At 64.8% G+C, this 131,316-nt stretch overlaps 13 protein-coding genes across 16 annotated transcripts in view; 9 read left to right on the top strand and 4 right to left on the bottom strand.

Annotated features, from left to right (window-relative positions):
• Window positions 1-1,121, top strand: part of LOC148593699 (lens fiber membrane intrinsic protein-like) — a 1,472-nt gene extending 351 nt beyond the window's left edge. Inside the window, exons 2-4 of the mRNA XM_088529841.1 lie at window positions 565-705; window positions 838-972; window positions 1,054-1,121. Of these exons, the coding sequence (XP_088385967.1) occupies window positions 565-705; window positions 838-972; window positions 1,054-1,121 (344 nt within the window). The remainder of the gene's footprint in view (window positions 1-564; window positions 706-837; window positions 973-1,053) is intronic.
• Window positions 1,122-2,130: 1,009 nt separating this feature from the next.
• NECTIN4 (nectin cell adhesion molecule 4) lies at window positions 2,131-13,640 on the top strand. The gene is made up of 9 exons (XM_088529840.1): window positions 2,131-2,206; window positions 7,351-7,701; window positions 9,068-9,358; window positions 10,141-10,255; window positions 10,559-10,722; window positions 11,503-11,650; window positions 11,766-11,844; window positions 12,533-12,637; window positions 13,383-13,640. The coding sequence occupies exons 1-9, from the start codon at window positions 2,131-2,133 to the stop codon at window positions 13,629-13,631; spliced, it is 1,578 nt and encodes a 525-aa protein (XP_088385966.1). The 3' UTR covers window positions 13,632-13,640.
• A 1,832-nt stretch (window positions 13,641-15,472) lies between these two features.
• On the top strand, window positions 15,473-22,037 carry ARHGAP30 (Rho GTPase activating protein 30). Its single transcript, XM_088529829.1, is given in 12 exon segments — window positions 15,473-15,601; window positions 16,310-16,412; window positions 17,620-17,764; window positions 17,838-17,920; window positions 18,012-18,119; window positions 18,211-18,284; window positions 18,287-18,341; window positions 18,420-18,560; window positions 18,637-18,737; window positions 19,192-19,269; window positions 19,509-20,203; window positions 20,886-22,037. Coding segments are annotated over 12 exon segments (2,844 nt in total). The 5' UTR covers window positions 15,473-15,492.
• A 375-nt stretch (window positions 22,038-22,412) lies between these two features.
• On the top strand, window positions 22,413-27,753 carry USF1 (upstream transcription factor 1). 4 transcript variants are annotated; one of them, XM_088529846.1, is made up of 11 exons: window positions 22,413-22,527; window positions 24,210-24,300; window positions 24,443-24,492; window positions 24,646-24,758; window positions 25,052-25,153; window positions 25,338-25,530; window positions 25,617-25,704; window positions 25,923-25,981; window positions 26,905-26,999; window positions 27,219-27,347; window positions 27,661-27,753. In XM_088529846.1, exons 2-11 carry the CDS (start codon window positions 24,293-24,295, stop codon window positions 27,748-27,750), a joined length of 927 nt encoding a protein of 308 aa, XP_088385972.1. In that variant the 5' UTR covers window positions 22,413-22,527; window positions 24,210-24,292; the 3' UTR covers window positions 27,751-27,753. The 4 variants fall into 4 exon arrangements, with proteins under 4 accessions (XP_088385972.1, XP_088385971.1, XP_088385974.1 ...); XM_088529845.1 differs by having other exon boundaries at window positions 24,640-24,758; XM_088529848.1 differs by lacking the exons at window positions 22,413-22,527; window positions 24,210-24,300; window positions 24,443-24,492 and adding an exon at window positions 24,502-24,540.
• Window positions 27,754-33,012: 5,259 nt separating this feature from the next.
• F11R (F11 receptor) lies at window positions 33,013-37,463 on the top strand. Its single transcript, XM_088529839.1, has 9 exons — window positions 33,013-33,092; window positions 35,372-35,428; window positions 35,526-35,642; window positions 35,710-35,853; window positions 35,990-36,192; window positions 36,269-36,371; window positions 36,805-37,032; window positions 37,077-37,255; window positions 37,419-37,463. The coding sequence occupies exons 1-9, from the start codon at window positions 33,020-33,022 to the stop codon at window positions 37,452-37,454; spliced, it is 1,140 nt and encodes a 379-aa protein (XP_088385965.1). The 5' UTR covers window positions 33,013-33,019; the 3' UTR covers window positions 37,455-37,463.
• A 1,444-nt stretch (window positions 37,464-38,907) lies between these two features.
• Window positions 38,908-40,057, bottom strand: KCNJ10 (potassium inwardly rectifying channel subfamily J member 10). Its single transcript, XM_010217239.2, has one exon. The coding sequence runs from the start codon at window positions 40,055-40,057 to the stop codon at window positions 38,921-38,923; it is 1,137 nt and encodes a 378-aa protein (XP_010215541.2). The 3' UTR covers window positions 38,908-38,920.
• Window positions 40,058-47,752: 7,695 nt separating this feature from the next.
• LOC148593694 (G protein-activated inward rectifier potassium channel 3-like) lies at window positions 47,753-49,992 on the top strand. The gene is made up of 2 exons (XM_088529842.1): window positions 47,753-48,668; window positions 49,688-49,992. The coding sequence occupies exons 1-2, from the start codon at window positions 47,771-47,773 to the stop codon at window positions 49,990-49,992; spliced, it is 1,203 nt and encodes a 400-aa protein (XP_088385968.1). The 5' UTR covers window positions 47,753-47,770.
• Window positions 49,993-52,694: 2,702 nt separating this feature from the next.
• On the top strand, window positions 52,695-63,846 carry LOC104570244 (sodium/potassium-transporting ATPase subunit alpha-2). Its single transcript, XM_088529844.1, has 23 exons — window positions 52,695-52,774; window positions 54,821-54,925; window positions 55,012-55,071; window positions 55,229-55,432; window positions 55,611-55,724; window positions 55,999-56,133; window positions 56,208-56,325; window positions 56,750-57,018; window positions 57,483-57,681; window positions 58,216-58,325; window positions 58,412-58,546; window positions 58,627-58,816; window positions 59,317-59,492; window positions 59,576-59,712; window positions 60,517-60,667; window positions 61,172-61,340; window positions 61,423-61,577; window positions 61,662-61,785; window positions 62,236-62,381; window positions 62,880-63,010; window positions 63,108-63,209; window positions 63,278-63,369; window positions 63,796-63,846. The coding sequence occupies exons 1-23, from the start codon at window positions 52,763-52,765 to the stop codon at window positions 63,822-63,824; spliced, it is 3,063 nt and encodes a 1,020-aa protein (XP_088385970.1). The 5' UTR covers window positions 52,695-52,762; the 3' UTR covers window positions 63,825-63,846.
• A 3,237-nt stretch (window positions 63,847-67,083) lies between these two features.
• Window positions 67,084-73,876, top strand: CASQ1 (calsequestrin 1). The gene is made up of 11 exons (XM_088529838.1): window positions 67,084-67,329; window positions 68,429-68,513; window positions 69,102-69,202; window positions 69,305-69,416; window positions 69,934-70,007; window positions 70,132-70,262; window positions 72,335-72,380; window positions 72,632-72,686; window positions 72,771-72,871; window positions 72,992-73,066; window positions 73,634-73,876. The coding sequence occupies exons 1-11, from the start codon at window positions 67,084-67,086 to the stop codon at window positions 73,784-73,786; spliced, it is 1,179 nt and encodes a 392-aa protein (XP_088385964.1). The 3' UTR covers window positions 73,787-73,876.
• A 1,792-nt stretch (window positions 73,877-75,668) lies between these two features.
• Window positions 75,669-82,907, top strand: PEA15 (proliferation and apoptosis adaptor protein 15). The gene is made up of 4 exons (XM_088529836.1): window positions 75,669-75,776; window positions 80,452-80,625; window positions 82,196-82,351; window positions 82,782-82,907. Exons 2-4 carry the CDS (start codon window positions 80,454-80,456, stop codon window positions 82,844-82,846), a joined length of 393 nt encoding a protein of 130 aa, XP_088385962.1. The 5' UTR covers window positions 75,669-75,776; window positions 80,452-80,453; the 3' UTR covers window positions 82,847-82,907.
• Window positions 82,908-85,025: 2,118 nt separating this feature from the next.
• Window positions 85,026-94,498, bottom strand: DCAF8 (DDB1 and CUL4 associated factor 8). The gene is made up of 12 exons (XM_088529843.1): window positions 94,414-94,498; window positions 93,063-93,736; window positions 92,351-92,491; window positions 91,906-92,000; window positions 90,085-90,195; window positions 88,418-88,490; window positions 87,839-87,896; window positions 87,463-87,570; window positions 86,849-86,979; window positions 85,666-85,785; window positions 85,406-85,522; window positions 85,026-85,187 (listed from the first exon to the last, which is right to left on the bottom strand). The coding sequence occupies exons 1-12, from the start codon at window positions 94,460-94,462 to the stop codon at window positions 85,074-85,076; spliced, it is 1,791 nt and encodes a 596-aa protein (XP_088385969.1). The 5' UTR covers window positions 94,463-94,498; the 3' UTR covers window positions 85,026-85,073.
• Window positions 94,499-99,996: 5,498 nt separating this feature from the next.
• PEX19 (peroxisomal biogenesis factor 19) lies at window positions 99,997-104,597 on the bottom strand. Its single transcript, XM_088529835.1, has 8 exons — window positions 104,502-104,597; window positions 103,842-103,942; window positions 103,498-103,663; window positions 101,286-101,371; window positions 101,007-101,168; window positions 100,759-100,935; window positions 100,633-100,677; window positions 99,997-100,080 (listed from the first exon to the last, which is right to left on the bottom strand). The coding sequence occupies exons 1-8, from the start codon at window positions 104,554-104,556 to the stop codon at window positions 99,997-99,999; spliced, it is 876 nt and encodes a 291-aa protein (XP_088385961.1). The 5' UTR covers window positions 104,557-104,597.
• Window positions 104,598-130,644: 26,047 nt separating this feature from the next.
• Window positions 130,645-131,316, bottom strand: part of LOC104573690 (olfactory receptor 14A16) — an 8,211-nt gene continuing 7,539 nt past the window's right edge. Inside the window, exon 3 of the mRNA XM_088529834.1 lies at window positions 130,645-131,316. This exon is cut by the window's right edge and continues 305 nt beyond it. Coding sequence (XP_088385960.1) covers window positions 130,645-131,316 — 672 coding nt within the window.

Raw genomic sequence — 131,316 nt, 5'->3', positions numbered from 1 at the left:
GCGCTGAGCTGTGCACGGGCTCTGTGCAATGGGTACAGCTGCGCTGAGCTGTGTGCGGGCTCTGTGCAAGGGGCACTGCTGTGCACAGGCTCTGCAGGGGGGGCACTGCTGCACTGAGCTGTGTGTGGGTGCTGTGGAAGACACTGCTGCGCTGAGCTGTGTGCAGTCTCTGTGGGGGGGCACTCTGCGCTGAGCTCTGCTGGGCTCTGTGCAATGGGTACAGCTGCGCTGAGCTGTGCGTGGGCTCTGTGCAAGGGGCTCTGCTGTGCACAGGCTCTGCAGGGGGGCACTGCTGCACTGAGCTGTGTGCGGGCTCTGTGGGGGGGCACTCTGCGCTGAGCTCTGCTGGGCTCTGTGCAATGGTCACTGCTGCGCTGAGCTGTGTGTGGGCTCTGTGGAAGACACTGCTGCACTGAGCTGTGTGCAGTCTCTGTGGGGGGCACTCTGCGCTGAGCTCTGCTGGGCTCTGTGCAATGGTCACTGCTGCGCTGAGCTGTGTGCGGGCTCTGCGGACGGGGCCGCGGTGCCACCCGGCGCGTCCCCGACGCGTGTCCCCTCTCGCAGCGCTCTGGGACGCCTCGCGGGTGCTCATGCTGCTCTCCGTGATCTCCAGCGCGGCCGGCGTCGCCCTGGGGCTCTCGGCTGCCGCGGGCAGCGGCCGGCGCCTGCGTCTCCGCACGGCGGGAGCCACCCTGCTCGGGGCCGGTACGCGGGGCTGGGGCCGGGCCGGGTCCCGCGGGGCTGCGCTGAGCTGCGCCCGGTCTCTGCGAGCCCAGCTTGGGGCTCAGGGCAGCCCCGGGGCAGGACCCGCCGTGCGTGACCGTCCCCCCCCCGCAGGCTTCCTGGCGCTGCTGGGTCTGGCCGTGTACACGGCGGTGGCCGTGAGCGTCTTCGGGAAGCGCCAGCCCGACTGGCGCTTCTCCTGGTCCTACATCCTGGGCTGGATCGCCGTCGTGCTCGTCCTGTCGGCAGGTAGCGGCTCGGGCACTGCTGCGCCGAGCTGTGCGCGGGCTCTGCGGGGCCGCCCCCCCGCCTCATCCCGTCCCCCCCCAGGGCTCTTCCACGTCTGCGCCGCCTCCAAGGACCCGAGCCCGGAGAGCTCCGAAGCGGCGGGTGCCTGAGGGGGGGTCGGGTCCCGCCGGGCTCCCCGCGGCACCGAGCGGCGCCCGCTCCCGGCACGGCCGGGCCCCGCGGCTCCCCCACGCTGTGTCCCCCCGCCTGCCCCGGCCAGGCCCCCCCTTAGCCCCCACCTCGTAGTCGCTGCCCTGCTGTGCTAATAAACAGCGGTGCCCCCCACACCGCGACCTGCTGCTGTTGTTCTGGGGGGCGTTTGGGGACCCCGCGGAGGGAGCATCGTGTCCGGTCCCCTCCTCGCCCACCCTCTACCCGCGCCAGGCACCGTCATCTGGGGCAGCCCCCCCTCGGATAGGGGAATGGGCAGGATTGGGGGTCAGAGGGTGCCGGGGGGGGCTGAGACCGGGGCTCAGGGGATGGGGGAGCGCAGGGGTTATAGGAGACACCGGGGTCACTGGGAGGAACCCCTGGGACACACTGGGGAAGGGGGGACATGGAAGGAGGAATGGGCTGGGGGGGTCATTAAGGGGAATGGGTCGGGGGGGCACTGGGACAGACTGGGAGAGGCGGGGGGGGTTATGGGGTCACTGGGGGGAACCCAGGAGACTTTGGGGGCGACTGTCCCCATGGGGCCCCCACCCGCCCCCGCCGGGCGCTGTTGCCCCTTTAAGACCGCGCCCGCGGCCCCGCCCCTACTCCGACCTGCCCGACCGGTCCGCCCCGCCCGGCCCCGCCCATGAGACCCCGCCTATACACCTCAAGCCCCGCCCCAAGCCCCGCCCCCCGGCGCCTGGCCCCGCCCCCGCCCCGTCCCGGCTCAGCCGCGAAGCACCGGCCCCGCCGCACGGCCCGGAGCGGCCCGGTCCGCTTCGGTTCGGCCCGAGCGGCCCGGTTCGGCCCGGTCCGGCCCGGCTCGGTCCGGCTCGGTTCGACCCGATCCGGTTCGGTTCGCTCCGGTTGATCCCGATCCGGTCCGGTTGGTCCCCTTGCGGTCCGGTTGGGCCCGGATGGTGCTGGCCGGGGGCCGCGCAGCGCCGTGAGCCCGCAGGTGTCCGCATGGCCCCCCGCGGGATGCGGCCCGGGACGCGCTGCCTCCTCGTCCTCCTCCTCTTCCTCCTCCTCGCCGCCACCGGTAAGACACCGGTACCGGCACCGGGCGGACCGGGGCGGGGCCGGGGGGAACCGGCTCCACTGGGCGGGGAGGGTCCCCCGGGATCCGGGAGCCGCGGGGGCGGTGCGGGGTCCCAGGCGCCAGGGGAGGGGGGGATGCCCGTGTGTTTGCACACGGGTGTGCGGGTGTGCGCGGGGGTGTGTGCGCGGCGGTGCGCAGGGCTGCGCGTGTGCGCGCAGTGCGTGTACAGGTGTCTGCCTGTGTGTGTGCACGGGGCTGTGTGTGTGTGTGTCCCCTTTGCGGACCCAGTGCTGGCCCATCTGGGGACGCCATGGGGACATGGTGGAGGACCGAGCTGAGCTGTCTAGGGGGACGAGGCTGGGGACATAGAGGGGGCCCGGGCTGGGCTGGCCTGGGGAGGGACATTTGGGGAGAAGGACTGTGAGGACAGGACAGATTTGGAATTACCTTAGGGACAGGGACATGGGGCTGGGAGGGACAGGGCTGTCAGGAGGTCTTGGATACCTGGGCCCCCTCCCACTGTCCCCAACCCAGGGGTGATGAATGGGAGGGGCAGAGCCCCCCACCCTCCCAACGTGCCTCAGTTTCCCCTCATGTCCCCAGGGGGACACAGACAGGGGACAGAGCCACCTGCCATTGGGGACCCATGGGCCCAGGTGTCCGAGGCCCCGTGGGAACAGCCTGGGGCAGTGGGTGACGTCACGGGAACAGGGTGCAACCCCCATCCGCCCCCCGCCCAAAGCCCACTGAGATGTGACGGGGTTGAGGTGGGGGGCGCTGTGCCCATCACCCGGCATCAGGCCTGCGCCTGCCCTGGCCCACTGACTGGTTGGGTGGGTGCCGCCGGTGCCGGGAGGGGGTGCGGGGCTTTTCATGCGTGTGCAAGGGAGGGGGAGGGGGAGTGTGAGTGTGCTTTGAGGCTCGTGGGAGCACGCACGTGTGCGCAATGGAGTGATCATGACCACCGCAGAGCAGTGTGTGCAAGCAGGGGCACATGTGTGTGTGTGCATGGGAGAAGTGGGTGTCCAGTGTGCGTGTGCACACGTACGCATGCACACGCTTGTGAACACATAGGAGAGAAGTGAGCACATGCTGGTGCGCGCCGCGAGCACACGCGTGTGCACAGCAGCATCCGCAGGCACACGCGTGTGCTCCTGGCCACCTGCACACACGTGTGTCTGCGTGCAAGACAAGGGATTAACGTGCAAAGTGAGCCCACAGCCATACGTGTGCAAGAGCACGAAGGCTGTGGTGGGGAATGGCCACAAGGGTGTGAGGAGCACACGGGCAGCTCCGCACGCCAGCCCGGGAGGGGACACCCACACGGGACGAGGCTGGAGGTGCCACCACATCCATGTGCCAGTCCGGAGGGGAAACTGAGGCAGGGGTGGCACCGGGGGCTCCAGCGCGTTCGTGCGCTCGCTCACCAGGGGAAACTGAGGCAGGCCGGGTGCTGCGAGGGTTAAAGGCAGTGACCCCGCGCGGAGCCGGTTGAGCCGGTTCCCGGCTCCGTTCTCACGCGCCTCCTTCCTCCAGAGTCAGCCCGTTGGGGTGGAGATGCCCCGCGGCGGGCGCTGGCGGCCGGCCGAGCCGACGGGGCCCCGGCGTCCTGCGCGCCGCCGACGGCGCCCAGGTGTCCCGCGGGGCCCAGGCGTCCTGCGCGCCGCCGCGTCCCGCGCGCTGCAGCGGTGCCACTGCAGCGCGGGGCAAAGCGGGACACAGGGACGAGCTCGGCGCGCCGCGACTCTGATGCGCTCCCCCGCAAGCCGCGGCCCGGCTATTATTTAATTAATCCGGCAGCCAAATAGCCGCCTAATTAGCGCCCTGTAATTAAGCCGCGCTGCCCAGCCCGCGGTGCCGCTGCAGGGCGAGGGGCCGAGCGGAGCGGAGCCGGCGGGGGCCGAGCGAGCCCCGCGCGCGCCGGGCGCCCGCAGCCCCCCGGGTGCCGGAGCCGGGCGGGCCGTGGGAGGCGGCGCAAGGGAGTGGATCCCTCGCAAGCCGCGGCAGGGCCCGGCATGCGAGCGGGCCGGTTTAGCTCGCCGCTCCGGCCCGGGCGCTTCGCCGGCGGCAGGCGCGTTCCCGGCGTCGCCGCACGCCCTCGCCCCAGCGCGCGGCTTGCGGCCGGGCCGACCGGCTCGGCGGGATGGCCCGGCCCTGCCCTGCGCCCGCCCGCCCGCGCTGGGCGGGGGGGGGGGCCGGCCCGGACGCCTGGGCCCCCCCCTGCGGTGCTGCTTGGGGGATAGGGCCCGTGGGCAGGCGCGAGCAGCCTGTGTGCGGGAGCGCACGCAAGCGCGGGGAGCGCGTGGATGCAGGCTGGGGTGGTACGTGGTGTGCAAGCGTGCGTGCCCGTGTGAGCACACGCAAGCACCTGCTGTGGGGGTGTGTGAGTGTGCGACAGTGTGTGCAGACACGAGTGTGCCCAAGCATGTGCGAGGGCACCTGGGGGTATGAGCAGAAATGTGCACGTATATGTGAATGTGTTCGAGTTTGTGCCAGTTTATAAGTGAGCGTGGTAGCACAGGAGCACACATAAGTATGCAGGAGTGCATCCAAGCACGTATGAGTGTGCACAAGCATGTGTAAGAATGCATAAGTGTGCCCAAGTGTGTATGATAACCCCAAGTATGTGTATGTCCAAGTGCGCTCACCTATGTTCAAGCATACGTGATTGTGTCTGAGTGTACACAAGCATGTGCGAGCATGCTCAAGTGTGTCTGAGCGTGCCAAAGCAAATATGAGTGTGCCCGAGTGTGTTCAAGCATGCCCAAGCAGGCACGAGCATGCCCAAGCACACGTGAGCATGCATGAGCACATCAAAGCACACATGGATATGTGTGAGCATTCCCATGGCTGAATGAGGGTGCCCAAGTGTGCAGAATTGTGCCCAAGTACATGTGAGCATGCCAAGGTGTGTAAGGATGTGTATGAGCATGTCCTAGTGTGCTACAGCGTGTCCAAGCACACGAGAGCATGCCTAAGTGCACGCATGAGGTTGCAAAAGTGTGCAGGAACGTGTATGAGCTTGCACGAGCACAACAAAGCTTGCAGAGTGTGCAAGTGTGTCCAGGAATGCACGGATAGGCCAAAGCAAGCATGGATGTGTGTGAGCGTGCACAGGCACCTGTGAGCACGCAGAAGCACGCATGAGCATGCTAAAGCACGCATGGGTGCTTGTGAGCATGCCCAAGCGTGTGCAGATATGCCCAAACATGCAAATACGGCTGTTTGAGCGGGTCCAAGCATGCCCAAGCACACATGAGCATGCCCAAGCTCATGTTAGTGATAGATGTTAGTGAGCAGGCTCAAGCATGTGCAAGTATGCCCGAGTGTGCCCAGGCACAAGTAAGCATGCCCAAGTGTGCATACATGTTTGAGCGTGCCCAGGCATGTGTGAGTGTGCCAAAGCACGCTTGAGCGTGTCCAAGCATGCATGGATATGCGTGCCTAAGCATGCGCAAGTGTGCCCAAGCATGCATGAGTGTGCCTAAGCGTGTGCAAGTGTGCCTGAGCATGCCCCAGCATGCATGGATATGCCCAAGCAGGCATGGATGTGTGAGCATGTGCAAGCACGCATGAGCGTGCCCAAGCTTGAGTGTGCCTAAGCATGTGTGAGTGTGACTAGGCATGTATGAGTGTGCCCAAGCATGCACGGATGTGCCAGGATGCCCAAGTGTGCATGAGCGTGCTCAAGCAAGCATGGGTGTTCGTGCATGCACAAATGTGCCCCCGCATGCACACACATGTCCAAGCACACACGTCAGTTTGAGCGTGCCAAAGCACGTGTGAGCAGGTTGAAGCCAACATGGGTGTTTGAGTGTGCACAAGAGCATGCAAGCGTGCCCAAGTGTATTTGGTTGTTTAGCTTGCCCAGGCACACGTGGATGTTTGTGTGTGTTCAAGCATGCACACGTGTGCCCAAGGACGCATGGGTGTCTGAGCATGCCCAAGTTTGAGTGTGCCCAAGTACATGTAAGTGTGCCCAAACATGCACAAGTGTGTCCAAAAGCATGCAAGCATGCCCAAGCATGCATGGATGCGTGAGTGTGCCCAAGGACACATGGGTGTTTGAATGTGTGCAAGCATGCCCAAGAGCACGTAGGTGTTTGAGCACACGGAACTATCCCCAAGTGTGTGCAAAGGTGCACAAGGGCACATGGGTGTTTGAGCACATGCGAGTGTGCCCAAGTGCATGCGAGCGTGCCCAAGGACGTGTGGGTGTTTGAGCGTGTCCAAGTGTGCATGAGCGTGTCCAAAGCTGTGCGGGTGTTTGAGCACACATGAGTGTGCCCAAGTGCATGCGAACGTGCCCAAGAATGCATGGGTGTTTGAGCGTGCGTGTGAGTGTGTCCAATGCAGTGTGGGTATTTGAGCACGTGCGAGTGTGCCTAAGGGCACATGAGTGTTTACGCGTGCCCAAGAACACGTGGGTGTTTGAGCGTGTCCAAGTGTGCATGAGCGTGTCCAAGGCTGTGTGGGTGTTTGAGCACACGCGAGTGTGCCCAAGCGCACATGACTGTGCCCAAGGGTGGGTGGGTGTTTATGTGTGTCCAAGGGTGTGTGGGTGTTTGAGCACACGTGCGTGTGCCCAAGCGCATGTGAGTGTGCCCAAGGGTGCATGAGTGTTTACCCGTGCCCAAGGGTGTGTGGGTGTTTGAGCACACGCGCGTGTGCCCAAGTGCATGTGAGTGTGCCCATGGGTGTTTACATGTGTCCAAGGGCGCATGGGTGTTTGAGCACACGCGAGTGTGCCCAAGCACATGTGAGTGTGCCCAAGGGCGCATGGGTGTTTACGTGTGTCCAAGAGTGCGTGGGTGTTTTAGCACACGTGTGTGTGCCCAAGTGCACGCAAGTGTGCCCAAGAACACATGGGTGTTTGAGCGTGTCCAAGCGTGCATGAGCGTGTCTAAGGCTGTGTGGGTGTTTGAGCACATGCAAGTGTGCCCAAGTGCATGTGAGCGTGCCCAAGAACGCATGGGTGTTTGAGCGTGCCCAAGTTCATGTGAGCGTGTCCAAGGGTGTGTGGGTGTTTGAGTACACGTGCGTGTGCCCAAGCGCATGTGAGTGTGCCCCAGGGTGGGTGGGTGTTCGTGCACACGCGCGTGTGCCCAAGCGCGCCATGTCCCAGCGCCCGCCCCTGCCCGCAGGCTGCCGCTCGGGGTCGGTGGAGGTGCCGCGCAGCGTGACGGCCGTGCTGGGCCAGGACGTGGTGCTGCCGTGCGGCTACCGGGCGCAGGAGGGCGAGAAGGTGGTGCAGGTGACGTGGCTGAAGCGGGGCGCTGCGGGAGCCGCCGAGGTGGCCGTGCTCAACCCCGAGCACGGCGAGCACGTGAAGGAGGCCTACGCTGGGCGGGTGCTGCGGCGCGCGCCCGGCGCGCTCGATGACGGCGCCATCGTGCTCAAGAACGCGGCGCAGGGGGACGAGGGCGACTACGAGTGTCACCTCATCACCTTCCCCATGGGCAGCTTCGAGGGGCGCCTCACCCTCAAGGTGCTGGGTGAGTGACATGGACGGGGACATGGGGACGGGGTAGCAGGACCGGGAATGGGCACTGGGAAGGGCAGTGGGACTGCCAGAAGGGCACTTCCCAGAAGGGACTGGGAATGGCCAGCAGGGACTTGGGAATGAGCAACAGGGGCTGGAAATGGACACTGGACACTGGGAATGGGCACCGGGAATGGGGACGGAGAATGGGCGCTGGGCGATGGAGGGGTGAGAACTGGGACTGGGAACAGGGATTGGGCATAGGGCATTGGGCAATGAGGACTGGGAATAGGGACTGGGGACTGGGAATGGACACTGGGAACAGGGAATGAGCACTGAGGACAGGGAACCAGGGCTGGGCACTGGGCAACAAGCACTGGGATGGGCACTGGGAAATGGGGACTGGGCACAGGGACCAGGCATAGCGCCAGTGGGGACTGGGAATGGGGCAAGGGGCACTGGACTTGGGTGATGGGCACTGGGAACTGGAGACTGGACACTGGGCACGGGGTGCTGAGCCCTGGGACCTGAGCCCAGGGATGTTGGCACTGGGATCTGGGCACCAGGGACTGGGCAATGGGCACTGGGAGATGGGCACAGGACCCCAGGGGCTGGGCATGGGGCAGTGGGGACCATTGACTGGGTGGAGGGTGCCAGAGACTGGGTGGTAGGCACTGGGTGATGGGCACCAGGGATTGGGTGATGGGGCACAGGTGATGGGCACCGTGAAGTGGGTGGTGGGCACCAGGGACCACATGATGGTTGATGGCCAATGGGCACCATGGACTGGCTGATGAGTGCCAGAGACTTGGTGACGGGCACTGGGTGATGGGCACCGCGGATTATGCACTGGGCAATGGGCACCAGGTGATGGGCACTGGGACTAGGGCGATGGGCCCTGGGTGATGGGTACCAGGGACCATGCACTGCGTGATGGGCACTGGGTGCTGGGCACCAGGGACCGCGCATTGGGCCATGGGGCACCAGGTGATGGGCACTGGGACTAGGGCGATGGGCACTGGGTGATGGCAGCATGAACTGGGTGATGGGCACTGGACGATGGGCACCAGCGACCATGCACTGGGTGATGGGCACTATGAACCCAGTGATGGGCAGTGGATGATGGGCACCAGCGACCATGCACTGGGTGATGGGCACCAGGGACCGTGCACTGGGCAATGGGGCACCAGGTGATGGGTACTGGGACTAGGGCCATGGGCACTGGACGATGGGCACCATGAACGCGGTGATGGGCACTGGGTGATGGGCATAGGGACTGTGCACTGGGCAATGGGGCACCAGGTGATGGGCGCTGGGACCTGGCTCATGGGCGCAGGACACTGGGCGCCCTCCTCCCAGCTGACCCATCCGCCCCCCAGTGCCACCGCTGCCCATCCTGAACCCGGGGCCGCCGCTGGAGGAGGGCCAGGGCCGCACGCTGGCGGCGTCGTGCACGGCGGAGGGCAGCCCGGCGCCCACGGTGCGCTGGGAGACGGCGGTGCGCGGCACGGAGGCCACGCGGCGCGCCGCGCACGCCCGCTCCGCCGCCGTCACCAGCGAGTTCTTCCTGGTGCCCGGGCGCAGCATGGACGGGCAGAGCCTCACGTGCGTCGTCGCCCACCCCGGCCTGAGCCACGAGAAGAGGATCACCCACCGGCTCAGCGTGGCCTGTGCGCACCGGCCAGGGGCTCGTCTGGCCGCTGGGGACATTGGGGGACGGGGCGGGCGGGCACGCAGCCTTTGGGGACAGCAGGCCATGGGAGCACATGGGGGGACACCAGGACATTAGGGAGCTGGGAGGACCTGGGGGGCATCAGGACACTGGCACCATGCAGGGGCATAGTGGGCATGGGGACCTCGGGGGCATGAAGGGACATGGGGGACAACTGGACATGGGGGTCTTGGAGGGACATGGGGGATGCCTGGACATTGGGGACATGGAGGGACATGGAGGCACCCGGACATGGTGGGCATGAGGGGCACCTGGGCACTGGAGGGACATGGAGGACAAGGGGGGACACAAGGACATTGGGGTCTTGGAAGGACATGGGGGACTTGGGAGTCATGGAGGGGTGGGGGACACAAAGTGTCCTGGGGCAACAAGGAGGATGTGGGGGACATGAAGGACATGAGAAACATGGGGGACACAGGGAGGCTTGGGAGGACACGGGGGGACCTGGAGGCACAGGGGATATGGAGGGACACAGAGGGCATGGAGGGACACAGGGGACAAGGGGGACATGCAGAGATGGGGCCATAGAGGACAAGGGGGGAATGGAGGAACACAGGGGACTTGGGACATGGAGGGACCTGAGGGACAGAGGGACAAGAGACATGAAGACACATGGGGGGAGAGGGAGGGCATTGGCAGGAAGGGGCTTGGGGGGGACATGGAAGGAGGCCGGGGACACGGTGGCCCTGGCTGTGCCCTCACGGTCCCCGCGCTCCCCAGACCTGTCGGACGCGTCGGTGCTGGGGCACACGGACGAGTGGCAGGAGGGCATGGAGGGCGCCGCGCTGACCTGCCTGGGGGACGGCAACCCGCCGCCCACCTACAACTGGACCCGGTGAGGGCGCGCGCGCTGGGGCGGCCCCGTCCCCCGCGTCCCCTGGGCCCAGCACGCGTCCCCCCGCCACGCGACAGCCCCGTACTTGGCACCTCCGCGCCCGTCCCGGCCGCCGCGCCAGGGAACCGCGCGAGCGCGCGGCGCAGGTCGGGCCATGCCCGGGCAGGCCCCGCGCGCGGCGCCGGGGCAGGGCGGCACCGTGGGAACCGCGCCGGCGTTTCGGCACCCGCCGCCCGGGCGCGTCGCGGGGGCGGCCCCGCCGGTGCGGGGGCATCATGCCGCTGTCCCCCGCTGTCCCCGCAGGCTGGACGCCCCGCTGCCCGCCGGCGTGCGCGCCAAGGGGGACACGCTCGTCTTCCAGCGGCCGCTGGCCGTGGCCGACGCCGGCGACTACGTGTGCCGCATCGCCAACAGCGTCGCCACCAAGGAGGCCCGCGCCAACGTCAGCGTGCGGAGCAGAGCCACAGGTGGCACCGAGGTCCCCCGCCCCGCGGGTTGGGGTGGCCTTGTCCTGGACTTGTCTCCTCTCCCCTACCTGTCCTTCTGTCTGTCCTTCTGTCACGTCTCTCCATCCTTCCTCCCACCCCTTCATCATCTGTCACGCATCCATCTGTCCTCCTGTCCTTTTTCCTCCCCATCTTCTCTTCCTCCCTGGATTCTCCTGCACGTCCATCCCCTCGTCTGTCTCTTTGTCTGTCCATCCCCAGACCGTCCTTCCCATCCTCTCACAAGTCTCCATCCATCCATTTGCTCCCCAACTCCATCCGTTTCCCGTCACTTCATCCAGTGAATGTACCCACCTCTCCACCCAACCATCTGTCCTGCTGGCCACCCATCTGTCACCCCATCTCCTCTACCTTGTCTTCCATCCATCCACATGTCTGTCCCTCTGTCCCATCCTTCTGTCCCACCACTTTTCTCCACTCCATTCTCCATCCATTTTTCATCATCTACGTAGCCTTTTGCCTGTTCATCTGCCCATTCATCCGTCCAACCACCCATCCATCCACCTACCCATCCATCCACCTACCCATCCATCTACTCATCCATCCACCTACCCATCCATCCACCTACCCATCCATCTACTCATCCATCCATCTGCTCATCCATCCATCCACCCGCCCATCTACTCATCCCTCCGCCCATTACTCACCCATCTACTCACCGCTCCACTCCCTGCCGCGTGTCCCCGTCGCTCTCCCCGCGTCCGCGGGCCCTGGCTGCCGCCTCACGGAGTGTCCCCGCAGACAACGAGGTGCGCCAGGTGGATCTGGTCTCTGCCTCGGTGGTGGTGGTGGGCGTCATCGCCGCCGTGCTGCTCTGCGTCCTCGTCATCGTCATCGTCGTCATGGCCCTCTACCACAAGCGCAAGACCAAGCGCATCTCCGAGAAGTAGTAAGAGCCGGGCAGGGCATGGGGATGAGGTGTCCCCATGGATGCTGGGGATGGTGGTGGCATGGGAGGACGGTGCTGGGGGCGGCGCTCAGGGTTGTCCCTGCTGTTCCCGCAGCGAGGAGGAGCTGACGCTGACCCGGGAGAACTCCATCCGGCGCCTGCACTCCAGCCACAGCACCGACACGCGTGCCCAGGTGGGCGCAGGGGGCTCAAAGCGCTGGGATCGGGGTGCCCAAGGGGAGCTGGGCATGGGGGTGCCCAAGGTGCTGGGCATTGGGATGCTGGACATCGAGGTGCCCAAGGAGAGCTGGGCATGGGGGTGCCCAAGGTGCTGGGATCGGGGTGCCCAAGGGGAGCTGGACATTAGAGTGCTCTGGGTGCTGGGGATTAGGGTGCCCAAGAGGCGCTGGGCATGGGGATGCCCAAGGTGCTGGGATCGGGGTGCCCAAGGTGCTGGGATCGGGGTGTCCAAGGGGAGCTGGGCATTGGGGTGTCCAAGGAGAGTTGGACATTGAGGTGCTCAAGATGGTGGATATTGGGGTGCCAAAGAGGACCTGGACATTGGGGTCCTGGACATTGGGGTGCCCAAGGTGCTGGACATTGGGGTCCTGGACATTGGGGTGCCCAAGGGGAGCTGGACATTGGGGTGCTCGAGGTGCTGGATATGGGGGTGTTGGGTGCTCCGGGCGCTGGTCATGGGGTGCCCAAGGGAGGCCATATGGGAGCCCCCAGTATCAGGGTGCCCAAGGGGAGCTGGGAATTGGGGTCCAACTGAGCGCATGAGGGGGCTGCATATCGGGGTGCCCAAGGACAGGGGCTGGAGAAGGTTCCTGGGGGGTTCCCCGTTCCCAGCCCCCCGGTTCCTCACGGCGGCCGTTTCAGCTGGAGGAGACGCTGCAGCTGCGCACGGAGAGTCGCCAGGGCAGCCTGCGCGGGGACAGTCTGCGCGGGGACAGTCTGCGCGGCACCAGCATCTGCTCCGCCATGGTGAGAGCGCGGGGACACGGCGAGGGCGCCGCGGGAACCTCGTGCTCATGCGGACCCCCTCCTGAGCAGGCAACCCTCCTCCTGAGCATGCAAACCCCCTTTCATGTGTGCAACCCCCCCTTTTGTGTGTGCAAACCCCTCTTCTGCACGTGCAAAACCCCTTCTGTGTGTGCAAATAGCCCTTCTGTGTGTGCAAATAGCTCTTCTGCGCATGCAACCCCTCTTCTGTGCATGCAAACGCTTCTTCTGTGTGTGCAAAACCCCTTCTGTATGTACAAATAACCCTTCTGTGCATGCAACCCCCCTTCTGTGCATGCAACCCCCCCTTTTGTGTGTGCAACCCCCCCTTTTGTGTGTGCAAAACCCCTTCTGTGTGTGCAAATAGCCCTTCTGCACGTGCAAACCCGATTCTGTGTGTGCAATCCAGCCTTCTGCGTGTGCAAATCCCTCTGTGCGTGCAAAGCCCTTCTGCGTGTGCCAGCCCCCTTGCACACCTGTAACCCCCTTGCATGTGTGCACCCCATTTTGCATGTGCCAGTGCCCCCCTGCAGCTACAGCCCCCCTTTTTGGGTGCCAGCCCCTTCCCCGTGCACACGCGCGTGCTGGCACACCCGGTCCCCACCTCCCCACGTCCATGTCTCTTGTCACCACCCCGCGTGCCACCCTCGGGCGCAGCCCCCCCCGGCCTCGGGGAGGGGACACACGCGGCCGGGGGCCACGTCGTCCTCACGCCGCGTCCCCGCAGAGCGAGGAGGCCGAGGGCCGCAGCTACTCGACGCTCTCCACGGTGCGGGAGATCGAGACGCAGACGGAGGTGCCGGCGGCGCCGCTGCTGCCCGCGCCGCAGGGCAAGGAGCCCAAGGAGGAGGACGAGGACAGCGCGGACAACCCCATCAAGCAGGCCATGACGCACTTCGTGCAGGAGAACGGCATGCTGCAGGCCAAGCCCACCACCAACGGCATCTACATCAACGGGCGCGGGCACCTGGTGTGAGCGCGCCCGGCGCGGTGGCACCGCACGCGCTGGCACCGCGCGGGACGCCACGCGTCCCCCGGCCCCTCGCTGCACCAGCCGCAGGATTTTGGCTGGGGGACGGCAGGGTGAGGGGACCCCCCTTCCCGCCTCGGCTCTTCCAACGCTGCTGTGACCCGCACGGACGCCTGGCACGGGGCTCCGGTCCCCAAATGCCACCTTGGCTGCTGGAATCGCTGTGGGGACTGGTGGCATGCTATGGCCTGGGGGGTCGGGCCCCAAAAGCCACTCGAGGTGCTGGTGTGAGTTTGGGGACGGGATGCGCATAGCGCGCCCCACTGCGGCTCTGGTCCCCAAGTGCCACCTGTGCTGCTGGCACGAGGCTGGGGACACGCGCTGCTCTCCGAGCCAGGGCTCCGGTCCCCAAATGCCACTGTGGGTCCTGCCGCAGAGCTGGGACTGGCACCGAGTGCCCTGGGTGCCGAACGCCACCTTGGCTGGTGGCAGCAGGTGGGACGTGCGCCTATCCGGAGGGAGGTGACAACAGCGTCCCAGGCACCGGAGCCGCCAGCGCGGGACCGCACTCTGGAGGGAGCCGCTTCTCCGGGATGGCCCTGGGCACGGCCACACGTCCAGGGACAGCGGGAGCCCTAAGACAGACACGGGGGAAGGAGCCACGTCCCACCCCCCCGCCAAAAATCCCCCCTTGGACTCCGGCTCGTCCCCTGTCCCCGCACGGCACCGTGTGGAGGGGCCGATGTCCCCGCTCGGGCTGCGTCACCAGCACTCGTGTCCCCGTCCCCGATCCCCCAAGCCCAGCGTCACCCCCCGTGTCTCATCCGCCGGCTCCCCCAAAACGTCCCCACGGGGGGTGGCCTCGTGGTGCCAGCGCCGTCCCCGCCGCGGGGCCGGGCCCCGCTGTACATAGAGCCCCCCGCGTGTACATACGTGTATAGGACGGGTCCCCGTCGCCCTTTCGTAGCTGCACTGCTGGTTTTGTAAATAAAGCCCCGCGCGGGACCTGGGACGGGGGGCGAGTGCGTCTGGTGCCGGCGGGCGCCGCCGAGCGCGTCCCCGTGCGCGTGCCTGATGTCCCCGCGCGTTGGTCGTGGCACGTGGGGGCCACTGCGTGCACGAGCGCTGCAGCACGCCCGAGTGTGCGCCGGAATGTTCCAGCACGCTCCAATGTGCACAGGCACGCACGAGCATGCACAAGTGTGCACAAAGCATGCGCAGGCACGCACGAGCGTGCACGAGCACTCACAAGCATGCTCAAGCGCGTGCAACCGTGCAGGAGCATCCTCAAGCATGCAGAAGTGTCCACAAAGCATGTGCAGGCACGCACAAGCATGCACAAGCACTCACAAGCGTGCTCAAGCGCGTGCAACCGTGCAGGAGCACGCTTAAGCATGCACAAGCATGCACAGGTATCCACGAGCATGCACAAGCGTGCACAAGCATCCATGAGCGTGCACGAGCGTGCAGGCCACATCGCACGCAGGCTGCAGGAGCCCCTATGGAGAAGCGGTGCTGGACACGCTTGCACGCGCGCGTGCGCAAGGCCCCGCGAGCCCACCCGTGTCCCGTGCAGGCCAGCACAGGGCCCCAGGCCTCGCACACGTCCCCGGGGGCCGCGCACGCGCGCGCGTGCGAGCGCCCCGGAGCGCGCCCGGCCCTGCGGTTTGGAGGCGCCGGGGAGCAGGAAGCGGCGTCGCGGGCGCAGCCGCCTTCCTGCCGCCGCGCGCCCAGGGGCGCCGCGGGGCCCCGAGGCTACGTCAGGGCCCCGGGGCCGCGGCACTTCCTCTCGCGCGGGCGCTCGCGCGCGGCAGCCGCCCGGCAGCGCCACGGGGCTCGCGGGGCTCGCGGCGCCGCGGCCGCCCCCATGTCGCTGGCGCTCAAGGCCCGGCACAAGGCGAGGCGCAAAGGCGGCGCCAAGGAGCGCGTCTTCGGCTGCGACCTCCGCGAGCATCTCCAGCAGTCGGGGCAGGAGGGTAAGCGGGGACCCCCCGCGCAGGGGACGGCGGGGACGGGCGAGCCCGGTGCTCCGGGGGGCTCCGGGGACCCCGCGTCGGGGCCGCGGGCGGGCCGGAAGCCGGGCGGTGCCGGCCGAGCCGCTGCCGGTGACTCAGGCCATGCGGTTGCATCACCGGCGCTTGAGCAAGTGACGGGGACACCCGGCACCCTGGTGCCCCCGTACCCCAACACCCTGGCACCCCGGTACCCCCACACCCCAATACCCCATACCCTGGTATCCCATCATCCCGGTACCCCCACACCCCGGTACCCCCGTACCTCAGCATCCTGGTACCGCCACACCCTGGTAGCCCAACACCCTGGTACCCTGGTACTCTGGTGCGTGATACCCAAGTACCTCGACACCCTCCTACCCCAACCGATGTCACCGTGACTGGGCCTTCCCGCTTCCCGTTGGACCGCTCGGCACCCGGGGCGACTTCCCCGATGGGGACCGGGTAGGGGACAAGCCAGGACAGTCCCTGGTCCTCCCTGGCTCGCTGCTCGTGGTGCTGGGATCCGCTGCCCATCCCAGGGACTCCCAGCGGCTTCCAGCGCTCCGGGCTGGACCGCGGCCACGGGCAGAGCGATTCCCGGGATTCAAGGGCCTGGCTCCGCGGGCCCCGGGGCAGCGGGGGGGCGCGGGCGGGCGCGGGGCCGACGCGGGGCCGACGCGGTGCCCGCAGTGCCCCAGGTGCTGCGGAGCTGCACGGAGTTCGTGGAGCAGCACGGGGTGGTGGACGGGATCTACCGCCTCTCCGGAGTCTCCTCCAACATCCAGCGGCTGCGGTGAGCCCGGCGCGACACGGAGCGGGTGGGATGCGGGAGGGAAACGGGAGGGACCGGGGAGGGATGGAGACGGGAAGGGGGTGGGATGGACCTAGGGCAGGATGGGAGGGATGGAAAAGGGAGCGGTGGGAGTTGAGGCTGGGCTGGAGAGGGGTCTGGATGGGCTGGAGATGGAGACAGGCGGGAAATGGGATGGAGATGGGATGGGAGGAGAAGGAGACAGAGACAGGAGGGAGATGGGACACAGGCGGGATCAAACTGTATCCCAGGAGAAGGAAATGGAGAAGGGGCAGAGGTGGAAGGGAGATGGAGCTGAGAGGTGGGTGGGAGGGAGGTGGCTGAGAGACAGCGATGAGGAAGACTCGGGTCCCGATGGGATGAAGTTGGGAGCAAGAGGGAGACAGGGCAGAGGTGGGAATGGGAGAGGGGGGAGCAGGTAGGACAGACTGCGGATGGAGACAGGGCAGGAGCGAGATGGGACACAGCGGGCGGGAGACGGGGATGGGAGGGAGACGGGAAGAAGATGGGGCCAGGATGGGGTCAGGAGGGAGAGGGGAATGGGACGTGGCCGCCCCCAGTGGCCCTAGTGGCCCGAAGGACTCCAGGTCCCCATAGCCCCTGCATCCCTGATGTCCCTTTGCTCAGTGTCCCCAGCATCCCCAATGTCCCCAGCAGCCCCAAGATCCCCAGTGTCCCTGTACCCCGTATCCACAACATCCCCTCGGTCCCCAGTGTCCCCAGCATCCTTGTATCCCACGTTTTGGCATCCCCGTGTCCCTGTGTGCACAACACCCTCCGTGTCCCCGAATCCCCCACATGCCCTGTGTCTCTGGCAACCCCAGTGTCCCCAGTGTCCCCAGTGTCCTGGCCACGCTGCAGAAGGACCCACAAAACGGACCCACTTCCATGGCCATCAAGGCCATGCCAGGTCCTCAAGGCCCACGCTGCGGTGCTCCCTGTGTGTCCCCAGACCCCGCTGGCAGGGAGGGATGTGCCCAGACACAGTCCCCATGCTCCAGCTCTCCTCGAGCTCGAGGACACCCCGGGGACACAACTGGGCATGGCCCATCCACAAGGAAACCCTCCTGGCACCACGGTGGCCCTTGCTGGGGACAACCCAGGGCCGCTCCGAGCGTCCCCGTGGCCGGAGCCGGCCGGTGGCGTCCCCGGCGCGGGCGCCGCCACGACGCGGTGCCGCCCCTCGCAGGCAGGAGTTCGACGGCGAGCGCTGCCCGGACCTGCGCCGCGATGTCTACCTGCAGGACATCCACTGCGTCAGCTCCCTCTGCAAGGCCTATTTCCGCGAGCTCCCCAACCCGCTGCTCACCTACCAGCTCTACGACAAGTTCGCCGTGAGTCCCGCGGGCGCCGGGGAGCGGGCTGACCGGGGGAGGCGGCGCCGGTCACCGCGCGCTGTCCCCGCAGGACGCCGTGGCCATCCAGATGGAGGAGGGCCGCCTGGTGAAGATCAAGGAGGTGCTGAAGGAGCTGCCGGCGCCGCATTACAGGTACGGGATGAGCCCCGTGGGGCCCCGACCGCGTGGGGGAAGCCCGTGCGGTGCCCTCGCGGTGTCCCCACTGTCCCCACCGCCCCGGCAGGACGCTGGAGTTTCTCATGAGGCACCTCCTGCACATGGCGTCCTACAGCAGCCAGACCAACATGCACGCCAGGAACCTGGCCATCGTGTGGGCGCCCAACCTGCTCCGGTGAGCGCCGGCGCCGCGCGGGGGGCCGGGCAGGGCGGGCGGGCGCCGCGGGGCACCGCGCCGGGAGCCGACGGCCGTGCCGCCGCGCCAGCTCCAAGGACATCGAGGCCACGGGCTTCAACGGCACGGCGGCCTTCATGGAGGTGCGCGTGCAGTCCATCGTGGTGGGTTCATCCTCACGCACGTGGAGCAGCTCTTCGGGGACGCGCCGCTCTCCGGTACGTCCGCGGCGGCGGGCCCGGCGCTCGCGGCGCCCGGGGGGCCGCGCGCGACCCCCAGCGCCGCCGTGTCCCCAGGCAGGGAGCCGCGGGGCCTGCGGGGCGCCGTGGCGGGCGGCGCGGCGCCGCCGGGGCCCTGCCACGTGCCGGCCGTGCTGCACGCGGGCGACGGGCCGCCGCAGATGCGGCCCTACCACACCATCATCGAGCTGGGCGAGCACAGGTGGGCGCCGCGGCGCGGCCCCGACGCAGGAGCCGCCGCGCGGCCGCCCCGGCGCTCACGGCCCCGCCGCCCGCAGGAGGAAGGGCTCCATCAAGGCCAAGAAGTGGAAGTCGATCTTCAACCTGGGCCGCTCCAGCCACGACTCCAAGAGGAAGCTGGTGAAGGCGGAGGAGAAAGGTGGGAAGCGGCGATCCCGGCGGGACATTCTGGGGAATGGGGGCCCCGGCGCTCAAGGTCACCCAGCTGCATCTCCCTGTGTCTGTCTGGTGGCTCCACGGGGACAAATCATAGAAACATAGATTCATGGAATGCTGAAGGTTGGAAGGGGGCTCTAGGGATCATCCAGTGCAGCCCCCTGCACACGCAGGGTCACCTAGAGCATGTGGCACAGGGCTGCGACCAAGCGGGTTTGAAGATCTCCAGAGAAGGAGACTCCACAACCTCTCTGGGCAGCCTGTTCCAGGGCTCTGGCACCCTCACTGGGAAGGGATTTTTCCTGAAGTTCCTGTGGAACTTTTGGCCCGTGTTTCCAGCCTGCAGGGCCCTTGGGGACCTAAACTGCCATCTGGGTGTGGGTTCGCGCGAGGGACGTCTGCGGGACAACGTGCCCATTGCCCTTTCTTTTTCCCAGAGGATAAATGCGGGAAGATGAGCTTGAGGCCAGCCAAGAGCATGGACTCGCTGAGCTCGCTGCCCTTCACCAGCGAAGGTGAGCGCGGTGCGGGGCCAGGCGCCGCGCGGGGAGAGCCCCTGCACTCGGTGCCCCGGGGCTCCTTCGCGTGGTCACAGCGTCACTCGGTGCCCTGAGCAGGGTGGTGTCCCATGGGGACCAGAGCAAAGTGGGGACAAGCAGCGGGGCCTTCCCGGGTCCGCGGCCCCGCACACCCCGGCAGGCCCGGGAAGGCCGGTGCGGCTCCCGGCCCCACATGTGGTTCCTGTCGGGTGCAGATGTCCCCCAGCTGGGCAAGAAGAGGTCCCTGCAGCAGCCGCCGCAGCGGCGGGAGAGCTTCGACACCTGCTCGTCGCCCTCGTGCTCCGACAGCTTCGCCGAGCCGGACGGGAGCGCCGAGGAGAGGGCCAAGGCCAAGGAGGAGCCGCGCGGCCCGGAGTCGGAGAGCGAGAGCAGCACCAAGTCGGAACCCAGCACCCCCCGGGCCGGGCGGGCGCCGCCGGGGCCGCGCGGCCGCGCCGAGAAGTGCGCGGGCGTCCACATCTCGGTGCCCCTCTCCGTCACCGTGCCCTTCCACATCACGGCCAACCTGTCCCGCCTCACGCGGGGACAGGAGTGCCCGGCGCTGGGGCAGCTGCGCGAGGCCGCGCGGGCCGCCGAGCCGGAGCCGCCCGCGCCGCACGGTGAGACGGGGCCGTGGGGCGGCCGCGGGGACGGCCCGCGCGGCGCCCGGCTCAACGCGGTGGCGGCGGTGCCCGCAGGGGAGGCCGGCGCGGGCGGCCCCGCCGCCGAGGAGGACACGCGGCTCTCGCTGGAGCTGCGCGACTCCTTCGCCTTCCTGGACAACCCGGACGCGTGGATGGACTACGGCGCCGAGGGCGACCCGGCCGCGCGCGCCGCCGCCCGGGTGGAGCACGGGGACGGCTACGGCGACCCCGCCATGGACGACGCCATGGAGAGCGGCTTCATGGACGTAAGCTGGAAGCCCTGTCCCGGGGCTGCAGGGACCCGCTGCTGTCCCCATGCCCGGGGCAGAGAGGCTGGTGGACGGGGGATGAGTGAGACGGCAGGATGGGGATAGGGAGAGGAGGAGGTGGCAGTGGAGAGGACGGGATGTGGTGGTGGAGAGGACGGGATGGTGGCGGTGGAGGAGGCAAGGAGACGATGGAGAGAACGGGATGGTGGCAGAGAGGCTGGGATGGCAGCGCTGGAGGACAGGATGGTGACAAGGAGGACGGGATGGTGGCGGTGGAGAGGTCGGGATGGTGGCGGTGGAGAGGAGATGGTGGCGGTGGAGAGGACGGGATGGTGGTGGTGGAGAGGACGGGATGTGTCGGTGGAGAGGAGATGGTGGCGGTGGAGGAGGCAAGGAGGCAATGGAGAGAACGGGATGGTGGCAGAGAGGCTGGGATGGCAGCGCTAGAGGACAGGATGGTGACAAGAAAGATGGGATGGTGACAGGAAGGGCAGAGCCGGAGATGCAGAGGGCAGCAGGGTGGTGACGGCAGCAGGGAGACGCGGATCCCATCCAGCCGGCCCCAGGGTCCTGCGGGATCCCGGCGCCGACCGAGGCGGCCGCCGGGCAGGTCCTGCGCCCTGGCCAAGGCAGGCGGCCGCCCGCGGGGCCGTCACCCTCGTGTCTGTCCCCACACCAGCCAGGGGAGTCCCCTGCGGAGCAGCCCGCCAGCTACTTGTCCATCGAGGAGTGCATGGACGAGGAGATGTTCTTCATGGCTCCCAGCGGCTCCGACACCGAGGACCCCTCCAAGGACAGCGACTCCGAGGACATGTTCCTCAGCGCCCACGATGACCTCAGCCCGCTGGCCGAGGAGCTGGAGCCGCCCGCGGAGCTGGCGGGACAGGGGACGGCTCCGGAGCCGCCCGTGCCGGAGGGCACCGGCACTGCCGAGGTGCAGGACAGCGGCCCAAGGCCGGGGGACCCGGCTGAGCCCACGGGGGACCAGGACGGAGGTGACAGGGAGCAGCTGGGGGGAACGGGCGGGGAGACGGCACCGGGAGCAGGAGAATCCCCGGAGCAGGGAGGAGGCGGCGAGGAGAAGGCCCCGCATGGCGGAGCCGGCCCAAGCAGAACGGACTCCAGTGCTGAATCCGGCCCGGAAGACGAAGCCGGAGCAGCCCTGGGCTGCATGGAGGCCGTGCCGCTTCCCGAAGAAGCGGACGGAGCCGTTGAGGAGGATGGGGCCGCCCCGGCGTCGGAGGAGGCGGCGATGGAGACGACCCCGGCGTGGCCGCCACAGGCGCCACCAGCAGCCGCCTCGCCAGGAACGAGCCCGGAGGAGCCATGGAGCCTCCCGGCCGCCGCGTCCCTGGCGCGGTGCTCCGAGGGGCCCCTCGCGTCGCCGCTCGGCACCGCGGCCCTGCGGGACGCGCTCCCGGCGGCCGCCCCGCGCCGCCGCGACGGCAGCGCGGCCGCCCGCGTGGCCGCCCGCACCGTGCGCGTGCTGCAGGCCCGCTCGGTGCCCGTGGTGCCGCCCAAGCCGCAGTTCGCCAGGGTCCCGCCGGCCCTGAGGCCGGTGACGCCGCCGGGGACGCCGCCGGGGCGGCGCGCGGCCTGGCGCCGCGGCGGCAGCATGTCCTTCGACGCCGCCGTGGCCCTGGCGGCCGAGCGGCAGCGGGTGCAGCCGCCCGTGCGCCGCATGCAGACCTACGGCGGCGGGGACGCGCCGGCACAGCGGCCACCGCAGCCGCTCGGTGACGCTGCGGCACACGAGGAGGCACGAGGGGACCGGGACGGACTGAAGCCACTGCAGGCCACGGAGGCCCCTGGCGGTGCTGAGGGCGAGTGAATAAAGATGTGGGGTCTGCACTGAGGCTGGTTGTCCGCAACGGGGACCCCAGGAAAGGGGGGGGGTCGTGGGGACCCCACGGGCGTCGTGGGTGGCTGGGGCGGGGGGGGGCTTTTCCCGCCTCAAAGATGGCGCCGCCCACAGCAAAGATGGCGGCGGGCGGAAGCGCGGCGCTTCGCCGTCTAAGATGGCGCCCGGCAGGGGCCGCACGCACTAAGATGGCGCCGGTGACTCGCCGCGAGGGCGGGAGGGAGGTCGTGCCCGGCGCCAAGATGGCGGCGGCGGCGGCGCTGGGCGCGCGCGCTGCGCTGCGGGCCCTGCCCAAGATGGCGGCGGCGGCGGCGGCGGGGGCGGCGCGGGGCGGCGCCGCGCTTCCGCCCGGCCCCGGCATGGCGGCGGCGGCGGCCGCGGCGGCGGCGCGCTGCGCATGTGCAGAGCTCCATGGCGAGACAAGGGGGCGAGCGCGCACAGGCCGGCCCGGCGGAGCGAGGTAACGGGCCGGGCCCGCCCGCGGCCCCGCGGCCGCTCCGCGCGGCCCCGCGTCCCCCCGCGGCGCCGTCCCGTCCCGTTCCGTCCCGTCCCCCGCTCGGGCCGGGCCTCCCCGCCCTGCGCTTTTCTCCCTGCCCCTCCCCCCGCCTGGGGCGGCCCCCCCGTCCCGGGTGCAGCCCCTCGTGCCCCCCCCCCCAAAGGGGACCCGACCCCAACCCTGCCCCCCATGGGGGGGGGGGTCGAGCCCGTGTCCCCCCCGGTTTGGGCTGCTGCCCCCTCCCCCTCACGGGGACCCCCCTTCCATGTTGCCCCCCCCGTGGAGCTGCAGCCCCCCGTTGTTGGGGTCTCCCCTCCCCCGTGGCCACCCGCTTGTCCCCCCGCTCCTGGGGTGACAAAGCGCACGGTGTCCCCCCCGCCCCGGCCTGTCACCCCCCTTCTCACTGCCCATTTCCCTGCCTCCCCCCAGGCCCCGGTGGTCCCTGATTGTCCCCCCAACCTGTCACCCCCTTTTTTCCTGCCTGATTGACCTGTCACCCCCCTGTGCTCCCAGGGTCCCATATTGCCCCCCCCAACCTGTCACCCCCTTTTGTCCCCCCCACCTCACCTTGTCCCCTTTAAGGGGGGTTCCTGACCGGGGTGGGGGGGGCAGCAGGTCCGTGTTTTGGGATGGGGGGGTGACAGTGACAGCCCTGCCATCCCCACGGTGGCACCGACCTCCCTACCACCGCCCCCCCCTTGGGGACAACGACACCCCCTGCTTGGGGGGCTGCAGAAACAAAGGGGGGCTCCCCGGAAGGCGGGGGACAGGGGGGGACAAACCTGGCCCCGCTGCCGAGCCCGAGGAGGGGACGCGGGTGACGCCGGCCGGTGACAAAGAAACAGATGGACCCGGGGCCGGCGGCGGCTCCGGGGGTTCTCGCCCGCCCGGGCGGGTGTTTTCCGCAGCAACCGGGTGCCAAACGCCCCCCGGGGAGCCCGCGCGGCCGGGGCGGCGCCGAGGGGCCTCCTCGGCGCAAACGGGACCGTCCCCGTCCCGGAAAACCCGGCAGGTTGTCACAGCCCCCCCCGGGCGGCCGGGGGTTTAAATCCCCGGATCTCCTCAGTTTGGGCCAAGGGAGGGTTTTTCTGGATGGGTCGCGGGGATGTGTCGAGTCACCGCCGTTGGAGCCGCCGTATTCGCCCGGTCGCTCCTAAAAGCGTCAACGGAAAATTCCCCGATTCCCGTTCCTCCCGGGTAGATTGCGGAGCTCGCCGAGCTCCGCTGGGAAGCGGTTTCTACCTGCAGGAAAATACCCGTTTCCCCGCGGAAGCGGCGGATGCGAAAGCGAAAGGAGCGTCGGCGGCACCGGGAGGGAGCGGGGCCGCCCCGTGTCCCGCTCGGAGCGGCCGCCCCTTCCCGGCCGGAGCTCCGGGCGTCGGGAAGGGGATCGCGGGTCCCGGCGCGTCGCTGTCGCGCGGCGGCAGGGCCGGTGGCAGCAGGGACCGTGGGTGACGTGGGGCTGGGTGGCCCCCGAGCGCAGGCGGCTCCGGGGAAGCGTTTCCCGGGATAACCCGGTGCCAAGAAGCCCTCCCTGGACACAGGGGATTTGCAGCTCGCGCCGCTCCCTTGCCCGCTCCGTGTGCCATGGGGACGGGGACACGGAGGTGACAGCGCCTCTGAGCCGCCGCGTTTGTCCTTCGCAGGACTCTGAACGGCCATCCCTGGAGTGAGAAACTTGGGAAGAAGCCGGGCGCCCTGCTCCTCTGATGCCTGACGGAGCGGAGCGATGAAGGGGTGAGTAGCCGGGCGGCCCCGCGCTCACAAAGCCGCCTTTATCCGCCGCGCCGCTCCGGCCGGAACGCCGGCGCCGCGAGCCGAGGGTTCGGCTCCGAGCTCCCGCGTTCGGGAATGTTCCTCACGGCGCCTTCCTTCGCAGCCAGCAGAAAGCAGCCGAGACGGAAGAGGGCACGGTGCAGATCCAGGAAGGTGAGGAAGCAGCCGAGACGGAAGAGGGCACGGTGCAGATCCAGGAAGGTGAGGGGGGACCCCAGCGGCTGCTCCGAGCGGTGCTCCGAGGGCCTCGGCCCGCGTTCCGGGCCCTTTCCGCGCCCGCCGCCACCTTCTTTCCTTAAGGTGCAGTGGCCACAGGCGAGGATCCCACCAGCGTGGCCATTGCCAGCATCCAGTCGGCGGCCACGTTCCCTGATCCCAACATCAAGTATGTCTTTCGCACAGAAAACGGCGGCACGCAGGTACGGACCCCGCTCCGGGGCGGGAGGCAGAATCCCGCGGATGGGGGGGAAAAAAACGGGATTTAGCCAACAGGGTCTGCACTGTAGGAGCCGCTGGGGGCCCCATGGGTGGCAGGGGCCGCTGCAGGGGGACACGAGTGGGGACGTGGGCTCGTCCGGGTGCTGGAGCAGGATTTGGCCCCTCGGGCCATTCCCGGGCTGTCGCAGTGGGAAGGATCTACAGGGATGTGAGGAGGTCGGTGGGACAGGGACGCGGGTGCTGTCGTGTCCCCCACGGCGCGCTCTGTCCCCAGGTGATGTACAGGGTGATCCAGGTGGCGGACGGGCAGCTGGACGGGCAGACGGAGGGCACCAGCGCCATCAGCGGCTACCCGGCCACGCAGTCCATGACGCAGGTGGGGACGAGGGGACGGGGCCGCGCGGGACCGTCCCCTCCGCTCCCGAGGGCTCCCGGCTCGCGCGCCGGGACGGAGCTCGGCTCCCGCAGCGCCCCGTCCTGGCCCTCATTTGGGGACCCCCTTGTCCCCCCTTGTCCCCCCTTGTCCCCCCTTGTCCCCCCTTGTCCCCCCTCGTCCCCAGGCGGTCATCCAGGGCGCTTTCACGAGCGAGGACGCGGTGGAGACGGAGGCCACGGCCACGGAGACCCACTACACCTACTTCCCCACCACGGCCGTGGCCGACACGAGCACGTCGGCCGGCGCGGGCACCACGGCCACCGCCGTCGTCACCACGCAGAACTCGGAGGCCCTGCTGGGCCAGCCCACGCCCACGGGTGCGGGCGCCACGCGGCCGCGGGGACCCGTGGCGGCTCCGTCCCCTGTCCCCGCCGCGTGACCCGTTGTCCTTTGGGCCGCGCAGGGCAATTCTTCGTCATGATGTCGCCCCAAGAAGTCCTGCAGGGCGGAGCGCAGAGATCCATCGCTCCCCGCACCCATCCCTACTCCCCGTGAGTTCCTGCCCCTCTTCCCGGCTCCGGCCGCGCGGGGGGAAGCGCCGGGACGGAGGCCGGGAGCCTCTTCCGTGGCGCGGTCGGGAATGGGGTGGGTCGCGCTCCTGCTCGGAGGCTCCGCCGCGGGCCCGGAGCCGGGATGACCCGTCCTCCGCGGCCGCAAAAGCCCCGGCCTGCGTCCCGGGACCGAAACCTCCGCTCGGCTTCTCCCCTAGGAAATCAGAGGCGCCGCGGACGACCCGGGACGAGAAGCGCCGGGCGCAGCACAACGAAGGTAGCGCCGGGAGCGGGGCTGGGAAGGGCCCCGTACGGAAGCGCCGGCGCCGCGGGGCAGTGGCTCTCCCGGAGGGCAGTGTGGCCTGCAGGGACGTCAGGGAGCGGAGCTTCCCCTGGGATAACTCTTTATCTATTCCCACCCAGATGGAAAAACTCTAAGGACAGATCCCAAAGCTCTTATCAGTTAAGGGTAAAGCCTCTCATGGGAGAGCAGTAATAATGAGGAGCAGGGAAGCCAGAGCTCAGAAGATTAAACTTGAGAACCCAAAGCTTGGGCGCCCTGGGAGCAGCAGGTAAGGCACCCACACGGGCCTCGGCGCCTCCCGCTTTGAGGCGGCCGCGGCCTCCGGCGGAGCCCGGGCGGAGCGCGCGGAAGCGTCGCGCCTCGGAGCGGAGCTTCGGCCGCCGGAGCGCAAGGCAGGTGGAATTGGAGGATCCGAATTGGAGAGGTTGCCGAATCCCGCCGTTCGGCTTCAAAATGAACTCGGGAGCTCCAAGGGGGTGGGCACAGGCTGCGCGGCGCATCCGGCTTCTCCGGGCGCTGCCGGATGAGCCCTGGGCTGCACCAGGAGGGACGGGACGGGTCGTCCCCTCGCCCCATCCGTCACACATGGACCCTGTTGTCCATCCCCGAGGAGCCGGGTTGGGATAATCCCGCTCGGCTCGGGGGGCTGTGGATGAGGGCAGCTCCGAGGACAGGGCTGAGGCCGTTTGGGTGCTTCACCTTCGCTTTCCCAGAATTCCCAAAGGTTCCGGGGCCCTTAGTGCCAGGCCCTGCCCTCCAAGGGCACCTTGTCCCCAGGCAGGAGGGTGCTGGGAGGGTCCTTTATCCCGGGCTTGTCCCGGGCCAGGGGAGACACCTCAGCCCCCCAGGGGGTCTCCGGGCCGGTGCCGACGCTTCCGCTCTGTTCCCGCTCGCAGTGGAGCGTCGACGCCGGGACAAGATCAACAACTGGATCGTGCAGCTCTCCAAGATCATCCCGGACTGCTCCATGGAGAACACCAAGTCGGGGCAGGTGGGACCGCCCGCTCCGCGCGTCCCGCGCGAGGGGGTGACACAGGGTGGTGACGACGCGGGGGTGACCCCGGCCGCCTGTGGGACGGGAACGCGGAGCGGGGCCGCAGGGCTGGGATGTGCCGCGGGCCGGGGAGCCGAGCGGGGTCTGGGGGACACCTGTGTCCTTGGGGTCCCGGGCTCCCTTCTCACATCCCTGGGATCTTTCCTCGTGTCCCAGAGCAAGGGCGGGATCCTCTCCAAAGCCTGCGACTACATCCAGGAGCTGCGGCAGAGCAACCACCGCCTCTCCGAGGAGCTGCAGGGCCTCGACCAGCTCCAGATGGACAACGAGGTCCTGAGGCAGCAGGTGAGCGGAGCCCGGCGCGGGGGGACACGCGGGGGTGACACGGGGACATACAAGGGGATGTGGGGGGGACACATGGGGTGACACAGGGACGTGGGGGGACATTCAGGGGGGATGTGGGGGGGAACATGGACACACAGAGGGGTGACACGGGGACACGCAGTGGGGACGTGCAGGGGGAACACACAGAGGTGCCACGTGGAGGGTGACACTGGGGGAACATGTGAGGGGGACACGTGAGGGGCGAGGCGGGGGGGTGACATGGGGCCACGCGGGGGCCACGCGGGCGCTCAGGCCCCTGCGCTGGCGCTGCCAGGTGGAGGACCTGAAGAACAAGAACCTGCTGCTGCGGGCGCAGCTGCGCCAGCACGGCGTCGAGATCGTCATCAAGAGCGACAGCCACTGACGGCCCGCGCGGCCCCGCGGACTCACGGGGGACAGCGGGGACCGCGGCGGCCCCGCGCCCGGCGCCCGTACAAAGTCCCTCCTCGGTGTGTGACATAAGGAGCCTCCTGTTTGGTTTGTCCCCTTGCCTGTGTTGTCCCTGCTGGGGTGGCCCCCCCAGCCCCCCCCCCCATCTCACGTCATCGTTGTCCCCCCCGCCCCGCGCTTCGTGCACACGCGCTGGCCCCGGCGCTGGCCCCGGCTCCCCCTGTCCCTCCTGCACTGCCTTGTCCCCCCCTTGTCCCTTGTCCCCTCCCGGCCGTGTCTGCCCCGCGGGGGGGGCACCAGGGGAGACGGGGGCGGCCCCCTCGCTGCCCCCCCCGCGCAGCCGCTCGGGGGGGCGGGGGGCAGCGGGACCCCCCGGCCGCCGCGGCCGGCCCAGCCCCGCGGGCCCAGACTTTTTTTTTAAACTCGGAATTTAAAAAGGCAAAAAAGGAAAAAAATAAATAAAAATAGTGATTTGTTTTTCCATGTCTCCCAGTTTATTCCGCTTGGCGCCGGGGCGGGCAGGAGCCCTGAAACCCGCGGGGAGGATGGTGGCGCTTGGCCTTCCTGGGCGCCCTTCCTCCTCCTCGCTCCCGGTACACCCTCAACCTGGGTGCTACACCTGCAGTGCTACACCCATAATGCTACACCCGCAGCCCGGGGTTCTACACCTGCATCCCGGGCTGCTACACCCGCAGCCCAGGGTGCTACACCCATAACGCTACACCCGCAGCCCGGGGTGCTACACCCATAACGCTACACCCGCAGCCCGGGGTTCTCGCGGCAGCGCGCGGGCGCCCGGCAGCCTTCACCCTCCTCACTGCCGCCCGAGGAGCCTTCGGCCTCGCGGCTCGGCCCCCGCCGCGGGGCGAACGTGGTGCTGGTGGAGAAGGGCCAGGAGGGGCCCGCGGGGGGCTTGGAGCCCCCCAGGTGCCCCGGGGAGAAGCTGTCCAGCCTGGGGACACACAGAGGTGGAGCGGGGACGCCCCCGGGGGCAGTGGGGACGCCCGCAGGGGGACGCAGAGGTTCTTCTCACCTAATGTCGTTGTAGGACCCTTCCTCCTCCTCCTCCGCGTCCTGCTGCCGCTTGCGGCTGCTCTGCCGCTGGAGCCAGAGCGCCAGCGCCAGCAGCGCCAGGAGCAGCAGCGCCATGGTGAGCGTCACCGCGACGCCCGCGGCCAGGCCCGGCGGCCCCTGCGCCCCTGCGGGACACGGGGGCGGGCGGTGACGCGCGGGGGCTCCCCCGCGTCCCGCGCGGTGTCCCCGGGCGCGGGGGACACTCACGGGCGGCCACGCGGAGCTCCAGGGTGCAGGAGGCGGCGCCCGCGGCGCTGGCGGCCGTGCAGCGGTAGCGCCCGTCCGCGGCGGCCGTCACGTTGGGCAGCGTCAGCAGCGCCCGCAGCTCCCCTGGTGCAGCCGCTGCGTCAGCCCCGCTGTCCCCAGCGTCCCCGCTGTCCCCAGCGCCCCCGCGCCAGCCCCTACCTTCCTTGGTGGCCTCCAGGGGCTGCGGGGCCGGGGGCTCGCGGTGCCACGTGAAGTTGGGGGGCGGCAGGGCCTCGCGCACGGCGCAGCCCAAGCGCACGCGGCCGCCCGCTTCGGCGCGGCCCTCGCGCCAGCACTCGGCGCCCGACGGCGGCACTGCGGGAACGGGCGCCGTGAGCGCCCGCTGCGCTCAACGAGGTCCAGGCGCGCACAGGGGACACCTGCACCCTTGTGCACCCTTGTGTCCTGGTCACCCCTCTGTGCGCTCTCGTGTGCTTGGGCACGTACATGGGGACACCTGCACCCCAGTGCACCCGCTACATGCACCCTTGTGTCCTGGTCACCCTGAGCGCTCCTGTGCACTTGGGCACGCACATGGGGACACCTGCACCCCGGTGCACCTGCTACACCCGCCCTTGTGTCCTGATCACCCCTGTGCACTCCTGTGCACTTGGGCACACACATGGGGACATCTGCACCCCAGTGCACCCGCCACATGCGCCCTTGTGTCCTGGTCACCCTGAGCGCTCCTGTGCACTTGTGCACGCACATGGGGACATCTGCACCCTTGTGCACCCTTGTGTCCTGGTCCCCCCTGAGCGCTCCTGTGCGCTTGGGCACGCACATGGGGACACCTACACCATGGTGACCCACCATGTGCACCCTTGTGACCTGGTCACCCTGAGCGCTCCCATGCGCTTCGGCACGCACATGGGGACCTCTGCACCCCGGTGATCTGCCATGTGCACCCTTGTGTCCTGGTCCCCCCGAGCGCTCCTGTTCGCTTGGGCACATACACAGAGACACCCTCACCCTGGTGCACCCGCCACGTGCGCCCTTGTGCCCATGGTCACCCCGAGTGCTCCTGCACGCTTGTCGAGACCCATCAACGCCCATGGGGACGTTCCCAGCCCGGTGCGCCCACCCCGCGCGCGCGGGCGCCGCTGCCGTACCGAGCACGGTGAGGTGCACGAGGCCGGCGCCGGGCGCGGGCCGCTCGGGCAGGTTGCTCACGCTGCACTGGTAGACGCCGGCGTCGGCGGCGCGCGCGTCGCGCAGCAGCAGGGCCGCGCTGCGCGTGGGCGCCCCGGCGAACGCCACGCGGCCCGTGTAGGGAGAGAGGCTCTCGCGCACGGCGCCCCCCTCGTACGCCAGGATCTGGGGGGCGGTGCCAGGCCCCGGTGTCCCCCGCTGCCCCCTGGCACCCCCAGCGCCGGGGGGGGACCCCCCAGACCCTCCCTGGGCCCCGACCAGAGCTTGTGGCCAAGGGCGTGGGGGCACCCAGGGACCCCCCGGCACCTCCCAGCACCTCCCCCCCCAGCCCGGCACCCCCTGAGGGGCTCTGGGACACGGGGATGGGGGCACCCAGGGACCCCCCCAGCACCTTCCGTCCCCCCACCAGCCCTGCAACCCTGGGGCGCCCGGGGAGCATTGAGGGGGCATCCAAGGATCCCCCCACCCAGCAGCGCCCTGGGAGCTCTGGGACACTGGGATGGGGGCACCCAGGGACCCCCCAGCACCTTCTGCCACCCCCCAGCCCTGCAGCACCCTGGGGGTTCTGGGGTATTGAAGGGGCACCCAGGGACCCCCCCACACACACACGCGGCAGCTCCCGGGGCTCCGGGTCTCGCAGCCCTCGCGGTCCCCGCGCCGGGCGGTCCCGGGCGCCCCGTCCCGTTCCCACCTGCTGCGGGTGGGCGCCGGGGCCGCTGCCCGTGGCCGTCCAGACGATGTGGAGGCGCCGGGGCCCGGCGGCCGTGCGGAAGGCGCAGGGCAGGGTCACGCTGTCCCCGCGCAGCACCCGCGCGCGGCCGCTGCCCACGGACACGCGCACGGCGCCCGCGCGCGGCCCTGCGCGGCGCCCATGGCCATCGGCTCCGCCACGGCCCCGTCCCCGCAGCGCCGTGTGCCCAGCCCTGCCGCCTGCCCCTATTGCCACCGTGTCCCTCCAGCCCCGTGTCCCCCAGCTCTGCCGCCTCCTCCTATTGCCACCGTGTCCCCTCAGCCCCCAGCCCTGCCGCCTGCCCCTATTGTCACCGTGTCCCCCAGCCCCGTGTCCCCCAGCTCTGCCACCTCCCCCTATTGCCACCGTGTCCCCTCAGCCCCGTGTCCCCAGCCCTGCCTCCTCCTCCTATTATCACCGTGTCCCCCAGTCCCGTGTCCCCCAGCTCTGCCGCCTCCCCCTATTGCCACCGTGTCCCCCCTAATCCCTGGGCTGCTCCATGGGGCACGAGGGTCCCATGGGGGACCCGGGGGTGGTGGTGGGGGGTCCCGTCCGGGGCGAGTTGGGAACAATTGTCCCCTTGTCCCCCGGCTCGTTCCCACGGCCGCTAACGAAGCCGAGGAGGGGAGTGACAGCAGCTTCACCCTTAATTGCCGCTAATTGGGGACAGAATCGGGTCCAGGGCCGAGCGGGGGGGCCGACCCGGGGGGCGGGGGGGCCGACCCGGGGGGCGGGGGGGCCCGGGAACACGAGGGGGACAGCGGCCCCCCCACTGCATCCCCCAAACCGGGGAGCCCTCGTTGGTACCAACCGCGGGCGGGACCTATCGGGGGTCCCCGCCGCCCCCCCGCGGGGGGTCCCGTCCCCATTGTCGCCCCTCCGAGGGGTCCCGTCCCCTTTGCCCCCCCCCAGGGGGGTCCCGTCCCCATCGTCCCCCCCGGTACCTGCGAGGAGCCCGAGCAGGAGCAGCGCGAGACCCCGCGGCGCCTCCATGGCCGGGGCAGGACACGGGGCCGCCCCCTCCGCGCACCCCGGGGCCGCCCCTGTCCCCCCCGCGGCGGGAGGGACGAGGCCGGGGTGTCCCCTCCTCCGCAGTCACCTCGGGGACCGGCCTGGAGGGGTGGCCCGTGTGTGGGGGGCGATGAGGACAGATGGGGACAGTGGGGATGGGAGGACATTGGGGACAGGGGGCTGGAGGGAGGGAGGAAGGGCGGGGAGAGGAGGGATGGGGACAGGAGGATGGAGGCCCCTGGGGACAGGGTGGCAATGGGGTGACGATGGGGATGGGGGTGACAATGGAAATGGGGACAAGAGGGCAAGGGGACAATGGAGATGACAGGGCCATTGGGACCTCCCGATAGGGCCCAGCCATGTGGTGACCTGGGGGGATGGCACCCAGGGGATGCGCTGGGGACTTGTGTCACCCGTGTCCCCACACAACGGTGGGGGCCCCCATGTCCCCACTGAGGACGAAGTCCTTTTGGCCTCGTCCATGGTTTTATCACACCATGTCATTTCAGCGTGACGTCACCACGGCGTGACATCACAGCATGACATCACCGCGGCGGGACGTCACGGCGAGGCGGCCCCCGGCAGCAGGGGGCGCTGCAGCTCCCCCGGCGCTCAGTCCTGTCGCCATGGCAACCCCCAGGGCCCCGCCCTCGGGGCGCGCGCCCATTGGCCAAAAGTTAGAGCGCTGTTTCTCATTGGCCCGCGCCTCCCGCCCTGCTAGCACCTGCAGCCCATGATCTTCACCCAATGGCAGCGGAGCCGCGGGACAAACGAGCCAATCAGAACTAGCGGGGCGGAGCCGCGCGCCGCGCACGCGGGGGGGCGGGTTCCCGCTTTGACGAGACAGGCGGCGCAGCCAATGGCTCCCGCCGGGGGCGGGGCTTCGCCCTCCCCCGCCCCAGGGGGCGGTGCGGGGTTGGCTGGGCGCCAGGAGGGGGCGGGCCCTGCCGGCGCGCGGGGGCGGGGCTCACCTGGGCGGCGCGGGCCGCACCTGCGGGCGGGGCGCGCAGTGCGGGCGGCGGCGGCGGCCATGGCGGCGAGGGCAGCGCGGCGCGGGGCCCGGCGCGGGGCCCTGGCCCTGCTGCTGCTCTGCGCGGCCGCCGGTGAGCGCGGGGCGGCGGGGCGGGCCGGGGCGGCTCCGCGGGGCGCGGGCCGGGGGCGGCGGGGCGCAGACCGGGGCGGCTCCGCGGGGCGCGGGCCGGGGGCGGCGGGGCGCAGACCGGGGCGGCTCCGCGGGCCGGGGGCGGCGGGCGCGGGGCGGGAGCCGCCGAGGGGGGGCCCCGAGCTCGGAGCCGCTCGTGGCGGGAGGGTCCCCGACGTCGGATCCGGCCCGCTGGGCACGGGGGGGTCCCGGGGTCAGACCCGCCCCGCGGTCAGGCCCGGCCTTGGGGGTTTCCCGGGGTCGGACCCGGCCCCGCGGGCTCGTCGGGGTCCCCGCTCGGCCCCCCGGTGGCTCCCGGGATCCCTCGCGGGGTCCCGGCTTCGTGTCCCGGCGCTTGTCCCCGTCGCGGTGCTGGTGGCCGCGTGGGGAGGTTCCCGGGGTCCCGGTCCCTACGTCGCTCCTGGGATCTCTCCGGGGGTCCCCGTTTGGCAGCCGTTGTCCCCGGTCCCCATGGCGGCTCCCTGGTCGGTCCCAGTTCCCCTTCCTGCCCCGGGTCTGTCCCGGGAGCGCCGCGCCTCTGTCGTGATAACGGGGTATTAATAACCGGCTGCGTCACCCTGGCCGCAGCGCTGCCACCTCCGTGGTGACCGTCCCGGCGGGAACGGAAAACGGGGGGTCCCCGGGGCTCGGGGGGCCCAAACCCTGCGGAGGCTCCGGGGGCTCTTAGGGAGCCCCTCGTGTCCTGGACGTGGCCGCAGCCGGTGGGACCCCGCGGTGTCCCCGGGAGCCCCTCGCGTGGGGTCCCCGTCGTGTCCCCGCCGCGCGGGGAGGGATCGCGCCCGAGCCCCGGCCGCGTCGCCGGCGCCGTCGAACACAACTCGACTCCTTCCATCCCCCGCGCGCTCCATCCCTGCAGCTTTCCCCGCGTTCCGGGTGGTTTTCCCACCCTCGGCCTCGCTCCGGCGCAGCCCCCGCCCGCCGGTTTTTCCTCCCGTGTTTTTCCGCCTCGGAGCGCCGCCGCGGCTCCCGGTGCCCGGGTTAATGTGTAGCCGCCCGCGCGCTGACGGGGGCCAAAGTTAAGTTGTTGCTCCGGCCTCTTTCCCATCCCGGCCCTGCTCCGGGCACGAGTGTCGGCCCCATGAGCTCATCCCTGGCCGCGAGTTATCCCAGATCAAACACATTTATCCTGCACAGCGCACGGATTTGGGCTCCGGGGGACACGCGGGGCCCTTTTCCGCGCTCGGCTGCGCGGGGCATCCGGAGCCGGAGGGATTTTCCCCTCCTGGCCGCGGGCCCGGCCGCAGGGTGTGTTTGTTTTCCCTTCCTCTGGCCGGGAGCACCCGTTTCCTGCAGGAAACCTGCTCCGCGCTTCCCATCGGCAGCTTCCCTTCCCAGAACCCCCGGGATGCACCGGGGGCGCATCCCGTCACACCGGGGGATGTTCCCGGGTGCTTCTGCACTTCCCAGTGGGAGCGGGAGCCCGCGGAGCTCCCCGAATCCCAGCAAAGCTGCCCCGAAATCCTGCGGCCGGCTGCCCGCTCCGTGTTTGCCGGTGGTTTCGATTCCCAAACGCCTCCCTGGCTTCCGTGTGGCGCCGTGCGTGCGCCCGCTGCCCATTCCATAGGGCCGGGAATCTTTGCTTGGACCTTCCTCTTGGCATCTGTGCCCTGGGCCTGGAATCACTGAGGTTTAAAAACCCCCGTGAAAGCAGCCGGAGGAGGGGGAGCGCGTGCGGAGCGGGGCGAGCAGCGCGTGCGGGTGTTGCGCGTGCGGGTGTGAGGGCCGGCTGTTGCGCGTGCGGCTGTGCAGCGCCCCGGGAGGCCGTCCTGGCCGGTTTCCTGTGAAACCCGCGCAGGGAGCAGCGCCGGAGCAGGTAGGACGGGTCTTTCCGGCTCTGGTGACACCGGTGACGCGGCCATGGCCGGAGCCGCGGCCTTCCCGCCCGGTCCGTCACCGGCGCCTCAGGGCTGGCAGCGGTGACGGGGGTTTGTCCTCTGTTTGGGGACTGTCCCCGCGTCCTCCCCTTCCCACAGGGACGTTTGGCCTTAAGATCTTCCCTCTCTGCTTTGCGAGTGCTCCCGGTGTCCCGGGTCGCTCTGGATCCCTCTGGGTGTGGAATAGCACCGGGCTGGCGCTGCGCCGATGAACCCGGCGCCCCGAGGGCGGGCGCCAGCCCCAGCACCGGAGCGGGTTCCCGCCGTTCCGCGGGAGCGTCCCCGAGCACCTCGCGGTGGCGTTTTGCCCCCGCTCACCCTCACTTGTCCCTTTTTGTCCCCTGAGGGCCCTTGGTGGGAGCGCAGGTCACCTCGGAGAACAGCGAAGTGGATGAAAACCAGCGTAAGTGCGTGGCCGGCGGCGGCGCCCGGCGCTCGCGGGGAGCTTCCCGCTCCGGACGGCTCCGGAGCCGCCGCTCAGCGCCCGCTCTGCCCCGCAGCCGCCGACATCCCCTGCTCGGCCTACAGCTCCCAGGCGGGCAGCAACCCGCGCATCGAGTGGAAGTTCCAGAAGGGCTCCTCGCTCGTGCTCTTCTACTACAGCGGGCAGCTCACAGGTAGGGCCGGCGCCGCGGGGCGGCCGGGCCGCGCGCCGGCGCCCGCTCAGCGCCCTGCGCCCCGCAGAGCCCTACCGGGACCGCGTGCAGTTCTCGCCCACCACCATCCGCTTCACGACGGTGACGCGCGCCGACACGGGCAAGTACATCTGCGAGGTGGTGGGGAGCAGCGGGCAGATCGCCAAGTCGGAGGTGAACCTCGTCGTGCGAGGTAGGACGCGCCGGTGCCCGACCCCTCCGTTCGACGCTCCGGAGGGCGGTCGTGCTCCTCCATCCTGGGATCGGGGCGGGCTGGAGCTCCCCTCTCGGCGCCGCTTTTCGGTGCCTCACGCCGCGTCCCCCGGCAGTGCCGCCGTCCAAGCCGGTGGCCCACGTGCCCACGTCGGCCACCATCGGCAGCAAGGCCGTGCTGCGCTGCTCCGAGACGGACGGCTCGCCGCCCCCCACCTTCCAGTGGTACAAGAACGGGATGTTGATGCCCACGGACCCCAAAACCAGCGCCACCTTCCGCAACTCCTCCTACAGCCTGGACACCACCACGGGGGTGCTGGTGAGTGCCGGGGCGCCAGGCTCCGCCGGCCCAGGGTTTTCCCCCCGTTTTACCCGTTATCTTCTCTCCCGTCCAGACCTTCGAGCCCGTGAGCAGCTTCGACACCGGGGACTACTACTGCGAGGCGTCCAATAACGTGGGCTCCCCCCAGCAATCCGAGGCCATCCGCATGGAAGCCAGTAAGGAACGGCGGAGCGGGGCGGGCAGCGGGCGCCTGCACCCACAGGGTCCCTTCTAGGCCAGCTCCGCATTGAGCATCCGGCAAAAGTCACCTTGGGGATGTCCCAGTGTCTACGTTAAACTAGTTTGGGGTAGCATTTTATCTTGCTCAAGGTTCCGAGATCCATTAATTAGCTGTGCTGTTAATGACCCTGCTATGGGCTGTCCTGGGCTGAAGTGAGCCCAGGAACGATGCGATGGAGCGGGAATGGGGTAGGAGTGTCCTGGGGGATGCTGAAATCTCTCCCGGACCTGGCTGGGGCAACCTCATCCAGCGGGGCCTGGATCCGGCTTTGATGGACTGGGCTGGGAGCGGAGCCCCCCGGCTGGTCCCCTCGGTGGCTCTTGTCACCCGTCTGGGGTCACGTCCAAGGGCCCGGTTGTGTCCGGCAGGCGAGGTCAACGTGGGCGGCATCGTGGCGGCGGTCGTGGTGCTGCTGATGGTGCTGGCGCTCGTGGCCTTCGGCGTCTGGTTCGCCTACACGCGCGGCTTCTTCAGCAGTGAGTCCCGCTCCGCGCGCGCCCGGGGCGCCCGCGCTGCCGCCCCCCTCACCGCCCTGTCCCCTCTTTCCAGAGAGAAGAGAGTAAGTGACCCCGCGGCGCTGCCGGATCCTTCCCGCGGATCCTCCCGGATCTCCGCTCCTGGCACCGGGGGGGTCTCTCCCTGGTTCCCAGCTGGGGGCCTGTGTGCAGTGCTGGGTGCCAGGCCGGGTCCCCTGGTGTCCCCAAGTGCTCGGGGGCGGCCGGGGGGCTCTGGGTGGCGTTGGGGGGTCCTGACGCTCTCTCCTCTTCCAGCACCGGCAACAAGAAGGTCATTTACAGCCAGCCCTCGCAGCGCAGCGAGGTGAGCGACGCGGTGGCCGCGACGCGGCGGAGCGGCCGCCGTCCCCGCGTGTCCCCAGGGCCGCTCGCTCCTCCCAGCGCAACGGGAAGGGGCAGATTCCCCCCGGGATGCAGGTGCCCGCGGGCCCCGCGCTCCCGCCGACGTCCCCCGTTTCCTTCCGCAGGGAGAGTTCAAACAGACGTCGTCCTTCCTGGTGTGAGGAGCCGCTCGTCCCGCCCCGAGGACTGCTGTAAATGTTTCCGAATTACTGTAGCGAAGCCATGATTTTAATTTGTTTTTTTTTTTAAGTGTCACACGGTGCCTTTTCAGAGCCCCTTGATTTTTCAGGGTAGGTCCCATCTCCCGGCCGGCGCCCCAGTGTCTTAGTCCCTTTCCGAGTGGGATCCCCGTCCTGGCTGGGGCGCGGAGGGGCCGGTCCTGCCTTTTTTGTCCCCAGCGGCCCCTGTGGGGACCCTGTTCTTGCCCCGGGGGCTCCTTGGTCCCCCCTGCCATGGTCCGAGATGCTCCTTGGAGAGGATGGACCTGCCCTGGGACGCTGGTGTCACCCCGTGTCCCACGACGGGCGCTCTCAGGGCACGAGGGGGGCGCCGGACACTTTCCTCTCAAAATACTCGTAACCACTTGTGCGATGACCCTGGTTGGTGGCAATAAACAAACCTGTGTCCCTGCGCCCGTCCCCTTACCTGGCAGGGGGGACACGGCTTGGGAATGCTGATCCTGGCAGCAGTGACACACGGGGACAGCCCCTCTGCATCCCTATGGCCAGGGAAGCCCCTTGGTCCCCTCCTCGTGTCACCCCTGTCCCCGGCGCAGCAGAGCCTGACCACGAATAAAACTTTTATTTAGTAATTCTCTTTTTTTTTTTTTTTTCCCTTCAACACAGGAAAAAGCCCGCGTTGCCCCCGGCAGCCTCAGGGCCTTTAGTGAGCAAGTCTTTCCAGTGCATAAAACGTTTCTTCCCCATTTATATATATATATAATATGTGTGTATATATATATTAGTGGAACTATATATATATATATATATATATGTATACGTAACCTGGCCTCAGTGCAGCGAGGGTTAGGAGGCCCTACAGCCCCAGCCCCGGGGCAGGACGCGTTAATAGGCAGAGGCTCTACGTTAGCAGCAGCGGGTGGCCCCAGGGCTGTGTCCCCCTTTTGGTGGCCGTCCCCAAGCAGGGACAAGGGCCTGGCCCCCAGGGCTGTGGCCGCATCCCCGTTGTGGCCGTCCCCAAGGTGGGAGCAGGACCTGGTCCCCGTTTCGGTGTGGGGTGGCGGGGATCGGGCCCTGGCCACGTCCCGTGCTGGGGGATGTGACTGAGCCGCGGGCGCTGTCACCGGGTCCCCAAGCGGCAGCTGCTCTGCCTGGCCCTGGGTGCCGCGAGCGGGTCAGGTCTCAGCACCTCCCGGCTCGGCCCCGGCCGTTTGCTCCGAGTCAGCGGAGCCCAATGACCTGGAACGTGTGGCCATGGATGATGTCCCCAGGGGCTGGAAGTGTCCCCGTCCCTCCAGCAGCTCCCGGCAGGATTGCGCCCCGTGCTCGGGAGCCGTCCCCGTGCCCTGGGGACCCTTCCAGCTGGCACGAGCAGGTGCCAGGAGGCCGAGGCCGGAGCCGTGCGTGGCGCAGGGGCCGCCGCGCCGCCGCGGGGCTCCCCGGGGCGCTCACACGTTGCTGATGCGCACGCTGAGCGGCGCGCTCTCCCGCTCCTCCGCCTCGCGCAGGGTCTCCTCCAGCTTCACCTTCTCGGCGTCGCCGAAGCGCAGGGGCTCGTGGGCGCCGCGCGGCGCCGCCACCTTCACCACCTGGTCGAAGAGGCTGAAGTCGGCCACGTACTTGCCGCTGGCCGAGAGCGAGATGGCCGGCGTGAACTCGTAGCCCCACAGGATCTCCTCGGGCAGGTAGGACGTGCGCACCTGGCACGTGGCGCTCGTGGACTCCACGGTGCCGCTGAGGATGACGACGAGCTCGAAGTCGCCCTCGCCCGTGCGCAGCGCCAGCTCGCGCAGGGGGCTGGCGTCGTCCACCACGTGGTAGAAGGTGAGGGGCAGGATGAGGAAGGGGCTGTCGGAAGACGTGTCCACCTGGAAGTCCACGTTGACCTGGTTGAGGCGGACGCTCTCGCCTTCCTTGGTGAGGTGAGTCTGCAGGAGCTTGCCGCTCACCTGGCAGCCGATGAGGAGGCTCTTGCGCATGTTGGCCACGCGGATCATGAGGCAGGTCTTGCCGTTGTGCTGGGCCACCACGGCGTTCTGGCTGAACTTGATGGTCTCCGCGCGCTTCTTGGGCCGCGCGATCTTGGCCAGGAAGGTGCCCGTGATGAAGATCTCCAGGATGGTGGTGAGGACCAGCTGCGTGATGAGGAGCACGATGGCGAGCGGACACTCCTCGCTGATGTAGCGGAAGCCGTAGCCGATGGTGGTCTGGGACTCGAGGGAGAAGAGGAAGGCGCCGGTGAGCGTGTGCACCTGCATGACGCACGGCGTGTGGTTGGCGGGCGGCGCGAACTCCAGCAGGTCCCCGTGCATCACGGCCACCAGGTACCAGACGACGCCGAAGGCGAACCAGGTGCCCGCGAAGGTGGCCGAGAAGAGCACCAGCTTGTAGCGCCACTGCATGTCGATGAAGGTGGTCCACAGGTCCTTGAGGTAGAGGAAGCGCTTGTCGGCGATGTGCTCCATGCGCACGTTGCTCCGGCCGTCCTTGGTCATGACGCGGCGGCGCCGCAGCCCCGCGCCGATCAGCGGGCGGCTGTCGGTCTGCGTCGTCTGGCTGTAGTAGACCTTGGTGGCCGACGTCATCTGCAAGAGGGGACAGCGGGGGACGCCGTGAGGACGGGGTGGCCGGGGCACCCCGGGGACAGGGAGATGCATAGCCAGCCCCGCATCCCTGCACTTACACATCTGTACAGCTCTGCATCTGTACGCGTATCCATCCGTACACCTATAAACCTGTGCATCTCTGCATCCCTACACCTCTATGTCCATACACCTGTACATCCGTACACCTGTACGTCCGTACACCTGTACATCCCTACACCTCTACGTCCACACAAACCTGTGTCCATCCACGCATCCATCCCTGGCCGGACACCCTGGATCAGCCGTACGTCTGTCCATCCCTGCGCACCCCACAGCACTCGTGGGTGCCGATGCCACTCAAGGGTGCCCCGGCTCCTGTCACCCTCCCACTGTCCCTAGGGTTGTCCCCAGCTGTCCCCATGCACCACCTGGGCTGTCCTTCCATTCCCCCCATGCTGGGAGGGCTGGCAGGGGTCACAGAGGGACCCAGGCGTCCTGGCCTGGCTTTGCCCACTGTGGTAAATGGGAGGTGACAGAGACGAATGGCTGGCGGAGCCACCGGTCCCTTTCCGGCCCCGGCCCCGTTCCCGGCAGCACAAAACCCGGCAGCGGGCGCGGAAGAAGCCCTTGGAGCCACCTCAATGGCTGGCAGGAGGTGGCAGCGTGCCGGGGACACCAGGGACGTGGTGCCACCTCCGCGGAGCCTCCGGGGACCCCGGCGCCGTGGGTGGCACTGCCGCTGGCACCTCCGTCGCCTCCGGTCCCGCTGCCTCCAGGATTTTCCTGGACAGGAGGACACAGGGACGGAGGTGACACCCTGTCCTGCACTGACCTGTGCATTGCTGTGGTCCCTTCCTGAGCCGGAGTGCCACCCCCATGGGGACACCGGTGACACACAGGCTTGCGGAGGGGATAGTGGCAACAGGGACCTGGGGACAACATGTCCCCAGAGCCACCTTATGTCCAACAGGCACCATCTCCCCAGAGCCACAACCTGTCCCTGTAGTCATCCAGTCTCCAGAGCCACCCTGTGTCCCCAGAGCTGTTGTGCATCCCTGCAGGAACTGCTTGCGTCCCCAGAGATGCCACTTGTCACCAGACCCGCTGCATCCCCAGAGCCACCACGTGTCCCCAGAGCTGCTGTGTATCTCAGGGCCACTGGGTCCTCAGAGACACGACACATCCTAGAGCAATCATGTCCCCAGAGCGGCCACTTGTCCCCAAAGCCACCGCATCTCCCAGGAGCCACTGGGTGTCCCCAGAATCACCCCAGCCCAGGAGGATGCCCAGGGGGACATCCCTGCACCCCTCTGCAGGTCCCTGTCCCTCCTCCAGGGTCCCTGCACCCTCCAGGGTCCCTGTCCCCTCTCTAGGATCCCCAGACCCATTTTGGGGGTCCTTGCACCCATCCCTGAGGTCCCTTCACCCCTTTCCATGGTCCCTGTCCCCTCTCTGGGGTCCCTGCACCCCCCGGGGGTCCCGGCACCCCTGGTGGCAGCGCCACCTGTCCTGTGCCCTCTGGCCCCCGCTGGTCCCCGTGCCCAGGACACAGGTTGTGACAAGCTGCTGCTTGTTCCCGGGTGCCGCGGGGCACAGCCGCTGCCACCCGCCGCCTGTGCGAGCCGGTTGTACATTAACCCCCGCCCCGCTGGGGCAGTTTCCCTGCCCCGAGCTGCCGCCGTCCCCGCAGGCCCCCCCGCCACACAGGGCCCAGGCGTCCGGGGAGACACGGTGGCAGAGCCAGCGCGGGCAGCGTTCCCAGCCACGTCCCCCGCCTTTTGTCACCCTCCAAAACAGGGTGCTGCCCCCCTGCTTTTATATTGGGGGTAACCAGCCCCCTCCCCGTCCCCAGCGTGGGGCAGGTCCCGCGGGGCGGCGCGTTGCCGGGGTGGGGGGGGGCCGTGAAAGCAGCCGGGCACTGTCGGGGCAGGGGGGGGACCGGGGACGGGGACAGGGACAGTGGCGCCTTTGTGCGCCCCGGAGGAGAGGCCTCAATGGGGCTGCGGGTGCACAAAGGCGCTTTGACGAGGCGCCTTCGTTAGCATGCAGGGCGCGCAGCCCCCCCCGGCCGGGCCCCCCCGCCCGCCCTCGCCACCCACCCGGCTTTGCAAAGCTGCCAGTCCCGGACGCCTGGGCCCTTCCAAGCCAGCAGCCCCTGAAGCCCCCCCCTTCCTCCCCCGCCGCTGGCCACACGAGCTGGGGTAGGTGTGGGGGGGGAATCGGTTCGAGGCTGGAAAACGTCCCCGCGCGTTGGAGCTGATTCCCGGCATGGAAAGGGGATGCTGTGCACAACCCTTACTAGACACCAGAGAAGCCACCTCACCCGCAGGAGAACAGCCCGGCCGTTCGGTCACTCCACGGGCACCACTTTGCCCTTGCGGGGGGACACGGCTTCACCCCGCAGCCGACCCCGCTGCAGCCCCCCTCCACCACGGGCCCAGGCGTCCGAGGCCCAGGCAGCTCCGGGCTCCGGGGTGCGTGGGAGCCTCTCAGGGAAGTGCAGACAGAGCCAAGCGGAGCTTTTCCAGGCGATCCCAGGGCCGTGGCTTGGAGCCACCTGGCCGGGTGACACCGGGTGGCTCCCACGGGTCCCATGGCGTCTCCCGGCCGGAGCGGGCGATGGGAGCGGACAAGGCTGGGGGGAGCGGGAGCTTCTCCGACATCGCGGCGCTGGTGCCGGCGCCTCCTGGGACCCAGAGCCCGGTGCTCCCCAGGGAAGGCGCCGCTGCCGGGGCTCAACCCCACGTAGCCATCAGAGAATCCGCCCAGCTGCAGGTCAGTGCCATGGCCTGAGGCCGCTGCGGCTTCACCTGCAGTCCCACTAAACCACAGCCTGGTTAACCCACAGCCCAACTAACCTGCAGCCTGGTTAACCCACAGTTCAGCCAAGCCACAACCTGGTTAACCTGCAGCCCAACTAATTCACAACCTGGTTAACCCACCACTCGGTTATCCTGCTACCCAGTAACCTGTGGCCTAGTTTACCCACAGACTGGTTAACCCGCAGACCAGTTAACCCACAGCAGGGACAGTCCCTGTCTTAACTAACCCACAGCCCTGATAATGCACAGCCGGGACCGGGAATAGCACCGCAAATCCAGAGCACAGGTACCCCAGAGCCTGGATACTCCGAGCACAGCTAATCCGGAGCACAGTTAATCTGCACCTGGAGTGCAGGTAACCCAGAGCCCGGATAATCCGGAGCGCAGCTGATCCAAAGTTTTCTGCCCCTAATGTGAGTCCTGCCCCGGCATCCTGCCCCCTGCTCCCCAACTTGCCCTTGAAATGTCCTTGCCCCAGGGCCACCCGGGTGGCACAGGGACGAGGGGTGGGGGAAGGAAGGAGGGGAGGGGGGTCACAACCCTCAGGAACGGCCCATCCCTGTGGCCTCAGGGCTCCTGGCTGGGTTGCCATGGCGATGCCCGCCGGAGCGCGGGGATCCGGGTGCCCCTGTTCCCCCAGAGATGCCCTGGGAAGGGGGGTAGGGGGGCAGGGTCCTCTGTCTGTCCTGCCGTCTGTCCATCCCTGCGGGGCTGGAAGGGAAGGGAAGGGACGGGCACAGGGATGGGGGACTTGGGGACTGGGACCAGGGCTACAGGGGACGTGAGGACATGAGGAAAGGGGTCACGGGGAGCATGGGGATGGGGCGGGGGTCATGGGGACATGGGGATACAAGGTCAGGAAGTGCATGGGGGTAAGGGGACACGGGGACAGGGGGGACATGGGTACATGGGGATACAGGGATACAGGAACAGAGTGGACATGGGTGCGCAGGGATAGGGGGACATGGGGGGGATACAGGGATGGGGGGACATGGGTGCACAGGGATACAGGGGCATGGGGACAGGTGGGACATGGGGACACAGGCACGGGGGGGGTCCCAGCGACATCAGCCCCTGGGGCCACAGGACAGACGGGGGGACATGTCCCAGCCGAGGGGGCAATGCCCCCTGCACAGGAGCTCCGGGGGGCTGGCCAGGACAAGGGGACATCGGAGCAGGATGCGGGGGGACACGCACGGCCGCAACGAGCAGAACCCCAACCTCTTCCCCCCGCCGCGCCGCTGCCCGCGCCGTCGGGGCCGGTGCCAGGCGCGGCGCCGCGGTGACGGGCGCCCCCCGCCCCCTTACCTTGTTTGCTCGGGGGGGCACCGGGGCGCCCTGGCCTGGTCAGCGCGGCCGTCGGCGGCTCCCCATGGGCTTTATGGCCGTCGGGGCCCGGCCGTCGGTGCGAGCGGGGCCCCCCCGGGCCGGTCCGCCTCGCCGGGCCCGGGCGGCACCAATTAGCGGGGCCCGGGGAGGGGGCCCGGGGGGCGGGGGAGGAGCCGCGCGGGGAGGGCCCGGGGGGGGTTAATGGGGTGGAAAACGAGCCGGCCCGGCCCGGGTCACGTTACCGGCCCCGGGGCGGGGGGGGCGGGAGCGTCGGGACCCGCCCCGTGGGGCTCCGCGCCCGCCCGACGCCACCGGCACCGGGTATCGGGCAGCGGCATCGGGCAACGGCGCCGGCACCGGGCGCTTTGCTCCGGCACCCGTCAGGTACCGGCACCGGGCATCGGGTCCCGACACTGGCACCGGGTACCGATATCAGGGACCTGCTGGGCACCGGCAGCGGGCAGGGTCCCCCATGGGAACCGGATGGTGACAGGGGACGTCCTCTCCCCATTCCCTCAATGTCCTGTGTCCCCCTACCCCTCTGCCCAGCCCTGTGCAGTGGTCGGGGGGTGTCTGTGCATGGAGGTGACAAGGGACCTGTGGATGCCTGGGGGGAACATTTGTGTCACCCTGTGCACACCCTGCAGTCGTAGAGACACCCGGACACCTGGACACACACCAGTACACACACCCGCCCTCACACCTGTACTCACAACCACCCCTGTCCACAGACGCACACCCAGGGGCTCACGCATGCACGTGTCCGCCTGTACCTACAAACACCTTGCCCCCACACACACGGATGCTTGTATGCACAGGCGTACGCCTGCCTGCACCTGCACACCCGCACAAGCGCACCTACACTCGCACTCACACTCACACTCACCCAGGGGTCTATAGACCAGAGTGCTGCCTCGAGCCCACCACTGGGAGCCCGAACCGGGGCCATCACCTGTCCCCAAACGTCCCCAGCTGCCCCAACACCCCCAGTGGGGACAAGCCATGGGCCACCCCCTCCAGGGCCACCTGCCGCCCTCCCACCCCATCCCATCCCCGATGCTCCGGGGCCGCAGCCGGGGGTGTCGCGGGTCCCGGGCCGGGATGGCCCGCGGGGACACGGGGTGGCCGCGGCCCCGGCGCACAAGGCCCTGCTGTTCCCGGGAAGAGGCCGGTCCCCCGGGACCGGGGACAAAGCGTCTTTGTCCGCCCGGGTCGCCGGGGCGGAGCCGGGCCGCACAGGCCCCGCCCCTCAGCCCCTCCCCCCGGGCCGGGCTGGTGAGCGGGGAGCCCGGGCTACTGGAGGGGAGCGCCGGGCTAGTGATGGGGCAGCCCTGGCTAATGATGGTGGAGCCGGGAGCACCTAGGAGGAGCCTTGGCTAACAGGGGGGAAGCCCTGGCTAGCGATGGGGAACCTTGGCTAGGAATGGGGGAGCTCTGGATCTTGATGGAGTTGCCCTGGCTAGCAGTGGGGGCATTCTGGCTACTGATGGGGGAGGCTGGAAAACAATGAGGGAGGTCTGGCTAGCAAAAAGGAAGCCCTGGCTAGTGATGAAGGAGTCACAGCATCAGCAGAGGAGCTCGGGCTACTGATGGAGGAGGCTGGCTAACAGTGGTCAGTGTTGGCTAGCAATGGGGAAGCCCTGGCTAGCAATGGGGTAGCCCATTAGGGGTGAGGGGGCTGTGGCTAGTGATGTGGAAGCCCTGGCTAGCAACAGGGTGGGGGTGACTAGTGACAGAGGAGCCGTGACTACCAAAGAGGTACCTGGGCTAGTGGTGAGAGCAGGACCTTCCCCATGTGGGTGGGATCCCCGGGGCTGCTGCCAAACCACGGTGCCCCGTGTCACCCACGCGTGTGTCCCCAGTGTGCTGGTGTCACCTGCACGGGTGTCCCCCCCCAGTGCGCCTATGTCACCCGCGTACCTGTCATCGTTGTGCCTGTGTCACACGTGTGTGCAACCCTGGGGACAGCCCTTTCTAGGCCACGCTGTTCCCGCGGTGCCAGCGCATGGATGTGGGACACCTGGAAACGCGCCCTGTCCCTGTCCCCGGGCGGTGGCGTCCGCTGGACTTGGCGTGGGACCCAGGTGTCTGGGCACATGTGCAGGCGGGTGACACGTGCGCGTGCAAGGGGGCGGCCCTAGCGTGTGCTCTGTGTGCGAGACCCCCGTGTCACCCGCTGTGTCACCCCCATGTGACGCGTGTGGCGGGACACATGTGTGTGCCCAGGTGTGATACGTGTGTGCCCCCCTGCCGGGTGCTGGTCCCGCTCCAGGGCTGGATGCCTGGGAGACCAACTCGGTACCGCTGAAGGGGGGGCCGGGGCTGGTACCGGGGGGGGGTCTGGACCAGTACCGGGCAGGGGGGGGCGCCCGAGATGGTGGAGTCCGGGTCGGTCCGGGGAGGTCCAGGTCGGTACCGGGTCAGTACCAGAGGTATCCGGGCCAGCACTGGTAGGGCCCAAGCTAGTGCTGGGGGACCCGGGTCAGTACCAAGGGTGGCTGGATCGGTACCGGGAGTGGCCGGGTTGGTGTCGGTTGTGGTCGGGTTGGTATCGGGGGTGGCCGGTACCGAAGGTGGCCGGATCGGTACCGGGGGTGGCCGGTGCCGGGGGTGGCCGGTGCCGGGGGCGGGCGCTGCTCAGTATTTTTAGCCGAGCCGTTCCCGGTGCGCAGCCGTTGCCGTGGGAACGGCGGAGCGGGGCCGCCGGGAAAGGCCGGTCCCGGCGCCGCGCCGGGGGCGACCGGACCGAACCGAACGGAGCCGGACCGAAAGGAGCCGAACCGACCCGAGCGGCGCCGACCGGGACCGCGCCCCGCCGGGCTTGGATCCTCCCCAGGCGGCCGAAGCGGGGCCGAAGCGGGGCCGGGTGCCCGGGCGCGCTGCGCCATGAGCGCGGCGGGCGCGGGGAGGGCGCCCCGGGAGCGCGCGGGGCAGAGGCGGCCGCGGGGCGCTCGGTGAGTGCGGGGCGGGGGGGGGGCGGCCCCGGGGGGGGGACCCACCGCTCGCTCCCCCCGCTCCTTTCCCCGCCCCTCCCACGCCCCCCCCCCGTCCTTCTCCCCCCGGGGGGTCTCTGCCCCCCAACCCCTCCTCCCCCCAAGTTTCCCTTCCCGACTCCTGCACGGAGCAGGTCGGGGCGGGGGGCACTGGTAGAGGTTCCCCCCATCCTGTCCCCTACATCGGTAGCCCTAGGGGGGGCACCCACGCGTGTCCCCACAAACACCCGAGGGGCTCCCTCAACTCCATTCAGGGGATCCTCTCCCCCATCCCTCCTTGTTCTGCCCCACAGCGGTGGCAGTGACAGGGCTGCCCTGGGGGGGCCCTCCCCAAGCCATGGGGTTGGGGGTGCCCCATGACAGGGTGCTGGGGGGTCCCCAGGGCCCCCTACTCCCTATTTCTGGACTCGTGACCACGCCAAGTGCACCCAAGCGCCCATGCTCCTATGTCCCATGCGTGCCACTCTGGTGCCACCACTTGACACCCTCCGGTGCCACCACCTGTCCCCTGGTGCCACCACTTGTTCCCAGTGCCACTGCTCACGCCTGCAGGCTCTGAGGGCGCTGCCATGGCGCAGGACAACGCGGCGTTCTCCACCGTGCCCGAGACACCGGGCAGCGAGGCTGGGCCGCCCCTCCTGGTGCCCGTCCGGCGCCCCGGGGCCGCGGGCCGCCGGCGCCAGCGCTACGTGGAGAAGGACGGCAAGTGCAATGTGCAGCACGGCAACGTGCGCGAGACCTACCGCTACCTCACCGACATCTTCACCACCTTGGTGGACCTCAAGTGGCGCTTCAGCCTCCTCGTCTTCATCCTGGCCTACGCCGTCACCTGGCTCTTCTTCGGCCTCATCTGGTGGTTCATCGCCTACAGTCGCGGCGACCTGGACCACCTGGAGGACCACACATGGACACCGTGCGTCAACAACCTCAATGGCTTCGTCTCGGCCTTCCTCTTCTCCATCGAGACAGAGACGACCATCGGCTACGGCCACCGCGTCATCACGGACCAGTGCCCCGAGGGCATCGTGCTGCTGCTGCTCCAGGCCATCCTGGGCTCCATGGTGAACGCCTTCATGGTGGGCTGCATGTTCGTGAAAATCTCGCAGCCCAACAAGCGGGCCGAGACACTCGTGTTCTCCTCGCACGCCGTGGTGTCGCTGCGCGACGAGCGCCTCTGCCTCATGTTCCGCGTGGGCGACCTGCGCGACTCGCACATCGTCGAGGCCTCCATCCGCGCCAAACTCATCCGTTCCAAGCAGACGCAGGAGGGCGAGTTCATCCCGCTCGACCAGACCGACCTGAGCGTGGGCTTCGAGACGGGTGACGACCGCCTCTTCCTCGTCTCGCCCCTCATCATCAGCCACGAGATCGACGAGCGCAGCCCCTTCTGGGACGTGTCGCGGCAGCAGCTGGAGAAGGACGACTTCGAGATCGTCGTTATCCTCGAGGGCATGGTGGAGGCCACGGGTAAGCAGGGGGCCTTGGGGACACCCCCCTGCCCGCCCTGGACCCCATCGTGATTCTGCCTGGTCCTGCCAAACCCGATGCCCTGGGTGCCCCTCCCCAGTGTCAACCTATGGCAGGACCAGGTGGTCCCGGCCACCTCCTTTCCCCCCATCCCATGGGAAGCTGCCACCTGTCCCTGCTGGGAGCTCAGTCCGATGACAGTGACGTCCCCTGCTCACTGGGGCTGGTGGCATCGAGGACCTTGGGGGAGCAAGGGGCGGGTTATGGGCTGGCTCAGCCCCACAAGACACCTGGACCCCTCTCCAGGATGGCACTTGTGGGTGCTGGGATGGATGTGGGTGATGCTCCCGTGCCTCAGTTTCCCCATTGATACCAGCAGGGTAGCACAGACTTTAAGTAAGGGAGGTTATTGCAGATGTCCCCAGGTTGGAGTTGGGGTGACCTGGGTGCTGCAGGGACCCACAGCTGGCACCTAGATTCTTCCTGGGCTCTGGGTGCCACACAGACACCCCCAGCTGGGATTGGGGTCCCCCCTGCTCCAAATGGGCTGGGGGTCCCCATGCCCCAGGTACCCCCCAGGCAGGACTGGGGTCTCCATCGTTGGGTGCCACAGAGAACCACCCCCCCAGGTGGAATCGGGGTTCCCCACCAGGTGCCCTGCACTTGCTGTGTCCAGCCTAGGATGCTAATGGGGAAACTGAGGCACGGGGGTGGAAGCTGGGGCACAGAGGGGACATGGAGGGACGTGGGGCATGGGGGAAGGCAAATGAGGCTGGGAGGAGAAACTGAGGCACAGGGGGACATGGGATGACATGGAGCACATGGGGACATGGGAGATGGGGGGACACGGGAGGTGGAAACAGGCCTGGTGGGGGAAACAGACATGGAGGGACATGGGACACAGAGGGGACATGGGAAACTGAGGCCAGGGAGGGGAAACTGAGGCAGGGAAGGACCTGTGACACGGCGAGGAAGGGGCGCCCCGCGGTGGGGGTGTTTCCCGGTGTCCCCCGGCGCAGGGATGACGTGCCAGGCGCGGAGCTCCTACCTGGTGGACGAGGTGCTGTGGGGCCACCGCTTCACGTCGGTGCTGAGCCTCGAGGACGGCTTCTACGAGGTGGACTACGGCAGCTTCCACCACACGTTCGAGGTGCCCACGCCGAGCTGCAGCGCGCGGGAGCTGGCGGCGGCGCCCGCCCCGCCGGGCCCCCCCGGCGGCGCCCACGGGCAGCGGCGGCCCCAGCGCGACGGTCCCGCCCGGGTGGCCGCGGGGGACAAGGAGCGCAACGGGGCGCTGGCCGCCGAGGGACGCCCGGGAGCGTGAGGGGGCCCGGGGGGCGTTTCCTCCCCCCTGCTTTTAATAAAACACCCCGATTCGGAGCTCTGTGCTTTCCCGGACGCCTGGGCCCCTGCCCCCGTTACGTCCCCCTCACCCCGGGCCACCCGCCCCCTCCCCATCCCCCTCCTTGTCCCCGGCCCCCCCGAGTCCAGCGGAACGTGGTGGGGAACAGGACGGGGCGGAACCGCACGGGAGGCCCCGCCCACAAGCCCCGCCCACAAGCCCCGCCCCGGCTGACCCCACCCACAAGACCCCGCCCCCATTGGCCCCGCCCCCGCCCTGTCCCGTCCCGGCGCGTTGCCCGCGCGCGTCGCGGTGCCGGTGGGGGGGGTGTCACCCCCCTCCCCCCCCCGTGTCGCCGCCCACGGGCGCGTCTGCGCCCACGTGTGTTCGTGGCGAGAGGAGCCTCGGAGCGGGAGGCGGGAAGGGGCCGGACGCCTGGGCCCCCCGCGGGGTCCGGCACGCGGCGTCATCTGTTTGCTCAGCTTGGGGACAGCGGGGGCCGGGCGGGGGCGACCCGAGCAGAGCCCCCCCCGCGGGGAGCGGCCGCGTCCCCTTCCTGACCGTCCCCCCCGCCGGGCTGGGGGCGCTGCGGCTGCCGCGAGAACCGGGCTGTACCGGGATGAACTGGGCTGTACTGGGCTGTACCGGGCTGTACCGGCATGAACTGGGCTGTACTGGGATGAACTGGGCTGTACTGGGGTGAACTGGGCTGCACTGGGCTCTGTTGGGCTGTACTGGGCTGTACTGGGCTGTACTGGGGTGAACTGGGCTGCACTGGGCTCTGTTGGGCTGTCCTGGGTTCGTTTGGTTGTACTGGGCTGTACTGGGTGGCTCTGGGTTGTATTTGGTTGTACTGGGTGGCGCTGTCATGGCCACCCAGCTGGGTGAGGGGAGCGCACTGGGACACACTGTGGGGCACTGGGGCACCCGGGGGATGCACTGGGTTGTACTGGGATGCACAGGGAGGGAGTGCGCTGGGATGAACTGGGAGGAGGTGTGCTGGGATGCATTGGGATGCACTGGGATACACTGGGTTGTACTGGGATGCACAGGGAAGGGGTGCGCTGGGATGCACTGGGATACGCTGGGTTGTACTGGGATGCACAGGGAAGGGGTGCGCTGGGATGCACTGGGTTGTACTGGGATGCACTGGGATACACTGGGATACACTGGGATGCACTGGGTTGTACTGGGATGCACTGGGTTGTCCTGGGATGCACTGGGATGCACTGGGATACACTGGGATACACTGGGATACACTGGGTTGTACTGGGATGCACTGGGATGCACTGGGTTGTACCGGGCAGCCCCCTCCCCCCCTCCCCCGCCCTCTGGCCGCCCTTGAGCGCCCGGCGGCGGTTGCCATGGAAACGGAGCGGCAGGGGGCGGGGCGGGGAGCGAGGGGGCAGGAGGGAGGCCCGGGGAGCTCGGGGGGGGGCGGGGCTTGGGGACAAGGGAGGGGGCGGGATGGGGACACTGGGGGGCTATGGGGCAGGATGGGGACCCTGCGGGGCTGGGGGCTGTGGGGCAGAATGGGGGGCACTGGCGGGGGGCTATGAGGTCTATGGGGCAGGATGGGGACACTGGGCTCTTGCGTGGGAGCTGCCGGCTCCGGGCCCAGCTGTGGCCGTGGGCACAACATGGGCACAGCCGCAGCCTTGGGCACAGTGTCAAGTACAACCTCGGGCACAGCCGCAGTGCCGGGCACAGCGACACCTCTGGGCACAGCCAGCCCTGGCACAGCCAGCCCTGGGCACATTCGGTCCCCAGGCACATCCGGCTCAGGGACAGCCAGACACCCTCGGGCACAGCGGACAGTGTCCCTGGGCACAATGTCCCTGGGCACAGGCAGACACCCTGGGTACAGGCGTCCCTAGGCACAGGCGTCCCTGGGCACAGCCACATCCGGCGGCCGTGGCCTTTCCCCTGGCTAATTTTAGCCCGTTTATGTCCCCGTTGGCTCCTCAGTGGCACGAGTGTCCCCATCTGGCAGCCCCTGCCCGGACCGGCATGCGGGGAGCGAAGGGCTGATGGACTGGAATGCGGAGGGGGCCAGCGGGGATACCCCATGGGGATACCCCATCCCCAGCCATGTGGGGCCCAGGTGTCTGGCTGCCCCCCAGCCCTGGGTCACTCCCTCAACGTGGGGGGCCCGGACACCTGGGCTCCTGCGGGGGGCAGCACAGGCCCCCCCCACACACACGGGCTCCGGGACCCCCCCAGCCTCGGACGCCTGGGCCCCCTGGCTGCCTATAAAGGCTGGGGGATGTGGGTGTCTTCAGCACATGTGGAGGTGCCTGGTGACATCCCCCCCCCCGAGCCCCCGGGTGGGGACAGGGTTCCCAGACCCTCTTGCCCCCGCGTGGGGGTGGAGGGGGGCACCTGGATGAGGGGGTCCAGGTAGGGACCCAGACAGGGGGTCCGGATGTGACCGATGGCACCGGGGGGGTGTCCGGAAGAGGGGGACAACGGTGACTGGATCGGGGTCTGGACAGGGCGGGGGGGCGCGGATCTGGGGGGGGACGGGAGGGACCGGGGGCTCCGGGACAGCGCGGAGGGGGGGCACGGGGGGGCCCATCCGGGCCAGGGGCTCCGGGGCCGGTCGAAAGCGCCGGGGGCGGCGCGGGGGAGCGGCCCGTGGGGGGGGGCGCGGGGGGGGCCGGGCCGGGCGGGGGCCCGCGCGAGGGTTTTTCTCCGGCGCCGCCGCCGCCGTCCCCGAGTGCCCCGGGCCGGGAGCAGCGACGGCGCCGCCATGGGCAAAGGGGTGAGTAGGGGGCGGCCCCCCCGCGGCTCCCCCCGCACCCGCCCCCCGACGGCCACCCACGGCCACCCCGGCGTCATCCACCCCCTCGGGGCACCCTCGCTGCCCCCCACCCCCTCGGGGCACCGTTTCGTCCCCTCCAGCAGCCGACACCCACCCATGGGTGGGGGGAGGCGGCAGCCCCGCGATACCCTCCCGCTGCCACCTCGAGAGTCCCCCGTCGCCACCTCGAGAGTCCCCGTTGTCACCTCGAGGGTCCCCGCTGTCACCTCGAGGGTCCCTGCTGCCACCCCCTGTGTCTCCCGGTTTCCCTCTCGCTGCCACCACCGTGTCCTGCTGCCACTTCTTACTGCCACCCACCGCGTCCCACTGCCCGAACCACCCCCGCCGCTTCCCTCGTCCCGCCGCGGACCCGAGGGAGCCCAGGCGTCCGGGGAACGGCTTGGGCGGGGGAGGGAACACAGACACCCCCTCGCCACGTCCCCGTCCCCTCCCGTCGGGGCAGCGAGCTAGCGGGAACCCGCTCGCCCGGACGCCTGGGTCCCTTTCCCAGCTGCGGGCGGCGGCGCAGGGCGGGCTGGCCGCGCTGCCCGGACGCCTGGGCCCCCCCACGTAGGGGAGGGGAAGGCAAAGCGGGGGGGGGGGGGGGGGACGAGTGCCCGAGCTCCTGAACGCGGTGCCCCTCCCCGCCCCCAGCCCCACGCGTGGCCAAAGTTTTCCCACAGGGGGAAACTGAGGCACGGGAAGGGGGCGGGGCACCGCCGAGGGGCCCAGGCATCCGGGCGGCCCCCCCGCGCCGAGCGTGACCCACCTGCAGGCGGGCCCGGCCCGCGCGTGTCCCCGCTGGGACGTGGCCCCGTGCCCGGTCCCCAGAGCCATGGGAACGGGCGGGGGGGGGGCCGGGGCTGGCGCCTCTCCCGGCCCCCCCGCATCTGCCCCCGCAGCCCCCCCCGCAAAGGGGACCAACCCGGGAAGGGGGAGCGTTTCCCCCCGGTGCGTCCCCATCCCTAAATGACAACCCCTCGAATCCCCTAAACTGTTTTTTTTTGGGAGGGGGGATAAAGTGGAGTGACCCCCCCCCCCGGGACACTCCTGTCCCCTGTTGGGGGGCTGGCAGCAGAACTTGCCCCAAACTGTCACCTCTCCCCCCCACCCGCTCCGGCGCTGCAGGCAGGTTGGGGACGGTCTCCCCTTGTCCCCTGCCTTGTCCCCCCGCCGCAGCCCCCGCGCGGTAACACGACCCCTTTGCTCCCAGCAGTTGTTCTTGGCACCGGGGACATTTTCCATGACAGCATCAGGCCAGGGCCGTCCCCGGCCCCCCGCCAGCCCCACGCAGGGGGGCGGCCGCGGGCCCCCCCTCCCGCCGCCGCCGTGCACCAGCCGCGGGGACGTGTCACCGGCCATGCCAGCGCGGTCCCCCGCGGCGCCCGGCCTCCCCTGCCGAGGCCAGCTGGCGCTGAGGGGACAAGGGGGGCCTGGCAGGGGGGCCCGGAGGGGTGATGGAGGTGGGGGGGGTGACGCTGGGCACTGTCCCCTGCCTGCGGTGCCACCCCTGTTCCCGTCCTGCCGACCGTGCCGTGGGTTGTGGGTGCCCGTTTCCTGCTGGCAATGGCATCCTCATGCCCTTGGTGACACCCCTAGCACTGGTGACACCCCTACTCAAGGTGACGTCTGTGTCCAAAATGATGCCCCCACCTGCGCTGACACTTCGGTACCGTGCCAGCCTGCGGTGACACCCATGCTCATGGTGACACCATTGGCTTGCGGTGATGTCCGTGCCCATGGTGACCTCCATGTGTACAGTGATGCTTCGCACAGTGATGGTGTCACAGCATGGCTGCTGGTGTCATCTGTACCCAAGGGGACACTGCCATGGGGACATCGTGTGCTGGCAGTGACCCCTTGCCCACCACGATGGCCGTGCCATATTGCTGGTGGTGATGCCGTGCCCATGGTGATACCCATGCCTGCAATGACACCGCTGGCAGTGACCCCATGGGGTGCCCATCTTGACACCATGCCCATGGTGACACTGAGGTGACACTGCAGGCTGGCCGGGAATACTCGCCCGCAGCCACCACCTCGGAGAATGGGGGCGGCAAGAGGAAGCAGAAGGAGAAGGAGCTGGATGAGCTGAAGAAGGAGGTGAACCTGGTAAGGACAGTGACACAGGGACTGACGGGCATGGGTGGCACCCCTCTGTGGGCTGCTGTGACGCCAGGGTCCTCGTCCCCACACAGGACGACCACAAACTGTCTCTGGATGAGCTGGGCAGGAAGTACCAGGTGGATCTGTCCAGGGTGAGATGTTCTGCTGTGTCCCCTGCCTAGCGGGGCCACCGTGTCCCCTACCCGGCCACCCTGCACCTCCTGGTCACCCACCCTGTTCCACCTCTGCACTCCCCGCTCCCAATCCCACCCTGGTGGCATGAGGCCATCACAGTGTTCTCCCTGGCAGGGCCTGACGAGCGCGCGGGCGGCCGAGATCCTGGCGCAGGACGGTCCCAACGCGCTGACGCCACCACCCACCACCCCCGAGTGGGTCAAGTTCTGCCGCCAGCTCTTCGGTGGTTTCTCCATCCTGCTCTGGATCGGCGCCATCCTCTGCTTCCTGGCCTACGGCATCCAGGCCGCCATGGAGGATGAACCCTCCAATGACAACGTGAGGCCACCACCGGCCCATGGGAACAGCCTGGGGACGTGGGTGGCACGGACATGGCTGGGGGATGGACATCATGGGGGCCCTGCCAGAGCTGCAGGGGACATGGGCACCATGGGGACCAGCTGGCATAGGTGGGACATGTGACAAGGACACTCTGACATGTTACCTCTGTCGCCAGCTCTACCTGGGGGTGGTGCTGGCCGCTGTTGTCATCGTCACCGGCTGCTTCTCCTACTACCAAGAGGCCAAAAGCTCCAAGATCATGGACTCCTTCAAGAACATGGTGCCCCAGGTGGGATCCGTGGGTGCCCCAAGTGGGTACTACCCCCCTACACCACCATGGCACCCGGGGCCCTCATGGGTGCCCCATTCGGTGGCTTCCCTAATGTCTCATATGTTTGGGGAGCGGGGGTGCCGTGGGGATGGCACAACCTGAGAGGCGGGCATGGCGTTGGGAGGGGACACCTGGCACCCCATGGCATTGGGAGGGGACACCTGGCACCCATGGCACGTGTGGGGGGGTGCCCATGCTGCCCCCTGACGCCCTCCCGTTGCCGCGGGGGCAGCAAGCGCTCGTGATTCGGGAGGGCGAGAAGATCCAGATCAACGCGGAGAACGTGGTGGTGGGCGACCTGGTGGAGGTGAAGGGCGGCGACCGCGTGCCCGCCGACATGCGCATCATCTCCTCACACGGCTGTAAGGTGAGGAGGTGGCACCACCGGGGGGGGGATGGGGACACGCGCAGGACCTCACGGCCCCGTGCCCGTGGCGCCAGGTCGATAACTCGTCGCTGACGGGCGAGTCGGAGCCGCAGACCCGCTCGCCTGAGTTCACCCACGAGAACCCGCTGGAGACCCGCAACATCTGCTTCTTCTCCACCAACTGCGTCGAGGGTGAGCGTCTCCAGCGCCCTGGCTATGGGCATGTGTCCCCAGTGTCCCCTGAGCTCCTGGGAGAGCTCCGGCACCTGACATGGGCACATCAGTTGAGTCTCCTCGTGTCCCAGCGGCTCCTGGGTGCCCTCATGGAATGAGTGTCCCCTGTGAGTGTCCCTGGGCAAACAGGAATTTGGTGGCCCCTGTGTGGTGCCCTCAGTTCGCTCAGGATCTAAAGTGGGCACGTGGCCCAATGTCCCCTGGGTGTTCCTGATGTACCCTGGATGTCGCCAATGTCCCTTGGTTGGGCAAATGTCCGCAGTGCCCTTGGTCTCCCCTCACAGATGGGTGTCCCCAGCCTCCCCCCGGTGGGGTGGGTGCCCCCTTGAGCCCCGGCACTCGTCGGAGCCGTGTGACCCCCCGTGCCGTCCCCTGCCCCCAGGCACAGCGCGGGGCATCGTCATCTCCACGGGGGACCGCACGGTGATGGGGCGCATCGCGTCGCTGGCCTCGGGGCTCGAGGTGGGCCGCACGCCCATCGCCATGGAGATCGAGCACTTCATCCGCCTCATCACCGGCGTCGCCGTCTTCCTCGGCCTCTCCTTCTTCATCCTCTCGCTCATCCTGGGCTACACGTGGCTCGAGGCCGTCATCTTCCTCATTGGCATCATCGTGGCCAACGTGCCCGAGGGGCTGCTGGCCACTGTCACTGTGCGTGAGGGGGGCACAGGGAGGTGGGGCGTGCCATGGAGGAACATAGAGGGGTTGGAGGGGCTAGGATAGGGTGCTGTGAGGGCAATGGGGAGCTATGGGTGCAATGGGGGGCCTAGGATGGGTACAATGGGTGCTGTGGGTGCTGCGGCTGCCATGGGAGCCGAGGAGGCTAGGATAGGGTGAAATGGGTGCAGCGGGAGGCTAGGAGGTCTAGAATAGGGTGCTGTGGGTGCAATAGGAGCTGCGGATGCCATGGGAGGCTGAGGGGGCTAGAATAGGGTGCAGCGGGTACTGTGGGTGCAGTGGGGGTCTGTGGGTCCAGATCCTGGTGCACCAAGACATTGAGGCCCAAGGGTTCAACAAGGAGCACCCAGCGTGTCCACATCCTAGGGGCACCCAAGGTGGGGGTCATCACCACGGGGGTGCCATGGGGCCCGTCACGACCCCTGACTGCCCCCCAGGTGTGCCTGACGCTGACGGCCAAGCGCATGGCCCGCAAGAACTGCCTGGTGAAGAACCTGGAGGCCGTGGAGACGCTGGGCTCCACCTCCACCATCTGCTCCGACAAGACGGGCACCCTCACGCAGAACCGCATGACCGTGGCCCACATGTGGTTCGACAACCAGATCCACGAGGCCGACACCACCGAGGACCAGTCGGGTGGGTGGCCGCCCCCCAAGTTGTTCCCTCGCGTCCTGGGTGCACCCTTGGGATGAGCATCCCCTTCCCTTGGGCAATCTGAGCCCTGGGCACCCTCTTCCTTGGTCCTGCCCCCAATATCCCTTCCCCGGTGCCCCCATCCCTCAGTAATTTCCTTCTCCTGGGGTCTCATTTCCCTTGGGCACCCTGATTCCTGGGCATCCCCTTCCTGGCTCCTGCACCTAGATGCCACTTCCCTGGCACCTCCATCAATGGTGCTCCCTTCTCCCAGGCTCCCCGTCCCTTGGGTGCTCTCAGCACATCCCAGCTTGTTCCTGCACCCGAGTGTCACTTCCCTGGCATCCAGACCCCTGGATATCTCCTTGTCCCAGGCTCTCCTTGCTGTGGCCACCCAGATGCCCTTCCCAGGGGCATCGTGTCCCCAAGGGCACTCCCTTCCCCTGGGCACCTCCTCGAGCCACTTGTCCAAGCTGTCCCAGCCAGAGGAGTTGGGGACACTGCAGGGGCACTGATGTGGACAAGGACATCCTGCAGGTGCCACCTTCGACAAGCGCTCACCCACCTGGGCAGCCCTGGCACGCATCGCCGGGCTCTGCAACCGCGCCGTCTTCAAACCGGGCCAGGAGAACATCTCCATCTCCAAGGTAAGGTGCCCATGTTCCCCTCTCCCTGTGCCCGCTGGGCCCTGTGGCGCCTGTGGCGGCACCCAGTGCCTCTGTCCTCGTGCCAGCGCGACACGGCGGGTGACGCGTCCGAGTCGGCACTGCTCAAGTGCATCCAGCTCTCGTGTGGCTCCGTCAAGAAGATGCGGGACAAGAACCCCAAAGTCACCGAAATCCCCTTCAACTCCACCAACAAGTACCAGGTGATGGCGGGAGGAGTGGGGACAGCGCCAGGGAAGGGACACCGCAGAGCCGGTGCCAGCTGTGCCTGCTGTGCCCGCAGCTCTCCATCCACGAGCGGGAGGACGATCCGCAGGGATACCTGCTGGTGATGAAGGGCGCCCCGGAGCGCATCCTGGACCGCTGCAGCCGCATCCTGCTGCAGGGCCAGGAGGTGCCACTGGACGAGGAGATGCGCGAGGCTTTCCAGAACGCCTACCTGGAGCTGGGCGGCCTGGGCGAGCGCGTCCTGGGTGAGGTGCCCACGGGGAGCTGGGTGGCACAGGGGGCACCACGGGGTGGGGACGTCGGGCACGGGGGACATAGGGACATGGAGGAATGAGGGCAGAGGGGTGTGGGGACATGGGCGCACAGGGAAGGTGGGGGATAGGGGACAGGAGGGGCAGGGGACAAGGGAGCATGAAGACAAGGAGAAGAGAGGACATGGGGGTTGGGGACATGGGGGCTTGGGGACACAGAGGCCATGGCACACAGGAAGGAGGAGAGGGGATAGGGGACAGGGGACAAGTAGAATGGAGGACATGGGGCATGGGGACACAGGGCAGCGGGACATGGGGCATGGGGACATGGAGGACAGGAGCCTAGGGGCCATCAGTGAATAGGGACAAGGTGGACAAGGCGCCAGGCACCTAAGGGGACATCTGACCATGGTGGGGCCCAAACAATGTGGGGGAAAGGGACCAGGAGGAGCCCATGGTTGCCTGCTGTGGTGTCACCTGCTGTCACCCACCAGGTTTCTGCCACCTCTGCCTGCCCCCGGACAAGTTCCCGCGAGGGTTTCGCTTCGACGCTGACGAGATCAACTTTCCCACAAGCGACCTGTGCTTCGTGGGGCTCATGTCCATGATTGACCCTCCCCGCGCTGCGGTGCCCGACGCCGTGGGCAAGTGCCGCAGCGCTGGCATCAAGGTACGGCCCCCTCGGGATGCCCCAACCCTGCCGGGGAAGGGCCCAGGTGTCCTGCTGCCCGCACGCCCCTCTCCATCCCCCAGGTGATCATGGTGACTGGGGACCACCCCATCACGGCCAAGGCCATCGCCAAGGGTGTGGGCATCATCTCAGAGGGCAACGAGACAGTGGAGGACATTGCTGCCCGCCTCAATATCCCTGTCAGCCAGGTCAACCCTCGGTAGGTCGTGGTGGGCGCAGGTGACACCGTGCGGCAAGGATGACACGACGAGGCTGGGCGCGGTGTGACATGGCGTGGTGTGGCTTTGCATGATGTGAGATGGCACAGGCTACCATGGTCACAAGCTGGCACGGTGTGCCATGGCACAGCCCGTCACGGTGTGATGTGGCATAGCCTGACACCGGGACATGGCACAGGCTGGGACAGTGTAACCTGGCACAAGCCAACACGAGATGACCTGACACAGTCAGGCATGACGTGTCATGGCCTAGACCAACACAACATGACATGGCACAACCCAGCACGATGTGACATGACCCAGCTTGGCACAATATGCCACAGCCACAGCCCAGCCTGGCATGTTGTAGCATGGTACAGGCCAACATGGGGTGACATGGCACAGCCTGGCAGGGTGCACCATGGCACAAACTGGCATGATGTGACACGGCACAGCCCAACATTGGTTGACATGGCCCAGTCCGGCACAATGTATCATGTCCCAACGCACATGGTACAACCCAACAGGGGGTGACATGTCCCAGTCTGTCACAGCACACATGGCCCAGCCTGTCACGGCATGGCCCAACGTGGGGTGACATGGCCCAGCCCAGCATGATGTGACACGTCCCAGCCTGGCACGATGCCCATGTCCCAGCCCAGCCTGGGGTGACGTGTCCCATCCCACCATGGCACTCACATCCCAGCCCATCACGGTGCTTACGCCCGTCCCAGGATGGAGTGACACGTGCCAGCCCGTGCCCCGCGTGCCTGGTGGGGCTGGCGGGCTGAGCGCGGTGCCCGCAGGGAGGCCAAGGCCTGCGTGGTGCACGGCTCCGACCTCAAGGACATGACGTCGGAGCAGCTCGACGAGATCCTGCGGAACCACACGGAGATCGTCTTCGCCCGCACGTCCCCCCAGCAGAAGCTCATCATCGTGGAGGGCTGCCAGCGCCAGGTGGGCACCGGGGACACCTGCACCCGCCATGGCCACCCCACCGGTGCCTCATGGTGACCTTTCCTTGTGCCTGGCACTGTCCCGTCCCCCAGCCGCACAATGCCCTGTACCCTGTGCTTAGCACTGCCTTGTCCCTGTGCCCCGTGGTGCTCTGTCCCCTGTGCCTGGCACTGCCCTGTCCTCATGTCCCATGGTGCCCCATCCCCTGTACCTGGCACTGCCTTGTCCCTGTGCCCTGTGGTGCTCTGTCCCCTGTGCCTGGCACAGCATCTTCCCCTGCCCCACAGCGCCCCATCCCTTGTGCCTGGCATTGCCCCATGTCCCACAGTGCCCTGTCCCTGGCACTGCCCTGTGCCCATGTTCCATAGTGTCCTGTCCCTTGTGCCTAGCGTTGCCCTGCCCCATGGTGCCCCGTCCCCTTTGCCTGTCATTGCCCTGTCACCATGTCCCTTGGTGTTCTGTCCCTTGTGCCCGGCATTTCCCTGTCCCCCCATGCCATTCCAGGGCGCCATCGTGGCGGTGACGGGTGACGGCGTGAACGACTCGCCGGCGCTGAAGAAGGCCGACATCGGCATCGCCATGGGCATCGCGGGCTCCGACGTCTCCAAGCAGGCGGCCGACATGATCCTGCTCGATGACAACTTCGCCTCCATCGTCACTGGTGTAGAGGAAGGTGGGGGCTGCCACCACCCGTCCTAACCCGGTGACATCCCCGGGATAGGAGGGGGACACCTGGTGACCCGCCACCCCCGCAGGACGCCTCATCTTTGACAACCTGAAGAAGTCCATCGCCTACACCCTGACCAGCAACATCCCCGAGATCACCCCCTTCCTCCTCTTCATCATCGCCAACATCCCCCTGCCCCTGGGCACTGTCACCATCCTCTGCATTGACCTGGGCACTGACATGGTGAGGTGGCAGGACACCACGGGCATCCAACGCGGACACGGCGGGGACACAGGGACACGATGGGGACACCCTCTGTCCCCCCAGGTCCCTGCCATCTCGCTGGCCTATGAGGCGGCCGAGAGTGACATCATGAAGCGGCAGCCCCGGAACCCCAAGACGGACAAGCTGGTCAATGAGCGCCTCATCAGCATGGCCTACGGGCAGATCGGTGAGCAACGCTCTGGGCGCCCACTGGTGACAGCCGGGCGCCCGCTGGTGAAATCAGGGCACCTTCCCCCCGGGGACACCAGGGACAGCAGGTGGCACCTGAGGACCTGCTCGTGACACCAGGCACCCTCCTGGGACAAGCGATGTCCCCCTAGCTGGCCCCGGTGACACCAGAACACCTGCTGATGACCCCAAGGCCACCAAGTGGCTCCCCAGGACCTGCTGGGGACAGCAGGGCAACCCCCTGGAGAGGCCAAGGGCACAAATGGTGGCACCTTGAGCAACCCCTTGTGAAAACAGGGCACCTGCTCGTGATACCTGGACACTCAATGGTGATGCCAGGGCGCCCACCGGTGAATCCAGAACGCCTTGTGGCACCTGGATCTGCGGTGCCCTGTCCCCACGTGCCCTGGCGGCTCCGGGCCGGGGCTGAGGTGCCTGGTGCCTGCAGGGATGATCCAGGCGCTGGGCGGCTTCTTCACCTACTTCGTGATCCTGGCGGAGAACGGCTTCCTGCCCTCCACGCTGGTGGGCATCCGCCTCGCCTGGGACGACCGCACCACCAACGACCTGGAGGACTCCTACGGGCAGGAGTGGGTGAGCGCCGCGCGGAGCCGCGCTGAGCCATGCCGTGCGGTGCTGAGTCATGCCGTGCCATGCTGAGTCATGCTGTGCCATGCTGAGTCATGCCATGCTGTGCTGAGTCATGCCATTCTATGCTGAGTCAGGTAGAGGCATGCCAAGATCATGCTGTGCCATGCTGAGTCATGCCATGTTGTGCTGAGTCATGCTGTGCCATGAAAGTCATGCCATGCTGAGTCATGTTGAGCCATGTCAAGGTCATGCTGTGCCATGCTGAGTCATACCATGCTGTGCTGAGTCATGCCATTCTATGCTGAGTCAGGTAGAGGCATGCCAAGATCATGCTGTGCCATGCCATGAAGCATGGCAATGCCAAGTCATGCCAAGCCATTCTGAGTCATGCCATGCCACACTGAGACATGCGCTGCCATGTTGTGCCATGCCGAGTCATGCCATACGGGTCACGCCATGGGGTGGCCTCGCGGCGCTGACGTCCCCGCCGTGTCCCCGCAGACGTACGAGCAGCGCAAGGTGGTGGAGTTCACGTGCCACACGGCCTTCTTCGCCAGCATCGTCGTGGTGCAATGGGCCGACCTCATCATCTGCAAGACCCGTCGCAACTCGGTCTTCCAGCAGGGCATGAAGTGAGCGCGCCGGGAGGGTGGGCGTCCGCGTGGGGACAGCGGGGACGCTGCTGGGAGCGGGGGCTCCGGCGTGTCCCCAAGCGCTGCTGTCCCCCAGGAACAAGATCCTCATCTTCGGGCTGCTGGAGGAGACGGCGCTGGCCGCGTTCCTGTCCTACTGCCCGGGCATGGGGGTGGCGCTGCGCATGTACCCGCTCAAGTGAGTGTCCCCGGGGCCCCCGCGGCGTCCCCTGCTGCCCACGGTGACACTAACGCTGTCCCGCGCAGGGTCACTTGGTGGTTCTGCGCCTTCCCCTACAGCCTCCTCATCTTCGCCTATGACGAGGTGCGCAAGCTCATCCTGCGGCGCTACCCTGGCGGTGAGTGTCACCGTGACCCCCCAGGGGACAACGTTCCCCCCCGCCAGCCCTCCTGGTGCCCCCCAGCATGGGCATTGCACCCCCGTAGGCTGGGGGCACCCAAAGATGGGGGATGCCCATGAGGCTGGGGGTACCCCCTGTGCATGGGGTACCCCATGGTGAGGGGGGGCACCCCAAGGGAATGGGGTGCACTCATGCAACAACCCCCCCCAGAATGGGAGGGGGGCACCCAGAGGGGCTGCAGTGGCACCCACAGGAGTGACTGAGGGGTAGGGGGGGCACCAGAGGGCTTTGGGGGCACCCAAGGAGGGGTGGGCAGCACCCATGGGAGGGGGGATGCCCAGGAAGGTGGGGAGGGTGGGGGGACATGTTGGGGGGCATCACCCTCATCCCAACCCCCGCCACTAACCTGAGCCCTTTCCCCAGGTTGGGTGGAGAAGGAGACCTACTACTAGGTGCCAACAGGGGCACCGGCACCCGGGGGTGCTGGGACCCCCCACTCCGATCGCTGCCCACGTCACCCTCTAACTGTGGCCCCGGTACTAACCCCAGGGCTGGCACTGCCGGCAAGGGGGGCTGTGTCCCGTCCCTCTCCCCCCACCCAGGGCCCGCGGGGCCCAGGCGTCCGGCTCTGCCCCCAGCGTGATGCCCCCCACCATGAACGCACAGACCCACCCGCCCCGTCCCCTCTTTTTGAGCAATAAAATGATTTAAGCCCTGCCAGCCGTGCCCCCCCCCCCCCGATTTGTGTCCGTGCCACGTGGCAGCCTCGGGGGCAGGGGCAAGAGAGGATGAAGTGGGGGACCAAGAGGGACCAAGGAGGGATGGAGGGAGAGGGATCTGGGGACACGAAGAACGTGGTGGGGAACAAAAGACAGGGTTGGGGCCGTGTCCCCCAGCTTCTCCAGGTCTCCCATGACCTGCTGCCCCTCCATGCCCCCATGTGCCCCCTGTACCACACATGTCCCCAGTGGTCCCCAAGCGCCCTGATAACCCCCATATCCTCCATGTCCCCATGACTTCTATGTCCTCTATGGTCTCCAGTGTCCCCCATGTCCCTCATGTTCCCCAGGTCCTCCATGGTCCCCAAGTGCCCTGATAAGCCCCATGCCCCTGTATCTCTCATGTTCCCCATGTCCTCAGTGCCCCTCATGTCCCCTCCGTGGCCCCAAGTGCCCTGATAAACTCCTATATGCGTCATGTCCACACGATGCCCATGTCCCCAGTGCCCCCATGTATCATTTGTTCCTCTTGTCCCCCATCTCTCCCATAGCCCTCATGCCCTTACGCCCCATGTCCCCTAACCCCGCTGTCCCCCATTCACATCCCTATTTCTTCCCATAAGCCCATGATCCCCCATGTGCCCCATGTCCCCAGTGTGCCCCATTCCCACGTGTCCCCAAGGGTGTCATCCCCCAATGGCTGCCCCTATGGGGCCAAACCCGGGGCAGGGGGGCAGAACCAAGTCCCCCCCCGCTGGGGAGTTTCTCATCGCCCAAAATCCTGGCAGCTGCTGGATATAAATAACCGGGTGGCCTTGTGGCTACGCGCGAGTGCGGGCACCTGTCCCCAACCCCGGGGACCCACGGTCCCCAAGGCAGGGTGGCCCCAGCAATGGCCCCTCCGGTGCTGGTGGCACGTGTGCAGCGAGCACCCTTGCACACGCGCGTGCGCACGCTTGCGTGGGCGCTCCCCTATCCGTGTGCCACCACCAGGGCCACCTCGGCCCCCATGAAGAAGGGGCTTTTGGGGAGGAGAAGGGATGTGTCACCAGCAACCCCTGAGCGGGGGGTCTGGCAGGACCCTCGCCCGCCCGGACGCCTGGGCCCTGCTGACTCGGCAGCACAGGTGGGGGTGCCGGCTCCAGCCCTGCTCAGGTTTCGCCCACGGGGTTTCGGTGTCCGACGCGGTTTAAAAATAAGGCGGCTCCGACTCAGGGTCATTTGAAACCGGGGCTGGCGCCGTGGGGGACAAGCACAGGGTGGCACAGCCACTGCGGAGGTGCTGGTCCTGGGGGACAGGACCCGCTGTCCTGTCCCTGGCACACGGGTCCCCCATGGCAATGAGGTCCTGGGTGCCCCACAGCACCGTCCCCTAGGATCCTGCCCACCCCATGTCCCTGGGCGTGGGGGTCTTGGGCACCCTTAGTCCTCCAAATGGGGGTCCAGGGCACCCATAGCCCAACCCGTGGGTCTATAGGACACCCTGGGCACACGGAGGGTCCCGGCCACCACTCACCCTCCTGCAGGTGTCTCACGTCTCCCGCTCTCTGGTCCCGGGGGGTCCCCAGCACCTCATAGCTCCGTAGGGGGGTCTTGCACGTCCATAGCCCATGCTTGGGATGGGGGGGATCAGTCCCTGTGCCCCTCCTTGAGCCACTTTGTAGCCTCCATAAGGTCCCCAGGCTCCAAGGTGGGGTCCCCAATGCCTGGGCTGGTGCCCACTGCGGGGCAACAGGAAGACCAAGCGCTGGGGACGAGGGATGGGGGTCCAGGCCCCCCACCCGGGGGGGATCCGCTTTTCCGCTGAGCCAGTGGTCAGCAGCCCCAGTGGATACCTGATCCAAGGGGACAGAGGTGACAAAATATCATGTCCCCCCGCCCTGTTCCCCGATGACAGAGCTGGGCAGCTGGTGGCCATGGGGCAGGGGGCTGTGGGGAGGGGGAACCCGGCAGCCCTGGTCCCCAAGGGTCCCCAGGGCCTTGCCAGGGTGCTGGACTCCCATCCTGGTGGCCTTAGGGACATCCCCGGAGTGTCCCCATGTCCATCTAGGGACAGTGAGGGCCCCCAAGGCTGCGAGTCCTCAGCACCCATGGGGACCTCAAGGCTCATGTGGGGACCGGCCACCTGGGAGCCCCCCAGACCCGACGGGGACCAAGGGGGCTCCTCGGGGCTGCAGATGGAGATGAGCCACGTGGCGGGGGGCGCTTTGGGGACAGCGGGAAGCCTGTGGCGTCCCCCGTGCTGGTGGCTCTGTGACCCTGGGCTCCGCTCCTTATTTTTAGTCTCCTTCCCCCCCACACCATGTGCCCCCCCCCCCGGCACCTTCTCTCTGGCTCCTTTTTCCTTTCTTAATATGGTGCTGGAGCCCGGGAAGATGGAGGGAAGGAAACAGGCGGAAAAGGAGGGCGACCGCCCTGCCCACCCCCTGTGGCTGCAGGGTCCTGGGGACACTCCGCACCCGACATATATAGGGACGTGACGGGGGAAGGGACGGGGTGGGGACAGGCACCCAGGCCGCCCCCAGCCCCTTTTATGCCCTGTGGCCACGTTGGGACCTGATTAGGGTCCCTGGGCGGAGGGGGAGGGGAGGGAGGGGGCTGCCCCCCCCGTCTGTCTGTCCCTTGGCGCTGGGTGTCCGTCCCCTCGGGCCGGAAGGGGCCGTGTCCGTCCGTCCTCCCCTGGGGCTGACTGGCTGTCCCCCCCCAGGGGGCCGTGTCCGTCCGTCCCCCCCCTCTCCGGGAGCCGGGAAGGAGCCGTGTGTCCAGCCCCTTTTCGGGATCTTTTCGTGCCAGCCAGGTTGTGCCCGTCCGTCTGTCCGTCTGTCCGTGCGCCCCTCCTGCTCCAGGAGGGCCACCGTCCGTCTGTCCCCAGGGCTGTGTCCTGTGTGTGTGTGTGTGTGTCCCCTCCGCGGGGGACATCCCTCCATCCATCCACCCCCGTCCCCGGACGGCACCGCTTCTCTGTCCGTGCATCCACGCGTCTGTGTGTCCCATGTGGGCCTGGCGGTGGGCGCTGGCACTGCTGGCGCTGGTGGCCTTGTCCCCAGGGCCATCGGGGGCCGAGGAGGGCCTGGACTTCCCCACATACGATGGCGTGGACCGTGTGGTGGCCGTCACCAGCAAGAACTACAAGGCGATGCTGAAGCGCTACCCGGTGCTCGCCCTGCTCTACCATGAGCCCGTGGGCAGTGACCGGGCGGCCCAGCGGCACTTTGAGATGGAGGAGCTCATCCTGGAGGTACCCTGGGGACAGGGACACGCTGGGGACGGGGACACGCGGGGCAGGGGGACACATGATGTGGAGGAGCGGGGTGAGGGGGACATGGCGACTGGGATGGCAGGGACATCAGGATGGCCCTGGGGGTACTGGTGGGAGCTGGGGGCACTGCTGGGACCCTGGGGCACTGGTTGGGAGCTGGGGACACCAGTGAGACCCTGGGGGCACCATGGCTTGGTGCTTGGGGACCAAGTTGTTGGGGACATCAGCATGGCACTGATAGGGACTAGATGACCAGGGGACACTGGCATGGAGGACATGGTGTGGACCCAGTGACCAGCATGGCACTGGAGGGGACCAGTGGGGACATGGCGGGGGGGGGGCAGGCACTAGCCCTGGAGGGGGACACAGTGGGAACCAGCCTGATGGCGCTGGAGGCGCCATGGGGACACTGCTGGGACAGGCACCTGCACTGGGGACAGTATCACGGCAGGGGGTACATGGACGGGCAGATGAGGCCACTGGGGCCACTGGCAGAATGAAGGGGCAGCTGACGGGGACCAGGACACCAAGCGCTGGCGGGAAGGGCCGGAGGGGGCGCGGAATATGGGCATGGAGGGGACTGGGAGATAATGGCAAGAGGAGACTGTCACCAAGGGGGCACCAGGGCACCCCAGGGACTGTCACCGGCGGGGTGGGGGGGCACTAATGGAATTGGAGACAGGGACCTGCCCGGGGCCGGGGGGCTGATGGGAATGAGAGAGGGTGGGGGGCACCACCCTGGGGGCACCGGGATACTGGTGGGCAAGGGGGGACCTCGTTGCTCTCAGAGGACCTCGTCGCTGTGGGGGACCTCATCGCCGGGGGGCCCGTTGGTGCCCCGCGGGTGCTGGCGGCCCCAGGAGCTATATTTGCCCTCTCCATACTTGGACTGGGGGCGGGCGGGTGTCCCATGTCCCCCCCCCCAGCACCCAGAATAGCCTGTGGCTGCCCAAGCCCGGCCCGGTGCCAGTGCCACCGGCCAGGGGGACCCGGGGGACACGGCCTGGGGCCAGGGGGCAGCCGGTGGCCCCCCAGGGAACAGACCCCCCCCCCCCCAACATCATGTCCCCCCTCCCAGCTGGCAGCCCAGGTGCTGGAGGACAAGGGCGTCGGGTTCGGCCTCGTCGACTCCGAGAAGGACGCGGCCGTGGCCAAGAAGCTGGGTGAGGGTCGCCCAAAACCCAGCGCCCGGGGGCCCTGCTGGGGGCTGGGGATAGGTCTGGGCACAGGGACCTCCTGGAATCCCCCAATGTCCTGGCCCTGCGACCTCCCAGTACCCCCCAGTTTGTCACAGGGACCCCCCTTTACCCCCATCTGTCACCAGAATTCCCCAGTACCCCCCAGTTTGTCACAGGGACCCCCATTTATCTTCACCTGACACCAGGACTCCCCAGTCCCCCCCAGTTTGGCACAGGAATCCCCATTTAACCCCATCTGTCACCAGGACACCCCAGTACCCCCCCCAAGTTTGGCACAGGGACCCCTGTTTACCTCCACCTGACACCAGGATACCCCAGTACCCCCCAATCTGGCACTGGAACCCCCATTTATCCCCACCTGACACCAGGACACCCCAGTACCCCCCAGTCTGGCACAGGGACCCCCATTTACTCACATCTGTTACCAGAACCTCCCAGTACCCCCCAGTTTGGCACAGGGACCCCCATTTACCCCCAGCCTGACAACCCCCCCAGTTTGGCCCAGGGACCCCCTGGCTCCCCAAGCCCCCCGCTGACGCTGTGGCCCCGCAGGGCTGACGGAGGAGGAGAGCATCTACGTGTTCAAGGAGGATGAGGTGATCGAGTATGACGGGGAGCTGGCAGCTGACACGCTTGTTGAGTTCCTGCTGGATGTGAGTGTCCCCTGGGTCCCCCTCTCCTGGCCCCCAGCACCCGGGGGTCCTGCCGCCCCTCACCTTGCGGGTCCCTTGGGTGCTGACCCCCACCTGTCCCAGGTGCTAGAGGACCCTGTGGAGTTCATTGAGGGTGACCACGAGCTCCAGGCCTTCGAGAACATCGAGGACGAGCCCAAACTCATTGGCTACTTCAAGAACGAGGACTCAGAGCGTATGTAGGGCTGGGGATGGGCATCCTGTGCCCCCCATCCTGACCACAGCCCCGGTCCCAGGCCCTTTCTCCATTCGTCTATCAACATCCGCATGTGGCTCTCCATGCACATGTCCCTCTGTCAGGTTTCCACGCATCCTTCCATCCATGCATCCACCATGCATCCATTCACCCACTTATCCATCCATGCTCCTATTATCCACCCATCCACTTACCCATCCATCCATCTATCCATCCATCCATCCGTACATGTCCCTAGCTCTCCACCCCTTACAACACCCCCCTCCATCCTCCCCATTCCTGGACCAGGGACTGCCTGCAGATCCTCTAGTCCTGACCTAAAGGCGGGGACAGAGTGAAGGGGACAATGTTGGCACGTGGCACCGATCAGGATCGCCTTGGACATGTTAGGAACCTCAGCATGGGGCATGCAGAGTGGAGCCGGGGCCACCAGGATGTGTCTGGGTTGAGGGTGCTGGTGCCTGGTGTCTGCTCTGACCCACTGCTGCTCCTGCAGACTTCAAGGCCTTTGAGGAGGCAGCTGAGGAATTCCACCCCTACATCCCCTTCTTTGCCACCTTCGATCACAAGGTACGGGGGTCCTGGGAACAGACAGAAGGTCACTCATCATTGTGGGAGAGGGTCCCGGGAGGGCAGGGGCAGCCCCCGTGCCAGCACCCACGGGAGGCTCAGGGACCTCTACCATCTGCCCAAGGTGGCCAAGAAATTGACGCTGAAGCTCAATGAGATCGACTTCTATGAGCCCTTCATGGAGGAGCCAGTCACCATCCCGGACAAGCCCAACAGCAAGGAGGAGATCGTGGAGTTTGTGGAGGAGCACAAGAGGTAACAGGACCCTGGGGGACCAAAAGGCGTCCAGGGACTGGGAGGAGTGGCCGACCAAACCGGGAGGAGTGACTGACGCTCCCGAGGGCTGCGCTGCCATTGGGAGAGACCTGGACAGGATGGAGAGTTGGGCAGAGAGGGACCCCATGAGGTTCAACAAGGACAAGTGCAGGGTGCTGCACCTGGGCAGGAAGAACCCCAGGTACCAGCACAGACTAGGGGTTGACCTGCTGGAAAGCAGCTCCGCAGAGAGCGACTTGGGAGTCCTGGTAGACACCAAGTTCCCCATGAGGCAGCAGGGTGCCCTTGTGGCCAAGAAGGCCCATGGGCTCCTGGCTGCAGCAGGAGGAGCGTTGGCAGCAGGGCCAGGGAGGGGATCCTGACCCTCTGCTCAGCCCTGGGGAGGCACCTGGAGCTTTGGGGGCAGTTCTGGGCTCCCCAGGACAAGAGGGACCTGGAGCTGCTAGAGAGGGGCCAGCACAGGGCCACGAAGGTGATGAAGGGACTGCAGCAGCCGTTGTGTGAGGAAAGAGTGAGAGAGCTGGGCCTGTTCAGCCTGGAGAAGAGAAGGCTGAGAGGGATCTGACCGACATGTTCAAGTACCTGAGGAGAGAGTGTAGGGAGGATGGGGCCAGGTTCTTCTCCGTGGTAGCTGGTGACAGGACAAGGGGTGATGGGTGTAAGCTGAAGCACAGGAAGTTTAATCTCCATGTGAGGAAGAACTTCCTTCCTGTGAGGGTGCCAGAGCCCTGGCACAGGCTGCCCAGAGAGGCTGTGGAGGCTCCTTCTCTGGAGATCTCCAACCCGCCTGGATGCTGCCCTGTGCCCCTGCTCTGGGTGTCCCTGCTGTAGCAGGGGTTGGACTAGATGGTCTCTGGAGGTCTCTTCCAACCACAACTGTTCTGTGATCCTGTGAAGGAGGGGTGGCTGCTGTGGGGTGGCTGTAGTGAGCTGGTTGCCATGGGGAGCACGTTGCCATGGGGATTTGGTTGCTGGCTGAGCTTGTCGCCATTGGAGATTGTTGCCATGGATAAGTCATTTTGCTGTAGGAAAATTATCCTTGTGGGGAGGTGGTTGCTCTGGGAGGGGGTTGCCGCGGGAAATGGTTTCCATGAAGAGGTGGTTTCCATGGGAGGTGGTTCCCATAGGAAGTGGTTGCCATGGGGAGGAGATGGTCATGGAAGGAGGTTTCCATGGGAGGTGCCTGCCATGGGGAGGTGGTTTCCATGGGAGATGGTTCCCACAGGAGGTGGTTTCCATGGGAGGTGGTTTCCATGGGAGGTGGTTGCTGTGGGAGGTAGTTGCCTGCCATGGGGAGGTGGTTTCCATGGGAGGTGGTTCCCATAGAAAGTGGTTTCCATGGGAGGTGGTTGCTATGGGAGGTGGTTGCCATGGGAAGTGGTTGCTATGGGAGGTGGTTGCCATAGGAGGTGGTTGCCGTGGGACATGGTTGCTGTGTGCGGTGATTTCCATGGGACATGGTTGCTCCAGCCAAGGTGCCCCATTTCAGCCCCATTTCAGCCACCCACAGTCAAGGGCACCCGTCACCCTCCTCCAGAGAATCAGTGGGGACAGTCCCCGCCTGGAGCGGGATCGGGGAGGTGACACCAGGCAAAACAAGTTTGTGAGGTCTCAGCTTGCAGGTCCCAAAGAGGGGGTGACCGTGGTGTAAAGGCTGGAGGGGAAGGGGTTCCCACCGGTCTCATCCGCCGGGAGCGGGACAGGCAGCGCAGGGGTTAAGGCCCCGGGGATTGTGTCTGGCAGCGACATTCCGGCCGCCTCTTCCCTCTAATCCCCTCGGATCAAGCTGCCCCCCCGCAACCGCGACCTCGATACGGCAGGAGCGCGGGGGGGGGAGGGATGTGGCCCCCCTCGGCCCTGGGACACTTTGGGGCTGGGGGATCCCCGGGATGGGCCCGGTCCCGCCAGCCCCCCCCGGTGTGTGGGGCTGCCCCCGCTGAGGGCAGAGCCGTGCGGGGCGCGGGGCGGCCGTGGGGGCTGCGGTCGCACCCCACATTTTGGGGGGGGCAGTGCCGTGCCTAGGAGGGGCCCCTGACCCCCCCCTTTTGCAGGGCGACGCTGCGGAAACTCAAGCCCGAGAGCATGTTCCAGACCTGGGTGAGTGGGGGGCGGCGGGGACGCGGCGGGACGGGACCCCCGGGGTGACACCCACGAGTGGGGGGTGCCCGGGACCTGCCCTCCGCCCCCCTGCAGGGACCCCGGGCGCCCCAGCTGTGTCCTGCCCCCCCCATCACCCTGGCTCGGTGGGGACACCCCCCTCAGGACCGTCCCCCTCGCAATGGGGACGTGGGGACAACCCCCAGCCACTCCTCGGCGGTGACACTGGATGTTGTCCCCCCCCCACCCAGGAGGACGACATTGACGGGATCCACATCGTGGCCTTCGCTGAGGAGGATGATCCGGGTAAGGGGGTGGCGGGGTGGGATGAGGGGCAGTCTCCAGGGACGGGAGGCCCAGCTGCTTCTCACCATGGTGCCCCTGGCCCAGATGGGTTCGAGTTCCTGGAGATCCTCAAGGACGTGGCCCAGGACAACACGGACAACCCAGACCTCAGCATCATCTGGATCGACCCTGAGGACTTCCCACTGGTACCCACAGGGCGTCATCCCACTCCTCCCAGCGCTGTCCCCGTCCCTCCCAGGGGTGACACCCCACGGGGTGACGTGGTGGCCCCGCGGGGTGACTCACGGCTGTCTCTCACCCTCCAGCTCGTCCCCTACTGGGAGAAAACCTTCAACATCGACCTGTCCCGGCCCCAGATCGGAGTGGTCAACGTCACCGACGTGAGTGTTCCTGTCCCCACCCCCCCGGGCCAGGACCTGCCAGTGACCTTGTGGCTGAGGCCCGATGGGCTCATCACACATGTGGCCTCGAAGGCTGCACTGTGGGAGCCGCTGGCTGCTCCGTTCTCATGCCGCCCCCATCCTGGAGCCCCCACGGTGCCGGGGTCACAGCACGTCCTGCCCGTCCCTCCCACCGCGCGAGTCTCACGGCCCCATCCCAGCTCCAGGTCCCCTTCCCTGTCCCACGTCCTCGGGTCCCCTCCACATTCCATAGCCCTGTCCCATGGCTGGTGTCCCTATACTGTCTCCAGTCCCCATCCTGTGGCCGATGTCCTGTCCCTTCTCCCCATCCCATGGCTTGTACTCCCATCCTATGCCTGGTCCCCATCCCACGGCTGGTTTCCCCATCCTGTCCCCATCCCACAGCTGGTGTCCCCATCCCCATCCCATGGCTGCCCCAACCCTGTCCCCAGTCCCCATCGTATGGCTGCTTCCCCATCTTGTCCCCGTGCCTGTCCCATGGCTGGTGTCCCCATCCTGTCCCCGTCGCATGGCTGCTGTCCCCAGGCCGACAGCGTGTGGCTGGAGATGGCGGACGAGGACGACCTGCCCAGCACGGCCGAGCTGGAGGAGTGGATCGAGGACGTGCTGGAGGGCGAGATCAACACCGAGGACGATGACGACGACGACGATGACGACGACGACGATGATGACGACTAGGCCCAGGGCCGGGCTGGGCTGCGGCCCCCTCCTGTGTCCCCATCCCCGTCCCGGTGCCGCTCGAGCCATTAAAGACCCCAAGGAACCAGATTTCCCTGTGCAAACTCCTCCATGCCAGATCCCTGTGCAATGACATCCCCGTGGGACGTCCCCCAAGAGACCCCGTGGACGAGATCTGTCCCCTCATGCGCAAAATCCCCAGGTGAAAGCCCTTGTGCAAGACCCCCCTGAGAGATCCCCCTCCAAGACCCCTGTGTGACCCACCCCGCCATGTGACACCCGGGGGCTGGGGTTTCCCTGGGCTTTCCCACGTCCTGCTAAGGGGAAACGTCTGGGTGGGAGGGACAGTGACACTTTGCGGATGGTGACACCACAGGGATGGTGACACATGGGGGGATGGTGACACCCAGGCAGGTGATGACAAGCCTGTGGCGATGGGGACACTGCAGAAGTGGGGACTGCCATGGAGACATGTGCAGGGGGACATGAGGGGACCCATGCACAGAGACCACCCGCTCACACGCGTATGAGTGTGCAGGGACGGGTGTGTGCGCGGGTGACGCGCCTGAAGCGCCGCCTGTTCCCGGGACCTGTCCCCTAGGGCTGCGCGCTGTGACCGGCGCACACTGTTCACTCTCGCACACCCGCCAGCCCCAGACACGCACCCCTGCACACTCACAGGCCCCCTCACTCACACACACAACCCGCTCCACTGCACACCCGCTGTGCACACTTACGCCTTGCACGTGGCCTTGCACACACCGCCTGTGCACACCCACACCCCCATGCACACTCACAACCTCTGTGCACACTTACACACTGTGTACCCTTGCACACTTGCACCCCCCACACACACCCTGCATGAGGCCTTGCACACCCGCAGCCCCCACTCACACCCCCACCGCAGGCCTTGCACACTCATCTCCTGCCACGCACCACCCTGGCCCAGGCCGGGGGGAAGTGAAAGGCCCAACTGGAGCCAGTTCCTCTTCCTGCCCCCTCCCAGGACCTTGTTGGGGGGAGGACACGGCCGGGGGTCGTGGCTGGAGTCCCTTCAATAACACGGCCCACCCTGGGCCCCTCGCACCTCTGCCCACCCTATGATGCCACCGCACGTGTGTGTGTCCTTCCCTGACCTCCACTGCACCTTGCACAACCGTCCTACCAACAGCCTCACAACACCGTCACGCTCGCACGGTCAAGTCGCAGGGTACGTGCACTCACACCCGTGTGCAGCCGAGTGACAACATTCGCACTGCCACTTGCATCCCCCGCACAGTCACCTGCACACGGCAACCTCGCTCGCACACTCACCCCAACTTCACACTCGCACCACCAGCCTCCCTTGCACACTCAACCCCGCATCATCGCACTCCCACTCGCACAGTCACCCCCGTGCTGCCACCTCGCTCGCACGGCCACCCTGCGGCGGTGCCAGGGGGTGGCACAGCCGCATGCTGTCACCCGCGCACACTCACACTCAGCACCCCCCACACTGCCCCTTGACCTGCGCTTGCGCATCCCCCCCACACTCACCCCAATACTCACACTCACCCCCACAGTCACACTCACACACATATTACACACTCACACATTCTCACACTCACACACTCACACTCACACTCACATGCTCACACACTCACACTCATGGCGGCCTAGACCCCCCCAGCGGTGCGGCCCTGGGCGGCCCCGGCTCCCGGAGCGGCTCCCGCTCCCGGTGCGGATCCCGCTCCCCGTTCGGATCCCGCTCCCCGTTCGGATCCCGGTGCGGATCCCGCTCCCGCTGCCGGTGCCGGCGGCGCCGGGGGCGGCCCCGGGGGAGGGAGGCGGCGGCGGGAGGCGGCCCCGCCCGGCGCGGCCCCGCCCGGCGCGGCCAGAGCGGCAGCCGCGCGGCACCGAGCGGCCGCACCGGCACCGGCACCGGCCCCGGCCCCGCCCGCGCAGCCCCGGCCCCGCCACCGGCCCCGCCACCGGCCCCGGCCCCGCGCCGGTAAGTGCGGGGCGCCGCGGGGGGGGCGCTGCCCGCCCCACCGGAACCGCATCCCGGGGTGGTGGTGGGGGGGGGACCCGCGCCCCGTCCCGGTGCTGCCCGGGGTCCCCGCCCGCCCCGCGCGCCCCGCCGGGCCGCGGAACCCCCGGGGCGCCCCCCTCCCCCCGCTAATCCCCCCCGTCGTGGCTGCCCCTCCCCCGTAAGGGTCGTGGTGCCCCCCTCCCCCCGCCCCCGTCCCGGTTGAGACCCCCCCCCGGTAAAGGCGCCCCCCGCCGGGGACATCCCCCCCGGCCCGGTAACGCGCGCGGGGCCCGGGCAGCCTCCGTCCAGCCCGGCCTCCCCCCGCGCCTCCCTGCCCGGCTGCGGGTGGGAAGGGGTTAACGGGGCAGGATGCCCCCCTGCCCCCCCCCCGCCCCGGGTTAAGGGGGTGCCGGACCCCCCCATCCCCCTCCGTGTCTGCCCCCTCCCCGGGTCCCCTCTGTCCCTTGCACTTCCCCTTTCAATCTGATGCCCGCGGGAGGGCCCGAACCCGTGACCCACCCGTGGCCACGCGGGGGAGGGGGGACAGGGGCAGGGCCGATGAACCCCCTCCCCGGGTTATGTCACCCCACGGGTACCTTATGGCATCCCCAAGTTCGTGGCAGGGTCCCCTGGGCGCCCCCCTCCTGTCCCCTTGGTGCCATCTGGTCCCTCTGGCCCTGTCAGTTCCCTTGGTGCTACCCAGGGGGGCACTGGGTCCTCCCCTCCTGCCGGTCCCCTCGGTGACCCCTGGTCCCCCATGTCCAGCTGCTCCCGTCGATGCCAGGCTGGTCCCTGTCCCCACCCAGTCCCCTTGATGGCACCAAGTAGAGGCGGGCACAGTGTCACCCATCTTTCCTGGTATCCTCAATGTCACCCAGTGCCAGTGTCCCCCATCCCCACACGGTCCCTTTGATGCTGCTCTGTCTCCTGGATGCCATCTGGTGCCCCGGGCACTGTGTCCCCTGTCTCCTCCCAAGTCCCCCCGATGCCACTGGGGATGATGGCAGCCCCGTCCCCCATCTCCACCCCGTCCCCTCGATGCCACCTGCTCCCCTTGATACCCCCGCAATCCTCTTCTCAACCGTGTCCCGTCAGAGCCACCCAGTCCTGCATCTCCACCGGGTCCCCTCAGTGCCACCCCCCAGAACAGCCATATCGGCATGGGGACTGGGGACGGGGACAAGTGGTGACACGGTGTGTGGGGGAATGCATGTGACAGCGACACCAGCTCCATGGCTCCATGCCTCAGTTTCCCCCGCTCCCCTGGGAGGGATGAGGGCAACGATGCTGCGGTGGGTGATGGCAGCAGGACGGCATCCGAACCGGGGGGTCCCGACGCCCCAGAGTGCCTGTGGGAGAGGGATGAAGGGGACTCGAGGAAGAGGAGGCCCCGGGGGACGGGGACACGCGGGGAAGCCGCGTGCCGGGGCCGCCCGGCCCGGCGTGGCCCATTGGGCCAGAGCCGCCTCTTCCGCCCCGCGGCCCCAGGAAGGGGAGGGCTGGGGGGGACACGAGTCATTTCCCCCCCCACAGCCGGCGTTTCCGGCCCGGCCGCGGCCAAGTGGACACGGTGCGGGGGGAGAGGGCGGGGGGGGGCACTGAGGCAGGTTGGGGGGGCTCATGGCCCCCCCCAGTGCATCCCTGTCCCCAGAATGTGCCACATGTCCCCCCCCCCCCCGGCCTGTGCCTTGCACGTGCCTGTACGAGGTGCCGGGAGCCACCAGATGTGGGAAGGGGGGACAGGACGAGGCAGTGCCCCCCCGTCCGCAGGCCGGGCTGTCCCCCCCCGCCGTGGCGGGGACGTGGGGACGTCGTGCCCAGGCTGGCACGGCGCCGGCGCTGAGCTCAGCGCAATCCGGTGGGTGCTGGGGGGGCTGGTGCTGCCACCCCCCCGTCCCCGTCCTCGTCCCACGGCCTCCAGTCGGGTCCTGCCGGCAGAGGGGAAACTGAGGCACTAGGGGCGGGAAGCAGGAATCGCCCCTCTCCAGGGATCCGTCTCCATCACCCCCTTCCCGGGACCCCTTGGAGCTGGGGTGGGCCCAGGCGTCCGCCTCTGCCTGCTGCCTTTCCCGGGGGAGGAGGGGGTGACATCTAGGGAGGGGTCGGAGGACAGCGGGCACGGCCATCTGTCACCCCCGCCCGTCTTGTGGCGGCCGAGCTGAGCACCCGCCAACTCGGTGCATGCGGTGCCGGACGCCTGTGGCCGTGACTCAGTTTCCCCCCCAGCGCGGGTGATGGGGGGTGCGGGGCAGGGTGACTGTGTCCCCGCCGTGTCCCGCCGTGTCAGCGCTGCCATTGTCCCCTGGCTGCACAAAGGCCCCTTGTCCCCCGGCTCATTGTCCCCTGGGCTTTTGTTCTGGCCGGGGGTGATGGCGACGGGGGTGGGGTGTGAAAGCGACCGGGGCCGGGAGGGGGGGAGGGCTGGGAATGAGTGAGGGAGAGGATGGAGGGAGGAAGGCCGAGGAGGAGGGGGGAAGGGAATGGCGGGGGGGCCGCGCCGGCCTCGCCGCCTCCTCCCCATCCCGATTATTTCCATCTGGCCGCAGGAAACTGGGCCCGGCCAAGCGGCTCTGGCTGTGCCGGATCCGGGCCCCGAGTTCCGTCCCCACCTCCCCGGCTCCCCCCATCCTTGGGGGCCTCTTGTCACCCCCTCAATGTGGCCACCCCCAAAATGGGGGGGGGGCGGGGAGGAGGGGCAGCTCCCCCTTGCCCTCCGGCCAAATCCCGGGATGGAGCCCAGGCGTCCTGGGCCCGCGTGTCCCCCCGCCCCGTGCCCGCCCGCCTCGAAGAGGGGGCCCAGGCGTCCGGCTCGGTGCCCCCCGCACCTGTGCGAGCCTCGATGGACGGAGCGGGAGCACAAAGGGAGGAAGGAAAACGGCGGCCAGAGCCGCCATCCTGCCCCCCCTCCCCGCATCCTGCCTCCCCCCCCGCCCCGTGCAGCCACCGCGGCGGGGACGGGGACCCCGGTGGGGTCACGAGCCCCGTGTGTCCCCTGCCCCAGCCTGCGACAAGCGACTGCAGGGGGGGGGGCAGGTCGTGTCTGGGGGGGTCCCCGCTGTGGGGGCCCAGGAGTCCCCCTCCCCCCCCAGCACCGAGGGGGGGGTTGGGGGTGAGAGGGCAGCCCCCCCCCCCCCCCCCCCGCTTCCCTGTGCCCCCCGGGGGTCGTTGTGAATGGCCGCTGGGGCCCCGCCCCTCGTGCATATTCATGAGGCGATTTGCATAGACCCTGTGAATGGTGGCGGGGGACCCTGTTTCCTCCCCCCACCCCCAGCCATGTGGGGACAGTGGGGGGGGACACCCCAGGGTGACCTGGCACAGGTGGCACCCAGGGGTGGGGGATGCCACTCACCCTGGGGTGGGGACAAATGACAGGGGGGTGGGGAGAGGGTGCTGAGTGTGGGTGACATGTGGCACCCAGGGGGAGGACAGCAGCAGGGACATCCTCAGGTGGGGACGGTGTGTGGGACACCCTGCGGTGGCAGTGCCAGCCTTGGAGTGACAGGGACCTCGAGGCGCCTGTACCTCGCGGTGATTCCGGCAGGTGGGAGGTGTTGGTGCGAGTGTGCGGGTGGGTGTGCGGGTGTGTGCCGTGCCGGGTAGGTGTGCGTGGGTGTGTTGGGGCCCGGCTGTGTGGCGGTGCGCGCAGTTGGGCTGTTGCCCCGTGCGGGTGTTGGTGCCGCGTGTGTGTGCGTGTGGGCGGGCGGGTGGGTGTACGTGTGCCTGGCAGCTTGTGCTTCGTGCCTGTCTCTGCCGAACGCTCTGTGTGTGTCCCCACGTGTGTCCCCATGTGTGTCCCCCCCATGTGTGTCCCTGCCACCTGGGGCGGGGCTGAGTGTGCCCTGGGGCCCCCGAGGGGGTTGGGGTGTTTTGGGGGGGTCCAAAGGAAGGGGGCACCGGGGGCTACAGCAAACGCGTCCTTGGGCAGTGGTTGCCACGGCAACCGCGGCTCAACGGGAGAGACGGTGATGGGGACCAGGGATGGCGGCGAGGGGGGGTCGGGGATAACCCCCCCCATGGGCAGGAAGGGAGCTCTGTGCAAGTGGGGACTGTGCAAGGCCAGGGTGGGTGTGCAAGGAGCACGGTGCAAAGGGAGGGGGTCTGTGCAAGGCCAGGATGGGTGTGAAAGGAGCACGGTGCAAAGGAAGGGGATCTGTGCAAGGCCAGGATGGGCGTGCAAGGAGCACAGTGCAAAGGAAGGGGGTCTGTGCAAGACCAGGATGAGTGTGCAAGGAGCACCGTGCAAAGGAAGGGGGGTCTGTGCAAGGGCAGGGTGGGTGTGCAAGGAGCATCATGCAAGAGGGAGTCTGTTGAAGGCCACATGAGTGTGCAAGCAGCATCATGCAAGGGGGGATCTGTACAAGGTGGGGGGGGTCTGTGCAAGGCCACATGAGTGTGCAAGCAGAACTGTGCAAAGGGGGGAGCCCCCACACAAGGCGGCAGCGGTGGCCGTGACGGGGGGGGATGGCGGGTGATGGGGATGGGGGGGGCGGGCGGCGCCAGCCCCCGGGCGCGCGTGCAGCCGCGTGGGCGCCCATGGCCCCGGCCCTGTCACATCCCATGAGCGTCACATGAGTGACGGGCCAGCGGAGCGGCGCGCGGCGCGGGAGGGGGAGGCTGAGGCCGGGCCGCTCGTGACGTGCGTGTCCCCGCGCAGCCATGGCCGAGTACCGCAGGCTGTGCGAGGAGCTGGCGCAGAACATCACGGCCGAGGACCTGGAGCAGCTCAAGTGCGCGTGCAAGGAGGACATCCCGAGCGAGCAGAGCGAGGCCATCGCCACCAGCCACCACTGGTTCGCCTTCCTCGAGCAGCACGGCAAGCTGGACAAGGGTGAGCCCCATCCGTGTCCCCATCGCTGGCCCTGTCCCCTGCCCCGCTTCCTTTTTGCTGTCCTGCTCGCCTTCCCTCATCCCTGTCCCCGATCCCTGTCTTTTTGCTCTTCCCCATCTCTGTGCCCTGATCTCTGTCCCCTGTCTTGCCCCTCGTTCCTGTCCGCCACCCCAATCCCTGTCCTGATCCCCATCCGTGTCCTTGTCCTCTGCCTCAATTCCTTTTCTCTGTCCTGGTCTCCTTTTCTGATCCCTGTCCCCTGCCTCGATTGTTGTCACTATCATGGTCCCCAGCCTGACGCCCATCCCCATCACCGGTCCTTGTCCCTTAATCCCAATATCTGTCCCGTGTTCTGGTGCCCATTGCTGTTCTGTCCCCACCACTGATCTCTGTCCCTTGATCCCAATCCCTGTCCCGTCCTGATCCCCATCACTGTCCTGTCCCCATCATGGCTTCCTGTCCCTTAATCCCAGTCCCTGTCCCCAGTCCCCAGTCCTGGTCTCTGTACCCTGTTGCTGCCCTGCTTGTCCCAGTCCCTTTCCCTGTCTCCACCCCATCCCCTATCCCCAGTCCTGGTCCCTGTTCCCTGCCTTAAATCTCCATCCCCTGTCCTGTCCCCACCCCTGTCCTGCTTCCAGTCCCAGACCTTGTCCCAGCCTCCATCTACATCCCTACTCCCGCTCCGTATCACCTACTCCCGTCTCCTGTCCCAGGCCATGTTCCCACTAGGGTCCTTGTGCCCTTCCCTTGTTCCCGTCCCCATCCAGTCCCCCATCCCCACTCTGCTGGGGCCCTGCAGTGCCCTCCCGCACACTCTGGCATGCTCCTTGGTGCTCCTGGCATGCACCCTGCTGCACGCTCCTGCCTGCTCCTGCACCCTGCTGCATGCTCCTGTGTGCTCCTGCACCCTGCTGCATGCTCCTGCACCCTGCTGCACGCTCCTGCATGCTCCTGCCTGCTCCTGCACCCTGCTGCATGCTCCTCAGTGCTCCTGCACCCTGCTGCATGCTCCTGCATGCTCCTGCACCCTGCTGCATGCTCCTCGGTGCTCCTGCACCCTGCTGCACGCTCCTGCCTGCTCCTGCACCCTGCTGCATGCTCCTCAGTGCTCCTGCACCCTGCTGCACGCTCCTGCACGCTCCTGCACCCTGCTGCATGCTCCTTGGTGCTCCTGCACCCTGCTGCACGCTCCTGCCTGCTCCTGCATGCTGCTGCACCCTGCTGCATGCTCCTGTGCGCTCCTGTGTGCTCCTCTACGCTCCTGTGCGCTTCTGGATGCTCCTCTATGCTCCTCCATGCTCCTGCACCCTCCTGCATGCTCCTGTGTGCTCCTCGGTGCTCTTGTACCCTTCTGCATGCTCCTGTGCGCTTCTCCATGCTCCTGCACCCTGCTGCATGCTCCTCAGTGCTCCTGTATCCTGCTGCATGCTCCTGTGCGCTTCTCTATGCTCCTGCACCCTGCTACACACTCTTCTACGCTCCTGCGTGCTCTTCCATGCTCCTGGGTGCTCTTGTACCCTTCTGCATGCTCCTGTGCACTCCTGCACGTGCTCACGCCGCTGTCCCGCAGACGACCTGTCCTACATCGAGCACATCTTCGAGATCTCGCGCCGGCCCGACCTGCTCACCATGGTGGTGCAGTATCGCACGCACGTGCTCAAGATCTCCGAGGAGGACGAGGTGGACACCAAGCTCACCCGCATTCCCAGCGCCAAGAAGTACAAAGGTGGGAACCCGCGGGGACCCCCTTGTCACCCAGGCCGGTGCCAGGGACCCTCCTGTGACCCTGGGCATGGCCATGGTGTGTCTGTCCCCAAGGGAAGTGCTAAAACCATGAGATCAACTCCAGGGACCCCCTTGTCCTCCAGGGCAGTGCCAGGACCTCTACAGCAGTGTCAGGGCTGCCCTTGTCCCCAGGGGCTGGACCAGGGACCCTGCTGTCCCCAGCGGTAGTGCCAGGACCCCTCTGTCCCCCGGGGCAGCACCAGGGGCTCCCTGTTACCCAAGACAGTGCTAGGGACCCCCTTTTTGTCACCCAAGAAAATGCCAGGGACCCCCTTGTCACCCAGGGGGGTGCCAGGACTCCCCCCCACCCCGACTCCTCCTGTCACGGGGGGGGGACACGGAGGCTCCCGTTGACCCCCCTGTCTCGGCAGACATCATCCGGCAGCCCTCGGAAGAGGAGATCATCAAGCTGGCCCCCCCGCCCAAGAAAGCCTGAGCAGGGGGCGAGGAGGAGGAGGAGGACGAAGGCTGCGGCCCCCGTGTCCCCCCGCCGCCCCTCCCAGCCCCGGGCCGGGGGCGGGGGGGGCCGCCACGGGCACTAACCCGGCCCCCCCCGGGCGGCTCTGCGTGTGTGTGCGTGTGTGTGGGGGGGCTTCGCTATTCCCAGGGACCCCGCACCCCCCCATCCCCCCCCCAAAAAAAACCCACTGGGGTGGGGGACGGGCATTGGGACCCCCCCTCCCCAACGGCAACGCCATGGAGGGGGGGGACAGGAACCAAGAGGACATCGAGGGGAGGGGGCGAAGGACAGGGCACGTTGTGACAGGGGAGAGCGGGAGTGGGGGGGGTATTTACTGCCCCCCCCCCAAAGACAGGACAGAGGATGGAGTGAGTTTGTGAGGCCTCAGTCCATTAGGAGCGGTGGGGGGGGTGCTCTGCACCCCCCCCACTCTCAATGGGTGGCCATGGGATGGGGTTGAGGAGGTGACATTGTGGGGGGCAGTGAGATGTGACCCCCCCCAGTGGTGGCAATGTTGAATGGGGAGGGGCCCTCCCAAAAGCCACATTGATTTTGGGGGGGGGGGGGGGGTGCTCCCAGGCCCCCCCAGTGCCATAGTTGGGGGGTGACACTGGACTGGGGGGGAAGGTCCCAAGGGGATATTTGGGGTTCAGCAGCTCTAGCTACTAACCGGGGTGGGGGGGGGGGCAGGCATCAAGGGCTAGCTGGGGGGGGCACCGGAGAGAGTTTATGTTAATATATTTTATTTAATAAAAGCTAAAACCCGCAGAGCGCCTGTGTGCGGCCGCCGGCTCGTCTGTGTCCCCCCGTCCCCTGTGTCCCCCGCTGTCCCCTATTTATCTATTTATTGTCTCCAGTACCGGGCCTGTATCCCACTCCCCCGACCCGAGACCCCCGCCCTATGTGTTTCTTGTTGCAAAAAATGACTGTTTTTGGTCACCCCCCTCTTCCCTGCAAGGCAAGAGTGTGCGGGGGGGGGCAGAGAACGTGCTGGCAGGGGGCACCCATGGGTGGGGGGCACAGGACGGAGGTGTCCCCCCCGCCCCCAGCCCCAGAGCTGGCACCCGTGGGTGCCCCTCAGCCCTTGGTGGCCACAGGGGGGAACACGGGGACCCTGCGCTGTCCCCTGCCAGCCCCCGCCCCGGTGCCCCCTGCTCTGACCGCGCTAACTGTGTGTACATATATCTTATAAATAGATGAATATGAAAGCACGGAGGGTCTCGTGGCTCTGTAAGGGGGAAGCAACGTGGGTGAAAACGCAGCAAAAATGGGTAAAACAGGGAGGGGAGACACAGCCCCCACCCCAAGGGACCCCCCAAAGCAGAGTCGCAGCAGCCGCATCTCTCCATTGGTTTTTATTGCATTTATATATAATATATATTCAAACTTTTACAATAATTTTAACTTGATAACATCCGAGTTCAATTTATTTTTTAATACATATAAAATTAGGCCTCTAACCAGTGATGGGGTGGAGAAGGGAAATCCTTGCCATAGCTTCCAAAAAAATAAGAGATTTCCTTAAATCCTTTAAAGTAACAGCCTTTCCTTAAAAGTAACAGCCTTTCCTTAAAAGTAACAGCCTTTCCTTAAAAGTAACAGCCAAAAAAAAAAAAAGTTAAAGGAACTTCCCTGTGTCCTCTGAGCTATGGTGGATGCCCTGGTCCCCTGGTGACAGGAGGGGACAGTGGGGGCTGGAAAGGGACTGGTGGGGAGTGGTGGAAAGGGGGGGCAAACCAAGTGCAAATCACTGATATGTACAAACTAGACAAGCAGTTCTCTGCAAACGCCCCCGTGGCGGGGAGGGAGGGGGACGTGGCCCCGGGGGGACGGGACAGGGGGTCCAAACTGTCCCCCCTTCACCCCCGAAAAAAAGAAAGAAAAAAAAACGGGGGGGGGGGGGGGGGGGGGAAGCAAAAGGGAGGAGCGGCTGCGGTGGCCGCAAGGCGCGGGAAGCTCGTGGGATGGGGCAGCGGGAGCCTGGCTCCCCCCGGGAAAAATCAATACCAAAATCCTGCAAATTCCCCCCAGGGCCGCCGGGAGCGGAGGGGATGGACCCCCCCCGTGCCCCCTCCCTGGGACCTTTTCCCCCCAGCGCAGCAGGGCTACAAGGGTGGGGAAGGGAGGGGGCTGTAATATGTCAATAAAAAGCTCCAAAGTGTTAGTAGAGATTTGGGGGGGCGGGGGGCTGGGAGAGGGGGCCTCACGAGGGCATGCACTGCACCCGGTCCGGGCCCTCCTCCTCGTCGTCCGACGTGTCCGAGGAGCTGGGAGACTCGTCCGATTCGCCTTCGGGCGCCCCGCGCTCTCTCCGGCGCTGCCCAGAGGAAGAGGAAGGGGATGAAGGGCGCGAGGGGACGGGGAGCCCGCGCGCTCGGCCCCCCTGGGTGGCAGGGGACGGCTGGTGGCAACCACGGCGGGACGGAGCACGAGCCGGTGGCAGCACATGCCGGTGGCCCCGAAGTGACAAGGGGGGACTGGGGTGACGTGGCCAGCGAGGAGAAAAGGGGCCGGTGGCCTCCGGGCTGCACCTACCCGGTGATGGCGCCGCTGCCGCAGGTGATGCATGAGGAACCAGAGCATGTGGCTGTCGAACATGTCCGTGTGGTGCAGGCTGTCCTCGTCCCGCTCCAGCTTGTTCTTCTTGATCACCTGCGGTGACAAGGACGGCGGAGCACGCCCAGTGCCCGCGTGGGGCACAGCACGCGTGCTGGGACCCGCCTGGGACGCGCGACGGGGACCGAGCTCGCTGGCAGCGCCGTGAGCGCGGCGCGAGCGGCACCTTCGGTTCTCACCTCCTTGAGGCCGGCCAGCTCGGTGGGGTTCTCGGCCGTGGGCGCCCAGATCTTCACGTCGTGGTCGAGGCCGCTGGTGGCCAGGACGGGCAGGTGGGGATGCGGCTCGAGGCAGTTCACCTGGGGGGAGCGCGCGGCCGGCGCCGGCTCCGGAATTAGGGCAGCGGCGGAGGCTGCCCGCGCCGCTCCCGCCGCGAGAGGAGCCAACGCGGGCAGTTTGGTGATGCCTGAATAATTGACGGAGCGCGCGGGCCCGGCCTGGCAGCCGCTCGCTTAAAGCCCAGCGCAGCCAGGGAGTCTGGAGCAGCAGCAAAAGGAGGGGAAATCCAAAGCCCAGCAGCAAACGTGGAGCAGGAGAGCGGATTCAGGTGGCAGGAGCGGGGAAGGACGTGCACTGTGAGGTTTTAGGGATGCACGGGGCCCAGCATCCCAAAGGCAGAGCACCAAGCTCTCCAAACGAGCTCTCCAGGAGCATCCCCGGCTGGCACAGCTGGAGCAGCCGCCCGGGACGCGGCCGCTCCGGGCCCGGAGCCTGGGAAAGGCCGAGCCCGGAGCAGCTGCAGCCGTTTCCTGCCTTGGACGCGGTGAGGCCGCAGCTGCGGAGCCACCGGGGAGCAGCGGCCAAGCCCAGGCAGCTCCCGGCATCCGAGCGGCAGCTCCGGGGCCTTTCGGGGCTGGGAGAACTCTGCAAAGTCCATTTCTGCTCATGTGTTTCCTCTGCCTCTTGGCTTCTCCTAGATACTGCTTTAATTAACCCTCGAGACGAGGAGGAGGAGGAGGATGATTTTGACCCACAGCCTTCACCTTACCCTGCCCAGCCCTTTCCACACAGCAATTTCTTATTTCGAAGCTGCCCAGGCCCCATCCCTGTTGCCCGCCTGCCACAGCCCTCATCCACAGCGGATTCCCGAGCATCCCGGATTCCCCTCGGCACCTCTCAGGGCAGAGGGAGCAGGTTTCATGCTGAGCACCCGAAACACAGGAGAGCTCGAGGGAACCTTGCTCGGATTTCGTTAGGAATCCACAGGGACACACAGAACAGCAGCAAGTTGGCAGGGCCACGTGGCTCAGGCCAAGATAGGGTAAGAAGCCCCCAAGTGGGTGCCAAACGTGGTCTGGATAATGAGGGCGAGCTCGTTAGTGTGACCATTACTTGGAGCGCGCTGTGCCAGCAGAAACTCACCACTCCTCCCTTGTCTCCCTCCATGAACTGCACGATCTGGCAGGACGATTTCTCCCACAGGAAGATGTGGCCACAGTCGCTGCCGCTCACCACAAACTCGCTTTTCGGGCCATAAAAATTGACACCTTTCACTGAAAAGGGAGAGAAACAAGCAGCCTGAGGCCATGAGGAGCCGGGCAGCGCTCCCTGCCATGAATTCGCTTCCTCCCTGGCAGCGAGCGAGTTTCCAAGGTTACCGGAGTGGATCTCTTCCGTCCCCAGACACATAATAGCTCATTCTTTGCAAGCCCAATAGTTTGTGTTAAGAGTCTTTGAGAGGAAGACGAAACAGGCGGTGCTGCAGAAATGAGCTCAAGGCAATTTTTCTTCTGCTCTGGGGATGGTCCCCCAAATCCAACCTGCCCCAAAGCCTCAGTATGGACAAAAAAAAAAAAAAAAAAAAAAAGAGGGAGAAACGGCCCTCTGCAGCCTCAGTAAAACTCAGCTCTCCTGCACTAAGGACATGCAGATGGGAAGGTTTAACGGTCACTTGGGGACAGTCCCCAGGCCCAGTGCTTGCTCCGCTTGCCGAAAAGGGAGAATGCAAGTGACCCTGGTTCCCGGGTGGCCCTTACCAGTGGCATTATTGCGATGTCCCTTGTATCTCTTGATGTACTCGGCTCCATCGCTGTGAGAGGAGTTGAAGAGATAAATGTCCTCGTCATTGTAGCTGGCCAGGAGCTCTGGCACGAGACAAGAGGGACAGGCAGAGGGGCGTTAGTATCGAGCGGCCTCGGCGCGCTGCGACGCGGCCCCGGGAAGCGCCTGGAGCACGGCTGCTCGCCGGATCGCGCGGAGGTTGCTGCACATTCCTCCCATGTGCAGCGACTTCTCCTCCCCTCTCCGGCCTGGAATTTCCTTTGCAGATATCCGGGAGCCTCAAGACACCGTAACAGGGCTGGGTTTTGTCCCGGACCGCAGAGCAAGTGGGACGAGGGAGTTCTTACTCACCTGACCCGTCGTGGCTGTACACGAGACACGTGATGTTAGCTTTGGACTCACTGTTTACCTACGGAAAACATGGACAGCTCTGATCCCATCTCCTCCTCCCTAAAAAAGGCCTTGACCCCCAGCACACCTATGCTGAGCACGTGCTGCTTCAGAGTTACTCTTTTGCCATGCCTTTAGAGCCAGGCCATAAATGCAACGTGCTATCCTAAGCCAAGATGGCATTTTATAGATGCTGGAAGATCAGGGTCAAGAGGAGAAAAAAACAAAAGGAAAAATAATAAAGAAGCCAGGCGGTTTGTTGAGCTTCTCTGCATGTTTTCCAGGCAGGAAGCCTGGAACAGCTCGGCCAGCAAGCGTTCCTAAACGGGGCTCCCGAGGGAGCGCTCCGCGGAGCTGCGCGAGCTTTTGCCGAGGCCCCATTTTGGGCTCCCGCGCGTCGCTCGGGGCCCGGTGTGGGAGCTGGGCAAGGGGCGCCGTGGCTGGCGAGGGCTGGCACAGGCAGCACCGCTGCGGGCGGGAGACCCGTTTGTGTCACTCACTGCGGCGGGGTCCCCACCGGCCCCTCCCCGAGCCGCTTACCAAGTGGTGAGGGCAGAACTTCTTTAGCACGCCGTTGTTTTCGTTCTCGTCTATTTTTCGCTGGTCGTAAATCCTGCGGGAAGGATGGCAGGAGTTCGAGACCCGAACGATGCTTTTTATACAATGCTTTTTTATGGAGACTCCGCATTAATACCCGCTCGGGAACCAAGACCCGCCCGTGACATTGGCTGGAGGCTCCAGTCTTTGCCAAGGGATCCCAGTGGCCTGGGTTAAGAGAAACCTCAGCCAAAGCAGCTTACTGTCACCTCCTATCACGCTGGAACCGCTGCTTGGTGGCTTGTGACAACGGCAGCGGCGGCCTGTGCGCGGGCCGCGACCTGCGCGTGGGGCTCCGTGTCACAGCGGAGCTCTGCGAAGGGGACGCGGCTGTCCCCTCGCTCGCCCCGCCGCGGGGCCGCGCTTGACCTCCCCGACGCGGCGGGGCCGCATCGCGCCGAGGGCGACCACCGCGGATAACCCTGCGAGGAGCCGCCGCGGCCGCGGCTCTCCGCAGAGCCCACGCGGATGTTTCCGCAGCCGGTACGCGGGGAGAGGCCGCCTGCGTGCCGGGCGCACCGGGGAGCTGGAGCCAGCGTCGGCAGCGGCCCCGAGCAGCCCCCACACGTCCCCGGGAAGCCAAACAACAGCCTCGGCTCCGCTCAGCCTCGCAAGGCTGAAGAGCATCCAAATCCAGGGCCGCTAGTCCAAAAACCCTTGGTTCTGGCTCCAGCACACCTAGGTAGGGAGCTCAGCATCCCTTCCTGAAAGTCTCCTGGCCAAGGATGAGCCAGCCCTGGCTTGAATGCACTGGAAAGACAAGCTCAGGATTGAGCGTGGAGCTGGTTACTCCGAGCAGCATCCAAGGGTGGGAAGAACAGCTCAGCTAACAGCAGGTGCCTGTGTCGGAGCTGCTCACCGCGGACACGTGAACCTACCACACGATTCATTTCTGCTGAAAATAGATGCCAGATGAGTTACAACTTCAAACCCATGAGCTCTATGAGAGATCGGTGCTGAAGAAGGGAGCAGGGGGGCCACAAACCTGGAGACAACCAGGTCCAGCCTGGGAGGCTCCTGCCCTGAACGTTTTGAGGGCCACAGAGTGGAGCGACTTTGGAAAGCAAGGGAAGGAAGGAAAGAGCATCACAGTTTTAAGCTAACAGGACGTGAGGTAGATGCTGCACGGGATGAAAGAGGGTTGTGCACTGAGGGAAGGGAGGGGGACTTGCATTTGCCACATAAGGAGCTCAATCCTGCTGAAACTAAGACCCTCCCTGAGCTTAACCTCATCTCCGATGCACACCAGGCACTACTTGCTGGTTGGGGACCAAGAGAAGATTTCTCGGAAGCTCATTAGGAGAATAGCTCGTTCCCGAGGGAAGGATCTCCCAACCTCAGGCAGGTTGCAGAGTGGATCACAGAGCTAAAGCCCAAAGAATCCAAATCCTTCTCTCTTAATCCCACTCATCTTAATACTACTTACAGGAGACCAGTCCTTTGAGGCATTATTGACTCAAGCCACGGGTGGCTCTGGGGGAACAGGGGAGCTTTGAGAGCTCCCGGGGGCACTAGCAGAGCCCCTGTGGGGATGATCAAGCCCATTTTGAGGGCTCGGGATAGGTTCCTCACAAGGTTCCTCCAGACCTCATAGGTTCCTCCAGACTCACCTCACAAACTGGTCTCTGCCTCCCACAGCAAACTGGTAGGTGTTGGCCGGGTTCACGTAGATGGTGTACAGACCCACTTTCTTCTCTTTTTCCTTTGTCACAACTAGTTTCCTTTAAGAGACAAGGAATAAAAAGACTAACAACAACAACAAAAATCTACCTCAAATTCAAAACAGGGTCCAGATGGGAAATGCAGGAGCTCTGTGAGTCTCTTACTCACTCCCAGGGAAAAAAAATAAAAAATATATATATATATAAAAATCTGCTTCCAAACTGAAGCGAGCACATGCTCTGTCTATGAATCAAATAACGCAGAGTGAAATCATCCTCTGGTGTTTTCATCCAAAATGTCTGAAGGGTTTCGCTGTCCAAGCCCAAGTGTGATGGGGCAGCAGGGACAGCACCAGATCAGCACCAAAGCGGAACAGCTCTGCTCTTATTTCTGCCCATCTCCATCTCCCCACAATCAGGGCCACATTTTACAAAACCTGACACACACTGTGCACCCTCCCCCAAGAGCCTGGGCTTGCTGTTTAGGCTTTGCAGACATGAACACAAACCGAGGCAGCATCCTCGAGCAGGAACAGCAAGCTCAAAAAGCTCCTCTTTATTCTAATTATACCATTCGGCTTAACGAAGGATGGGAGCTGCCTACGGTCTGCCTGCAATCCCTGCCTCCGGAGTGGTTTCACATTCCTATGGTGACAATTCCCTGCAAGCATCAAACCCAAACAGCAGCATGGATCTCCAGGAAAGAAAAAAAAGAGGGAAAAGGAGCCACAGACCCACTCCAACTTGCTGACTGACAAACTCCTTTCCAAATGGCGCCTGCTAATAAAGGAGCAGGGGGAGGATGAAGATTAAACACAATTGTTTTGAAACGCCCCGGTAGTTTTTGTCCTGCTTATGAAACAGATGGTTTTAAGGCTGTCGACCAAAGCGCTTGCACATACAAATAAAAACCAAATCACCAGGAGACAAGCTCTGAAGTCCTCACTTTTAAGGAGGATCATCTTCAAAACAATATTCCGCTGTATTGGAAAAGTACTACGATACCAAAAGCAGGCATCTGTTTTAATACTCGTTATGGATTTATTTTGGAAGTTTGTCAGAAATGACAGATCTCTCCGAGATGTGTGCTGGATCTTAACCCATAATACCCGGCTGCTCACTAATTATTGCTTTCCAATTAACTACAATAGTGTTCGGGCAATGAGAGAACCCAGCAAACTACAAGCTCCAAGTTCCTGCCAGTGAGGAGAGATTTAAGTGCTGTAATTAAGCAGGCGCTTTGCTAATGTGGAACGGGAGCAGCTCTCCCGGCCTTTTACACCTGGAAAAGCCAAGGCCTCCAGGCGAGGCAGGTGCTGCCTCTGGGATGGATAATTCGGTGTCACACTGGCAGCCTTGGGCAGCTGCCACAGCAGCCTGTAAGGGACAAGGATCTGCCACACAGGTTCGATTTTTACGCCCTATTTAAATAGGGCCTGAAGGTCCTAATCCCAGTGGAGGATGGAGGGTTCAAAGACACTATCTAGTTGGAAAGGTTCATATCCATACCCTCCTGCTAGACGGAGGAGGATCGGACCAGGCGCCTGGCAGCTCTGTGCTCTGACCTTGTCCCATGCAGCTCATGGAAGACAGATTTAACAGCCCCAAATCCCCACATTTTCCCACTTTTGGGCCATCAGACGAGCATGGGCCCAGCTCCAGGACTCAGCCCTACGCAGTGGAGCTTTGCCCCCTCCCAGGAGGGCACCACGGCCCCCAGGGCTCCCTTCCACGGGGTCTCGCAGCGGGAGCTGGTAGGGAAATACTCACGAGGCGGGCCGGTCTTGTCTCAGATCAATGGTGAAGACTACAGCATCTTCACCTGCTGATAGGAAAGTGCATGGAGAATCCGGTTCTAGGGCCAGCTGGAAGATAAATACTTGGGCATTGGTTCCCTTTTTACCTAACAAGGTGGTAAGACCCCTTTCTCCCAGCAGACCATTAGCAATCAACAGACAGCAAAATAGCACCAAGCCCTCCATACCCAGTAAAAGCAGTTTTCATCAGTCTCCAGATGATACAGAAACCCTGTTCATTATGTTTTAGCCTTGTCCAAGGGCAAACGCCTTCCTCCCTGTCCCCAAGGGTTACTGCCCAAGAGGAACTTGTCCTCTCAGAGGACATATGACACCACCACGGCTCAGGGACACCCCCACGGCGTTACAGGGCTCCCCAAATGCTGCGTGCCGCAGTCCAGAGGCCGGTCTGGGCTCACCTTGTGCGAGGCTCCCTTGTGCTGTGCCACGCGCTTGGTGTTCTTGCAGCACTGCGTGGCGGAGAGCTCGGCCACTCGGACCTGGCCGTCCCGAGCGCACATGGCTAGAGTGGAGTCGCCACTGTTGGGAAGGAACTTGGCCTAGAAGAGAGCAAACGGACGCGGCGCTTTCAAAGCCGGGGCGTGAGCTCGTGCCTAGAAACAGCGGGGTCAGTAAAACAGGACTCGGACCGAGGACAGTGCCCTGGATGGGTACGACACCCACCCTGCCAAATCCCAAAGGCTCGGAAACACACGTGCTGGACACACAGAAGGCTCAGATCCACGGATCCCAGCTGCTTCCGATTACCACGTGGGGAGCCAGGACCCTCACAGAGACCCCGGCAGCGCAGGGCGCTGTCTGACACATGGTCGGTGGCAGTAAAGGTTGTGCAGGACCTGGCCGGGCCCCCTCTGGCACTGACAGAAGGGCTGTGGCTGCCCCTCGCAGGGGGGACATCACGTCCCCCTCCGGACACAGCTCCTGCCCCAGGGCTGCTCCCAAACCTCCCACCCCACCAGGGTCGGGAGACCAGTGCGGAGCAGAGCTGGGCAGCAGGGAAGCTCTTGGCAAAGACGACATCACATCCAGCTGCCAGCCCCGGCCAGGGGACCTCGAGAGGGGACCCCAGCTCCGCCGCATCTCCGGCCCGTCCCCACACGCCCTCCTCACCTGGAAGACGTTGCTCTTATGGCCGCTCTCAAACTCCAGCACCGGCTGCCTCCTGACCCAGTCCCACACCACCACCTTGAGGTCGTCGCTGCCGCTCGCCAGCCACGTGCCGCGCTGGTTAAAGTGCAGGGTGTTGACGCAGCCCGTGTGGCCCTCGAGGCTGTGCTGCAGGCGGAAGCGCTGCACGAAGACGCGGGCGCCGCAGGCCTCGTAGACGAAGCGCGAGCTGGAGCCCAGCTCCCGTTCCCGCAGCGCGTGCACCGCCTGCCAGCGGGGCTGCGGCAGCGCCGTGGTCTCCGAGGACACCCAGTCCTCCAGGGCCTGCTCGTCATCCGACGAGTCTTGCTCGTGGCTGGCGCGCTTGCGCTGCGCGCGGCGGCGCGACCGCTGCTCCTCCTCTTCCTCCTCCTCCTCTTCCTCCTCCGAGTGCGAACGCTCGTGCGCCCGGCTCTCCTCGGTGATGGAGTAGTGGCCCGTGTCGTCCATGCTGTCAGAGTCCTTCTCTTCCGCCGAGCTCTCCGTGTCCGTGTCCCGGCTCTCCGTGCTGGTGCGGTTGGGCCCCACGTCGTCTCCCGTCAGGCTCAAGCTGAGGTCAGAGGCCTCCACTTCGATGCCCGAGGAGGTTTCTCGGCCTTCCTCAGCTGACATCTCCTCCGGGCTGCTGGACAAACTGCCTGCACAGCACGGACAGCACAGGGAGCTCCTCACTGAGCAATCCCACGCGCTCAGACCTAGAGAGCTCCCGTCTGCTCCTGCTTCTCCCTCTCTCCTTCCATATCACCAAGGGGAAGAGGCAGGAGCTCCACTGAGCCCCTGCCCCATCTCCTGGGCGAGGGTTTTAGCAGATCTCTGCTCCCAGAGATGCAGCTCAGGAGGGCTCCGAGGCCCAGGCCTGTCCCTTGCAGCGGGGACGGGGCTCTCTTGCTCTGGGGATCCCGAGCCCTTCTGGAGGCCAAAGGGGGCACAGGCCGAGGTCCAGTCCCTGGGACAGCTGCACTGGGAGCAGCACTTGGCTCCCTCCTTGAATCAAGAGCAACGAAGTGAGAACAGACACTGGCAAGGGGACAAGATGGGGACCCAGGCACCTTTTGGCACCTTCACCAGCTCCCTCAAATGCTCAGCGGTTTGATCAGCACTAGCGAGCTCTGCAATACGCTTTGCTTGGTAGATGCGGCCGTTTTTTTTTGGTGTTCCATGAAGAGGTTTAATGCACCTGCTAAGCAAAGCCACCCTGACGATGTCTTGTTTGGAGAAACACTCCCCTGCAGTCGCCTTGCCTCTACCCAAACCACGAGGGCAACGTGGCCCTGGCACAGGGCTAAGCACAGGGGGTCTCTGCCGGCTCCCTTACCGTTCACCGTGTCCGTCTTCCCATCCATGCTGCTCCCTTTATCCGACATCTTTTCCTCTTGCGCGGTCACCCTGAAGGCAAGAGACGGAGAAGGGAGACGTTGGAGCGGACCTGGCGCGTGGACTCGCGCCGGCACGCGAGCTCGGAACGCCGCGCAGCCGGCCCAGGCATTGCTTAACATTCCTCCCGTTTGCCTAAATTTCCAAAGCGGCACCGAGTTCATGGGGAAGCGGGTTGGCGACTCGGAGGGTTTCACGTGGCGCCCGGCGTTCCTGCCCGCAGGGTCGCTCCGGCTCCCAGGACCTGCCTGCAGCTCCCACCTGCCACCCGGGCTCCACCAGGAGCCAGAAAACGCTCGTGTTGGAGCTCCAGATCCTCAGCTACACTCAGAGGAACGACGAGTTATTGACTTGCGCTTGGCAGTAATTGCTCTACGCCAAGACAGCTGCACAAAATACGTCCGTAAGCGCGGAGAACGCGCTGCACCCCGGGGAGGCACAAGTGGAAGCAGCTCGGATCTGAAATGCAGATGGGGAAAAAGGTAGCTTGGGAATGCAGCAAGCCGCAACATCGAGAAACTTGGCACCTGCAGCCCGTAGGCAGCCAGTGTGGAGCTGCTCGAGAGGCTTTTTTAACCCCAGCGACAGATTTTTAAACACCTTCTCGTGCACCGAATGCTCCCGGAGTCCTGGTGCTGGTGAGGGAGCATTTTCCTACGTGCTGCACGTGGGACCCCTTCACCGGACACCTGCTTTTAGGAATTTAGTAATTCCTCAGGACACATGGAAAAAAAAAACAACTGCAGCTTCCCAGGACAGCCCTGCTCGCCCGTGCACCAGCCCTACGCTCCTGCTCGGCCCTCGATGGTGACACGGGGGTTAAAACCAGCACGAGCTGCTGTCGGAGGGGACAAGTTTCCGCGCGGGAGGCAGCGCTTCCACGCGGCTCTTCCCAGCCCGGGATCACAACCGGGATCGCGGCACCCAGTTTGGCCTGCAGCGGCTCCCGGGCCGAACCGCGCCGCGCGGGGCAAACACGTCGGAGTCACGAGCAGCAGAGGTTTTGCCAAGGGGGAGGAAAAAATAACATTTTATTTATGCTTTGCTAGGCCTTTGCTTTCCTTCTATTTTTAGCCATCCTTTTTCATACTCGGGCTTTAGCTGCTTGCTCTGAACCGGGGGGCAGGGAGCCTGTTCAAAGCTCCCCGTTTCCACAAGGCGGGAAAGCTGCAGCCATCATTAACTCCCATTACAGCCAACACCGTGGAGATTAATCCGTGCTGGATCAGGAATTAACACCAGCTTCGCCCCTAACCAGCCACAGGCCGAAGAAGGCAAAAAGTTTTGACCCAACCGTATTTATCACTCACAAGCTAAGAGAAAGCGCGACTCCCACCTAAGAAATAAGTGATTTAGGAGCTTGACTTGGCTCGTCCTCGCCTTGAGGCGACGTCACACGACAGAAACTTGAGCAGCTGTGCTAGAAAGGGACCTTTTGTGCCATGGGGAAGATTTGTTCAATATTTTGGCCGTGAGCATTTCACACTGACCCCAGCTGCTCTCTGAGGGCTGGTGCTAGTGCCCCGGACACCAACAGGGCTCTGCAGGGAAGGGAGGCCCAAGGAGATCAGAGAGTCCGTCACGAGCTCGACTCTCGCCACACCACACGGTTACGCCTTCGAAACCTGGCAATTACTCTTATTCTCATTAACGCAAAGGCTTGGGAGAGTCATAGCATGTGCTCACGAAACCTCCCTTTGGACTTTTGCTTCCCTCTGCCACAAATCGCCAGTCCAGCTCCATCATTACTGCCGTTTCACAGCAGCCTTTCCACGAAGGTGAGGAACAAGAAATTCACTCGCAAGGGAAAGGAGGGGAAAGGAATCCATTACCGAATAATTAGTCTGACTTTATGTCTCATCCACCCACAGCAGAGGGCTATAACCTTGCTGGGAAATAGGAAAGCAAATCAGAAAACGAAATGAAAGGGCCCTCGGCTGCCTAGGAGGGATGGATGTTAGGGAAAGACTGCTCCCTCTGGCAGCGCTCGGAGACACTGCGGAGGGGAAACGGTGTCGTCCTCCGCCAGCGCCGCACGAGTCTGCCGGCCGCTTTGAGCCCCGAATGATACCCGAGGGTTGGACTCTCCTCCTCCGGGTCTGCGTCGTGGCATGGACCCCACGGCCCGTCCTCATCCCCTGCGTGGCAGCTACGGCCTCGCTGCTTTGGAGCATTATCCATTATAGCCCGTTCTGCCCCAAAAGGAGGATGCGATGCCCCAGAAACACCGCAGTCTTCCTCTGCTGAAGGGGAAAAGCAGGGTAAGCAGCGCTGCCGAGGTAAGAACGGAGCCTGCGGAGCGTGGCCAGGGCCACGGGACACCAAGGAGGTGCCAAGAAGGCAGTAAAGGTCCCCGGGGAACCGCAGCCTCCCAGAGACCCGCGAAGGAAACGTTCGTGTCCACAGCAGGAGCCAGAGCCCCGCACACGAGTGGCACCGGGAGCGGCTGGGATGGTACAAGGGGGTTTTCACCCAGTTCGCTCCGCTGGATGCCCAGATCAAAAGCCCATCCCTCGAGGGCACAGACCACGCTCTTCCGAATCACGAAAACCACTAAAAGCAGCCCACGGGGGCCTGGTTCATTCTAAAGATCAGGGCAAACAGGCGCTACAGGAGCTGACATTCAACTTGGGCAGCTCCCGGGAGCCAACATCTGGGCAGGATCATCCCTCAGGCTCGGAGCACGTGGAACCGAGTCCCCCGCGCGCTCGCGGGAGCCCTCGAACACCGCGCGGGCGGCGGGCCAGGGCTGCGCGCCGTGCTCCGGCCCCAAGAACCGTCATTAAAATATTTACATAGCTACGTAAACACTCCAACACGCGCTCAGCATCCAGGCTGCGCCTGGGCTACGAAAACAGCAGAAACAGGGAGCAAAAGGAGATAACGGCAGCGCTGCCGGCGCCAGGTACCTTCTCAACCCTCCCCTGTTTTGCCGGCCCCCGTCACACCGGGAGGGCCACAAGGCGCTTGGTTGTGGCCTTGGGGCCCTGTTTACACTGGATCCCTCCCGCACATGTGTCACACAGGGCTGGCTTGAGCCTCTTCTATTTAAGGAAAGTTTCCTCATCAGACCTGGACTAGGGCAACCTCGTGTGCAGGCCGCAGCTCTAGAAAGAGCCTTTGCTCCCCAATGAGGGGCCAAAAGGTAGTTTAAACTCTCAGTTAAAGCTTTGACAACTAACAGTTTTCCCAAAAAAAATGCCCCTTACTGTGGGAGACACTTGGCTGACTCGGGGAAGCTTGGCAAGGCTCAGAAAGTTCATCTCACCTCGCTGGGCCTCAAAAGCTGCTGATGGAAAAGTCCTGGAGAGCTTTGGTTAACTAGAGAGCTGCCAGCGAGCCTGACAGGTCCTCATAATTACACCAATTAAGAAGCCTCCCACCTGCAATTAAGCAGATATCCAGAATTGCCATCCTTCCCCCCAGCTTGGAGCATCCATAGGAGACCAAGGACACATCAGTCCCCATGTTCTTTGCGGGGGCGGCCGAGGATCACGGCATCCACCAGCTTTCCACAACCATCCCAGCCCCAACACACCTGGATACCTGGAGAAAGGAGCCCACGGGGCTCGGGGAGGAGGAGGAGGGAACAGCACCAGGATGAAGCACCGCACGGAGGAGGAATCCCCGGGCAGAAGGAAACGGGGCAGCAGCGTCAAGAGAAACCACTTTAAACGCGAACACCCGAAGCGCTCGCAGCGCCCGGAGCCGCCGGACGGGGGATGCGGCGCTGGGACTCACCCGTGCGGAGGACGGGATTCTCCTGCCCGGGGCGGGCGGCGGTGCCGGGGCTCGGGGGGCGCTGGCAACTGACGGAAACGAGAGGTTAAAGCCGCAAAGCGCCGGGTCCGGCCGCTCCTGTCCCTTGGCGGGGGGTGAGGGGGGTGTCTGATCTTGGGGACCCTTCCCAGCACTGCAAAGCCCCGGGGACACAAAAGGGATGGACAAAATAAATATCGCGGCCCCCCTGGGACCCGCTGCGGGGCCAGCAGCACCACAAGGGCGGCAGAACCCGGCCCCGGGGAGGGAGGAAGGGGCCTCCGAGCTCCCCGCAGGGGAGGCCGTAAGGACTGGCCCTGGGGGCAGAAATCCCCCCCCGGGGCCCCGCTCTGGGGCAGGGGGCAGCAGGGACCCCCCGCGTCCCGCGGCCACCGGGGAGGAAGCAGCCCCCCCCCCCCCATCAGGACAACCCCAGGGAGGCCGCAGGGCCCCCCCGGACGGCGACAACACGGGGACAGCAGCGCCCCCCCCCCCCACCCCGGGCAGGGGGCGCAGCCCGCGCAGCCCCCGCCCCCGCGCAAGCCCCGCCCCCCCGAGAAGACCCCGCCCACAAAAGGCGGAGCCGGAGCCGCCGCCGGGCCGGGGGGGGGGAGGGGCGCCGCCGCCGCCGCTACCGGGGGAGGAGGAGAGGGGAAGGGGGGATGAGGGGAGCGCGGAGGCCCCGCACCGACCCGGCTCCCGGCAGCTCCGGCCGCGCCTCAGACCCGGGCCCCGCCTGCTCCTCCGCCACCGGCTCCGGGCCCAGCCGCCGCCATCTTAGTGCGCCCACCTCCGCTTTACGGCGACGCGCGACCCTTTACGGCAACGGCCGCGGCGCGACACCGGCGCGACGCCGCGCAGCCCGCCCCCCGGGGGGTTGCCATGGCAGCAGCGCCCCCCCGCCGCCATGTTATTGTAGGGTCGCCAAGTGTCCCCTCCCCCCAGCGTGTCACTGTGGGGTCTCCCATGTCCCCTCATTATTGTAGGATTGCCCCATGTCCCCCCCATATTACCGTAGGGCCACCCCATGTCCTCCCCTATTATTGTAGGGTCACCCCATTTCCCCTTAAAATATTATTATGGGGTCACCCCATGTCCCCCCATATTACCGTAGGGCCATGCCATGTCCTCGCCATGTTATTGTGCTCACCACTCCCCCTGCCACCATGTTACAGGGTCACCCTCTGCCCTCCCCATCCTATTGCAGCCCTCCCCAGCATTAGGGGGGGTCACCCCATGTACCCCCTCCCACCCCCCCTCATGCAAGCCTGGAGTCTCCCCCCTCCATCATTCCCGTGGGGCCACCCCCCCCCCCCATCCTGCAGGGTCCCTCCTGCTCCCTCCTGTCCCCCATGTCACCCTAGGGTGCCCCCCACCATGTCACCCTAGGGTCCCCCCTCCTCAGCATTAGCAGAGAACTGGGGGGGTCGTGCCTCACTTCCCCCCTCCCATGCACAGGGCCCCGACCCCCAGCGCTCATGGCCAACACCTTTATTGGAGGCAAAGCCGGGCAGGGGACGGGCCCCGCCATGTTGTCACCATGAGCCACCTCAGCGCCCACGCGGGCCGGGCCTGTGGCCATCCCCGCGGCCATGGGGCCTCGGCCCCGAGGTGTTCGGCGGGGGGGCGCACGGGCGGCCCTGCTCGTGCCACCCCCGGAACGCGGATGCTGCTCTTCCGAGCACCTCCTCCACCTTGTTAATGACCCTAACTGGGGGTTAATTAGTAGTTAATGAGCTCCGGAAAGGGGGGTGGGGGGTCGGTGTCACATGAGGCGACACTGCTCGCCCCCCGTGGTGGCCGCGTCCGGCAGGCTCAGGCCCTCCAGGTCCAGGTTCAGGCCGGGGGGCTGCGGGCGAGAGAGAGGTGAGGGTCAGCGGCCAGCAGGACCTGGTGGCCCCAGCAGGACCTGGTGGCCCCAGGAGCCATCACCACAGCCCCCCGACTCCACGACTCAGCCCCGTCATGGTCACACAAGCAGTGAAGGGCGTCCAGAGCTGCCGCTGGGAGAGAGCCAGTGTCCCCGACTGCCCTTAGGAGACACGGATCCCCCTACCACTGGGAGGGACAGAACGGGGCTGGGGGGCAGAAGACTGAGGCCAGGCGGGGTGGCTCACGCTCCGCCGTCCCTTCCAGAGCCACTCAACCACCTTGCAGCAGGCAGAGCTCCACTGCAGGGCTGCTCCAGGTGCCACCCAGGCAGCGCTGGGACCCTACAAGCACGCGGGGAGCTCGGAACGTCGCCAGCCCCCACCCCAGGCCGTGTCACCTCCCTCCGTCCCCATGAGTGACGGCTCAGAGCATCCTTCCCTCAGGTCCTCAGCCAGGCAGCAAGGAACTCCTGGCTCAAGGACATCGGGGCCGCGCTGGATCCATGGGGCCACCTTGCTCAGACACTCACCGAATCCCCTGCCAGCTCCTTGGGAGGATGTCCCAGGTCCTGCAGCTGGAAGAGACAGGAGCAGATTGGCAGAGGGGGCGGACAGCAATCCCGGTGGGGGTGTCCGAGGCACTGTCCACGTCTCACCTGCTGCATGAGGTCCAGGACCATCTCGAAACGGGCTTTCTGCTCAGCCTCACTGTCCGTGGGGCGCTCGGCCTCGAACTGCTGGCAGATTTTGCCCATGACGTTGTGCTGCTCCCGGTACTTCTCGTACTGCTCCTCGGACAGAGAGTCGCGGTGCAGGCGCAGCCACTCGGGGTACTGAGGGCAGAGGAGAAGGGTTGGAGCCGGGGCAGGGGGCCACGGTGCTCACCCCAGCAGCAGCCCCTCACCTTCTCCGTGATCTCCTTGAGTGAGGGGTAGAGCACCTCCTTGGAGAGCAGGTTCTGCATGATGTTCTGCATGATGGGCAGGATGTTGCCCTCGCCGTCACCCTCCTCCAGGCCCAGCCCCTCGATGGCTTTGGCCAACTCTTCCTCTGACACGCTGGAGTTCTGCACAGAGAGCCTCAGTGTGGGGACCCTGGGGACAGCGAGTGTCCCACAGGGCGCCCACCGTGCCGGGCGCCCTAGGGGGACAGCACGAGCTGGAGGTCCCTGCTCCGGCTCTACCTGCAGGTCATTGGCGTTCTTGGCCAAGCCGCTGAGCGTCTCCTTGAGGCACGACGTGAACTCCTGTTGGGACGCAGTGTCACTCCCTGTGAGGCCGGGAGAGACGCGGGGTCAGGGGGGCTCCGTGGGAGACATGGGGGCCTCCCTTAACCTGGCTCAGCTTTTATCCCCCAAAGGCCTCATTTGCATCTGGAAGGAAAGCCCAGCTTGCCCAGTTTGGAAGCCCATGGCACTGGGATAACCCCCTGGAGGATGCCCAGACCCTCTTCTCCACCCTGCCCCACGACTCAGACCTCCAACACAAGCAGAGGTAGCCAGGACCCCTTGCACACAGCAGGGAAGTGCCACCCTGGAGCAGGGACTTCCAGTGAGTGCCATGTGGCTGCTGATCCCCATGGTGAATCTCTGCTTGTGCCACCGCCGGAATCAGCTCATGCAAGGGGTGTTCACCAGGCGGATGGGCAGCCTGGGGATGGTGGTCCCAGGCCACAGCAAAACACAGGATGCATCTCTGGTGGTGGAGCAGTTTGTCCTGGTGCCCGCTGTGGGAACATGCCCATGCCAGGAGCACTGCCTTTCACCCCCTCCACCCTGAGATGTGGCGGGGTTTGTTGGAGACTCCAGGCCCCACAAAGCATCCACGGACACCTGGTGTCGGCCAGCAGCGCGTGGCACACTGCTGCCCTCGGGCTGTCACTGCTGCCCAGGGCAAGAGGGACACACCAGCCAGGGGCTGCAAACACCCAGCGTGGTGTGAGGAGCTCAGCAGGGGCCTCAGCCTTCCCTGGGACTTTCCTGCAGTCTGTTGCCATGTCCTCCGCACCTCTTTCCCCACTAGTCCCTGTCCTCATCACGCAGGATGCAGTTTTGGGCAAACTTCCGTCCTTGGGGACAACACCAGGCCCCACTTCTGACCACAACAACTCAGCAGCTCCCAGGGGCGACTTCATCCCGCACTCTCCGATGGCCAGAGAAGGAAAACTGAGCCACGGGCCTCTCCTCCTGCAAGGATGCACTTTGTCCCATCTTTCACCAAACCGAACTTTGCCCTGCACAACAGGTGACAACAGCAATTGCTCAACTGTCCCGGAAATGTGGAAGGATCCGCCACTCCTTATTGTGGCACCGGGTGGCAAGGCCAGCCAATTGCTCCTGAGCTGGCAATCCGGAGCCTGGCACACCAGTCCCCGGCACACGGAGCAGGGAAATCTTAGCCTGGGGCAGCACACGCTGCTCTGCCCTTGTCCTTGGTCCCAGACCCCTGGCTGGCCAGCACCAGAGAGGCCAGTTGGGTGTCAGTGTCTAAGCCCGATGAGGCAGGATTCATTTTAAACTGGTCTTGCGCTACCTGAGGAGTTCACCAGGTTGCAACAAACCTCGGCGCGGTGGCGTAAGCAACTGAGCTCCCTGAGCCAGTGAGCAGGGAGGGTAACTGCACCGAGCGCGTTTGCTGCTTGCGTGACATTCGCTGAGTGCATCCAGCCGCGTCCCGGGGACGGGGAGCTGCTCTCGGTGAGGGACGCGGACGAGCCGAGGTGCCTGCGGGGACACCGACGTCTGTCACCTCCCCAGAGAGGGGCTCCGGCCGCTGGCCGGCTCCGAGCAGGTCCGCCCTGCGCGCACAGCCCTGCAAGAGTTTCTCAACCCTCTCCTGGAGTAAACCCAACCTAATTAAGGGAGCATAATTAAGCCCCAAGTAGCTCTGTGGCACTTCTAATTGCAGCCAGACACCTCAGCGACACACAACACGTTACCAGGGGCCCTCCAGCCCAGCTGCGAGTGCTGCTACAGAAAGCGGGGGGAAGGATCTTGCTTTCAAATCCGCTTCTCCGTACACCTCCCGGCGCTAAGCATCACAAGACAACGTTTGGGACTCCAAGCCCAAACTTCTCTTGAGGATTCCAAGCCATGCAGGTCTCCTCCCGGCAGCAGGGACTGAGGATGAGCAGCCTCCAAGATATGCTCCACAGACGGGATACAGTAAGATCTTCATTTCCGTAAGGATAGAAAGGCAGCAAGGCCAAATCCTAAGCTCCCTTGGCAGAGTCGGCTTCAGCCGGGATTGCTGGAAGCTGAAAGGCTCCCGGGACCCAGGCGGGACAAGCATCATCCACAGAAAGCCTCTCTCGGCGGCAGCAAAGCGGGTGCTCCAGGGCAGCCCCTGGCCCAGCACTGACTCCCTGCCCGCGCGCAGGGACCCAGTGCCACTCACCGACTCGTCCCGCTGCCTCCGACAGCTTCTGGAACTGCTCCACCAAGTGTGGCTCCTCCTCGGCCAGCTCCTTCATGGCCTTCTCGAACTCTGCCGTGGCCTGCGAGGCCAACTCGCTGTCAAACAAGTCCTGGAAAAACTTCTCCTGGGAGGCGAAGAGCGATTCCTGGGGGAGACAGGCACAGTGAGCGCCGTGGCCGGCTCCGGGTGCCAGGAAGGGCTGCAGCCAGCAGCGATGGAGCAACCCCAGGAGACGCCGCCTTCAAGCGTCGCGGTGGCCCCCCGGCGAGAACAGCCCCCCGGCGGGGTCTCCGGCAGGGGGTCCTGGCCTGTTGGTGTCGCACCTTGGCGGCATCGCCGGGGGACTTGTCGGAGCTGCTGGCGTCCCCGGGGGTGGGTGGCGACAGGGCGGTAGGTCTGGCCTTCTCGAAGTCGTCCAGGGCACCTGGGGACGGGAGTGGCTGGCTGAGCGGGGATGGGCGATTCGGGGCAGTGGGGTGGGGCCCTGGCTGGTAACAGCCCCTTGGGCAGGAGCCTCAAGGACTCAGATGGGGCGGACACTGCAGGGCAGGGGGACGATGACACCCGCAGGCCAGGCCAGGCCGGGGGTCTCCAGCTCCTGGGTGCCGCACGGGCGCAGCGAGCGGAGGTGGCTGCGGAGCGCCGCTCGGATCGCTGCGGAGCTCGGGACGCTGCTCCCCCCGTGTCCCCCTGGCTCCCCCAGCAGCCCCCAGCCCCTCTGCTCTCCCCATCTTCCCCCGGTCCCACAGCTGGGGGGGCCTCCCTGCAACGTCCCCTGCCCTAGAGCTCCCCCCATGTCCCCCTGCCCCTCTGCGCCCTCCCAGTGTCCCTCAGCCCCAGGGCACCCCCAAAGCCGCCCGAGCCCCCCTGCTCCCCGCACAGCCCCGCAGCCCCCCGGCTCCCCGCAGCGCCCCCAGTCCCGCTGCGTCCCCAGACCGCGCCCGGCACCGGGGCTGCCCGCGGCGCCGCCCGGCTCCGCTCACTGTCGAGCAGCTCGTCCAGCTCCCGGTCGGGGCCCGAGCCCGGCTCCGCCGCCATCTTCACGCGGCTCCGCCGCCGCCGGGGGAAGGGCGGGGCCGGGCCCTTCAGACCCCGCCCCCGAGGGATGGACACGCCCATCCCCGCCCCCTCGGTTGCAGGCCACGCCCCCGGGCGCACACGGAAGCGGAGCGGGCGGGGCCGCTGCCCCCAGCGCGCCCGAGCGGCCCCCGGGGCCTCCGTGCACACGGGTGCGGGGGGCCCTACGGACCTCGGGGCGGCCCCGGGGCCTCCGTGCGCCAGGCCCACCGGGTGTCCGAGTGGCACCCCGGGGTCTCCGTACGCACAAGCCCTGCAGCTCCTGCAGTGGCTCCCCGGGGGCCCCAGCAGCCTATTCGGACACTGCGCGACCCCCCGCAGGCTCCGGGCGGGCCCGGGTGGAATCCGCGCCGGGACCCGTGCGACCCCCCTGCGGGGAACGAGCTCTGCGGGCCCCGCGCGGACACCCGGGGCTCCCTGCGGGCCGGGGGGGACGTCCCGGCCGCGCCTGCAGGCCACGCCCCCTGCTGCCGCATAGCTCCGCCCCTCGGGTCCCTGGCCCCACCCCCGCCCCCTGGCGGCCCTACGGCGGGGCTGCAGGGGTGGAGTCGCTCTGCATAAGCATTCCCATTGGTTGCGGCCTGGTTGCGTCACAGAGCACCTGCGTGCTCTGGCCAATGATCTTTGGGAGCAGCTGCGCCCCTCCCTGGCTCCGCCCTGCCCTTAGGCTCCGCCCATTCACCATCCCCCCAGGCCCTGGCCCTGCCTCTGCCCCACATGTGTCACGAGCGGTGCCCGTGCTCAGCTTGGCCCCATCGTGCTGGGGAAGGGGGGATCAGGGAAGAGGGGCCGAGACTCAGTACCCCAGAGACCAAGGGTGCGTGGGGAAGGGGCAGGGGGAGCACCAGCCACCACGGGGGTTGAGGTGACGAGAGAGCAGCTACATGTCCTTAGAGTTCAGAGGGGTGTTGCTGTTGCACCCTGGGAGTGGAGAGAGGCTCCTGAAATGCTAATGAGATGCTAATGAGATGTAAATTTTATGGTAATGAGGCCACAAGTGGCTCTTCAGAAGCTCTGTTCTTAGCCCTGTTTTTCACCCGGCAAAACGGTGAAGGGCAAAATTGGTCCATGTGAAGGGGCGGGGCTTGGGGGAGCAGGGGCGGAGCCAGGGACAGGGAGGTTGGGACCAAAGGATGTGGGGATGGGGCTGTTGTTTTTGTTGTCTGGGGACCCCAGAGGTCTGAGGGTTCCCTCCCAGAGTAATGAGATGCTAATAAGATACTAACGATATGCTAATAAGGTCAGTGCTCACGGGTGTTGTGGGGCAGGGGCGTGGCCGGAGGAAAAAAGGGGCGGGGCCACCGCGGTGGGGGCGGGGCCTCCGCCGGGCCGCAGCCACTGGCGGCGCGAGGTGCCGGGAGGGGCGGGGCCCCGGGGCGCGGGGCGGGGCCCCTTCCCGCGCCTGCGCGGCCGCTCCCGTCCCCAGGGCGCAGCAGGGCCTCGTGGGCTCCGTTCCGGACGCTCCGCCCGCTCCTCGCCCCGGGGCTGGCGGGTCCCGCCCGCTGCCCGCTCCGCCCGGCCCCGGGGAGCGGCGGGGGCGGCCGCCGGGGCGGAGCGGGACGAGACGGGTCGGAGCGAGGGCTCTGCCCGGCCGGGAGCGGCGGCGCCGGGGCCGGCTCGGGACTGCGGGGCGGCTCGGGACTGCGGGGCGGCCGCGGCCGCCGCCGGGAGATAAAGGCCGAAGGGCCGGAGCGCAGCGGCCGCCTGCCCGCCCCGGGGCTGCCCCGCGCCGCGGGCTGGGCCCGGCCGGCCCGGAGGGGGCCCCGAGCCGGGTCCCGAGCACGACCCGCCCTGACCCCCTTCCTGCCCCCGCGCACACGGGACCGGGGGGGCTGCGGCCCCTCTGGGCCGGGAGAAGAGGGGCTGGGGGGCGGGTTTGGGGGGGTCTCTCCCTCCCTGCCCCAGTGCTGCGTCCCGGGGCTCCCCCACGGGCTCGGGGGCTGCTTTGGGACTCAGGAGAGGCCGATTCAGCCCCGCGTTTGGGGTTTGAACCCGGCGGGTCAGTGTGACAGATTCAGATTCATCCTCAAGGTGGACGCTCTGCTCAAGGTATGTGGCCAGGATGCGGGGAGCTGAAAATTTAACCTTGCAGTGCCCCAGGTGCCCCAGGAATTATATAGGCTCTGGGATCTGACATGGCCTAGAGAAGACCAATTTTAATGGAAGCAGCAAACACTCCAGTAGAGAACACAAAGAGGAAGAATTGCCCTGTCTTCAAACCCTTTTGAAAACGGACTTTTGCAAAGCCTGCCAAAAAGCAGCTCTTTAAACGCGGCTCCTGACTGTTGCTGCAGGGTTTGTTACAGCTGCCGAGGACAGTCAGGAAGGGCGGGCAGCCGCTGGGTGATCAACACTGCAGGTGTTGCAGAAGCGTTGGGAGCGTTCGTGTCGATAAGCGCGCAAGCTGCTGCAAAAAATGCACCCTGCTCTGTCTAACCTTACCTTAAAAAAAAAAGAAAGAAAAAAACCCCTTTATCTAAAGGGTGTTGGTAACGTTTCCCCTGTCCGTGTGTTCCCTTCCCTCCAGGTGGAAGGGGGCATCGGCGGCTCCTTCCCGTGGTCTCCGTAGTGGCCCCGAGGGCCCAGTGGGGCCTCGTGCTCAGCGGCCTCTCGCTCCCGCTGGGAACGTGGCCGCAGGGTCTCGGCAGCAGCGCCGGGGGCTGGTGCTGGACGGCTCCTTGGTCTGTGCAGCCAAGGGAGCAGCTCGGGAAGGGCCCCGGCACGAGGGCTCTGCTCGAGGACACGGAGGCAGCGGTTGCTGCGGCCTCCTCGTCGCAGCCGGCGCTTCCCTCGGGAGCGCGTTCGCTGCCGTCCTGCTTTTGGGAGCTGCTTCCCAGCCGGGAAGTGCCGGAGGCTGCAGGAGAGGAAGGAGCTGCCGGAGCCACCACGGAGGAGCAACCCCTGGACCCCCCGGCGGAGCTGCCTGAGGGAGCCGGGGCTGGGAGCAGCCAGGACTGCCTGGGAGGAGTACGGATATCCCACGGGAAAGGGGGGTGCCGCCAGGTGAGAGGTGGGAAGGGGAGGCAGGAGAGCTTGGAAGTTGCAGCGCACAGTCACGTGCCCCATGGAACAGCAGGTTAATGCGGTGCACGCTTTGGTTTGGTAAAAGCTTTTATAAATTTCAAAAAATGAGGAGAAAAAAAAGGGAGGAAAGGACAAGGAGAAGCACGCTGATGTTTTTATACATGTCTGGGGAAAAGGATTGTCTCCTGCTCTGAGCGATGCCCGCGAGTGGCCGGGCTCACCCCGCTGCTCCCGGCTGAGCCCCCTCATCGCCCATCCCTGTGGCTGGAGCGTCCCGGCCCTGCTCCTGCTCCTGCCCTCCCGGCCCTGTCCCTGCCCTGCTGCTGTCCCGGGCGGGCAGACGCCTCCCTGGGGCGCAGGGCAGTGAGGCCGAGCGCCCTGGGCTGATCCACCCCGTGTCCCCGTGCGCCGGGCTGGCTCCGTGTCCTCCGGGAGAGCAGCCGGGAGCTGCCGCCGCAGCACAGGCCGGGCCGGGGGATGACGCTGTCCCCCGTGTGGGAGCAGCAGCGAGAGGGAAGCCCAGGGCCTCCCTGCGGGGCAGCGGGGCGACCGGGACAGGTTCCTTGGCCGTACAGAGGGGAACGGCGCAGCCGGGCGGCCGCTCCACCGGGGCGCTCGGGAACGCGGCTCGGCCCAAAGGGGTGTCCAGGCCCCTGGCTGGTGTCCGGGCCCCTCACTGCGCTGCCCCCTGCACCCTGGGTCTCCCACAGGGCCCAGCCGCCCTTGCGCTGCGGGTCCCTGGACCAGGGCGCACGGGGCCACGAGTGCTGCGCCCGGGAGTCCCTGTCCCCCCTTAGGGCACACGGGAGCGCTGGGAGCAGCATGGGAGCAGGTCCTGTCCCCGTGCACCCCCCAGGGTGTTCCCGGCCCAACGCACGACGTCCCCGTGCCCTGGGTGCCCTTTCCCGCAGCCCGGGCCCTGCTGCTCCTCGGGGTGCGGGTGTCACAGTGCAGGGACAGCGGCGCGGGCCCCACCCGTGTCCCTCGCGGGTGACACTCGCCCCGGGCTCGGGGCTGTCCCTGCTTGTCCCGTGTGAGCAGCTCGCAGGCAGCGGGCGGCGCAGGGCGCGCTCGGCCCGGGGACACCGGCTGTGCCAGCAGGAACTGCGAAGGGGACAGGACAGGGGGGTCCCTCATCCACGGGGCCGGGAGCACCGCTGAGGGGCGGTACCAGGCGAAGCCGGAACCGAAGCCGCAGCCACAAAGGGAACCGGGACCAGGCCGGCAAGAGCAGGTGCTGCGTGTGCTCGGAGCTGCGAGACCGGCACGGGCGGGCGGACGCGCCGAGTGGGAGTGGGAGCCGCTGCCCGGGTGGAGGCCCCGGGCTGGAGCTGGCCCGGTGCGGGGCCCCTTCCCGGCAGCGGGAGCAGCCGCTGCCCCCAGGGTCCCGCGGGGACGGCGAGTGCCGGGGCAGGCGGCGGAGCTGGGGTTGGGCCGGGGGCATCGGACCCGGCCGGGCAGCGCTCGCGGCTCCGGGCGGAGGCACCGAGCGCGGTCCTGGCCCGGCCGGGGCTCAGCCCTGTGCCCGCTCGGGGAGCCCCTGAGCGCTGGAGCCGGTGAGGAACGAGCCGGGGGGCTCGGGGCAGGGGATGGGGTGTGCGGGGCTCATGTGCATCGAGCCTGGCGCCTATGGAATCCATAGGGACCATCCCTATCCATAAAGACCACATGGCGCTGCCAACGCTGTGAGCGTCCGCGCAACTCCACCATGACCTGCGCGTGGCTGTAAGGGAAAATAACAAAAACTTGTTCAGCTGCTGGAGCTGATCAGGTTGTTAATTTTGTTTGTGATCAGCCAACTTGTTTAACTGATTGGTCTGATTTATCTAATTATCTTGTTATTTTTGTTTATGTGATAAACCTGTTTCTCTGTTAGATCTGATTTATCTCATTATCTTGTTACCTGGTTTATGGGATAAAGAACAACTTGTTTATGGGGGCTGCAGTGGTGGCTGATGGTGACTCCTGGGTTTCCCTGTGTCACCTCCCTGCTGATGGCGTGTCCTCATGGAGCAGTTTCCTTGTGAATATTGAATGTGTGTTGACTCCTGCTGACTAATGATTCCCTGCTCTGAGCTGGAAGCACTGGCTGCACCTGAAATAAAATATTGGACTGCCCCGATGGTGTCTGCTGCGCTTGTGTGTCCCCCACTGCACTGCTGTGCCCACAATGTGCCCAACTGCCCAGCTTGTCAGTCAGTCACTGTCACAACCTGCCTCCTGACATCACCTGGAACAGCTCATCCACACTGAATGATTACCTCATATTCATTAGTTATTGAATAATTGGCTCATTAGCAGCTCTCCCTAGTCACTCAGTCCAGGAGCTGCACAAACACTGGATGAGGGGGTCCCCAAAGCCCCTTTCACTGCATATTCTAAGTCGTGCGTGAAGGTTCGGCCTGGTGCATGGGGGCTCCCCTGCCACCGCGGTGCCCGTGAATGGGTGGAGGTGGGGGTCCACACCCCCCAGCCCCTCCCCGCCCAAGGCCTCTTTTTGGAGCTGGAAACAGACGACTTAGTCCTGTTTCCATGCTCCAAAACGCACAACTTAGTCTCCATTTCTGAGCTCGCCAGCCAGACCCAGGAAGCACTTTGGAGCCCCAAAAATGCACAACTTAGTCTCTGTTTCGAGCTCTGGTGCCAGCGCAATGCACCTGGTTTCAAGCTGCAGAAACGCAGCCCTTGGCCTCCATTTCTGAGCCCCAACCAGCCCCAGAGCCTGGCTTTGAACCCAAAAAACGCAGCACTTAGTCTCTGCTGCAGACCGGCCTCGGGCAGCCCCAGACCCTGGTTTGGAGCCCCCCAAACGCAGACTTGGCCTCTGTTCTTGAGCCCTCCAAGCAGCTCCTGGAGGCTGATTGTGACCCAGAATGCAGGACTCGGCCTCCATTCCCGAGCCCTCCAATCAGCCCCCAGAGCTGCTCTGGAGTCCCCAAGAAGCAGCACTTAATCTGCATTTTGGAGCCCCAAAGCACCCCCTGAGCCTGGGGGGAGGCAGCACTGGGGAACAGGCGCCATCCTGCACCTCTGGGGCCTCAGGAACAGCCCAGGGGCCGCTTGGGAGCTCAGGGAAGGAGCGGGAGCCCCAGGCAGCCCTGGAGCCCCCCAAGGGCAGGATGGAGCTGCCCTTGCTGGACCCAGGCAGCCCCCAACCCCTCGGGGCTCTTCCAGCTCCACCAGGGCAGAAGTTGCCCCCCTCAGTTTCAGAGCCCAGAACACAGGACGGAGCCTCTGTTGTGGAGCCCCAAAACACAGGGCTGAGCCCCCTTTCCCAGCTCTGACACCCCCCAAGGCTCTTTTGGAGCCCCAAAAGCAGCTCCAAAGCAGCCCGGGGGCTGGTGGGAGCCCAGAAAGGAGCCTGAGCCCCCAAAGCCAGGATGTTGCTGCCCTTTCCAAACCCCAGGACTGAGTCCCCCTCTCCTTCCTGAGCTCCCAGACCAGCCCCCGGGAGCCGGGATGGGAAACACAGGAGGGAACCTCCATTCCCAAGTCCCAAAGCAGCCCCCGGAGCCCGCGGGGGAGCCCAGAGCTGCAGCCCCCCAAGGCTGCCCCTTTGCCCTGGTTCTCACCCCAGGGCCCCTCGGCCCCGTCGTGCGCGGGGGGCGGGAAGGAGGTCGGGGCGGGTCGTGCTCGGGACCCGGCGCGGGGCAGCCCCGGGGCGGGTGGGCGGCCGCTGCGCTCCGGCCCTTCGGCCTTTATTTCCCGGCGGCGGCAGCGGCCGCTCCGCGCCCCGCCGCTCCCGGCGGCGGCAGCCCCGGCGGGCGGCAGAGTCCCCCGTGCCCCCCGGCCGGCACCGGCCCGGCCGCTGCCGCCGCTTACCTGGGCCGGGCGGCCCGGCCGGAGCCTCCCGCACCGAGCGCCACCGCCGCCCGCGCCTCAGGGAGGTGGCGCCACCGCGCAGGCGCGGGAAGAGGCCGCCCGGCCCCGCCCCCTCGCGCCCCGCCCCCTCGCGCCGCCGCTCGACCTGCCGCTCCGCCACGCCCATTGGCCCCGCCCCTCCATTGACCCCGCCCCCTTTGACCGCGCCCCGCCGCCCTGGCCACGCCTCCCGCATTCCTGGCCACGCCCCCAGCACACAGGATGCTTCAGCCTGGGTTAATCACCACGGAGAGCTGAGGGAGGAGGGTTAGGACCTTCTTAGCATATCATTAGTATCTCATTACTCATTCAGCACAATGAGTGCTAACTGCTCCGGGTTGTCCTGCCCTTGTCACCCCGGAGCGGGGGGTTGTCTGCAGCACTGAGTCGCACCCCTGAGCCCCCTTTTCCTCCCGCGGTTTGGCCCCGCCCCCTAGGTCCTGGCCCCGCCCCCTCGGCTCTGCCTCCACCCCACTGCCTCACAGGAGTGCCTGGAACAGGATGGCAGGAGGGAGCTGGGCTGGAGGGGGCCAAGTTCCGGAGCGCTGTTCCGGGCGCTCCCGCAGGATCCGCCATCGGCCAGCGCGTGGGTGGAGCCAGGGCCGAGGGGGCGGGGCCGGAGGCGGGACAGAGCAGCTCTCTGTGATTGGCTCCTCTATGAAGCCACTCACACAAAGTGGCTGGAGATCTTCAAAACCCGCTTGGACGCAGTCCTGTGCCACGTGCTCTAGGTGACCCTGCATATGCAGGGGGGTTGGACTAGATGATCTCTAGAGGTCCCTTCCAACCCTAAGCATTCTATGATTCTATGATTCTCTATGATGAATTTGATAATTCTCAGTGCTGACATGCTAATAAGGGGGCAGGACCCACTGTGAGGGCGTGGTTAGGGCTGAGGGGGCGTGTCCAGAGGGGATGGGGCGTGGCCAGGTGGTGAAAGCTTGTTGGGTCCCTGGTGCCAGATAGGCTCAGGAATCGGCAATCCGAGGACAAAAAATGAACTTAATGACAAGGATGCCTTTAATTAACATAACATAGAGACAAGGACGAATGAATACGAATCAGTTAGTACATGCGAGTATGAAAAAGTTACTTACTGAATAATACTTGACAGCAGAATTATGAGACCACACATCTCTCCAAGGTAACAGGCTGGAGGGGCCGGCAGGCTGTCAATCATAGTGGGCGTCCCCACGGGAGACAACATTGGCCTCGATATTGGGAGTCTCCGTCCCCAAAATCTGCCCCTCGTATTTTTCCCCTTCTATAGTCAGCTGGATGTTGCCTCACGGTCACAGGCCCTGGTTCTCTTGGGGGACTTCAACTACCCTGACATCAACTGGAAGGACAACATGGCCAGGCACAAGCAGTCCTGGAGGTTCCTGCAGAGCGTCGACGATAAGTTTTTGATGCAGGATGTGGAGGAGCTGACAAGGAGAGGTGGCTACTGAACCTCGTACTATCAAATAGGGAGGGCCTAGTAGGAGATGTTAAGGTGGGGGGTAGCCTCGGCTGCAGTGACCATGAGTTGGTGGAGTTCAGGATTCAATGAGGAGGAGGCAGGGCTGTAAGTAGCCTTGCGACGATGGACTTCAGGAGGGCCAACTTTAGCCTCTTCAAGGACCTCCTCGGAAGAATCCCTAGAAGGCAGGGAGGCCCAAGAGAGATGATTAGTTTTCAAGCAGCACTTCCTCCACGCCCAGCAGCAGTGCATCCCTGTGTGTAAGAAGTCAGGCAGAGAGGGCAGGCGACCTGCGTGGATGAGCCAGGAGCTTGTGGCAATGCTCAAGCAGAAGGCAGCGGTATACAGAATGTGGAAAAAAGGACAGGCCCCCTGGGAGAAATACAGGAACGTAGTCAGGGAGTGCAGAGATGCGACAAGGAAAGTGAAGGCATGTCTTGTTAAAAATAACAAGAAAAACTTCTTCAAATGTCTTAATAGCAAAAGGAAGATCAGGGAAAATGTGGGTCCGCTGGTGAACGGGATGGGCACCCTGGTTACAAATAACACAGAAAAAGCAGAGTTGCTCAATGCCTTCTTTGCTTTGGTGTTTACCAAGGGCAGCCCTTTAGAGCCCCAGGCCCTAGAGACAAGAGAAGAAGCTGGTGGAGAGGAAGACTTGCCCTGGGTAGAGGAAGATTGGGTCAGAGAGCACCTAAGGAACCTTGATACCCACAAATCCATGGGCCCTGATGGGATGCACCCCAGAGTGCTGCGGGAGCTGGCAGATGCCATAGCTAAGCCGCTCTCCATCATCTTTGAAAGATCCTGGAGAATGGGGGAGGTGCCGGAAGACTGGAAGAAGGCCAATGTCACGCCAGTCTTCAAAAAAGGCAAGAAGGAGGACCCAGGCAACTACAGGCCAGTGAGCCTCACCTCCGTCCCCGGAAAAGTGATGGAACGGCTCATACTGGCTGTTGTCTCTGGGCACATGGAGGACAAGAAGGTGCTCAAGAGTAGTCAGCATGGATTCACCAAGGGGAAATCTTGCTTGACTAACATGATGGCCTTCTATGATGGAATGACCGGCTGGATAGACGAGGGGAGAGCGGTGGATGTTGTCTATCTCGACTTCACCAAGGCTTTTGACAACGTCCCTCACAACATCCTCCTGGGCAAGCTCCGGAAGTGTGGGATAGATGAGTGGACAGTGAGATGGATTAGGAATTGGCTGGAAGGCAGAGCTCAGAGGGTGGTGATCAGCGGTGCAGAGTCTAGTTGGAGGCCTGTAGCTAGTGGGGTCCCCCAGGGGTCAGTCCTTGGTCCAGTCCTGTTCAATTTATTCATCAATGACCTGGATGAAGGCACAGAGTGCTCCCTCAGCAAGTTTGCTGATAACACAAAACTGGGAGTAGCTGATACCCCAGAGGGCTGCGCTGCCATCCAGAGGGACCTGGACAGACTGGACAACTGGACAGTGAAAAACCTCATGCAATTCAACAAGGCCAAGTGCAAGGTCCTGCACCTGGGGAGGAATAACCCCAGACACCAGTACAGGCTGGGGACTGACCTTGTGGAGAGCAGCTCTGCAGAGAAAGACCTGGGTGTCATGGTGGACAAAAGTTGACCACGAGGCAGCAGGTGCCCTCGTGGCCAAGAAGGCCAATGGGATCTTGGGGTGCATCAAGAAGAGCGTCTCCAGCAGGTCCAGGGAGGGGATCCTGCCCCTCTGCTCAGCCCTGCTGAGGCCACATCTGCAGGACTGTGTCCAGTTCTGGGTTCCACAGGACAAGAGGGATGTGGAGCTGCTGGAGAGAGGCCAGCGCAGGGCTATGAGGATGAGGAGGGACCTGGAACATCTGCCCTGTGAGGAGAGGCTGAGGGAGCTGGGCCTGTTCAGCCTGGAGAAGAGAAGGCTGAGAGGGGACCTGAGCAGTGTCTAGAAGTACCTCAAGGGAGGCCATGAGGAGGATGGGGCGGCCTCTTTGCACTGGTGGCTACCAACAGAACTAGAGGAAACGGCCCCAAACTGAAGCACCAAAAGTTCCACAGGAACTTAAGGAAAAATTTTTTAACAGTGAGGGTGCCAGAGCCCTGGAACAGGCTGCCCAGAGAGGTTGTGGAGTCTCCTTCTCTGGAGATCTTCAAACCCGCTTGGCTGCAGCCCTGTGCCACGTGCTCTAGGTGACCCTGCGTGTGCAGGGGATTGGACTGGATGATCCCTAGAGGTCCCTTCCAACCTTAAGCATTCCATGATCCTATGATCCAGACAGGGATAAGAAGGGAGTTCATTGGCACGTGATGCAGTTGTGCATTCAGATGACTTATTTGAGGCACCACATGCCTTTTTAGAAGACCCTGGCTTGCAGGGAGTTCAACTAAATTCCATGAACTGCAGAAATACATTGGAGGTGGCATTCCCCTTGCCAAGCTAAGTGTGTACAACGCAGACATCTGCTTGAGAGCCCCTTGTCTAAGTTCTTAAGGGAATCACTGGATATGGAGTCACTTGTGCACACAAAATACCTGGTGACATTCGAAGAGACAGGGTGGTCCAAGGCATGTAGTGTGCTTGCTCTGGTGGAGGAAGCAGGATAACCCGCATCCTTCTGGATCTTCAGCTGAAGGCCAGGTTGGGAATTTCCTAGGCCATCCCAAATGCCCTGGATGCCTGCTACTCCTACTAGAGCACCATTCACTCTAAAGCTGACAGATCCTTACTGCTCAAAAAGCTGTATTTCACTGTAGGCATTTTACAGAGTTACAGAATGGTTGCAGATGATCTAGTCCACCTTCCAACCCCTTGATCAAGCAGTGTCACCTACAGTACATTGCAGAGGATCATGTCCAGACAGGTTTGGACTATCTCCACACAAGGAGACTCCACAACCTTTCCGGGCAGCCCAAGCCAGTGCTCTGTCACCCTCACAGTCAAGACGTTTTACCTCAAATTCAGGCAGAACTTCCTGTGCTTCAGTTTGTGTCCATTGCCACTATTCTATTGCTGAACATCACTGAAAAGACTCTATTCCCCCCGCCCTTCCTTTCTTGACACCTTCCCTCAGGTATTTGTGCATGTTGATGAGATCCCCTCTCAGCCTTCTCTTCTCCAGGCTAAACTGGCCCAGCTGTCTCAGCCTCTCCTTGCAGATGAGATGCTGCAGTCCACTGATCAACTTTGTAGCTGCACACTGGACTTTCTCCAGTAGCTCCTTGTCCCTCTTGTACTGGGGATCCCAGAACTGCAGATCATATTCCGCTTGTGGCTTCACCAAGGCTGAGTAGAGAGGCAGCATCACCATCCTCAACCTGCTGGCAATGCTCTTCCTAATGCAGGTCAGGAGCCCATAGGCCTTTTTGGCCAAAGGTCTCATTGCTGGCTCATGGTTGGTCTGTAATCCACCAGGATTCCAAGGTGGAATCTGCTCTCTGCAGAGCTGCTTTATGCCCTTGTGATCTTCAGGGCACATTCTGCTTAGCAGCAACTTTTGCCCTCGGGGGCTGTTCTGCCAGCAGTCTGCCTGTGGGTAGGCAGGCTTGATGAGGGCATGTGTGAGTCAGAGCAGCCCTCCAAGACAGAAGGCCCCTTTGTGGGGATGAAAATGCAGGTCGCCATGTGGCAGCTCTCCTGCAGTTTGCAGCCCGCCTGGTTGGTTGGTCTACAAGAGCTCTGCCAGAAAGTCAGCATGGTCAAGTGAATGTTTGCGGGCACCTGGTAGGCCAGGAGAAGGAGCATGGCCCTGCTGCTGACCGGGAGGTCACTTGGACTCTGAGGCCGCTCCTGTCCCAGCAGCAGCGCGGCCGGCAGCGGGGTCTGGTGCAGACCCGCGGGGAGGTCCCTTGTGTGCGCGGAGCTGCCGGGGCAGCAGCAGGCGCTGCCTGTGAGGCCAGGGGTGTCTCAGCAGTGGGCAGGGACATGGAGGCCATTGCGGGGACGCTGCCGGGAGGCCCCTGCTCTCTGCAGGGCTGGCTCTGTGCTGACGCGTGGGCGTCGGCTGGTGACGTCACTGCTGCCGCAGCCCCTGATAGGCCAGGCCGCGCAGCTGGTTGTGACGTCAGCAGCCCCTTCCTGGCCGGGGCGGCTCTGCCGAGGAACCTGGTGTCCCTGCAGCCCGCGGCGGCAGCAGCCCACGCTGGGCTGTGCGCAAGCGAGGTCCCCCTGCCCGAGGAGCTTCTGGGCCAGCAGGAGGCTCACGGCGGGTGCTGGCGCTGAGGTCGCTGCTGCCAGAGCAGTGAGGGGCCAGCAGCAGCGGCGGGGACGAGAGGGTTTGCTGAGGGTGCCCCGTGGAGGGGCTGACACCTGCGGAGCTCTGCAGCCCTGGAGAAAGGCAGCTCCTTAATCAAGAGGCCTTCAGTCTAGGATGTTTGTGGAGTGCGTGGAATTGGAACTACCAATTCTGTGAGCAACACCAGGTCCATTTCCTACTCAGAATGTGCTGTGCAGATCTTTTTTTCTTGCCTTTTTTGCTTCAGCTGGATATTCTCTCCTCACAGTCATGGCCTATGACCGCTACGTTGTCATCTGCAAACCCCTGCACTATGGGACCCTCCTGGGCGTCAGGGCTTGTGTCAGAATGGCAATAGCTGTTGGGGAAGTGATTTTCTCAATGCTCTCCTACACACTGGGAACACATTTTCCATTCCACTCTGCCAAAGCAATGATGCAGTGGAGCAGTTCTTCTGTGAAACTCCCCAGCTCCTCAAGCTCTCCTGCTCAGATTCCTACCTCAGGGAAGCTGGGATTATTGTGGTTAGTGTCTGTTTAGGCTTTGGGGGTTTCATTTTTGTTGTGGTGTCCTATGTGCAGATCGTCGCTGCTGTGCTGAGGAGCCCCTCTGAGCAGGGTCATCACAAAGCCTTTTCCATGTGCCTCCTGCACCTAACTGTGTTCTTCTGGTTCGTAAGCACCACAGTTTTTCCCTACTTGACGCCTCCCTCCATCTCCTCCCCAGCTCTCGCTCTGGCACTGACTGCTCTCCACACAGTTGTGCCTCCAACAGTGAAACCCCTCATCTGCAGCATGAGGAACCCAGGAGATGAAGGAGGCTTTGAGGACACTGGCTCAGTGGGCACAGTGTCAGCCCCAGTAACTGTCCAATGTGTATCCATCCATTATTTAGGTTATATAGCACTAAGGCTATGTATTACTTATTTCCTTTTTCTTTTCTCTCTTTCATTAATTTTTTAAGAAGACATGTTCTGGTTCATGGCAATTGTCCCCAGTAGTCCGTCTCTTGAATTTCACCAGAAGACTTTGTTGAGGCATGAGGTGAGGCTTTCCCCTTCATCATCAGAAATGGAAGAACCTCATGTGAGCTCCCATGGATGCCCTCAACACAGTGAGGAGAATGAATATCACTTTTCAGTGTCTCCTTCATCACTGTCACCAAGGGACTTCAGAAGGAGACACTATGGCTCCAACAAGTAAAGATGAGGTGAGACCACGGGTGCCATCCATGAGGAGAGCTCAGCACCTCTTGGGCACAGGAACACCCCTCTCCTGCAAGGGTGGCAGTCGGCTGTCACTGTGGGCTGGTCGCTGTTGTGCTATTTTGACGACTGCACCAAATTTTACTGTTGCACTATCTGCCGTTAAAAGACAGACAGTAAAATAATCCAGAGGACCTTTAGCTAGTTGCTTTTATTCACCAGTGCAAGATCCTTTCAATAACAACATCCACCATTAACTGGTGTGATTGTCATAGGAATCAACTGACCAATTATTAAACAGGAATTCCATAGAGAAGGAAAAGAAAAATAAAATAAAACAGAATGAAATAAAAATAAAAGTAAAATAAATAGAATGTGATAGTGTTACTTCACCCTGAATATACGGGGAGATCTTCAACCTTTCAAGCAATGACCTTAGCCCAGCATCCCAGGTTAAGGGAATGAAGGGATACTCACATCACGTTCCATCCGGAGGAGTTGTTCAAGTCTTGTTCCTGATCTCTGCTCAACTCACCACTGCTAGACTCCATCTTTTATACCCTTTGGAAAGGAGTACATGACTGTGCTATGGTCATCCCCACAGGGTGGTCCTTCCAGTATCCAGGCGAGTTTGGTCTCTATCAGGTGCTTTGCAAACATATCAGTTCTTTACTGAGTGGGGTCTTTCCTTGCAAATGTTAGGGAAGCGGGATCCTCCTGCCTTCACAGGACTTCCCCCTGTCTTTGGTTGTCTCATCCTCACTTTTCTGATGAGCTTTTCTGCCACCCATCTGCAACATCGGCAGATCAGAGCTCGTGCACTTCTGCAGTTTTGTTGTTAGCTTTTTACTCACCCACCAGCCCCTTCCTCTCCAGAGCTCCAAAGCTACAAGTGGAGATGGAGCGGAGGGGAGAGGAGTCAGGAAGCCGCTTGTGTGGACAGACCCATGCGTGACCATATCATGCCCTTTCCCCCTGGGGGAAGGTGAGGGGACCATATTGCCCAGAAATGCCCCAGCATTTTCTCACTACAGCCTTCACAGGGTTGCAGAGCTTTCCTGGAGATGTGTCCACCAAGAGCAGTAGGATTTTCTCTTTTTAAATTTATTTTTCTCGTTCCTATGCTGTTCTTCTGTGCTAACCTGGGTATACAGCAGTGAGTTTAGTATCACCAAACATGGGGCAGCCCATGGTAGAATCCCCCAAAGGCCGTGCAGCAGATCCAGGCATGCCTGGGGAAAGGAGGGCTCAGCAGCTGCTGGAGAAGCAGTGGGGACCCAGGAGGCTCAGGGGAGGAGGACTGGAGAGTGATTCATGCACTCGCAGTGAAGCAGCACAGGCCGGAGCTAGTGCACACCTGAAAACATCTCCTGCTCTTGCAAGAGCCCTGGGTCACTGTGAGAACCATAGACACGTGTCAGTCGTGAGTAGCCCTGTTTGGCCAGGTCTGCTTCCCAACCCAGCCACCAAGGCCAGTGCAGAGTCAGGAGTCACCTATGGCCTTAGGGCCCCACAGCCCCACTGCTGTTTTCATGGAGATTTTCTGACAACAACTGACAAGGGGAGAAAAACCTTCTGAGGGGTTTATTTGGAGCTGACAATGGCTGTTGGCACCTAGGACTTGTGTGGGCACATGGCTGCTCTGGAACACGACGCAGCAGCCTCTCTGTAGCCCCCAGGACACAGTGTCTGTTGCTCTGCGCCAGCCCCGCTCTGGGGATCCTGCCGGGCTCTTTCACCTGCGCCGCTCCTCTCGCTGCACCGCGATGCAGCGGCAGCAGAACACTCTGCGCAAGGCCCGAAGCGCCGTCCTGAGCCGCGAGCGCCATCGCCGGGGAGCCGCGATGTCCGGGAGGGCAGCGGTGCCTGCGGTGGGAAGCAGAGCTGTGGGCAACGGGCTGCACGGGCGCAGGGCTGCACCTGCCTGTCCCTGCCACCAAGGGCCTCATAAGGGGCCGTGGCCTCAGCACAGCAGCCCCCGAGCGCTTCCTGCTGCCGGCCTCGGTGCCGCTCGCTGCCCCAGACAGACCCGCCATCCCCAGTAGGGCTCTCCACCCGGGTACGTACCTGGCTCAGTGTCTGCCGTGGGGCTGCAGGAGGACGATGACTTCTCCTCCTCTTGGGGCTCCAAAGCATCCTGCATGGACAGAGCAAGAACACTCACTCATTGGCCATCAGCTGCTGCTGCTCAGGGTACCGGTGCCCCAGGGTGCAGAGGGTTTGGGGCTGGGGGAGGCTGCCCAGGGCTGCGTGTCCCAGGGAAGGGACCTGCGGCTGGCACGGCAATGGGACACGGCTTGTTGTGGGGCCGTAGCAGCAGGGCTGGGCTGGGGCCGTGATGCACAGGGGAACGGAGGCAGCCGCTGCGTGGCACAAGGGGGCTCGTGTACTGGGTGAGGAGGGGGCTGCTGCTGACGCTGCCCCTTCCCTCCTCGCTGGGCATCCAGGCCCCAGGGCTGAACGTGGCACAGGGGTGGAGGGGACGTCAGCTCTGCACCTTTGGCACTTGGAAATGGAGACGACCCAGCATTTCCACATGGCAGACCGCACAGGGCAGGTGACAGCGGGGCACCGTGGACAGGGGGATTCCTTGGGACGGGGCAGCTCTGGGCATGCCCTCTGCACCCCCCCCCCCCCCACACACACACAGCTCACATAGGAGCTCCCTTGGATCGTGGGGACAGGTGACATGCTCCATGCTTACCTGGGAAGGAGGGCCTGCAGACAGGAGAGAAGCTGCTGCTGTCGCTTCCTGCAGCAGAGATTCCTCAGCTCCTCTGGGCACTGCTGGCTCAACAGAGGGGCTCTCAACCTCACCAGGTCCCTCACTGGTAGCCTCTGCTTGTTTGATGTCGCGCAAGCAGGGCACCTTCTGGAGGTCCATCTCCCTTTCCATAAACAGGCTGCGGAGACTGGGTCTAATCCAGGCCAAGGAGCTACTTTCCTTCAACTCCTCCTCTGGCAGAAGCTCTTCATCACTATCCTCCTCATCATCGCTCTGCTCTGCTATTTCATCCAGGTCTCTCCTCCATGTTTCGATGTTCTGCTTGGGGGCATGAGCATAGAGGCGCTCCAGCACCTCCCACTTGCCCTTGGCATCCTTGAGGAGCTCCACTTGCGTGATCTCTGGTTTCCACAGATTGTGGAAGGAATTTCTGGCAAGGAGCTATGAGAAGAGAGGCAGATTTTGTGAAGGGAGCTTCTTTTCCCAACAGGAAAGGTCTCCTGAGACTCCTTTCCCCAGTGCTGGGACAACCCGTCTGTCACAGCGTGACACCGGGGTCAGCCCCAGCACCAGGAGGGCTCCCACCTGGCCCAGCCCTCCCTTGCACTCACCTCCTTGGGTCTCACATTGAGGGATCCTGACACTGACAGGGAGAAACGCTCCCCATGGCCCTCCTCTTCCTTTTCCTGGCTCTCCTGCAGGCTCTGCTCCTTCCTCAGGAAAGTGACTTCCCGGATCTGGGCCAAGCTCTGCCCCGTGCGGGCCAGGCAGCTCCTGTCGAGCTCCTCCAGGGCCTCTGTCTTGATGCTGAGCACCCCCAGGTACCGCGCGGTGTTGTCTTCGTGCACACGCAGCGGCCTTCCTTGCACGTGGCAGGTGATGCCCACGGGCTGTTGTTTGGGGTCCTGCCCTGCTGGTGCTCCTTGTGGTGTCCCTGTCCCACCATCCTTGCCTGGGGAAGCTGGTGTACCGGCCCTGCTGACCTCCCTTTCTCCCCCTTGAGCGCAGGGATACGGCCCTTCCTCAGCTGCAGGGGCTCTTCCTTGGTCACACTCCATGGTCTGGAGCAGCCACGAGCTTGCCTGTGTGCCTTGATCGACGGTGTGTGCCAAGTCATCAGGCTGTGCTGGCTGCTGGCTGGCTCCAGGGCTCGCGTCATCAGGACGGCTCAAGGGGGCAGACCCCAGCCCCACGCCTGTGTCCTCCAGACCCACAGCAGGAGGTGTGGGGCCATGTGGGACAGGCGCCTGGCTCTCAGGTCTCAGTTCCGTGCCAGTTTCTCCATCAATGCCCTGAACGAGGCTGACAGGCTCAGGTGAGAAGGGCCATGGGGATTCCAGTGGGGCCGTTTCACTGCAGCACCCGGCAGTGACGTCTTGTGCAGAGCTGGGTGGCACCACTGCAATGGAGGAGCTGCTGAGTCCAGCCTCCTCCGAAACACCTTCAGCTGCCATCGGACCCTGCTCAGAATCATCTGGGATAGAAGCGGCCACTTCTTCTTGAGGATTCTCCATCGCAGGCACTTGCCCTTCAGGAGGAATGGTCTGTGCTCTCAGGAAAAAGGAGGAGCTTCCCACGAGCTGCTGGCTTTTCAGGGATGGACTCATCCTCTCATCATCCCCTTGACATATCCTGCCTTCTCCCGCTGATGATGTTGAAGACTCAGGCCTGGATCGAGGCAGGAACTGGACATGCTCTTGATTTACCTGGATGAGAGCGCTAGTTTCTTGCTGGGGTGTTTGAAGTGGAGGCAGGGCAAGCCGCGATGGCTTGAGCTTCTGCTCTTCCCTTCTCTTCCCTGAGTCCAGAGTCATCCCAGCACCAGGAAGAGTTGGGAAGCGTTCCCTGGCAGCATCTTTGCTGGAATTTGCAGCCACCATCTCCAATGCCTTGTTCATTCTCTCCAGGACTCTCCTGGCCACCCCTTCCTTGTCCAGGGCAAAGGTCCTGCCTTTGGGAGAAGACCCGCAGGACGTTTCCAGAACAGGCAGCTTGGTTCGACTTGCAGATCCTGCTGGTTTCACTGCAGAGTCCTCCAGGCCTCCCTGTGCCTGCCAAGCTGCCTTGGCTGGGAGAGATGGGAAGCTGGGCACATCTGATGTCCCCGATCTTGTCCTGCCAGTCAGTGTCCTGCTGTATCCCAAGGCAGCCTTCTTTGCAAGGCTGGAGGAGGGATACAGATCTCGCACTGTGCAGGAGACATCGCTGGCCGTGTCCTCCACCACCTGCAATGGAAGCCCACCACAAAGGCCAGGTTACTGGTGTCCTTTTCCCTCCCTCCATGCTTCCCAGATGGGTGCTTGGCTGTCACCGCCGCTCAGCTCTGTACCTGTGCGATGCAGTTTTGGGAGCAGCGTGAGTCCTGAGGGCCGGGCAGCGGCGGCAGCCGGTCCCTTTGGTGGGACGAAGCTGGGGTCCGTCTGCGCTGCACTGCTGTGGGCAGCTCCTGCTGGCCCACCTGTGGGGAGAAGGAGGTCCATGATGGGGGCACTTGCGTTGGTATGAGCGACTCTTAAGCACAGGAAACCCCAGCCTCGTGTCGAAGGGAACCTCCTGGCTGAGCACAATGCGGCTGTGCTTGGCCTGGACCTGCTCGCTGCCCTCAGCACAGAGCTCATGGGGTTCATGTGGGCCTTGGAGCATCCAGATCATGGAATCATAGAATCACTGTGTTTGGGAAAGATCTTCAAAACCATTCAGTCCGACTGTAAACCCTTCAACCCCATGCCTGCTGAACCATAGCTCTGAAGTGCCTTATCTCCACATTTCTTGAATGCTGCCAGGGCCAGTGATTCTCCCACTTCCCTGGGCAGCCTCTTCCAATGCTTCACCACTCTTTCTACCTGGAAAGTTTTCCTAATATCTAACCTGAGCCTCTCCTGGTGCAACTTGAAGCCATTTCCTCTTGTCTTATTGGTAGTTCTTTTGGAGAATAGATCAACCCTGCCTCACTACAACCACCTCTCAGGTTGTTGTGCAGAGCAATAAGGTCTCCCCCGAGGCTCCTCTTTTCCCCACTAAATAACCCCATCTCCCTCAGCCGCTCCTCATAGGGTCTGTGCTCCAGCCCCTTCACCAGCTTTGGTGACCTTCTCTGGACAATCTCCAGTGCCTCCATGGCTTTCTTTTCTAGTATTCCTAGTGAGGGGCCCAAAACTGCATACAGTATTTGACGTGCGACTTCACCAGCATCAAGTACAGGGGGAAGAGTGCAGGTCAGGCTGCTTTTTCCCATGCCCAGGAATACATCCCCTCACTGGAGTACCTCCTGCCTGACTATCTTGTCCCAAGGCTCCTTTCCCACCACCCTTGTTCTCTCCATGCAGGTCCCATCCCTGCCTCTCACCTCTCCCTCCAGCCCCACCACTCACCTCACTAGTGTGCTCTTGCACACTGGAATTCCTTTCCATGGACGAGGAGCAGGCATCCGCCTGCTGCTCCTTCTCCATCTCCAGGAACCACTCTGAGGCTCTCTCTCACGGGCACCAAGCGGAGTTGCTTTCTCCTAGTCGTGCCGCTCTCCTCAGAGTGAAGATCCCAGCAGGGACGTGGTCACCTTGGGGACTGCCCCATCACAGTGGCCTGTGGACATGATGCCACCCGCATCACAAAGCCCTGGGAGTCGCCATGGGGACACCAGGCACTGTGTCGTTTGCTCCTCTCCCCACTCCTGAGCAGATCCCTGGGGCACAGGACGAGTTGTCCTCTCCACAGCTCTGCGCGCCACAGGCCTTGCAGATGCTGCCCTTCATAAGGCTCTCCATAGCAGACACCCACCATGAGGCCACCCCCGTCCTTGCCCCGTGCTCTCGATTGCCTCTTGGTTCACCCCAAGGCAGAGCTCCCTGCATCCCGCTGCTCCCTCCCTGCGCTTCTCTTTCCCCCATCACCCTGTGGCTATTCCTTGCTATCCCAGGCCATCACTTCCTTGCTCTTTTTGGAGTCCTCCTCCTCCCCATGTTGCTCCCACTTTGAGGCTCTCCTCACCAGCGTGGCCCCTGCTCGACGATCAGCTCAGCGCATGGGAACCGTCTCCTTCCAAGTGGAGTGACACAAGTCACAGCCCGGGTCTCTCGCTGAGGCTTTGGGACCTCCTCCAGCTGCTGTAACCCCCGTCAGCCGGGGAAGCAGGCGCTGCCCTCCCCTGCCACCCTCTGCCTCCATCCTGGGCTCATTTTCAGCCAGAAATCCCCCTCCCCACAGGACTGCACGGACTGTCTTGGGCCAAGAGCAGGACTGTGGGTGACGCAGCACGCGCTGCTGCCGCGGGGTTTTGCATCCCCTCAGCTCCATGTGACGCCAACCCCCAACCGGCCACCAGGACAAGACAAAACACTGGGGACTCTCGCGCACAGGTTCACAACATGGGCTTGTTTCTGTCCACGCTCATTTACTACCCTGAGCCCCCTGCCCTGAGTGGGGAGCCTTTAGTTGCAAGAGTGAGGAAGGGCCTTAGTGCCAGTTACAAGTTGCAATTAATATGTAACCTGTTGTCTTTTATTTAACAAATGTTTCTTGTTTTGTACTTTTTTTTTCCCCCTTAGTTTCCTGTTTCTTTCCTCATTAACAGGAAAGCAGAAAATCTATTGATTTTAGCCAGGTCCCCTAGAAAACAAAGCAGAGGTACAGGATTGAGCAGCAGAGGAAAGAGGAAAGGAAATATTGTTTAGGGAAATGCTTGCATGCCAGGTCAGAGAGATGGAGGAAATAACTTCCTTCCAAGTCTTGGACACTGAAAATGATCTGATAAGTAAAACAGTTCTGATGTCTCAGAGAAAAAAAAATGAGGGGTGGTATATTTTAAACGTGAATAAATTTCTATCAATACACACTGTCATTCAGCAGATCCTGGTAAAATTCAACATAGCAAAAACTGTCCTTGTCTCCAGGTGTCCAGGCGTGTCTCTAGGTCCAGACCGTGGTTTCACATATAAGGTGCCATGAACTGCTCTTGCAGCTCCCTCCCCTGTGTCTGCAAGGACCCCATTGTGGGCAGCTGCCACCAGCCCTCTCATACGGGAGACAGTCCCAGGCAGACGCTGCTTGACCATTCACCATCTCCAAGAGCACGGGGTACACACAAGTCAGAGACGAATCCAGCCCTCATTCCCTAACACATCTCCCCATGAGCTCATTGCCTTGAGCCCATGAAGAGCCCCCAAATGCAACAAGCACCTTTCAGGCTGCGAGTTGTAGAACAAATTCTTGACTCCAGCTTTGGGAGAAGAGACCGATATTCAAGCATTGCACTAGGATATATCCTTCTATATGATCGGGAGGACAGCTGTGACACACTAAGAGACACATTTATGGAAGGCCTCTAGTTAAAGCCCTCTGAAAAATATGTCTGAAAGGCATGTTTGCTCTTTTTTGGCATGCCATCTCTAGCTTAAACACCAGAGAAAACTTGCTGAGGACTTTTTTAAAAATAAGAGCCTCTTTTGATGCTAAATGGAAGGTTACGTCCTGTCCCATGTTGTCCTACATGTACAAAATATTGTCCTGCTTCTACAAACCAAGTGAGACAGAGCATAAAAGACTTGTGAAGCTCACCAAAGCATCTCAGCCTGGGTGCACACTTTGTGCTCATTCATCCCACATGACTTGGATTCCAGCACATGGGGCCCGGCTGCCCCCAGCCCCGCGATGACGGCGCTGTGACGTCATGTCTTTGTGAGTGCCTGATTGGCCGGCAGCAGGCAGGCAGGCATGGGCGGTGGGTGGGGGGTCTCTGTGGTGAGAGGAGCTGAGAGGGCAGCAGTGGTTCCTGTGTGGGGAAGGGCTTTGAGGAAGCTGCTGTCTCTGAAGGCCACAGGCAGCAGCAGGGATGTGGTGGGGTTTGCACCTGTGAGGTCACCTCCATGTGAGCAGCTGGGTTTGGGGTTTAGGCTTTAGGGTTGTGATCAGTGGCGCAGAGCCTAGTTGGAGACCTGCAACTCTTGGTATCAGGAGTCAGTCAAAACCTGTTCAGTTTATTAATCAGTGACCTGAAGGGGCAGAGTGCACCCTCAGCAAGTTTGAGGAGGATAGAAAACTGGGAGGAATGGCTGATAGCCCAGAGGTCTGTGCAGGCTTTAAGAGGGACCTGGACAGCCTGGAGAGTTGGGGGTAGAGGAGCCTCATGAAGTTCAACACAGTCAAGAGCAGGACGTGGGGAGGAATAACTGCATGGCCCAGGGCAGGTGGGCGTTGACCTGCTGGAGAGCGGCTGTGAGAGAAGGACCTGGGCATCCTGGTGGGCAAAAAGTTGACCGTGAGCCAGCAATGTGCCCGGGTGGCAAAGAAGGCCAATGGCATTGTGGGCGTGGAGGGGATCTTATCAGTGTTTATAACTGCCTTAAGGGAGGGTGTCCAAAGGAGGGGGGCAGCTCGTGTCCTAGGGGACTGTGTAGGTCACTGCCATGGAGATGGCCCAGCGAGGCAGAGAACAGTCCTGGAAAGCGGTGCCCTCCGCTCACCCCTGTTGTTGTCCAGAGCTTTCTGATAAATCATTCAGGAATGTCTCCATATGGTACCAAAGGATGTGAAGTATTTCCAGTGGGGCACTGGAGAAGTTCCTTCTGCTCCCCTGCACAGACAGGCCTCTGCCCTGGGCACAGCTGTGCAGGAAGCCAGGACTTTGGGGCTGTTTGGGGATTTGGTGTTTTGTGAGGGAACCAGGGCTTCAGGGCCGCTTTCAGGCTGGGCACTTTTCAAAGCCAGGATCCAAGTCATGTGGGATGAAACAGCACAAAGCATGACCATTTGAGTGGATGCTTTGGTGAGCTTCAGTATGGGGTTCTCCAGGGGGTTTCTCTTTTTGTGCAAGTCGGATGTAGGTCAGAGGTTTCCTTCTTTAGGCACCAGAGCAGTTTTTAAACAGCAGGAATCATATTTCGTAGCTGCTACATATGATTACTAGGAAGAAGGTGCCTCTTGTGTGCCCTCGTTGCCAAGAAGGCCAATGGGATCCTGGGATGCATTAAGAAGAGCGTCTCCAGCAGATCGAGGGAGATGATCCTGCCCCTCTACTCAGCCCTGGTGAGGCCACATCTGGAGTATTGTGTCCAGTTCTGGGCTCCACAGTATAAGAGGGATGTGGAGCTGCTGGAGAGAGTCCAGCACAGGGCCACAAGGATGATGAGGGGCCTGGAACATCTGCCCTGTGAGGAGAGGCTGAGGGAGCTGGGCCTGTTCAGCTGGAGAAGAGAAGGCTAAGAGGGGACCTGAGCAGTGTCTAGAAGTACCTCAAGGGAGGCCGTGAGGAGGATGGGGCGGCCTCTTTGCACTGGTGGCCACCGACACAACAAGAGGAAACGGCCCCAAACTGAAGCACCAAAAGTTCCACAGGAACTTAAGGAAAAATTTTTTAACAGTGAGGGTGCCAGAGCCCTGGAACAGGCTGCCCAGAGAGGTTGTGGAGTCTCCTTCTCTGGAGATCTTCAAAACCCGCTTGGACGCAGTCCTGTGCCACGTGCTTTAGGTGACCCTGCGTGTGCAGGGGGTTGGACTAGATGATCTCTAGAGGTCCCTTCCAACCCTAAGCGTTACATGATTCTATGATTCTTGGCTAGGAGCACAAGAGGGATCTTGATCATTTTTTCTGTCTAACTTTTAAGGAAGAGTAAATTTTTACATAAGCATTATTTTACATGATTCTTGGTTCTACCAATTCCTTTGCCCTGTTACAGTGTGAATTAGTTCTCTGTGAACCTGAAATGTGCCTTTGAGGCTGATTTTGCACTTGTAGTGTAACCTTTGCACAACCTTTGTTCCTCTGGCTGGATTAGACTGCTTTCTTTGCAGCACTTCTGCTTTATAAGAAGAGTGGGGCTGCGGAAGGTCAGGTGAGATGTTCTGCTTGTGGGGCACATGGCCTTGCATGTTGTTTCCTGTAAAACTAGAGTATAATATAAATTTCCTTCACAACCGGCCAATATATTCCTGCAGTGGAAGGAGGAATCTTCTTCCGGGAAGAAGATAGGGTGTGATGGACCACAGTTCTTGCAAGGAAAGCAGAAGGGTGGGACTGTAGGGTCGACCTTGTTTTAGATAAGCTGCAATACCACTTGAGTGGATCAGGTAACCACCATCTGGCCAACGAGGCCTCCTTTTTGCAACCCGCCCCCTCGGGCCCATTCTTTCTAGCTCTAGTCGAGCTCTGAATTTCCTCTCTCCATCCCTGCTTGCACAGAGCAGGTCTTGATGCTCACCCGGAGCAGCCTGTCCCCTCAGCGTGGCAGAGGGGGCTGCCCTCTCCCACCCACCCTGGTGATGCTAGACCCACCTCAGCCCAATCCTGAACAGCTCCAGAGCAGCCCTGGAGGAGCTGGAGCTGCCTCGGGCCCCAGGGCAGTCTGGAGGCTGAAGGGTTTGACATGGGGCACAGCTTTTGTGGTGCTGGAAGCAGGAGGAAAGCAGGGGAATTAGGGCAAAGACTCTGGTTGTTAGCTTGCACAGCTTTGGCTGTGGCCAGGAGATGCCTTTCTTGAGGCTGGTCTCCAGGCTTCAGTGGATTCCAGCTCGAGAGTAGGAGCACCAGGATCTTCATGCAGAATGAACTTCCAGTGCCTCTAGATCAGGGGATGAAGCGAAAGAAGTCACCGAGTTGCAGAGCAGTTGTGGTGAGGAGCAACCTCTGGAGTTATCCAGTTCACCTCCCCCACAAACCTGGGCTGCTTAGAGGTTTCCAGTCTTGTATAACCATTACTAGGCTGTGCCTGACCCTCGTTAACATCACAGGGCAGATCCCCTTTTATTATGGAAATGTTATTCTGGAGGTCAACTGATGGTCTAAGGGAGCCCAAGAACTCATCCTGCCTGTTATTCCAAGCCACATGGACATGGAAACACAACCCTGTGACCCTCAGGTTATGAGAACTGCTGGACCATATCCACAGAATAGAGCATAGAAGGACAGCATGGAAATGAAGAGAACAACTCTATAAAGAGAAAGTCCTGATGCTCTGCCAGGATGTGTCCAGGAAAGCTGCAGCCCCCACAGGAAGGCTGCTGTCACTGGGCATGACACTGTCAAGCACGGTCCTGTCCTCACAAGCTGCTGTCTGAGTGTCCCTGCCACTGTCCCTCCATTTATAGTGTTGGGAGTTTTGGAGAGGGAAGGGATCAGCCCATGGTGACACGTGGCTGTCACCCTTCCAGAAGAGGGTTGTAAGATGACATGCTGACTGTCCTTGAAGCAGCCGAGCTCTCCTAATGGACATGGGACTGTTGGTCTCACCCCATCTATGCTTGTCTGAGCCGAACTCTGTGCCCTGGAGCTCCCTTGATGCCAGAGCAGGAAGAGACACTGCACAGGGAAACTCTCCTCACTGCACTCAGGGACATGACACCTGGGGGAGCTCTGACCGGCGGGCTCTGAGGTTGCTCCTCTCTGCTGGTGAAGGGGGAAGCAGGGCCTCCTGCTTCAACAGAGTCTCTGGAGAAGATATAAATGAGAGGGATTTGTTTATTGAATGCATCAGAAAAAAAAATAGAGAAAGAAAGGGAGAAAGAGGTGAGGAGAGGAGAGGAGAGGAAAGAGAAACAGCACAAAGCCTTGATGCCTGACAGTCTGTAACTGGCGGGGTTATTGTTGCAGACATTGGACCCACGTAACCAGTTTCCTCAGTGCGTCCTTGAGCTCCTTGTTCCTCATGCTGTAAATAAGGGGGTTCAGTGCTGGAGGCACCACAGAATACAGAATGGCCACCACCAGATCCAGAGCTGGGAAGGAGACAGACAGGGGCTTCAGGTAGGCAAACATTGCAGTGCTGACAAAGAGGGAGACCACAGCCAGGTGCGGGAGGCACATGGAAAAGGCTTTGTGCCGGCCCTGCTCAGAGGGGATCCTCAGCACAGCAGTGAAGATCTGCACATAGGACACCACAATGAAAATGAAACACCCTAAGGCTAAACAGAAACTAACCACAAGAAGCCCAACTTCCCTCACGTAGGAGTCTGAGCAGGAGAGCTTGAGGATCTGTGGGATCTCACAGAAGAACTGCTCCACCACATTGCCTTGGCAGAGTGGTATGGAAAATGTGTTCCCAGTGTGCAGGAGACCGTAGAGAAGGCCACTGGCCCAGGCAGCTGCTGCCATTTTGACACAAGCTCTGCTGCCCAGCAGGGTCCCGTAGTGCAGGGGTCTGCAGATGGCAACGTAGCGATCGTAGGCCATGACTGTGAGGAGATAAAACTCTGTTGAAAATAAAAAAAGGAAGAAAAATATCTGTGTGGCACATTCTAAGTAGGAAATGTC

Source organism: Tinamus guttatus, unplaced genomic scaffold (genome assembly GCF_059628265.1).
Source record: "Tinamus guttatus ecotype Peru unplaced genomic scaffold, ASM5962826v1 Tinamus_guttatus_pri_ptg000350l, whole genome shotgun sequence".
Lineage (NCBI taxonomy): Eukaryota > Metazoa > Chordata > Aves > Tinamiformes > Tinamidae > Tinamus > Tinamus guttatus.
The sequence above is the reverse complement of the archived record's forward strand: the minus strand, read 5'-3'. Positions and strand labels throughout refer to the sequence as shown.

Excerpts from the sequence above, each read along its gene's own strand:
- DCAF8 (XM_088529843.1), bottom strand. The coding sequence starts at position 94,462 with ATGTCGGATAAAGGGAGCAGCATGGATGGGAAGACGGACACGGTGAAC. Across the intron at positions 85,786-86,848 it reads AGGGAGACAAGGGAGGAGTG|GTGAACTGCCTCGAGCCGCA; the intron begins GTGAGTTTCTGC and ends CGCTCCCCCCAG. Across the intron at positions 85,188-85,405 it reads GGCAGCGGCGCCATCACCGG|CGCCGGAGAGAGCGCGGGGC; the intron begins GTAGGTGCAGCC and ends TCCTCTGGGCAG.
- NECTIN4 (XM_088529840.1), top strand. The coding sequence starts at position 2,131 with ATGGCCCCCCGCGGGATGCGGCCCGGGACGCGCTGCCTCCTCGTCCTC. Across the intron at positions 2,207-7,350 it reads CCTCCTCCTCGCCGCCACCG|GCTGCCGCTCGGGGTCGGTG; the intron begins GTAAGACACCGG and ends CCCTGCCCGCAG. Across the intron at positions 9,359-10,140 it reads CCACCGGCTCAGCGTGGCCT|ACCTGTCGGACGCGTCGGTG; the intron begins GTGCGCACCGGC and ends CGCGCTCCCCAG.
- LOC104570244 (XM_088529844.1), top strand. Across the intron at positions 56,134-56,207 it reads TCTCCTCACACGGCTGTAAG|GTCGATAACTCGTCGCTGAC; the intron begins GTGAGGAGGTGG and ends CCGTGGCGCCAG. Across the intron at positions 58,817-59,316 it reads CCTGGGCGAGCGCGTCCTGG|GTTTCTGCCACCTCTGCCTG; the intron begins GTGAGGTGCCCA and ends GTCACCCACCAG.
- KCNJ10 (XM_010217239.2), bottom strand. The coding sequence starts at position 40,057 with ATGACGTCGGCCACCAAGGTCTACTACAGCCAGACGACGCAGACCGAC.
- PEX19 (XM_088529835.1), bottom strand. The coding sequence starts at position 104,556 with ATGGCGGCGGAGCCGGGCTCGGGCCCCGACCGGGAGCTGGACGAGCTG. Across the intron at positions 100,678-100,758 it reads TCCTGGACCTCATGCAGCAG|CTGCAGGACCTGGGACATCC; the intron begins GTGAGACGTGGA and ends TGTCTCTTCCAG. Across the intron at positions 100,081-100,632 it reads AGGAGCTGGCAGGGGATTCG|CCCCCCGGCCTGAACCTGGA; the intron begins GTGAGTGTCTGA and ends TCTCGCCCGCAG.
- PEA15 (XM_088529836.1), top strand. The coding sequence starts at position 80,454 with ATGGCCGAGTACCGCAGGCTGTGCGAGGAGCTGGCGCAGAACATCACG. Across the intron at positions 80,626-82,195 it reads GCACGGCAAGCTGGACAAGG|ACGACCTGTCCTACATCGAG; the intron begins GTGAGCCCCATC and ends GCTGTCCCGCAG. Across the intron at positions 82,352-82,781 it reads CAGCGCCAAGAAGTACAAAG|ACATCATCCGGCAGCCCTCG; the intron begins GTGGGAACCCGC and ends CTGTCTCGGCAG.
- USF1 (XM_088529845.1), top strand. Across the intron at positions 27,000-27,218 it reads AGAACACCAAGTCGGGGCAG|AGCAAGGGCGGGATCCTCTC; the intron begins GTGGGACCGCCC and ends CTCGTGTCCCAG. Across the intron at positions 27,348-27,660 it reads ACGAGGTCCTGAGGCAGCAG|GTGGAGGACCTGAAGAACAA; the intron begins GTGAGCGGAGCC and ends TGGCGCTGCCAG.
- F11R (XM_088529839.1), top strand. The coding sequence starts at position 33,020 with ATGGCGGCGAGGGCAGCGCGGCGCGGGGCCCGGCGCGGGGCCCTGGCC. Across the intron at positions 35,643-35,709 it reads CTACAGCGGGCAGCTCACAG|AGCCCTACCGGGACCGCGTG; the intron begins GTAGGGCCGGCG and ends TGCGCCCCGCAG. Across the intron at positions 37,033-37,076 it reads GCTGCCGGATCCTTCCCGCG|TGGTTCCCAGCTGGGGGCCT; the intron begins GATCCTCCCGGA and ends GGGGTCTCTCCC.
- CASQ1 (XM_088529838.1), top strand. The coding sequence starts at position 67,084 with ATGTGGGCCTGGCGGTGGGCGCTGGCACTGCTGGCGCTGGTGGCCTTG. Across the intron at positions 72,872-72,991 it reads ACCCTGAGGACTTCCCACTG|CTCGTCCCCTACTGGGAGAA; the intron begins GTACCCACAGGG and ends CTCACCCTCCAG. Across the intron at positions 73,067-73,633 it reads GAGTGGTCAACGTCACCGAC|GCCGACAGCGTGTGGCTGGA; the intron begins GTGAGTGTTCCT and ends TGCTGTCCCCAG.
- LOC148593694 (XM_088529842.1), top strand. The coding sequence starts at position 47,771 with ATGGCGCAGGACAACGCGGCGTTCTCCACCGTGCCCGAGACACCGGGC. Across the intron at positions 48,669-49,687 it reads GGGCATGGTGGAGGCCACGG|GGATGACGTGCCAGGCGCGG; the intron begins GTAAGCAGGGGG and ends CCCCCGGCGCAG.